The sequence below is a fragment of the Phocoena phocoena genome, chromosome 15 (assembly GCF_963924675.1).
Source record: "Phocoena phocoena chromosome 15, mPhoPho1.1, whole genome shotgun sequence".
NCBI classification, from domain to species: Eukaryota; Metazoa; Chordata; class Mammalia; order Artiodactyla; family Phocoenidae; genus Phocoena; species Phocoena phocoena.
Window position 1 is genome coordinate 38,175,253 of NC_089233.1, and position 120,675 is coordinate 38,295,927.

Consider the following 120,675-nt stretch of genomic DNA (forward strand, 5'->3'; position numbering starts at 1 on the left):
GTGCTCCCCCTTACTCCTGGGTCCCTCTGGCTTTGGCAGGGGCCTGCCTCAGCCTTGGCTTCTTCCTGGGGGCTTGAGGCCCAAACCTGCTTCTCCAAGCCCTGCAGCTGTTCTTCCATCTTCTCAGCAGGTGGGGCTGGGCCTCCTAGGGCTCTGAGGTGCCCTACGTGGGGGCCTTGACCAGGAGGTGCTGACCCCGCGGGCTTTTTGAAAGGCCAGGGGTTGTCATGGAGATGGGGTGGGGGTGGCTCTGGGCTGCTCTCTGTCCTGCAACACCCAGGATGGCCAGTTCTTGGAGTGATGCTGCATTGTGCCCTTGCTGAATAGCTGTGGCCTTGAGACATCAAGGAAGGCCTCACTGAGGCCAGCAGACCCTGGGACAGGCCACAGGGAGAGCGGATGCAAAGATACAGGGTTGGAAAGTGTCCCAGGGTCCTACTGGGTGGAGACACAAGGTCTGTGGGGCAGCAGGGCCATGCTGGGGCTGTGTGTGTCTGTGTGTCCAAAGGACTAAGGAGAGGGCTGCGGAGGGGTTGGCAGGCAGAGGTGAGGCCTGGAGGCCCTGTGGGGTCTGAGGTGGAGGAGAGCTTGGATCTGCCTCCTGGGGGTGGGGAGTTCCTCCTGCTCCTCCTCCTGCTGCCCTCACACATGATTTTCTCACCAGACTGGGCCTGGCCTTCAGCTCCTGGGACAAGCCTGACCTGAAGTCTTCCTCTCAGTAGGGGCTGCAAGGACACTGTTCCTGCCACTGCCAGGGCATTAGGAAGGGCATTCATGGAGTGGCCTAGCACATGTCCCAAGAGAGGGACGGGGACCCCTAACACTGGACATGCATGAAACACACACAAAAAAACACCCAACAGCTGGTGTAGGAGCAGCAACCATCCAGCCACGTCTGACCCGACCCTCCAAGGGGACCCTGGCGCGGGCCCACCAGCGGTGCCGCCTGCTCCCTCCGCAGTCAGGAGTGGCTCGGGGGTGGCGGTGTCTAAAGGGGCTGGTTGCCATGGCTACCATAGGGTTCCGAGGCCGTCATCTGGTCCCTGCCTCAGCCAATCGGCGGTGGGAGCCCGAGCTGCAGCCTAGAGTCACGCTTCTTCCTTGCAGCCACACAGTGGCCAAGAGCAGGGACCCGCTTCCTGGAGTGGCTCAGAGTGCTCGGACGGACAGCCAGGCCCAGCATGGCGGAGCGCGGGCCGGTGGGGCGGGAGCAGGCACACGGAGCCAGGCAGGTGAGGTAAGCTGGGTGGGCGCACGGATAGACGGGCAGACAGGCAGACAGGTGGACGTGCTCCCTGCTGCCCATTGTTCTTGTGGCTGAGCCCACAGCCCTCAGCCCACCCCACCCTCTGTACCTTCACCCCGGGCCCCTCTCCCCAGGTACCCCAAGGAAGGGTCATGGGAAGAGAGACAAAGGAAACGGCGCAAGGCAGGGTGAATCCCAGTGCACCGAGGTCCGAAAATCGCTCTCGTGGGTCTTTCTCGGCAGATTTCACGTAGAGGCGGCATCAAAGACCCCCAACTGGCCGAGGCCCTGGGCGTAACAGCTGCCCGGCCACTGCTCCCAGGGCTAGGCAACAGGCATGTCAAGGCAGTGCGATTTCAGAAGCATTTTTTCGAGAAGAAAAAAAAAGGCGGAAAAAAAGGAAAAAACGTCCACCTATAATGGGGAGTGGTCAGCCCAAGATGGATCAGAAGCGCCAAATCCCATTACTCGGGACTTCAGAGGACGGGCCCGAAAAGGCAGCTGCGATTAAGAGCTTGTAAATGGAATGTCCTTTGGAGATCAAAGAGGGACGCGCTCGTGTGTGTGTGCGCGTGTGCACGCGTGTGTGCAGGAACGCGCGTTGAGGGGCGCTGGCTGTGGGGCTGTGCGCCATGGCATGGTGGAGCCCAGAGTGTCACCTGCCGGCCATGGCCGCACTCCATGTTGCAGTGTCCTTGCTGCTGTGTGTGACGTGTGGATGCCCCTGGGGGGGTGGGCCCGTGCAGGCGAGGGCTGGTGCCCACCACCCACACCTGGCGTTGGGCAGCGGGCCCTCTGGAAGGATGTCCTGCCTGGGCCTTGGCCCCCAACCTGGGCCTCCGTCTTCTTCTCCTGGAGTCTGGTCTCGTCTCCACGTTGGGCCCAGACGGGCCTGGCAGGAGCCAAGCGCTCAGGCCCGCCACGGCCGAGCCGGGTGTGAAGACGGGCGGAGGCTGCCTATAATCATCCCAACCGTCCTGCTGCCCGCAGAGGCTGAGGGCTCCCAGATGGCCTGGCGAGTGTGTCTCGGAGGTTCAAAGCCTCTGTCAGTGCGATTGTTAGGTTATTAGGTAAACTCTGAGAAGCAAATCTTTTAATCCACTGTGGCTAATCCAGTGCACTTTTGTTTGCCATGACAGATTCTGCAGCAACAAAGGGGCCAGAGGGACCCGGCATACATAATCACATACTTACAACTGGTCCGCGGCAGCCGCAGGGCTCCTAGGCAGCCGAGAGAGACATCGAAGGATGGCAAAGTGGAGGGCGGGTGGCGGAGGCAGACCTGGAGGGGTGGGCTGGGGACAGGGGCAGCTGGCCCACCTGGGGCAGCACTTCCCTGCCTCCCACCACCAAGGCCCCTAGCTATCAGCTCGAGGGGTGGCCCTGGTCCCCAGGACTATGGGGACTTGGCCGGGGTGGGGGCTGGGGCTGGAATGAGGTGTGTCAGGTGGAAGGAGAAACAATAACCCTCAGATGGGTGTGAGTGCTCACAGCACTGGGAGAGGCCTTAGGGGATGGGGCAGCCAGGACAGGGACAGAGAGGACAGAGGGGGAGTCTGCCCGGCGTGAGGGTCAGTGCAGCAGGCGGGCAGGCAGCCCCAAGACCAGAAGGGGAGTAGCCTGAGGCTGACTGGGTAGGTGGGACTTTACCTGCTGCTTCCAGAAGTTGGGCCGAGGTCCCTAGGAACCTGGCCCTTCCATGTGGACACCAGTGCTCCTGGGGAAATAGCACTGGGGGTGGGCGAGGCCAGGAGGCCCAGTCCTCTGTTTGTGATGTGTCTGAGACCACAGCCAGTGTGGGCTCCATCTTGTGGCCTGGGCCCATTCATGGAGGGTCACACACAGACCTCTGAGGCCAGCAGGATCACGCTGGGACTCTCACTTTGCTAAGGAGGATACTCTGGCTCGAGAAGTTGCCCAGAGTCTCTGGCCGGCCCAAAACACAGGCAGACGCTTAAGTGTCCAGGGAGGCAGGAGCAGGGCAGGTGACGCTGAGGCCCCCAAGCTGGGGAGGTGCTGGGTTGGGGGTGGGTGGGTTGCTCACCCCTCCTCTTTCCCAAGCCCCTGGGGCTGGTGGGAGCCGTCTTGGCCATCGAGACTTCGATGCCCATCCTCCATCCCTGCGCCCACTAGACACACCCTTGCAGTCAGAATCCTCCAGAGAGGCAGTGCAGAAAGGTGTCCCTGCTGTGCCCCTCATCCTGGACTGACAGGACCCCCTCAGGACACAGGGTGAGACCTGAGTTGGGGGTGTGTGGAGGGCACCCTGGCATGGAGTGTGCTGGCTTTGGGGCTTTGCCCTTGACTCCTGGGGGCCGGCAGGCATGAGGGGAGCTGTGTCAGGTCTGCTGGGTGAGTGGTCTGTGCAGGGACCCTAAGACAAGCATGCCACCGGCTTGCGGGGCCTGGGACTCCGGGCTCTGAGCGAGCGGGAGCAAGCAGGTGCACACCGTGCCCATTTGTGAGCGTACTGCCAGCACCGGCAATGGCAGAGTGCTCAGCTCTCCATCTCTGTGGGTGGGACCTCCTGGCCTGTAAGAGACCAGGGCAGGATGAAGTGCTTCCGAGGAGCAGGGGCCACCAGGACTGGATGACAGAGAGCAGCAGGGTCAGAAAGTGTCTTGCACCACTGAGGTGACCTTGAAGCCATTTTGTCTGAAGCAAAGCCCTGCTCCTGTCCCCTCACCTCCCTAGCTTGGCACTGGGACTGGGGTTGCTCCTGGGCGTCTGTCTGCGGCAGCTTCAGCTGCAGGCTGGCAAGAGAACTCCAGGCAACAAGAGAGATGCAAAATGGCAGCCTGGAGGACACACCTGCCCCCAGGTGGGAAGGGTGAGAGGAGCCAGACACAGGTGGAAAGAGGTGGGGGACCTGCCTGAGGCAGAGTCGGGGCCCAGGGAGGCCCCAGCCCAGGGTGGTCATGGAGCTGGCCAGCCCAGGAAGCTCAAGGTGGCACCTTCTTGCTGGTCCCAAGGCCGACTTGGGGCGACCACGGCAGTCACACCCTGCCTGACACTGCCCCATGGGTCAGCTCTGTCCCATACCCCAGGATCCTCACCTGAGGCTGGCCTCACTCTGATGGATTAATTTATACTGACCGTTGATGGGATGATGGCCTGCTGCAGAGCTTCCTGGTTTTCCTAAGATCTCAACAGTAACGTTGTTGTAGACCTTCTTCCTGATGTGTGAAGAGACTGGAGCCCGCCTTAATTGCCCTCCAGCAATGACGGGTATTAATGCTCTGGGGTAGTTCCTGCCTTTATAGGCACATTCTCTGCATCCACCCAAGTGGGTACCGTGTGCGTGGGCTCCAAGCCTTTCTACTTGGTGGTGTCTCTCACGCCCTTGGTGTGATTCTCCACATCCTTTGTTGAACTTGTGATGGGGGAACACCTGGCCCTCCTCGCTGAGCTCAGAACTGATGGAAAAAGGACACTCAGGACAAAACATGGAGCCCAGGGGTCTAGGTTCATGGCCAAGAAGGTGGCTGGCCTCTGTGGCTGGGGCCGCCTCTCAGAAGGGAAGTCCACTTGTACTCGTCAAGAACTGATGAGCCAAGGCCGCTTCCCTCTCCAGGTCCTCACCTGCCTGCCCATTGCACACTCCCACTGTGCACACCTGGGGCCAGGCAGAAGAGCTGAAAATGCAGAGCCCAGAAAGGGCTCAGCCTGAAGCTTGCAACTCCCTCCAGAAGCCTGACTCAGAACAGCCCCTCCTTGCCCTCCCCTCCTGGGAGTCAGGAGTTGTGCGGATCTGACGTGCAGTAGCCTGTCTGCGGGGCTCATCCCCCACACATGGCGCCATGCTGGACGCCCCTCAACATACCACCTTGGTGCATCTTGGATGATTCCCAAGGATTAATTCTTGTAAGTGGTCTCCCCCAGCCAAGTGGACAAACATCTGTAAGGCTTCAGAGCTCACTCAATTTCAAATATTCCTTTGATGTCTCAGTTGAAGAAAATGATTTACTTTCTGCTCTTAAGTTTTTTATTTCATTCCTGGAAAGCCTGAACAAATGTCATCTACAGTTTATCACATTAAAGCCTCCTGTGGCAGACTCCTGCCCCCAGGGAGGGGTGCATTTTAAAGGACTTCTGTAGGAAAAGAGGGCTCCATCATGGACTTCCCTGTTCCCAAGTGAGGCTCCCATGGCTCTGTGTCTGCTCTCAGCTCTGGGTGGCTGACGCAGCCCCCCTGCCAGGTCACCCTTGCTCCAGTGCAGGCCTCCAGGGCTACCCTCCCTGCCTCCCTCTCTTCAGAGCCTCCCCAAGCTCCCTCCCTGGGCTCCTCCCACCGCCACGCTGCTCCAGCCTCCCCTTAGTGCCCATAGCCACAACCCTGAAGCAGGGCTACAGCATTTCCTCCAGGCTTTCTGACTCCCTTCCTGTCCCCACAGGGCGAGGGCCCCGAGGAGCCAGAGGCACGAGGGCCCTGTTCTGGTCCCAGGGCCTGGGGACATCTGCCACCATGGGCCAGGAGGAGGATGGATGTGGACACGACCCTGGGAGCCTGGCCTGGCCACAGCAGCAGCTCTGCAGAACCAAGGCAAGCATTGGGGGCCCGTGTCTGGGAGTGGAAAGACAGCCTGAGGACCAGTGTCCTGGAGGTCCTGATGTCTGTTCGGCCCACCAAGGACTCCTGCACCCCACAGAGACTCTGTTGTGCCATGATGGCCACCTACTCTGTCTCTAAGGCTCTGTGGCTGAACAGGGTCAGGGGGAGGCTGCAAAGACATCTCCTGTACCCAGCACTGGGAGGCCTGGGGCCATCCCAGCTGGATGTGGGTGAGAGTGACACCTGCCACCAGGACTCTAGTGAGTTCAGCAGTGCAGTTCCTCTGAGGTGCTGTCCCTACCCATAGCCCCTGCTCCTGCCCAGCCTGCCCTGGGTGGTGGCCTGGGCCATTGGCAGGCTGGGGATTCTTCCCTGGTGGCCTTCGTCCCTCATTGCTCCCCTTTCCTATGAAACCCTGGGCGTCAGAGGCTGTGCTGAGTCCTGGGAAGCTGGATGCTGGGGGTTGGGATGCCTCTGTGCCGTTCACCCCAGGCAGGGGCCAGCAGTGGGCAGCTGGGTAGGAGGCTGGCTGGTGGGTAGAGTGCCCCAAGCCTGGACTTCTCCCCTTGCCTGGGAGCTATGAGGGATGAGGATGGGCAGCAAGGGTGAATCAGGAGAAGATGTGGTGGCATTAGAGGTGAACTGGGGAGTTGCGGGGGCAGCATAATTGAAGCATGAAGATGGGCAAGTGACCAAATGCACCCAGGGAAGAGCCCTGAAGGTTGCGAGAGCTCCAGAGAGCAGGCCAGGTGAGGGCCGCTGAGGCTAGCGTGGGATGGATGAGGGCCTGGGGAGCCCTGGGCCAGGAGGAGGTGAGCAGGTCCCTGTGTGGCCTGAGCTTCAACTTCCTTGTGTTATAATGGGGGTACAGCCATGCCCTGGAGCTTGTCGGGAGCATTTTTCAAGGTGCCAGGTCTGATATGGCACTGCTGGAGGATGAGGTCCTGGGTGATCATGGGAGTGGCAGAAGCAATTCCTTAGGGGCAGTAATCAATTCCTGGTACCCACATTCTTTTCCTCTGGGAAGGGCTGGTGGTGCGTGGGCAACATGGGAGCTAGCCCGCTGGGCTTGCAGATCAGGCAAGGGCTGCCATGGAAACAGCGAGGGGGAGAAGGGTAGTGGGTGCAGGGATCAGGACACCCAGAAGCCCTTGCTCTCAGGCTGGCCTGGGCCAGTGGGACCCACGGGGCAGTGATGGGAAGTGGAGCCCTTGCCGGGACGCTGGATGGTGCCTGGGAGAAATTGAGGCAGGCTGGACCAGTTGGGGTGGGGCCTCAGCCAGTCCTGCCCACAGCTCTTTGGAGGTTGGGGCCCCTGCCCAAGTGACTTCCAACATTTATTGGATGCCTACTGTGTGCCCTGGTCTTGGCTGGGTCCTGATGGGCTGGGGACTCAGGGAGGGCAGAGCCCATGCCCACCTTCTCAGGGTCCTGGCTGCCTGGGGGGCAGCAGGCACGGAACAGGGGGACAAAGAGGCTGGATGTCACCAGGGGCTTAGTTCCTGGTCAGCCGGGCTGTGCTCTCCAACCGCCCAACTCCGGGACACCTGCTTTCTTCTGTGCCGTGGGCAGTTGGTGGCCGTCCTCCTGAGAGGGTCTTCCCGTTCAGGGAGCTCCGAGGCTGTGGCAGGCCGGCTGGGCGCGGGTCGGGCCTGTGGGTGCCGACCTGGGGAGCCCTGGGCCGGTGGACACCGTGTGGGCAGCAGAAAAGGGCTGCAACCTGGCGTGCGCCCGCGGTGCGCCTGGGGGCCGCCCATCTGCTCGGTGCTCGGGCCACCCTCCCGGACCACACAGCCCCAGGGGCCCAGCGCAGTTTCCAGAGCCCCCTCCCGGGTCACCCTTGACAGCGTCCTGGCACCGTCCACACCAAGGCCTCTCCCCAACCGACACATTTGATCACGCCCACTCGCTCACGCTCTGCGTCACGCCTCGGGTCCGCCTAGACGCTTTTGGCCCCGCCTCCACGCTCAGGGTCCACTTCTACATCAGGCCCCGCCTCCATGCTCGAGGCTCCGCCCTCACATTCGACCTCACCCGCTACGCTCTTCGCCCTTCCCTGCGCTCCGGTTCCGTCTAGCGCTCTCGGCCGGGCTGCCACTCTCTTGGCCCCGCCTCCACACTCCGGCCCCGCCTCCACTCTAGAAGCTCCGCCCACCACGGTGCTTCGCTCTGTCACCGCTCTCGGGGTTCGTCTGGTGTTCCCGGCCCCGCCCCACGCCCTTGGCCCCGCCCCCACGCCCTTGGCACGCCCCCGCGCTCCAAGCCCCGCCTCACGCTCCGGGCCACGCCCCCGCACTTCCGGACGGCGCCGGCGGGGGCGCTCCGGCCTGGGCTTCGGCGCTGTGAGCTTCGGCTCCCGGCTCGGGGAAGCGATCGCGGCCGCTGCCGCTGCCGCCGCCGCCGCCGCCGCCGCCGCCGCCGCCGCCGCCGCCACCGGACCGGCCGGAGTCGGGCCGGAGCCGCGTCCCCGCGGAGCAGGCCGGTGGGAGTGGGCGGCCGGCCTTGGCGGCGCCCCCGCGGCCTGCCCCGCGCCCGCCTCCGGGCCGCCGCGCCGCCGCTGCGATGGGGGCCGCCCGGGGCCGCGCCCCCGCCCGGTCCCGCCCGCCGCGTCGCCGCTGAGCGCATGGGCCGCGCCGCGCCGCGCCGCTCTGGGAGCCGGTCCCGGGGCCCCGCCGCCGCCGCCGCCGCCGCTCGGGTGAGTATTGCGGCCGGGCGCGCATTCCTGAGGGGCGCGGGCCTGTGCGGCGCCCATTGTAGGCCGCGTAGGCCGGGCCAGGCGCGGGACCCGGAAGAGGGGCTTGGAGGGTGTGCGGGCTCCGAGGCTGTGCGGGCTTGGAGCGTGTGAGGAAGGTGTGTGGGTCCACTCTTGGGAGGTCGGGTGTGTCTAGGAAAGGATGCTAGCAGGTGATGCAGAAGGCAAGGTCTGTTGACTCTGGAGCCTGTGGATGGGGAAGAGGGGGATTTGGTTCAGAAGGGGCAGCCACTTGCTGTAAGTGAGCTGAAGGGGGTGAGGAATACTCAGGATTGTGAGAAGGAATGGGGGGTCCTCCTGGAAGAGACCAGGGTCTGCAGCTGATGTGTTTGATTGGATGGTGCCGGTTGCATTGCTGTGGTCTGTGGGCCTGGGTCATGTTCGGCCAGAGTGGGTGGGGTGCAGAGAGATCCTGGAGATAAGCAGGACAGTGGAGTGTCCCTTCCCCTCCCCCAGCAAAAAGTAGAAATGAGTGAGTGTGAAACCCAAGGAGGGCACTGTCTCTGAGGCAGAGGTGCCTGAGTCTGGGTCTCTGCTGTGGTTTGGCTTACTTGAGGGGCTTTACTCTTTCAGGTTGATGCCTCGCCCCCAAAACTCTCTCTTGGGTGTGTATCTTAGAATCTACCTCTGCCCTACATTTTGGAATTCAGTCGCTCATGAAACCAGAGCTGTATAGTCAGGACAGTGAAACTTATAGCTCAGCCTCGAGGACAGAAGAGAAAAATACATTAGTCCTTTGGGGATTTTTCTCAGCCCATCTCTAAGATAATTAATAAAGAGTTATTGTGCATCTCAGCCCCTCCTTCTTGCTTGTACTTAACGTTCTCTGCTGCTTCAGGAAGAATCTCAGATGTACTTGGACCAGGCCCTGTTTTGGAGAACTTACACAGTCTAAACCTGACCTCCCAAGATAGCAGTATCTGGGTTTCAGTTTTAGGAACTTCTATTGAGGGACAAGGATGGGAAAGCATGCAAAATACAATGTTTCTGTTTGATTTTTCAACAGGTATTGATGTTTCTTGGATTTCTAGTTTCAGAAAAGCTAAGTGGATTTTTTGGGTTACATTAGTCATTGAGGATTTAGGTGGTGGGGGAACAGATTACATGTAAAACAGTAGTCCCAACCCTTCAAGACTTTAATTAATGGACAATTGGGAATATGTCAGAATCATGCTCTATTATTTCCACACTTCACATAAATCAAAAATTCAAAAGTTCTATTTGAGTAAAATAAATAAATATACACACACCTATAGCATTGAGCTGGCTGCCATGGTACCCAGAGGGTGCACCTAGGCAGTGACTGAAGGTGGTTTTAAATGAGGTATCAGAGTTGTGGATTCCTTTTATGGAATCCCTTTACTGATGGTGGTTACAGGCTGTTGGCCAGATTCCGTGTTTGTGGGCGTTTGACTCTAACCTGATTAATATAACTGCTTTATCTGTGGTATGTATGTGTGTGCACACTGAATGCTTGCTGTACTTCTCCGTGGGAACCCAGATATTTTGGTAATTGGAGCACGTTTCAATAACAGCAGTAATTTGGAGAGATGTTTGTGTGCTTCCAGGGACACCAAAGGTCTTCTGTCATTTGACAGCCAAAAATAGATGTGAAGTTTAAGAAATGTTTCTTCTGGGCTATGAAAAAATAGTTTAAATGATTAGGGGACGTGTTCACACAAATGAAAAGTTAGTCTACCAAGACAGCACATTTTTATAAAAAAGGGCTAAATCTTGAATTTGCTGCTATTTCAGCACCTGTGAAGAGCTGACATTTGGCGTCTATGACAAGTGTTGTTTTCCTTAATGTTAATGAATTAGGTGTTTATTGGTGCCCATTAGTTGCAAGACGTTGTGTTAGATGCTGTGGGCCCTGCAGAAAATGTTTAAATCAGGCTGCTACAAATCATTTACATGGAAGACATAAGCACTTTAAGAGATAAGTGACAGTGACTTGTCATTAGCCTCCTGTTAGAACGCAGTGACTTGGTTTTTTCTCAAGGCTAGTGAACTAGAGTATCTCCATCCGTAAGGCTCAGAGCACCAGGTGCGGGTCCTCTTTCCTGAGATGGTGTCCCCGACAGGAGGACACTAGACATCCATGAACTGGTGTGGAGACATCAAAGGTGCTCATTCCGTGTTGATGAGACTCAAAAAAAGGACTTTGCAGTTGAAGTGGTCCACGAGCAGCAGAGTGTCACAGCCCGTGGGCCTTGACGAAGGAGCAGGCTGTTCCTGCCGAGGCTGAGATTGCAGCCTACACTGTAGTTTTCATACAAAGTCATTAGCTGCAGAACAATAATTGTGACCCATCCTCCATCTCTAGATGCTTCTAGCTGTTGGCAGCTGCTGGCAGGTGAACTGAAGTGTGTGCAGTGTGGGAATGCAGGTACCGGGGCAGATTACATGCAGGCCAGGACCCAGAGTGTGGAGAGGTGGCTGGGGAGATCCACGCCTTGTGTTTGTACCAGGTTTTAAGATTTCACTCTGCTCCCTCTGGCTTGTTCAGTGCTTTAGGCATTTGGACCTGTCATGCTTCTCTCCAGTCTCCTTCTAGGCAGACCACTTACATCCAGCAGGCCAGGTGGGGAGGTGTAGCCTGAGCTCGTGGGCTCAGTGACAGGGAGGACCAAAGACCATGGCAGAGTCCCGGTCCAGGACAGTCCTCCCTCATACAAGACAGGCATCTGGCAGCAGAAACAAAACCCATAGTCCCCTGACCTCTAAGAGGGTGGGTAATTTGTTTTTCATTTTATGGAGTTGAATCATGTGAGCTGTATGCTTCCTTGGCTAATTGTGTTTGGATTTTGTTTGTTCTATACCTTCTCTGCTCCTCAGAGTACTCAATTGTCATTTGCTATCAGGACACTTTCCTTTTAAGCAAGGTTTTAAAGTCGAGAGCAGCTTTCTGATGAAGCGTTTTTAAGACTGTCCACGGGAATTCCCTGACGGTCCAGTGGTTAGGACTCCGTGCTTTCACTGCTGAGGGCCCGGGTTCAATCCCTGGTCAGGAAACTAAGATCCCGCAAAAAGAAAAAAGACTGTCCACATCATTGGCAGCGTGAGAAGGCCCCTGTGCCTGTGCATGTGAGTGATGTCCTTTGGTCACTCACTTGAAGATGCTGAAAACGACCCACGGTTAACTGCTCTAAGTTGAGACTTAGAGGAACAAGTTGCTGTGTGTTCGCATATGTTGTGAGGCACAGTAAGTGTGAAGTAATGGGGCAGCAGGAAGCACAGTGGCTGTGGGCCTGGAGAGTGTGGAGTGGAGAGCAGACCGCCTGCCTTCTGGTGAGTGATGTGCCATATCTGAGTATCACAGCGACCCTGTTCTACTCAGATACACATCCTCGTCTTTCATGTGAGGTTTATACAGCTGGGAGGACCAGAAGCACCTCTCTTTCCTCCAGTCCTTCTGCCTTCCTGGAGCCTGAGGAGAGGGACTAGCCATGCAGCTCTGTAGCTGGGATGGGCTGCTGGTCTCTCTTTGTTCTCACAGAATGACACCTGAGGGTAGTGGCGCTCTCTCTGTTCTGGACATTCATTTCTTAGTGCCAGAGGCATTCCTGTAGTTGGAAAAGTTTCCAGAAATTGTTCTAATATAGTACAAACCTTTTTTGTGACAAAAAATTGAAAATTTAAACTGAATTTCTGGCTTTGAGTTCGAGCGGGAGGGCATCATTGCGAGTCTTGTCTTGAGAAAACCTCTGTGGTCATGTTTCCATGGACCCACCTTTCCTAATCCTTGTCCTCTTAATGGTTTCAACAGGACAGATTGATTCACTTTGGAGCTGTAAGTACTGATGTATTAGGGTGCAGCGCTCATTGTTCATTGACGCACAGAGTCCCAAAATGAATATCCAAGAGCAGGGTTTCCCCTTGGACCTCGGAGCAAGTTTCACCGAAGATGCCCCCCGACCCCCAGTGCCTGGTGAGGAGGGTGAACTGGTGTCCACGGACCCCAGGCCCATCAGCCACAGCTTCTGCTCTGGGAAAGGTGCCGGGATTAAAGGTGAGACGTCAACAGCCACTCCGAGGCGCTCAGATCTGGACCTGGGGTACGAGCCTGAGGGCAGCGCTTCGCCCACCCCTCCGTACTTGAAGTGGGCCGAGTCGCTGCACTCCCTACTGGACGATCAAGACGGGATAAACCTGTTTAGAACTTTTCTGAAGCAGGAGGACTGTGCTGATCTCCTGGACTTCTGGTTTGCCTGCAGCGGCTTCAGGAAACTGGAGCCCTGTGACTCGAATGAGGAGAAGAGGCTGAAGCTGGCCAGAGCTATCTACCGCAAGTACATCCTCGATAACAATGGCATTGTGTCCAGGCAGACCAAGCCAGCCACCAAGAGCTTCATAAAGGACTGCATCATGAAGCAGCAGATTGATCCTGCCATGTTCGACCAGGCCCAGACGGAAATCCAGTCTACCATGGAGGAGAACACCTACCCCTCGTTCCTCAAGTCCGATATTTATTTGGAGTACACGAGGACAGGCTCGGAGAGCCCAAAGCTCTGCAGTGACCAGAGCTCCGGGTCGGGGACAGGGAAGGGAGTACCTGGATACCTACCCACTTTGAATGAAGATGAGGAATGGAAATGTGACCAAGACGTAGACGAAGACGATGGCAGAGACCCTGCTCCCCCCAGCAGGCTCACGCAGAAGCTGCTCCTGGAAACCGCCGCCCCGAGGGCCTCCTCAAGTAGACGGTACAGCGAAGGCAGAGAGTTCAGGTGAGTCCGACCCGAGGCCTCCGTTTCTGTGCTCACCTCCAAGACCTGGAGAACTAGCAGGGAAAGGTCTTGTCCTTCAGCCCCAAAGTGGGTGGACTCCTGGAGCTGGGGCAAATTGTGGTTTTACTCTTTACTCATGATGCCTTCACGTTTGTCATTAGATGTTTTTAATGTTTGTATTTTGAGGGCACTTTTATCAAGAACAGCCTAAAATATATGGCTTTGTAAGTCATTAGGAACATTGGAATTCTTATAAGTGATATGACATTTAAACCTTACCCTTTATTTTTTAAAATAAATTTACTTATTTATTTATTTATTTTTGGCTGCGTTGGGTCTTCGTTGCTGCGCGCGGGCTTTCTCTAGTTGCGGCGAGCGGGGGGCTACTCTTTGTTGCAGTACACTGGCTTCTCATTGCCGTGGGTTCTCTTGTTGCAGAGTACGGGCTCTAGGTGCGTGGGCTTCAGTAGTTGTGGCTCACTGGCTCAGTAGTTGTGGCACACGGGCTTAGTTGCTCTGTAGCATGTGGGATCTTCCCGGACCAGGGATTGAACCTGTGTCCCCTCCATTGGCAGGCATACGCTCAACCACTGTGCCACCAGGGGAGTCCCTAAACCTTACCCTTTAGCAGTAAAATTTGTGTCCTCTTGCACAGAAGGTGGTTTACCTGGCAGACATAATCCTTTTGGCTGAATAAAGAGAAGAGTGGACATTTCAGTGCATCAGTACGTAGAGAATTCTGGATCATTGCATTTTGTAACTGTCTTATGAGGTTCTTCCTAGAGGTCGGGGGTGGTGGTGGTGAGGAGGCTGATGTGCTTCAAGTTGTCCGAGCCCTTTGGGAACTTCCAAAGTGGTTGTGGCTCCAGGATTGGACCTTTCTCCCGCCAAGAAAATGAGTTGTGCTGTTGTGTATTCAGTTCCCAGAATTCTGAAGTTGTGATCACAGTTTTTGCACGTGGGCACATATGCGGCTTTGGAGGCGTGGAGTGGTGCTATCGGGAAGTTGTTACCACTTTGGAAACCTGTTTCTTCGTTCTCTTTTCTGTGGTTGCTGGAAGTTTATTTGGTCTCAAGTTGGAGCCTGTTGCCGATTTTAGTGGGCACTTCGGTTCTCACTCATTTCCCTGTAGCTGGTTCTGGATACTCCTGCCTGTGAAACTTTGAAAGCCTGGAATTCCTGTGGCCCTGCTGATTTAATCAAGAGTCTGCAAGCACATCCTCAGGTGCTGGGCCTCTCCCGTGGAGTTAGTAAAAGCGCAGATCACTTCTTCAGGCTTACTGTGGCAGAGAAATTAGTCACTTGCTGATAAAACACAGGCTTAAACATTTTTAAGGTTTAAATGTCCTTTAAGTGATGTGATTGAAGATACACTGTTTAGGTAATTTTTGTGGGCCTTTTGCTCACTGTCTTTAAACCTTATTGATTTAGCAATCTTTTTAGGGCAGAATATACTATAAAATTATCCTGATAGGTAAGGCTAGTAACTGACACAGCTTTTCAGCCCTAACCTGAAAGTTGTCATATTTGATTAGAACAGTTTAAAAATGGGATTGAATTTGAGGCCTGGGCTGCAGGGAAAAACAAATTGAGCTCAATTCTGATTTCTAATTTTAGAAATTCCTGCGTGCCACCCCTCCCCCAACCAGCCAGTCTGCACACTTTTCAGTTCTCAGTCGGGGGTCGGTCATAGCAGCAACTTTGCTTTTTTTCTCTTTGGTTTGCTCTATTTGTAATAAATAACCTTTACTATCAAATTAATAGAATATGTTGCTGTAAGGACTCGTACATGTTCTTTTTTAACTTGCCTCTCGTGGAGCTGCTGGTGGCCGTGGGAGTCTGGCGCTCACGAGTCCTGCCTGTGCTCAGACCCCGTCCTTCTGGGGGCTGCCTTTGCGGTTGTGCGGGTGGACAGTCCCCTGTGTCAGGGTCATTGTTCATCAGCACTAGCAGGATATGGAGTCCAGCACATTCTACTTGCTCTGCAAGGGTGTGCAGTTAGAATGCATTAGTGTGAAAGTCACAGAAAAGCCAGCCCACCCCGGCTTAAACACTGAAGGGGATTGGTTGGCTCAGGTAGGTGAAAAGTCCAGAGGCAGGCCCAGCTTCAGATGTGGTTTGATTCGGACTCCAGCCATTTTTCTTTCAAAGACATTTCTTTTTTCGGAGAAGTTTTAGGTTACCAGCAAAATTAAGAGGAAGGTACAGAGGTTTCCCATATACCCCTCTCCCCACACATGCACAGCCTCCCCCACTATCACCATCCCCCACCAGGGTGGTCATTTGTTACAGCTGATGAGCCTACACTAATCACCCACAGTCCATAGCTTACATTAGGGTTCCCTCTCGGTGACTTGTATCTATCACTCTAAACAGGGTAGTTTCCTTTGTGCTCGGCGTGTTTAACCTCTCCAGCCCCCAACCCCTGGCAACCACCGATCTTTTTACTGTCTCCACAGTTTTGCCTTTTCCAGAATGCCACGTAGCTGGAAGTATACAGTATGTAGCCTATTAATATTGGCTTCTTTCACTTAGTAATATGCTCTTAAGGTTTTTCAGTGTCTTTTCGTGGCTTGATAGCTCATTTCTTTTTAACACTGAATAATATTGCATTGTCTGGATAGACCACAGTTTACTTATCCATTCACCTGCTGAAGGACATCCTGATGGTTCCAGTTTTTGGCAGTTATGACTAAAGCTGCGGTAAACACCTGTGTGCAGGTTTTTGTGTGGACGTGAGTTTTCATTTCCTTTGGGTAAAATATCAAGGAGCACAATTGCTAGATTATATGCTAAGATTACGTTCGCTTTTGTAAGAAACTGTCCCGTTTCTGAATGCTTCTTTGCCTCTGCCTTCCTGCTGTCAGCTTCGCTCTCAGGTTGGCTCCCTTGTTTTGTAAACAGATGCTTCCCACTGAAGGAACGTTCTGCAGTTTGCCCTGAGTGGCTGGGGGTGCTGTGTGCCAGTGTGTCCTGCCCACTCCAGCATAATCACTGTGCAAGGGCTGAGGCTCTGCTCTTGGGCTTACACCAAATAGGGCCACCCGAGAAGAAAAGTGGGGTGCCCCACTCAGCATCACCACTCTCCAGCAGGGGGAGTGGTCCTTCAGGGGAAGATTGGGGTTAACGGGGAAGGAAGGAGGAGAGTGGGTAGTGAATAGGCAGCTAGTGAATGCCTGCTGCCAGGAGGAGGAGCCGGGTGGGAACCTCAGCGCTCAGGGGATGTGTTTCCTGCAGCAGCAGGTGCTTCTCTCAGCATTGATTCTGCGTGGAGGAGTGTGTCAGCCGGGAGGCTGCTCCCACTGTGCTCACTGGTGTCGTCCAGGCTCCCTGTTCCCTGGCGGGAGGCCTGAGCAACAGTCCTCATTTGCTTCACATGTGTGCACACGGCTGTTTTTCAGATCTTTTCAGATTGCTGACTTGAGAGATGGTAAATGAGCCTTTTATGTGGGTCTTTGTCAAAACTGAGAAAACAGGGATGCCCCTGGCTTTTTTCTGCATTTATCCTAGTCACCTGCGGTGACTAGGATAAAGAGCCCAGGGCTGAGGGGTCACAGAATTCCTTGCTGCTCTTCTATTCTTTGTGTGGAAGACTTTCACAGTCTTTATTGCCCTTTTTCAGTGGAACTTTGAACATAACTTTGGTTGGTTCATACGCACCATTTAAATTTGGTGTGAATTGGCAGAGGGTCCTCTGATGATGTAGGTGTTTTGGCTGTTTATTTACTTAATGCTTTGGCCTGGGGGACCAGGGTCTGTAAGACATTAGCAGGCTCAGAAGCTTGGCCTGGCCTGGCCTCCAGGGGCTGTGCTGGGCCTGGTTGGTCAGGCCTGAGTCAAGCCATCTTCAGCCCTTCAACCACCTGCGCTTAGCGATTGCTGCTGGTTTTCTTTTGTCTCTCTCTTTTTTTTTTTTTAAAAAATTTCTTTCTTTCTTTTTGGCTGCATCAGGTCTTAGTTGCAGCACGCGGGAGTTTCGTTGCGGCTCGCGGGCTCTTTGTCGCGGCGCACGGGCTTCTCTCTAGTTGTGGCATGCAGGCTTAGTTGCCCCGCATAGCATGCAGGATCTTAGTTCCCCGACCAGGAATCGAACCCACGTCCCCTGCATTGGAAGGCGGATTCTTAACCACTGGACCACCAGGGAAACCCCTCTCTCTCTTTTTTTAATTGAAGTATAGTTGGCTTACAATGTTGTCTTAATTTCTGCTGTACAGCAAAGTGACTCAGTTATACATATATATGCATTCTTTTTTAAAATAAATAAATTTATTTATTTATTTATGGCTGCGTTGGGTCTTTGTTGCTGCGCACAGGCTTTCTCTAGTTGCAGCGAGCGAGGGCTACTCTGTTGCGGTGTGTGGGCTTCTCATTGCGGTGGCTTGTCTTTGTTGCGGAGCATGGGCTCTAGGTGCGTGGGTTCAGTAGTTGTGACTCGCAGGCTCTATAGCACAGGCTCACTAGTTGTGGCACACGGGCTTAGTTGCTCCATGGCACGTGGGATCTTCCTGGACCAGGGCTTGAATCTGTGTCCCCTGCCTTGGCAGGCGGATTCTTAACTACTGTGCCACCAGGGGAGTCCCAAAATATGCATTCTATTTTATATTCTTTTCTATTATTTTTTTTAAAGGCAACCCAATTTTTATTTTTTAAAGATATATTTATTTATTTATTTTTGGCTGCGTTGGGTCTTCATTGCTGCGCACAGGCTTTCTCTAGTTGTGATGAGTGGGGGCTACTCTTTGTTGTGGTATGTGGGCTTCTCCTTGAGGTGGCTTCTCTTGTTGCGAACACAGGCTCTAGGCGCACGGGCTTAAATAGTTGTGGCTTGCGGGCTCCAGAGTGCAGGCTCAGTAGTTGTGGTGCACGGACTGAGTTGCTCTGTGGCATGTGGGATCTTCCCAGACCAGGGCTCGAACCCGTGTTCCCTGCGTTGGCAGGTGGATTCTTAACCACTGTGCCACCAGGGGAGTCCTATGTTTTATCATTTAAAATATTTATTTGTTTATTTATTTGGCTGCACTGGGTCTTAGTTGCAGCATGTGGGCTCTTGGTTGTGGCATGTTTAGTTGCAGCATGCAGGCTCTTAGTTGTGGCATGCATGTGGGATCTAGTTCCCTACCAGGGGTTGAACCTGGGCCCCCTGTATTGGGTGCGTGGCATCTTAACCACTGGACCACCAGGGAAGCCTCTCCATTATGGTTTATCTCAGGATATTGAATACAATTCCCTATGCTCTTCAGTAGGACCTTGTCTATATCGCTGCTGTTTTTTGTTTTTTTTTTAATATTTATCTAATTTATTTTTGGCTGCATCGGGTCTTAGTTGAGGCATGCAGGATCTTTTGTTGTGGTGTGTGGGCTATCATTGTGGGTCGTGGGCCTTCTCTCTAGTTGTGGCGTGTGGATTTTCTCTTCTCTAGCTGTGGCACGCAGACTCCAGGGCGCATGAGCTCTGTAGTTTGCGGCACGCGGGCTCTCTCGTAGAGGAGCGTGAGCTCAGTAGTTGCAGCGCGTGGGCTTAGTTGCCCCGTGGTGTGTGGGATCTTAGCTCCCTGACCAGGGATCAAACCCACGTCCCCTGCATTAGAAGGCAATTCTTTTTTTAAAAAAGATTTATTTATTCATTATATATATATATTTTTTATTGCTGCATTGGGTCTTTGTTGCTGCACATGGGCTTTCTTTAGTTGTGGCGAGCGGGGGCTACTCTTCGTTGCAGTGTGTGGGCTTCACATCGCGGTGGCTTCTCTTGTTGCAGAGCATGGGCTCTAGGCGCACGGGCTTCAGTAGTTGTGGCTCGCAGGCTCTAGAGCGCAGGCTCAGTAGTTGTGGCGCACGGGCTTAGTTGCTCTGCGACATGTGGGATCTTCCCGGAGCAGGTCTCGAACCCATGTCCCCTGCATTGGCAGGCGGATTCTTAACCACTGCACCACCAGGGAAGTCCTGGAAGACAATTCTTTACCACTGGACCACGAGGCAAGTCCCTCACTGCTGGTTTTAATGTCTAACAGCAGCAAATGCTTTCCATTTCTCTTCACTACCTCCCTCACTGAGAAGTTCCCCGAGGACAGGATCCAGCTGATATTTCCTTATGTCTTCCTGGTGGGCCAGCCAGTGGGGCACTCTTGGTCAGGGCTGGTCATCGCGGCCGTGGCCGGAGTGTGGAGCACAGATGGTGTTTGTAGCAGGAATAACTCAGCGACTTGTGGGTCCTTTGAAGGGTGGGTGACTAACCCTTCCTCTCCAGACTGAGGAACTACCTGACTTGTTTGTTGCCTTATCAGCTGTATTTCTGGTAAATGGCTTAAAGGAAATGTAAAAAGAGGAAGCACCCAAATCTGTATAGTTTCGTGTGGAAGGTGGAAGAGTGAGATTGATCTGGGGTTTCTGGTTGGCATTCCAGTGCAGCGGGTGGGGTTGGGGTGGTGACTCTGGCACTTGGCTGCCGGGGGGCTCCAGTCCAAAGGGTGGCGGTGGCCTGGTGGTGGGGGTCTCAGGACACTGGTCCCGTTAATAGTGAGCCTGTTTGATTTGACCTTCAGCAAATACTCTTCACTGTTGAATTTTTAGGTCATTTGTGATGGAAGGTGACTCATTTGTAAAGTGTGGCTCTCCCTGTGGCCTTCCCCCTCTTTCTTCCTACTGCTGTGCTTTTAGTCACTCTTAAATGTGGGGCACGAAGCTAGGGAAGAGAGCATGGCCCTGCTGCCAGTCCCTTGTCACCTTCCAGGTATGTAACTTGTCCAACTGGATGAATTCCTTTAACTGAACAGATGATCCCAAGGTTGTTCAGTGGAGATGTTTTCAGACAGGCCCTAGTGTGCAGCTGTGGGGCTCTCAAGACAGTTGACAGGGAATTCCCTGGCGGTCCAATGGTTAGGACTCCACGCTCTCACTTCCTAGGGCCTGGATTCAATCCCTGGTCAGGGAACTAAGATCCCACAAGCCATGTGGCGCAACTGAAAAAACAAAAAGACAGGAGTTTACAAATCTTTCGATTCCCCTTGCTGGCTGAATGGGAGAACATTAATCTCAGTGGTTTAACTTAAGGACCCCTCACTTGGTGACTTTTCCACAGGCTGTGTCTTCTGGGTCAGCCTTCTCCTGGTTGTGTGATGGTGGGGAAGTTGCTTCACCTCTCTGAGCTTTTCTGTAAAAATGGGGACAATGAAGTAAGGGCCTGCCCAATGAGGTTGTCAGGGAGGTTCTGTGAGCTGACCCCTGGGGGTGCCTGCACACAGCAGGCTCAGTGCACACAGCAGGTGCTCAGGGAGTTTCACATCCTTGTGTGGTTCTTCATCATCATCTGAACTTAGTGGTCTGCTAGATGTTGGTGAAATTTGTATCTGGGTTACAAATGATTTCAAGGTAGCGAATGACACATTCCGATTTTAATAATCATATTTCCTGAGAGTGAGGCATGTTAATTCCCCACCCCAAACCTGCTCCTCTCGTGGCCATCTTTACCTCCAGAAGTGGCACCACCATCTACCAGGTCAACGTGGCCCACCTGATTCCCCATCCGAATGTAGGCTGAACCCTCTGCTTCTCGCTGTCTGCACTCCGGCCCCCCCACCCTCCTCCTGGACCCGCAGAGCCTTCTGGGTGAGCCTCTGCCTCAGTCTTTTCTCCCCACAGTGCCCAAAGGGACCTTTCTAGATGCAGGTCTGACTACGCTCTTCCTTCTTCCACGACGCGGGGACTTCCCACTGCTCCTGGACTGCACCCCAGGCTCCTGTGACACAGCGTGTCCACGGGAGACCCTGTCGTGGTACCAGCACACTGTGAGCATTTTACATGCCTATCAGTGGGGGGGAGGCTGGCTAATAAAAGTTTTTAAACTAGTTACAGGAGAGTCAAAAAATATTTTTTCTCTGTTTTAGTCATATAAAACTCTGTAGCCTTTTTCTTTTTTTTCCTTTTTATTTATTTATTTATTTGGCTGTGTAGGGTCTTCGTTTCTGTGCGAGGGCTTTCTCTAGTTGTGGCAAGCGGGGGCCACTCTTCATCGTGGTGCACGGGCCTCTCACTATCGCGGCCTCTCGTTGTGGAGCACAGGCTCCAGACGCGCAGGCTCAGTAGTTGTGGCTCACGGGCTTAGTTGCTCCACGGCATGTGGGATCTTCCCAGACCAGGGCTCGAACCTGTGTCCCCTGCATTAGCAGGCAGATTCTCAACCACTGCGCCACCAGGGAAGCCCAGCCTTTTTCTTTTAATATTTGTTTGTTTATTCATTTATTTATTTATTTTTGGCTGCGTCAGGTCTTAGTTGCGGCACGTGGGATCTTTCGTTGCAGCGCAGGGGGCACGCGGGCCTCTCTCTAGTTCTGGCGCATGGGCTCATTAGTTGCAGCACATGGGCTTAGTTGCCCCATGGTATGTGGGATCTTAGTTCCCCGACCAGGGATTGAACCCACGTCCCCTGTATTGGAAGGCGGATTCTTAACCACTGGACAACCAGGGAAGCCCCAAAACTCTGTAGTCTTTGATGACAGGTTTCGGCAAAGTCCGGGAAGTGCAGTTAGCTGTCAGCCTGAAGAATTTTGGAATAGAGAGGCCCCTTTGTCTGGGGCTCCACGTTGGTGGGTTTATGAAAGGGAAGTGCCTACAGAGACTGCGGTCTGCGAGGCCCACACTGCCCGTGGTTCTGCCGGCTGGCCGCTGGGTTGGGGAGGCTGGGCTGGAGGCTGGGCTGGCGGCTGGTCGCGTGTGTCTTCTGTGCATCAGCTGCCGGGGGATCAGCCAGTTCGCAGGTTTGTGCACCAGTTAGCGTCACAGAGGCTGGAATTTGATTCATACTCACTGGCTCTGTTATTCTCTTCTAGAACCCTGACTTCATTTACACCAGTTTACCCAGCAGTCATTAGAAATAATGGAATTTGGCCAAGTAGTGGTTGTTCATTTAGGAAAGGAAGGCAGTCTAATAATTCTTTCTTCAGTCCAGCTTGAGGCCGAGTACGTGTGTGTGTGTGTAAGAAAATCGTTGCTTTATTTTTCCCCCGTGTCACATCAGTACAAATGCACGTTTTTGTGAGCCACTCAGTGTCCTCTCAGAGCTCATTAATTCCAAAAGGTGTTTGCTCTGAGGAAACAACTCAGTAAATCTCTTCAGTCCCTTCCTGGAACTCAGGCTGGCTGTCTGATTTTGTGAAAATAAACGCAGTCTTCAAAGAGGCCGTTCACAGGACCTTGTGCGTGCATGTGAAGGGCTTCAGGCTCACCCCTCCTCACCCCTCCCCTGGGTGGATTACAGCCTCAGCCCACAAGCCTTCTCGGAACTGGTGAAACTCTTTGTAGCAACTGGACTCAGCTCTTTAGTTTGGACCAAACTCCTCCAGTTTTGATGATGGATAGAGGTGAGCCCTGCGTTGTGTGGCTGGGTGGGCACCCTTCTCAGCCCCCAGCAGCAGGAGGCTCCCATTCCCTGGCCCTCTGCTCATCCAGCCTTGTGCCCTTAGAATCTTTAACGTGCTTTTATCTGCTGTTGACCCTCTCTGGATCACCGGCTCATTTTTAGTCTGTAGGGCCAGTGTCTTCTCTTGAACAAATATTTTAAAATAATCATAGGGTTTCCTTGGTGGTGCAGTGGGTGAGAGTCCGCCTGCCGATGCAGGGGACACGGGTTCGTGCCCCGGTCCGGGAAGATCCCACGTGCTGCGGAGCGGCTAGGCCCGTGAGCCATGGCTGCTGAGCCTGTGCTCTGCAATGGGAGAGGCCACGTACCACAAAAAAAAAAAAAATCATAAAGAATGTTGCGTGTAATAGCCAGCAGTTAGAGTAACTTGAATGTCTAATAGCAGGATTGATTGCACAGGGATTTTTTTTTCTGCATGGTTGGAGAACATAGGCTTTCTATTTTCTTCTTTTTGTTTGTCGACATTTTCCAAATTCCTATAAAACATAAACCTTTGTAATTCGAAAGTATGTTATTAAAATATATGCAAAGATATATCACAAGAGGGTGTGAATTATGTGCAGTTTTTCAACAGCATATTTTTTCTTTTAAAAGGATGCATATAAATGTTTCCTTTTAGTATGATCTTCGGTCTTCTTAATGTTTGCACTGCTATACCAGTTTTGTTTTGTTTTGTGTTTTTTTGGCCACATTGAGCGTGGCATGCTGGATCTTAGTTCCCTGACCAGGGATCAAACCCGCACCCCCTGCATTGGAAGCACAGAGTCTTAACCACTGGACCACCAGGGAAGTCCCTATACCAGTATTTTAATTAATTTTAATTTTTATTAAAACAATGGAGAGAAGGAAAAATTCAAATAATGCTAGAAGGCTGATAACTAAATTTAGCAGTCTCATGACCCTCTGGCCTTTACAGGATGGCTGCTTCCAACTGTGTCTTACCCTAGTGTATTAGCTCAGGCTGCCAGGACAAAATATCATAGACTTGGGGGTTAAACAACAGACATTTATTTCTCACGGTTCTGGAGGCTGGAGGTCCCAGACCAAAGTGCTGGCAAGGTAGGTTTCATTCCATTCTTCTCATGGTTTGCTCACATGGCCTTTTCTCAGTGTGTCTGTGTGGAGAGAGAAACAGCTCTCCAGCATCTCTTCTGGTTAAGGGTAATGATCCTGTCAGATTAGGGCCCCACTTTCATGACTTCATTTAACCATGTGACTTCCTTAGAGGCCCCATCTCCAAATACAGCCACATGGGGGGGCGTAAGGGCCTCCACATCAGAATCTGGGGGATGTAGACTCTCAGTCCATCACACCCCCCTTTCTGAGTGATGTGCTCATACTGCTGTCCTTGGGGCATCTGCCCTGAGCCAGTCTCTGTGGATGCTCTCCTTTCCCCACCACCTGGCCTGATTATTAACACATTCTGGGTTTGGTTTACATCCATATTTGGTGTTTTCATTGCTGAGCCAAGTTGGACCAAGCATTTTCTTTCTTGTGCCATTTTTGTGTGTGTGTGTTTTAAAGTTATGGTTGTTGAATTTTTTCATTTGATTTTCTGACATAAATCTTCCCTTATGTTGCATTGGCTTAAAAAGTCCCTGTCAAAATACTTTTCATTACTTTTCTCATTTTGGAGCCTGTGTTATTTAGATGTTGGACCATTTGGAATGATCCTTTAAATTTTGTTTCTTTTTCTCCTATTTTCTGTTTGTTTTCTTTTGTTGTGTTTTCAGCTCTTTCTACTAAATTTCTCTTGCTCTTGTTTTCTGAATATATACTCTAAAAAGACGAAATCATCCTTTTTTTTTTTTAATTGTTCATGGATCAGCATTTAAAAATCTTTCTGGTGTTGACCTAAAACAATATAACAGCCAGTTATTTTACCAGAAAATGGGTTTATTGCAAAGAATTGCAATTTGGGACATGCAGTCTATAGCGAGCCACAGGCAAGTCCAGAGAACAAAGGAGAGGAACTTCTTTTATACAGGAGAAGGAGGAGTTGGGAGGGGCTGCTATAAACAAAGAGCCCATTGGAGGAAACTGGGAGTTCAGAGTACAGTGGCTTTTCATTGGCTGAGCTGTTGCCAGGCAAAGAGAAATTCTCTCTCGGTCCTGCTGGGTGGTCCTTCTTCATGTTGGAGATGCAAAGGTATGTCTCTTCCTGTTGGGTCTGCAATTGATGATGGTAGGGTGTGAGGGCTCCCTTTCCTGGCCTCCCAACTCCATTTTATTATTTTTATTTATTTATTTTTTGGCCACGCTGTCCAGCCTGTGGGATCTTAGTTCTCCGACCAGGGATTGCACCTGGGTGCTTGGCAGTGAGAGCACGGAGTCCTAACCACTGAACTGCCAGGGAATTCCCCCATCTCCATTTTAAGTGAGGGTTCTGTGTATTAACTTTCACATTAACATCATGGCCCTACCCACCCCTCAGTAGGGAGACATGGTGGGTTGTGTCAAGAAGTCCTGCATATGTGGGAGAAACACTGCTCCTTTTTCCTATGGTTATAGAGCTGGGCCTAGTTTGCAAAACTTATTTTAAATACAAATGAGAATTCTTTGGGAAGAAGTCAGTGAAGGAAAAGGAGATGTGGAGCACTGCTGTTTAGTGATGATCTAATGTGATGACTGTAAAATATGTAATTTGTAGGTGGTAACATTGTGGAAGGATTCTTTTTTTTTTTTTAAACTCATGTCAGTTTGGGAAGAGTTTATTTATTTATTTTTAATTTATTTATATTTAATTTATTTATTTTTGGCTGAGTTGGGTCTTCGTTGCTGCATGTGGGCTTTCTCTAGTTCCTGCGAGCGGGGGCTACTCTTTGTTGCGCTGTGTGGGCTTCTCATTGCAGTGGCTTCTCTTGTTGTGGAGCACGGGCTCTAGGCACACGGGCTTCAGTAGTTGTGGCTTGCGGGCTCTAGAGTGCAGGCTCAGTAGTTGTGGCCCACAGGCTTAGTTGCCCCGCGGCATGTGGGATCTTCCTGGACCAGGGCTCGAACCCGTGTCCCCTGCATTGGCGGGCGGATTCTTAACCACTGTGCCACCAGGGAAGTCCGATTCTTTCTTTTTTAATGAGAATTCTCTTTGGGATGCCTTTAGTACCCTTGAGATTATTCAGTGGATAAAAATTATATGCATACATATAACTTGTCAGGAGCACATTTGTTCTGTGTGTTAAGCTTGCCTGAATTAGGCATGGCTGAAGGGTTGGCGTCTTGGGGAAGATGTGGATGCTGTATCTCATTCTTGTGTAATTCTTGGATTTCTTACTGAATCTTCTTGAGGACTGTTTGTTCATCTGAGGACAGTTGATCCCTATGCTGGCAATGGACTTGTGAAACTGAATAAAGGAAACCTCATTTAAAGTCTGGAGTCCAGAAGGGGAGCTCTGATGCCCTACACTCCACCTCAGTTAGAGACCGCGCAGGAAGAGAGGTACCTTGCATTCCCAGCAGGGAGGTATCTACTTTACTGCCCCTGCAGGAGGAAGGAAGAGTTCTTGCCCAGCGCCAAGCCCAGCCTGTTGGAACCCTTGCAGCTCAGCCAATAGGAATCCATCACCACCCTGAACTCTTGCTTTCCTCCAAGGGACTTTGGTTCAAAGCACCCCTCTCAGCTTCCTCCTTTTCTCTATAAAGTAACACTCCTCTCTTTTGTTTGCTGGACTTGCCTGTAGTTTTTGCTATAGCATTGTCGTCCTGAATTGCAATTCTCTGCTATTCCTGAATAAACTCGTTTTGCTGGTAAAATAACTGGATGTTCTCAGCAGACTATTATGATCGGTGTTTTGGAGTTTTGGAGAACAAAAGGGGGGCTCAAGGACAGCGGTCCACATATGACCAAGAAAAGCTGTGTCTGAGCAGACAGGGAAAGATGACTCTGTGTGGCCCCAATACAGCTGCCCCTTTAAAAGAAGAATTGACAGAAGTACAGATTCATTCGTTCATTGAGTGTCCTCCATGTGCCATATACTCTTCTAGAAGCTGGAGATTCACTAGTGAACAAAGCAGACAAAAATCCCTCCAATTGTGGAGCTTACACTTTTAACAGGGAGAGATACAAGATGAGAACGCAAGTGAAATACTGAGCATTTCAGATGGTGCAGTTTAAGTTGGGGCAGAGGGAGCCATTTTCACAGGAGTGGCCAGAGAGGGTCTCATTCTGGAGGGTGACTTTTGAGCAAAGCCTGAAGAAGGTGAGAGCACAGACCGTGTACCTGGAGGAGGACGAGGGAAGAGCAAGTAGGAAAGGCAGCCTAGCTGGGGCAGAGTGGCCGAGGGGCGAGGGGTGGGAGGAGAGCGCAGAGAGGTGACTTGGCATTTCTGAGACTGCGGCTTCTGCTTTGGTCTCTCTCAAATTGTCAGTGTATTGATGGTATTTGAAGCCGTGAGCCTTGTTGTGACCCCCCAGTGAGCGAATGTAGATAGAGACAAGAAGGCCTCTGGCGGCTTTCCACTGCCGAGGGTTGCAGAGATCTGGCAGTGAGGTTGGAGGAAACCAGCGGAGTATGGGGTCTTGGAGACCAAATGAAGAAAGTGCACCAAGAAAGATGGGTTGAGTAGCCGTTGGCACTGCTGTTAGGTGATGTGAGATGGGGGCTGGTGTCCTTATGTCTAGCAACCTGGAGATTGTTGGGGACCCTGAGTTGTGCTGGTGGGAGATGGTAAAAAGCACATTGAAATGTGGCTTTCAGATTGAGCTTTAAACGGCTCAGAGCCCTTTGAGAAGGACTGTGTCTTAGTCTTATTTGTCCTTGGCTTAAGACACTGTCTTGCAGGCCTGCTCTTGATAAATATGTACTGAAAGAAATGACTCGAGTTCTTAGAAAACACCTGCAAGATGTGCGGAATCCGCCCGCCCGCCTGTGCCCTTGAGTACAGCGTTCACATCCCCGTCCTGAGACCCCTGACCTTTATCAAGGAAGCCACTGCTTCCCTTGTGGTTCATGTCACAGCCAGGAGCTACCTCTGCATTGGTTTTACCCTTTTTGGCCTCCCACCTTTGATAAAGAAATCTAGTTTAAAAAAAAATCAGATCAAGTAAGAAATTCTATCTGATTCCTTTTATTAAGGATTCAGAAACAAGATATGGCTTATGTGTTTCAATATGCCACTAGTGTTGAATGTCGAGGCTGAATTTATTGGTTGAAGTCTCCCACTATGAATGTGGATTTGTCTGTTGTTTTTTTCTGTCCAGTTTTGCTCTATGTGTTTTGAGTCCATAGTTTACATGCATACACATTGAGTTATTACTTGTTTCTGTGGATTGACCATTTTATTATTATAACATGTCTTTATATCTAATATTGCTTTTTGCTTAAAAATCTACTTTGTCTGATATTGGTATAGCTACCCCAACTTTCTTTTAAAAGTATTTGCATGATTTATGTGTTTTCTAATCTTTTATTTATTTATTGAGATATAATTGGCATACATTCTCTTAGTTTCAGGGGTACACCATAACCATTCGATATTTTTATATAGTGTGAAATGGTCACCACAGTAAGTCTAGTTAACATCTGTCACCATATGTAGTTACAAAAAAATTTTTTTTCTTGTGAAGAGATTTCAGTCTTTTATTTTCAATGTTCTATATTCTTTTTTTTGGCCGCAGTGTGTGGCTTGTGGGATTTTAGTTCCCCGACCAGGGATTGAACTCAGGCCCTTGGCAGTGAGAGTGCAGGTCCCTAACCACTGGACTGCCACGGAATTCTGAAATTTTCTATATTCTTTTTTTTTCTTGATTTTTTTTATGTGGACCATTTTTAAAGTCTCTATTGAATTTGTTACAATATTGCTTCTGTTTTATGTTTTTTGGTTTTTTGGCCGTGAAGCATGTGGGATTCCAGCCCCCCGACCAGGGATTGAACCCGCACCCCCTGCATTGGAAGGTGAAGTCCCAACCACTGGACCGCCAGGGAAGTCCCAATTTTCTATATTCTTATATTTAAGTTATTTCTCTTATAAGGTGGATATGGATAGTTTTTTTAAAATCCAGATGATCTACTTTTTTAAAAAAATTATTGATTGATTGATTTTTGGCTGCGTTGGGTCTCTGTTGCTGTGCGTGGGCTTTCTCTAGTTGTGGCGAGTGGGGGCTACATTTCGTTGCAGTGCGTGGGCTTCTTACTGCTGTGGCTTCTCTTGTTGCGGAACATGGGCTCTAGGCACGCGGGCTTCAGTAGTTGTGGCTCATGAGCTCTAGAGTGCAGGCTCAGTATTTATGGCGCACGGGATTAGTTGCTCCGCGGCATGTGGGATCTTCCTGGACCAGGGATCGAACCCGTGTCCCCTGCGTTGGCAGGCGGATTCTTAACCACTGTGCCACCAGGGAAGTCCCCAGATGATCTACTCTTAATTGGCATATTTAGTTGATTTATATTTAATATATAATAATTACCAATATATTTGGACTTAAAGCTATCTTTTAGTATTTATGTTTTATTTGTTCCCCCTCATTCTCCTTTCTTTTGGATTAATTAAATATTTTTTTGTTATTCATATGCCCCCCTCTGTTAGCTTGTTCTACATTTATGTACTACTATTTTTTTTAATTTTTAATTTATTTTTATTTTTGGGTGCGTTGGGTCTTCCTTGCTGTGCGTGGGCTTTCTCTGGTTGCGGCAAGCAGAGGCTACTCTTCATTGCGGTGCGTGGGCTTCTCGTTGCGGTACCTTCTCTTGTTGCAGGGCACGGCTCTAGGTGCGCAGGCTTCAGTAGTTGTGGCTCGCGGGCTCAGTAGTTGTGGCTTGCGGGCTCTAGAGCGCAGGCTCAGTAGTTGTGGTGTACAGGCTTAGTTACTCTGCGGCATGTGGTATCTTTCCAGACCAGGGCTCCAACCCGTGTCCCCTGCATTGGCAGGCGGATTCTTAACCACAGTGCCACCAGGGAAGCCCTGTACTACTACTTTTTAAGTGGTCCCTCTAGAGATTACAGCATGCATCCCTGACCTATTTGAGTGTTAAGTTGGTTCTTTTGTCACTTACCGGAAAATGTAAAGACTAAAGGTTAAACTAAAACAAGTTATGTACTCTCCCATTGCTTTTTATGCAGTTGTTGTTTATTCTTTTTGTATGTGTGTGTATGTATGTATGTATCTATTTATTTGGCTGCGTCAGGTCTTGGTTGCAGCATGCGGGATCTTTGTTGAGGTGTGCAGGATCTTTCATTGCGGCGTGCGGGCTCAGTAGTTGTGGTGCGGGCTTAGTTGCCCACGGCATGTAGGTTCTTAGTCTTAACAGCTGCATCGTCCAAGATAATTTGTCGTTTTTTGGTGCCACCGTTAAAGATTTTCTTCTGTGTCTTTGGTAAAACTACTGAAGTTTTACTATCATGTCTGTTTATCTGGCTTGGGGTTTGAAGTACTTTTTGAATCTCTGGCTTGATGATTTTCGTGAATTTTGGGAAGTTCTCAGTTATTAGCTCTTCAAATATTGCTTCTGCTGTATTCTCTCTTTCTCCTCTCCTTCTGGGATTCCAGTTACTCATGTGTCAGACCTTTCTTCTTTTTAAGTCTTTTCAGTAGTTTCTGTCCTTATCATGCTTCAGTATGCATATTTTCCAGACCTATGTACCATTCACTAATTTCTCTTCAGTTGTGTGTAGTCTACTGTTACATCTGTCTGTGGAGTTCTTAACTTCATTTGTTATATTTTTCAGTTTTAGTGTTCATTTGATTCTTTTTTTTTAAATATTCAGTCCCCTGCTCAAACTCTCCAGCTTGTCTTTTAACTTACTGAACACATTAATCACATATATTTTAATGTCCTATAATTTTAAAATTGGGGTGTTTTGTGGTTCTGTTTCTGTTGTCTGTTTTTCTCTTGTTCTTGAGTCAGTTGGTCCCGTCTCCTAGTATGCTGGGCAGTTTTTATTGAACACCAGACATTGTATATGAAAAATTCAGAGATCGTTTGAAGTTCCTGATCGTAATTTTCTCCAGTTAGGGCTTACTTTTGCTCCTGACTGGCCTTTAGTGTGGGGACCTGTCACTTTACTCCAGCCAGGAACCAATCTGATTTGAACACAGGACTTCAGTCTTTGGGCAGGCTGGTCTATTTCAGGTTCATCCCTTCTCCTAGCATACAGCCCATTGGGGTGCCGACTGAAGGCCTGAGGTCTTCACCAGGTCCCACATCTTTGGTGCACTTGGAACACCCACTTAAGAATTCTGGAAGTTTTCACATTCTCAGCTTGGAAGTCATTGCTTGAGAACCTCAAGGAGAAAAGTGGGACCGTATGTTTGACTTGCCTGTCTGTTTTCCTTTTTTTTCTCATACTTTGGCCCCTTAAGAGATCTCATTTCCTTGGTAGCTATCCTGTGCCTTAAAACAGATGAAAACATTTGTTTGTTTTTTTTTATAAAAAAGTATCAAATTTATTTCAATATCTAGTTTCATTTTTAAGTTAAAACTTTTAGACAATTTTTTTTTGTAATTTAAAATTCATTATCGGAGGTGAGGAAAATGTTAATAAGCTATTAATTACTGACAACAAATAAAATTATTAACCATGCATTTATAAAAGACATGTTAAAGAGTAAAAAGTTCCAGTTACACTACTTAACTGAAGGAAATATCCTTCAGCCCTTTATTTCTAATTATAACACGTTATCATTTTGACATAATTTACACCTTTTTCACCCAATTAATACTATGCTAAACAAAATTTTTCCAACTGTTAAGCCTTTCTTTACTTAACTGTTACTCTTTAAAAGTTCCTTAAAAGAAATTTGGAATTTTAATTTTCACCATGAATCTGTTTGATCAAAAAAGTAAAGGACAGGGCTTCCCTGGTGGCGCAGTGGTTGAGAGTCTGCCTGCCAGTGCAGGGGACACGGGTTCGAGCCCTGGTCTGGGAGGATCCCACATGCCGCGGAGCGACTAGGCCCGTGAGCCACAATTACTGAGCCTGCACATCTGGAGCCTGTGCTCCGCAACAGGAGAGGCCGCGATAGTGAGAGGCCCGTGCACCGTGATGAGGAGTGGCCCGCACTTGCCGCGACTAGAGAAAGCCCTCGCACAGAAACGAGGACCCAACACAGCCATAAATAAATAAAATTAAAAAAAAAAAAAAAAATACATTTATAAAAAGTAAAGGACAGGGCTTCCCTGGTGGCGCAGTGGTTGAGAGTCCGCCTGCCGATGCAGGCGACATGGGTTTGTGCCCCTGTCTGGGAAGATCCCACATGCCGTGGAGCAGCTGGGCCCGTGAGCCATGCCCACTGAGCCTGCGCGTCCGGAGCCTGTGCTCCACAACGGGAGAGGCCACAACAGTGAGAGGCCCACGTACAGCAAAAAAAAAAAGTAAAGGACATCACTACCACATGAATTAAAAGAATGGAATAGAAAACAAAAGTGTTATTATATAATCAGCAAATTATTTGATAAGACATTTTAAGTACTTCACATTTCTACTTAGCACAAGTGAGAATTAACTGGTTCCACGGTACTACAGGCTTGGCAGTTTTACTCCAAGCTTTAAATCATAGTGTTACTCAAGTCATCACTAAGAAAATGGCAGTGTTCATAAGTACAAAAATTGTTATATCTAGTAAGTGGTATTCTACATAGTCAAGATACTAAGAGAATTCTTTATAAAATTAGATTTTAAAAAATGCAGAATGTCTGGTAATTACCAGTATCTCAAAAGCTAAAATGAGAAAAATACAGAAAATAGAAGTACTCGTTGAATAACATTATTTTGCTTTGAGGAAGCCAGAAATGATTCTATTCCAAGAAATAAGTAGTAATGATAAAAGATGTGATTAATACACGGTATCTCTTTTAAGCCAAAGCACACTTTTCACCTCAGGACAATTCTGATTTTTATATTCTTAATCTCCTTTGTCCAGAACAGGACCCCATTTTAAGCCATTATTTGAATAGAGTCCATAATCTAAAGCCATTTTTCTCCACAGGATGTTTTCGTTTTAGTACATATGCTGCAAAAAGGCAAATGACTAAGTCAGTTATAAAGAATTTGTAGCATAATAAATGCCAATTTACAGTAACTGTCAACAGACTTCTACACCGAACCCTGAAAGTTGCTGCAGTACAGGTGAGAACTAACATGATTCTTCCATATGCTCAGATTTAGTTTACTAAATAATACTGTCATAGATCTGAAAAGAAACATTAATGGGTCCTTCCAAAGCTGCATAATTTTCCAGACAATTTTCCTCTGGTTGCAGAGCCTGTGCATTCTTTCAATCCTCTTTTAGTCCTTTAGCTTTTGCAGTATTTTCTTGACGTTTTTTCTTCTTTTGCTCCTTTTCCCTGGCCTCAATCATCTTGGCCCATTTCTAAGACAGTACAGCACTTGCTAGAAACAATGGAGTTAGGGCCAAAATAACTGTTGTAAGGAAGCCATATGGGTCCTTTGCAGCCCCATTCCACAACATACTCAGCCCCAAGCCTTTATATCAAACATCTTTGTAGAGGCCTTATGCTTGAGTAGTGATCTCTAATTTTGTCCTGGGATTATTAGCCAATCACAATTTCAGATGACCCTTGGTTGGTTGTCTTCTTTAGCTCTACCATACACTTCTGAGAGAATGCTTAAATTCTATATACTTGGGCCGTTGGTGCGGTGGCTGCCTCCGCTGGGCATGGGGGCAAAACCGCGGCAGTGGCTGCCACCAGCCTCCCCTACATCGCGCCCGGGACGGTGGGCTCGGACCCCCACTCCCAACTCTCTGTTTTTCTAATTGTCCTTGCAGGTGGTGAGGTGTGCAGCAAGCAAGTCCACCTTGCACACCAAAATCCAAGGCTCACTTTATTTTATATATCAGCTGTTTACTTAGAGCTTGATTTAGATGAATGCTTATATTAGGTAGTTCTGTTGTGTGGCTTTAAAAGTCAGAAAAATCTGTGAAGAGACGAGTCCTGATAGGCATCCCTGTTTCTCTGGACCTGCCTTAAGCTGCCTCTGGCAGAGACTCTGTCCTGCCTTGCGAAAATCAGTGAAAATCAGAGTAAATGCTCCATGGGTTATACAACTCAAACGTTCTTCAAGATCCAGACACCCACCCCATTCACCCTCTCAATACTGTCTAAAGGTAAATAATCTGAATAATTGTGTGTCCTTCCAAAGCGCCTTTATAAACATATAGAAATTAATATGAACATATTCTTAAATTTTAAATGCTTAATACATTTTAAAGTAGGAATTTTCTTTTGAGAAATGGATGTGACCTAAAAAATTAGGTCCATCACACAGAATGTGGTATGCATTGAGTATAAACTCTAGACCTATTGCATATGTATTCGGTTTTCAGGTGTAAAATGAATTTACTAATCACTGTAAACAAATTTAGAGTTTTCTTCCGTTTGGATTTTTATTGCTTTTATCCATCTGAGTGTTGTTGCCCTGTTCCCCATGTGACAAAGGTGGCTGGGTGGATTAGTGGCCAAGTTCACTGTTGGGGAAGAGTGTGAACGTAACGAACTGGCCTGAGTGAGAAACAGACTCAGGGCTCTGGTGGATAGAGCGTTACCCAGCACAAACGCCAGACGAGTTCAGCCCCGCATGCCGTGTGTGCACAGGACACGTGCACCTGCCATAGCATGAGGTACTGTGCTCAGCAATCGCTCTGCAGCAGGCCCACGTTTGAGCCCACGTCGCCAGCACTGTTGCTGGGGGTGGAAAGCAGGCCCGCAGGTGTACCTGTGCTGGAGCCCTCCTGCCCCCACTGGGGGTTCCCGTCCTCTGCTGGTCTTGGGTTCCCAGCCATGTGGCTGTGCTCCACCCTCAAGGCAGCCTCCGAGGGCCACAGGCGTGGAAACTGTAGTGTTGAAGGGGCCTGATGAGGCCTGGCACTGTGCCCTGAGGTGGCAGCCTGAGCCCGGGTTAGGCCAGTGACAGAGAATGCTTTTGGACATCGTAGCATTGAAGGAATGTGAGACTTGCCCCTTGGTTCTTTGAAATTCGGTTCGCTTTGGAATGTAAAGTTTTGTGGTGCCACCTGCAGTTGTGCTGGAGATAATATAAAGATAAACATTTCCATGGTGAACAAAGACTGGCAAATAAGAGCAGCCCAGGCCTTTTGTTTTCACAGGGTCCACTCTGTGTACATATGGAAACAGTGGATGTATCTTACCTAGTTGGGCTTTCTCATAAGGTGGTCAGGGTAAGTTCATTTGGATACAGTGAACATCCTTTAAAAAGAAAATCCTTTTGAAACATTGTGAAAGAGAGCTTCATAAGCAGAGAAATCAAATAACTCTTATAAAAGCAAAGTACCTGAAGAATCTGTGTTTCTCCCTCAGGTTTTCACTTCCTGGACAGACTTCTGTGTGCTGCGTCAAGGAAAGCAGACACGGGTACCCTGTTAGCTGATAGAAGGGTTGAGGATTATGCGGTGATGTTACAAGGTGAAAAGGGTGACCCGAGGCTTGGAGTTTCTGATTTCTGAATTCAAGGGAACAAATCATACTGTTAAATGAACAGAATTTTGACTTTGACTACTAGATTCATAAGTGGATGTTTTTTTAATTTTTAATAAGCCATGTTTTGAAAGTCACCGATTTGGTCTTGTAGCTTCAGCCCCAAGAACTTGTCTCCTTAGCAGAGTTCTGTGGGATCTCGGGGTTGCAGCCCTCAGCCTCCCGCCTCGCTTCAGGTTATTGACTGATGACTGATTCAGACCTGTGTTAAAGAGGTGATGGGTCTGCCATGGGATCTGCTGCTTTGAAATCAGCAAGGACCCATGTCTAGAGTCTCTGGCTCAGTTTGAAAGACCTCAGGGGGCAGGCATAGATAGCATCCCTGTAAATTACTCTGAATTGCCTGGATTTGTTGGGAGTTGCCACTTCTAAATGTTTATTGTGACTGTGAGCGTGATTGGCACTTCTTTGGAACTGGTAAGTTCCTTGGAGCTTGTTTTTGAGTGGTCAGAGCTGGAGGGAGGGGCTGAAGTCTCCAGGGGAGGGTAGTGCCAGATGCAGGCTGACCCCCATCATTGAAACAAGAATGATTTATTAGAAATCATGGTGGCAGATTCTGTGAAACTTTTTTGTTTTTTTTGCAGTACGCAGGCCTCTCACTGTTGTGTCCTCTCCCGTTGCAGAGCATAGGCTCTGGACGCGCAGGCTCAGCGGCCATGGCTCACAGGCCCAGCCGCTCCGCAGCATGTGGGATCTTCCCAGACTGAGCCAGTGAGAGGCCCGCGTACTGCAAAAAAAAAAAAACAACAACACTACCACATAAACTTCCTCTTCATCAAATCCATGTAACCTAAAAATCTGATATGAAACATTTGTGTAAGTCCAGGTCCTAAAGAGATTTCTGCTGACATTTGAGAACCGGTTGTGAGCAGAGAAAAGCTGATTTAAATTTTCATTGTTTACACTAAGCAGAGAGGAACAGGGTTTCTGGTTTGGTTGTCACCATGTTTGAGCTCTTGTTGGCAAGTTCCAGATATGACTTCTGTATAGCGCTTTATAATTTTCAAAGTGGTCTTCATATATATTGTTCCATAGATACCAACAACTGCTCTGCAGCAATAAACATCCAGGGACATGTTATTATCAAAGTTATATAAGAAATATATTTGGTGCAGGAAAATTGAAAAATACAGATAAGTGAAAAATGATCTGATACCCCACTGCTCACAGGTAGCACTGTTCTATGTGGATCCCTGCGGAGTCTTCTCAACACATGTGTAATCTTCCCTGGGAAGATGGGCTCCATAATCCACCTCACCCACATTGTGAATTTTCAACAGTTATTATAAAGAGTTACTGGTTTGCGTAGCATAGCTACATAAAAGATTTGTGGCAAAGAGGAAATAATAACAGGTGGAGCCCCCCGCCCCGGCTTTCTTCTCTGTGAATCTTTCAAGTCAGGAGTGCTTGGCCTCCGTTGAGTATGATGTTCTTCTGACTTCAGAGCCTTGAATATGCTTTGTTAAGCATCGTACAGGAAGTTAGGTGGAATTGTGGGATTTGACTGTGACCTGCAGCCTTTACCACACAGCCTTGTCCTGTTCCTTGTGTGGGGCACCGTGCAGGACAGCGTGGGGACCCGTCTGAGTTGAGGGCCTTCTGCATAGTCTGGCCCTCGGCATCACCTTGTTTGTGCTGTTCTGTAGGATGCTTGGACTCCTTTCAAAGAGGCGACCCTTGTAGGTCCACTTTGCAGGGGAGGAGCCTGCCCAAGGTTAGTAGCTGGTAAGCGGTGGTGAGGGCAGATTGGGCCCTGGCGGTCCAGTGGTTAAGACATGGGCTGTCACTGCCAAGGCCCAGGTTCAATCCCTGGTCCAGGAACTAAGATCCCGTGAGCCACGTGACGTGGGAAAAGAAGTTGGACTTACAAGTGAAATGAGGAAGTGTCCTTGCCATCTGTGCCTTTGTCTTGGTCGTTTTTCTGTGGTTTCGAGGGCGCTATAATGTGAGAAGATGAGCTTTGGGGTCAAGTGGCCTTGTTCAGGAGCTGCTTTGTCTGCCTTCCCTCTGACGGGTGGGGACGGACGCGGGGCGAGCCCCGCATGTCTGTTGGGGTCTGGGTGGGAGCTCCTCCCTCAGTGCTGGGCTCCCAGAGGGTGGGGGGGAGAGAGCTCTGGTCTGGGTGCCCTCCCCCCACGTGATTCTATAGACCACACTCCCTGCCGCTGGAGCTGGTGCAGTGAAGGGTGGGCGCTGGCCTTGGCCCGATGTGGAGCCGTGTAGCCCCAGAGGAGAGCGGTTGCCGGGCGGTGGAGGGTGCGCTGCAGCACCCCAGTCCTCAGGCAGCACTCAGCATGAGAGGGCCGACGTGCATGGGCTGCAGGATCCATGTGGCAGCAGGAGAAGCAGATGAGAGGGGGCGTGTGCTCCTGTGTGAGATTCTAGAGAACACAGTGATGGGTGGGGGTGGGGCTGGACAGGTGATCGGAAGGGGCACAAGGAAACTGGGGGCGGTGGACGCACTCATCCTCTTGGTCACTGTGGCGGCCGCACAGGGTGGACGCGTGTCAGAAGCCCTCACACTGCGCTCTGTAATTGTGTGCAAGACATCATTTGCCTTCTCTCAGGGACCCAGGGTTTTAGGAGCACAGGCAACGCAGCGTCCGTGTTCCTGCAGGCCGGCCGAGCAGACCAGATGGCAGCTCCCCTCATCCTCTGAAATGGGGATGATAAACCCCCCTGTTCACCGGGGTGTACCTTTAACCTTTCTTATGTTTGAATATACAAATGAATTACGTATTCTGAAAGTTAAATCCTCACGTTTGCTTAGAGAGAGAGAAGCTCTGTCAGAAGCAGCGTGGGGAAGGTCAGCCATGTTCTCTTACACTCATTCAGCATCGTTATGGTTCCGGCCCATGAATTCCATAACTATACTATTTTCTGTGGGTTTAAAAACAGAGAACAGGAACCAGAGCCCACTTCTCCTGATGCTTTTCCAGGGCAGCAGGACTCTGCCCTCCTGCTCATAGGACGAGGCCGCCCGCTCCCATTTAGCAATGTGCGTGGGCCTGTGGGGCTCGTTCTGGGTCTGCTCTCCTCGGTTTACAGGTGTGGAAGCCAGGCATGGTCACAGAACCAGCCAAAGGCGGAGTGGGGCCGGTTCCTGCTGACGACGGGCAGGTGGGTCCGGCAGGCGGGGCGAGCTCACCAGGGCCAAGCCCGAGCCGCAGCTCTCCTCACACCACGTCTGTGAGTGATGGGGTGAGCGTGGGCCAGACCTTGAGACAAGAGGTTTCTGGATTTTCTTGCACCTTGAAGAGTTGATGGAGACCCCAGAGAAGGAAGCAACACTGCCCCCTCTGCTCCCCTAAACAGAGGAAGGCGGGATTCCTATTTCCAGAGTCAGGGTCTTCTGACCAGCCCTTCAGTTGGAAACAACTGCAGAGTCTGGATGAATTACGTAGCACTATTGGAGGCACTGCAGTGTAGGAATTAAGATACGTGGCAGCTGTGGCCTGTGGGCTGGGGAGAGGCGGGTGGAAGGCTTAGACCTGCCTGGGAGGAAGGGCCAAGGTACGAATGGGCTTCGGCCTCTGCTCACTGAGGACCAGTGCTGCGGTTCCCGTGGTAACCGATGCGTGCACGGTGGATGGTCTCTTCAGGGAAGAGAGTGGCATGGGCAGGGCGGGGACTCTGGGCAGCGTGGCAGTCCCCTCCCTCCATCACACTTCTGCCCTTCTAGGCCCCCTGGCCTCAGACCCTGAAGTGGCCAGGCCTGGAAGGTTTCCATGGCCCGGAGGGTTTTGAGCTCCCAAGTGCTACGGGGCTGCACGTGCGGAGATGGAGCGGGGTGAGCATGGCGAGGGGTGCAGGGCCGAGGAAGCAGCGCACGTTTGCTTAAAGTCCAGGTGGCTGCACCACCAACTGCCTCCCCGTGGGCAGGAGGAAAGCACATTTTCCTTAATGCCGAGGACCACGAGTGAGTGCACAGATAGATATGCTGTTTCAGCAGGTGGTATGCCGGTCACATTTGGGATGGTTTATTTCGTCCAGAAGGTGTGACCTTTAATCAGTTAAAGGTCTTGATGGAGGAAGTGCTCTCAGGAGTGGACTTGCTGTCCCTTTGGGGTAGTGATTCTGGCCACATGGCAAGCCTCCCACCCAACAGCTCCCACTGCAGGCCTCTGTGAACAGTGTGCAGTGGTACGTCCCCAACACCTCTTTGTGAGCAGGGACCCCCACAGTGCCCAGGCCAGCCCCCCCGCACGCAGATGCGGGCCTGGGACATGGTGAGGCTTGAGCTCAGTGAGGAGTAGGTGTTGGGTGAAGATGGGTATGACTTCTGGGGGTTGGGCCCTGCCAGTTCCAGCACGTGTGGCACTGAGCAGAAGGATTGTGGGTTGAGACATGAGGCTGCCACGGTTGGAAACGACTCCAGCATCCAGAGTCAGGAAGTGGGTGGCAGGATGCTGGGTACGGGGGCCAGGAGGGCTCCCAGGGCTGTGCTAAGGCCCACTATTGAGTGGGCCTCATGTCTGACCGGTCGGGGAAGCCACGTAGGCTCCGTCTTTCCTCTGGTCTCTGTTTATTTTCTTTGTCTGAAATGACCTTAATCATTGTTCACATCCCTGCCCCGTCCCACACTGTTTCGTTGGCTGTGTTCCCAGTGGCACCTGGCACGGAGACAAGTGCCTTTCCTGCTTAACCTCAGGTTGTAGCTGGGCCATGTCCCCACGTCGGCAAGTGAATGCATCGCGTGCCAGGCGCCATTCCGAAGCTGCCACCTGCCGGAGGAGAGATGGGCACCACACACCACAGTTAGCAACTCTGTGTGGGCCAAGACCCAGTGACTATCAAGAACCAGTGTCCCACAGGCAGATTTGGGATTTTAGGGGCCAGTAGAATCACAAGTAAAATTCTAGGAGGTACTTGAGGCAACTGCACTTGTATGTGGCCAAATTACAATGTTAAGAAAAGCAAACTGCACCTTATTGGCCCCTCAGAGACCTCCCCACCTTGCTTAGGAAAGAGTCAGGGAGTGGAGTATCTGGTCTCCGGTGTTTCCTCCAGACCAATGTGAAGACGAGCGGCACAGGGACTGTCTCGCCGTGGCAACCAGAAGCCTTGCTTCTCAAATTGAGCGTGTGAAGCTGCTGCAGGACAGGAACCTGAGTGTGTTTCTGGAATGCTCAGTGGACTTGGTAAGCCACTTACGGCATTACTTTTATGCCAGAACAAGCAGGAGCATAACGTGAAGCATAATGCAGTATGTGCCTGAATTTCTGAGTAAAAAATCACAAGACTTCTGCTGAAGGATGCTGACCAAGGTGAAGAAGTGATTCCATGAGGCCTCACCCTCTGGGCTCTGCGGGGCTGTGTGGTGTAAGCACTCAGGCTGGGCTGCAGGTGGTGGGACCAGCAGAGAGGTCTAATCGACATTCCTCCCGGGAGTGGTGCAAGTTAGGAATCCTCTTTCATCCAGAGGATTTCCAGGGGGTAGGAGGTCTCCCATAAATGGAGGAATCACACTTCTAGTATTGGACAACCACACAGTTCAGGGCAAACTGCTGAGAATAGCTAGAAACGCTGGGAACTGGTTTTCTTTTTAATCATATTGAAGCCTTTGGAGAGCTAACCAAGCAGGAAGGAATGGCAGACCCATAGGAGAAGGGAGCCCAGGGAGACAGTCTGGAAAGTGTGGCTGGTCCTTGGGCTCCAGGGGGCTGGGGCCTGTGTGGGAGGAAGGTGCCCCACAAGTGGGTCGGGATCCCCCCCCCCACCCTCTGAGAGCCTGCAGCCCAGCCCGGACTCTCTCAGTTCCTGACTTTGGATTAAGGTGGCTGGATTCCTAGTGCACCAGCCACAGGCCAGGGTAAAATGCATATGCTCTAGGGAAGAAAGCATCATCCCAGGCGGCCAGTTTAGAAAGATTTTCACACAGTGTCTGGCTTTCCATCCAGAATAACCAGGTACTGAATGAAAAATAATCAGGCACTCAAGAATACAAGACAATGTGATAAAAAATGCGGAGGAGGAAGCCTTGGGGATCCAGGTAAGGAGGTTTACGGATACCTCCTTGGTGGAAATCTGTCAGGGCTGGGGCTGGGAGTGGGGGAGTGTTCTCAGACAGACTCTGGGCTCTGGGAAGAGCAGAGCTGGAAGGAATGGATTATAATCCACTGGATAAAATAAAAATCCGCTCGGGTACATAGGACGCCAACTGATAAATACAGATCAAGTGATGGGTGTGAACAGGATTTGTATATAATCTCAAAGTATCTCCGCCACAAATTACCTCTTAATTACAAAGGAAAAGTAATAAATTTAGAGTGGAAACACTTGGCAGGCACTGGGTTTGCCACCAATATTGGGACCAACTGGCATGGTGTTTTTCTTTTCTGATAAATTTATTTTATTTATTTTTATTTTTAGCTGCGTTGGGTCTTCATTGCTGTGTACGGGCTTTCTCTAGTTGCAGCGAGCAGGGGCTACTCTTTGTTGCAGTGCGCGGGCTTTTCATTGTGGTGGCTTCTCGTTGCAGAGCACGAGCTCTAGGCGCACAGTCTTCAGTAGTTGTGGCACAAGGGCTTAGTTGCTCCGCGACATGTGGGATCTTCCTGGACCAGGAATCAAACCTGTGTCCCCTGCATTGGCAGGCAGATTCTTAACCACTGCACCACCAGGGAAGTCCCATGGTTTTCCTTGAGGTGATACAATATCACTTCTGTGACGTTCTGCCAGAAATGTTAGATGCAGATCTCACATGAGACATTCTGTGGAACGACTGGCCCAGGCTCTTGAGAATGTCACTTCGGGAAGGAGGTGGACTAGGAGCCGGGTTGAAGGCGGCTGAAGACACGACAGTCAGTGTGTGGCTGTGGCCTGCATCTTGGAACATAGGAATAGCTCTAGAGGCCACTCCTGGGACAGTGGACGGGGTCCGAGCTCGACCTCCATGTCAGGGTTGCGCTGCCTGCTGTTTTTGGTCTGTGGCGTGTCTGTCTGCTGTGCATCCCAAGTGTGGGTTGATGTGGCACTCTGGCCTCAGGCGCTGGGCCTGGAGGAGAGCCTGCCTGGGGTGGGTGTGGCAGGGGGGGCAGCAACAGGGCGGGTGGGTGGGGCCAGCACCACCTCACCTTCCCAGGAGCTGCAGGAGGTGGAGAGGTCGATGATGAGGAGTGACATTTCAAAGTGCCTGGGTGTACAGACGTCTCTTAAGACCCTGCTTTCAATTCCTTTGGCTATATGCAAAGAAGGGAAATTGCTGAATCATATGGTGACTCTTTTCATTTTTAGGAGCTGCCACACTGTGTTCCACAGAGACTGTACCATTTCACATTCCCACCAAAAGCTTACAAAGTTCCCTAGAAACAGAAAATGATTACCAACCAGAATTCCAACCCAGTAAAAATACCCTTCAGGAATAAAGGGGAAATTAAGACAGTTTCAGACCAACAAACACCAAGTTGTCAGCCGCAGCCCCTTTACTAAAGGACGTACTTAAGGGTGTTCTTCAGGCAGAAAGAAAATGCTCTCAGGTGGAAACACCCAATGCGGGAGGGAAAGGGCAAGTATGTGGGTAACTCTAGGTGACTGCTGGTGGGATAAAATAATACTGATGATGTCTTGTGGGATTTAAGACATTACACTGAATTAAAATCCAGGATAACAACAGCACATAAGTGTGTGTGGAGGTGAGTGGAGTTAATTATTTTTTGGGGGCATGCCGGGATCTTAGTCCCCTGACCAGGGATCAAACCCGTGCCACCTGCAGTGGAAGCTCGGAGTCTTAACCATTGGACTGTCCCTAGTGGAGTTAATTCTGACCATGTGTTGCCTGGGAACAGGTAAAATGCAGTTAATTGGACCTTGATGCATCAAGGGTGCCTATTATAATCTCTAAAGGAACCACTGAAAGAATAGTAAAAGGCTTACTTTGTTAGAGGGAGGAGATGGAAAATAAAAAATATTCCAAAAGAAGGCAAGAAAGAACAAAAGAAGATAGAACAGCTGTGACAAACAGAAAGCAAACAATGAGACGGTGGATCCACTCTCTGTAACCACATTGAATGCAACAGGACCAAAGGAAGCAATTAAAAGGAAAAATGGTCAAACTGGAACTTGAAAAGGCTAGCTGCTTACAAAGGACACACAAAAGTAAAAGGATCTAGGAGGGTTGAGTGTGAAAGGATGGAAAGCAAAATCCTGCCAGCAGCAACCCCAGAGAGCAGGCGACAGGGAGGCCGGATGGTCCCCGGCGGGCTTTTATTCTGAGGACTGGAAACTACAGAGAGCTTGGAGGTTTCCCTGGATGCCGTATCTGGGTTCTGATTCCTGGCCGTCTTGTGGGGAGCAGCCCAGCGTCCCCCGAGTGACATTTCCCAGAACTTCCTCTGTCGCGCGGCAGCCTGCAGCGCCTCTGTCCTGAGAGCCAGCCTTCCTGTCCACGGTCAGCACCTCGCTGGTCTCCCTTCTTTCTGTTCTCTCTCGACAGCCCTTTGCTTCCCTTTGTTCTGGACTGGGAGCTGTGTACATAGTGGGGCTTGCTCTGTACTGGAGGCCGTGGAAAGGATCCATGTTTTTCCTGCTTATCGCCTCAAAGCTGGTTTTTCTATACGCGTGAAAGACGTGCCCGGGACCTGTCAGGAGGGAGCAGACGGCCCTGGTGCGTTGGCGTCGCAGGCTTGGTCCTGCCCTCATGGGTGTGCAGGGTGCTGGCCACGACGTGACGGGGACACTGAAGAGCAGCTTAGCGCTCCCTGTGATCTGAGTTCCAGTACAGTGACTGTTAATGGTGACAGCACTGGCGGTTTTGTTTTTAAAGAACCAGAGGAATAGCAGTGTCCCTGAGAAAGAGCGTGACGTTGCAGACGTCTGCTCCGTGTCAGCGTAAACGTAGGACCAGGTGCATGCGGGTCCTCGTCTGTGAATGTGTCCCCATCCCTTCCCATAAGCCTCTGTGACGCTGATGCTGCCCTCATTTGGCCAGAACATGTTAGTGGGCTCCAGGGATGCCCTCAGGCTGCCGTGGGTGGGTCAGAAGGACCATGGTGCGTGGTGACTGACCCTCTGCAGTGTCCCCCTGTGGTGTGGGGATGATGAGCACCTGATCCTGAGCTGGCGGGAGAGTTGTGTGCCACATCACCATCCACTACTGTGGCCTCAGTGGCAGAACAGGTGGGGTGCCATGGCTGCACTGTTTGTGCTTGTGGCCCCTGGGGAGGTGGGCCTCTCCTCTCCAGCTGCGCTGCCCGGCCTGGCCCACGTGTGCTGCATGACAGGTGTCTAAGATGGAAAGGTGCCTTTTCCTGAGTGTGTGCACAGCACAAACCAGGGCTTCCAGAAGTTCTGTTCTTCTGGTGGTGGGCGTCCACACGGGGCTCCGTCAATTTAGAAGTGTTGCGGTCCCTTCTCCTCCCACATCGAGGACACAAGTCCAAGGGACGAGGTTACTCCTACCATGTCCCTGGAGTCAGTGCAGCTGCTGTTCACGAGCGCCCTGACCAGAGCGAGGCTGGAGCCAAGGGCGTTTGCACGGGCTCGATGGGCCTCCAGCACGTCGTAGCCCTCGGCAGCCCGCGGGGACTGACCAACGTTGCTTCCAGGGAGGCTCTGGGAAGAGGAGGCAGTGTGGGGAGCAGCAGCGAAGGGCCGGTAGGGCCATCGTGGGATGAGCAGAGCAGAGTAGACTCCAGAAATCGATGCATGTGTTCGGGGAGTTAGGTGTGAAAGTATTCAGAACAAGGTGGATTGTGCAGTACTTAATGCTAACGGCTGCCTCTCCATTTTGATACAAGGGAGTAGGTAGGTTTTACACATACATATTTCAGGTAGAGATCTAAATTTTAAAAAAACAACGATTGAAGCATTTGAGGAAAAACAGAAGAATATATTTGTAATCTTTGAATGAGGAAAGCTGGCCTATGTAAGATACAGAAAAATCTATAAAGGGAAAGATTGGTAAATCTGATTTCACAGAAATAAAAAACTTTTGTAATATCAAGATCAACATAAACAATGTTAAAAAGTGACATTTAGGGAGAAAATATTTTTCCCGTATATAACCAGAGGTTAATAGTAAGAATATTTAAAGGCATCTGTAAATCACTAAGAAACTCATAAACAGTCTAATAGAAAATGGACAGAGGTATGAACAGGTAAAGAGGAGGGAATTTAAGTGACACCCAAACCTCCAGCCTGACCACCAACCAGGGAAATGCAGACTAAACCCAGGTGTCAGTTTCTGGCTATTCACGTGACAAGTGGTGTTGGGTCCCACCCAGGGAGTGCTGGACTGCTCCTGGGAAGAAGTGGCCGGTGGGGCATCGAGACAGCCACTGTTAAACCCACAGGTCCCTTCACCCACCATCCCCCTCATCCGTCCTGTGGCAGTTCTCAGTGCACGGGAGTCCTGGCCCACTCCGTGATCCTCTTGAGGGGGCCGTGGCACTGGTGCTACGGCTGTGCCCACGGGGTCGGGTGGCTTTGCGGCTGATTAGCGAGTCTGCGGGCAGCGCTCTGTAGGAGCAGGGAGAGCAGAGCAGCCGTGCCCCGTTTCCAGTTATGTGCATAAAAATGCCAACCCAAATAACACTCCGTGTGTTCACTTACACGTCTGCCTCATGTGGAGGGAAGATGTGGCAGATGCCCATCTCCCTGGGAAGGACAGCGGAGTGGGAGGCAGGGTGGAGACGCCAGCCCTTTCTGCTCCGTCTTCTGAATTGTTTGCATCCGCAGTTGACATATTGGGATATCAGATGATTATGAAAATGTGGATAAATGCACGAGGACATTGTCCGGCAGCTGCTAACGTGCCTCTTTGTTGGCAGGTATGGATCCTGGCGGGAGCCTGTCAACCCCTACTACGTCAACTCTGGCTATGCCCTCGCCCCAGCCACCAGCGCCAACGACAGTGAGCAGCAGAGCCTGTCCAGCGATGCTGACAGCCTGTCCCTCACCGACAGCAGCGTGTAAGTGCCCCTGCCTGGGAGAGCAGCCCTTAAGGGGCAGCCAGGGCCGTCTCCCCAGAAGCTGTTTTGGGGCCCTCCCCAGTGGGGTGTCAGTGCATCCGCATTGCAGGGAGTGTCGCTAGAAATCCGCAAGCAAACTGGAGCCAAGGTTTGTTGTAGTTGCTTCCCTCCAGGCCAAGGCTGCTGGAACCTTTGGAAGAGGGAAAGCCTCAGAGCTGCCTGGGCTGGCGCCCCAGGTTCTGGGTCTCTCTGGTGTTCACGTTGGAGGCGCGGCCAAGGCGGGCCGTCCCCGAGGGCGTCTCCGGTCCGTCCTGCTCTGCGCTCACGCTCCTTTAATCTGGAAGCTGTCTCACCTGCTCAGCAGTGCTTGTCGTCCCCTCAGTGTGGTTCTGTTCTGCCTGACAGCTCAGGGGTGGCCACCAGGGGCCACAGGAGCCACATTGAGCCTCTGTGTCACTTGATGGTGACAGCTTCCTTCATCGTCCTCTCCAGGGAAAACCCTCCCTTGGGGGGAAGTGCTTGTTTCTGATACCTTCCTCTTTGGTTCAGCAGGTGACTTTGGGGACCCAGGCGTGCGTCAGAAGTTTGATTGTGTCAGACCATGGCCATGTCACATCAGGGTGTTGCCTATCTGCCTGCTTGGGTCACGTGGGGCCCTGAATCCACCACCCATGAGTGTCAGGCTCGCCCAGCTTTTGGTCGTACGCCGTTTGCCATCTGACTGCCACTGAGGGGAAGGTTCTGGCTGGGCCCAGGCCCAGGGCAGGAGGCATCCTTTGGCTGTGAAGCCAGCAGGTGTGGGCCCGTGGCCGCATTCGCAGGTGTCCTGTCCCCACGAGAGCATGTGGGGTTGTGGCCCTGGCTGCTCTCAGCGGGTCATGGGGACTCTGCCCCCGCCCTGGCTAGGGTCTAGAGGTCAGATAGGTCTAAATAAAGAGGAAAAGGCTGCCGAGCTCGTCTTTGTAGGTGAGCAGGCCTTTCCACGTTGAGGTCTTGCTCTGTGGGCCGTCTTCTCGGTATACGCTTTGTACTGCCTGTCTTTGCGCTGCTTTCCACGCTGCATCCCGCTGGACGGGATGGGGCAGGCTGCTGGATGGGATGGGGGGTCAGGCCGCTGACGGGACGGGTCCCTGAGCAGGTTCCTGCAGCCCTGTGCTGTGTGCACCTGGTGACCTTTCTCTTCCCCTTTGGTGACCACATGGTGGAGGCATCATCCCGTCAGGTTGAGCCTCTGTGGGGCATTTCTCATTCATCGTTACCTTCTCCTTTGTCTTGAATCTTTAATACAAAATGTCGACATGTTTTTAACAACTTAGTTGAAATTACTGGGGTTTCAAACACTACCTTCCGTGAATATGAAGTATCACATAAAAGGGTTCCAACGAACTGCAGCCCTTCAGACCCCCAGGAGCAGCTGACAGCACGAGATCTGTTTTCCTCTTCCCCAAAACTCAGTTGCTGCAATGACAATTAGTCTCTTAATTCTCTCCAAGAAAAGGACATGTGTTTGCTAAAGGGAAGATCTAAAAATTTTTTAATATTTTTTTCCCTGATGTTCTATTCATCTTGGTTTACACTGAGACTCAGAAATGTAGGCATAGTCGAGAATTAGGAATGTAAAATTGTGGCAGATATTTGAATGTATATGAGGCAAAAAATAGGATCGTGTGTTTCATCTAAATTATTTCTGATGGCAACTCAGGGTCGCCTCCACCTGGTGAAGTGCTTCGTAGTCCATTGACTTCAGGCATAGATTCTGAGGATGGTGCCTGATCCTCAGAAGCGTATGGATTTTAGGTGCCCTGTCAGAGTACATGAGAAACAGACAAGTTGGTGGCTTGGGACACCTGAACAAGCCCTGGGATATGTGAGGGCGTTCAGATGTACTTGACGCTCTTCGCTGATGCCTGTCCCCTGGAGCAGCCTGGCCCTGCTGGACTGCTGAGCCATCTGCACTGTGGCACTGCCTGGGACCCTGACAGCCAGGGACACCTGGGTACACCACAGCCTCTCTCTGCCCTGCTCTGAACCTAAGTGCACCCTTTCCACCCAGCCTGGGGTGCAGCCCTGCCCGCCCACAAAGCCACAGAGCTGTTGATGTGTGTCTGCCCGGGATGGGACCAGGACACACCGAGTGCTATGTGCTTGGTGCCTTTGCTAGGCGCTCTAGCAGTCGATGCAGTGAGATCAGAATTGTCATGGCTGCGTGTTCACATCCTGGTGTCCAGTGAAAACAGCACTGCTCTGGCAGCACTTGCCCTGTGGGCAGTGCTTGAGCAGGATGCAAGGGGTTAGGATCACTGGCACAGACATTCACTGCACCTGCCGGACAACTGGGAGGCTAGAGTCTTTCAGTAGCAGACAATTGGGAGGGCCATCTCTTCAAGCTGTCGGAGGTGGCAGCATGCCGCAGAGTCCTTCAGAGACAGAAGCGGGGACCAGAGAAGGCTCCTGTTGGCCACTGTGCTCCCCGGAGTAGCTTTCAAATGGCAGGAGAGAGCTGCCGAGTTCTTAAGGGACAGTACATGTGCAGTGAGCCATGTGTTGGATCTGCTACTTCTCTTGAATAAGTGCTTCGTTATTTTAAAGACAGTATGTAATTAAAAAATTTTTTAATTTATTTATTGGGTTGCTCCAGGTGTTAGTTGCAACAGGTGGGCTCCTTAATTGCAGCTCCAGGACTCCTTAGTTGCGGCACACGGTCTCCTTAGTTGTGGCATGTGAACTGTTAGTTGCAGCATGCATGTGGGATCTAGTTCCCTGACCAGGGATCAAACCCAGACCCCCTGCATTGGGAGTGTGGAGTCTTATCCACTGCACCACCAGGGAAGTCCCAACAGTATGTAATTTAATTTTTATTTTTATCATAATCTTCAAAAGGGTTTATAACTAAAATTTATGTCAAGGAAGCTAATTTGAGCATTTGACAGAGAGATTACACTGCATTACCAGTTTACCTTGGAAGAAAGCAGAATATAGGAACCTTGGAAATCTCTTTCAACGATATCTAGATTGTCTTGGCCATTTTGCAGCCCTCCAATGTTTCCAGTCCATTTAGAGCACCCCTTCCAGGTAGGCACACCATATCCTGCCTGGGCAGTAAAGCAGGGGTCAGCACACATTTTCCATAAAGGATCACGAATAGTCTCTGTCCCATGTTCCTCCTCTGCTTTAAAAATGTTAAAGTCATTCTTAGCCCATAACACCTCAGAAAAATAGGCTGTGCTGGCCCTGCTCTAGATAAAGCCAGCTCAGCTGAACTTGGTTGAGCCATTCTATTTGTGCTTACTCTGGACTGTCTCTTTCTCCTGGACAGGGATGGAGTCCCACCTTACAGGATCCGCAAGCAGCACCGCCGGGAGATGCAGGAGAGCGTCCAGGTCAACGGGCGCGTGCCTCTACCTCACATTCCTGTAAGTTTGTCTGCACAGCCCTCGCCCTCCCCGTCTCCGAGTTTGGGGCTCACCTGCCCTCCTGGACCCGTGCCCACCCGGACCCGTGCCCACCCGTTCTCTCCACTCTGACCAGGCTGCTGTGGCACTGGCCTGACTTCCGAGGAGCTCAGCTCAGGTCCAGGCACGGCACACGGTCACACACATTCTCGCCCTGTGGCTGGAGGGGGCAGGGCCTGCACAGTCGGTACAGATGAGCAGGGACTGCCCTCCTCACAGCCTTTCCCATCGTGTTAAGTGAGGTGCTTCTCCTGGAGGTGGGAGAACCGCTCGGAGCCTGTCGCTGGCTCGATGCCCAGGCCTGGCCAGACTGGTGGCCGGCGGCTCTGTGGGACAGCGTGGCAGTGCCCCCGTCCTGAGCACCCATGAGCACTGCTTTGTTTGGGATGAAACAAGGCATCGGCCGCCTGTGGCTGAACTGTGGGGCATCCTGACTTCAAAGCTGCCTCAACTTCACCTCTTGGATAAAAATAACAAGGTGATAGTGGTTCTCCTGATCGTGGGCACTGGGGACCCTCAGAGAGCCCAGTGCAGGGTGGGGCTGGGCAGAGAGTTCCTTTGCTGATGACGGGAGGGATTAGCTGTTCTCGTTTGGACGCGTTGACTTGGAGCGGGAAAGACCTTGCAGGGAAGATGTGGTCTTGTCGCGTTGGTGCATCCACAGTGACTCGTGTCTTCCTGGCGGTTTCTGTGCAGGGAGAGCAGATGCATCTCAGGATTGTTGCACACACCTACCCTCCATCAGGATTCCTTGGTTAGTCTTTTCACTTTTCTGTAGATGCTTTAATTTCCAAATAAGAAAAGTGATATGGTTGAGAAGAGGGCATTTTGTCACCTCCCAGCTACCCCTTGGCACAGATGCGCCTGCACCAGGCACCGATGGTGTCTGCTTAGGGACAAGTGAAAGACGCTATGAGGGCTGTGTGTGCACGTGTGTGTGTACATGTACGCGTGTGCGCATACGTGTGCCTGCCTGTGGGCAGCCTCCTGGGGAGCGCTGAGCTGGCTCATGTCTGGAGCAGCCTGGGCCTGAGCCGAGGCCGTGGCCACACGTGTCCTCTCTGCTCTGTGGACCAGGCTGGGCAGGGGCACAGAAGAGGTGCCCAGCATCTTGTGTCCTGGAAAAAATAGGGGTGTGAGGGGACATGGAAAGGGTCACAGTCGTGCCGTGGAGTGGGGTCCGTGCGTGGATGCTGACGTGACGGGGGGGTCGAGCCCATTGATGAGCAGGGTGTCAGCATCGTCCCCAGTGTCCCCTCACAGACCACATACTCCCGGGGGAGAAAGCTGCTTTGTGAAAGGACCTGCCTGGGCTCCTACGTCCGCGACAGGATGCTAGAGCTACCCCTGCAAGGACATAGCCTGAGCCGAGGGCCGTCCTGCACAAGAACTGCCCTTTAACTCTCATAGGTCACGGGGTCATGAAAATCCCATGTGGACCCAGCTGAGGCCACCGCACCCTCCAGGGTGAGCCCAGGGAGGCGGGTCGGGGCTGGAGGTGCTCGTGTGGGAGAGTTCCTGCGTGTAGGAAGCACGCCGTCTGCTGTCAGATCCAGAAAAAACGTTCTTCATGTTGTTCTTGCAACTTGTCTGCAAGTTTGAGATTTTTTCCAAAATAAAATTTTTTTAATTTGAAAAATTAAGCAAAGTGTTAGACAAAACCTACAGAAAGAGCCGGAGTAGCACGGGGGCGGGTTGTCTGCGTGCAGCACTGAGAGGGGCGGAGAGGACAGGGTGGCCCAGAGCCCACGTGCCGCCCTAGCAGCTTCCAGAATCAGAACAGCGGTGCCCTTGGGTCCCGGAAGGCCCGTGGCGGGCAGTCCTGCATCCTGAGGGTCTGTGTTTCCTGGCCCTGCACCTTGAGCCCAGATTCAAGAGAACGGCCGTGCCAGGTAAATGGGGTGAGAGGAGAAACACCGTGAGTGGCCTGCAGTCGGGGGAGTCCTCCCTGGGGTGCGGCTGTCTGCACGCGGGGAGCGCAGTCCCTGCCAGGGCGAGGGCTGGTCGGGGGCTGGTCAGCAGCTGTGCTCAGCCTGGCCATGTGCTCGGGGCAGAAGGTGCAGCCGAGTTTTGTTCAGTGATGTGGTTTGAGGTTCAAGGTGAAGAGACTTCAGCCTCATCCACCACGACTCACGTGGACGCCTTCCCTGCCAACGGGAAGAGAATGCTGCTTCGCGCCTCTGTTCGCCAGCGACATGTCTTCTGTGGCTGGTGCCCCGGGAGCCCGTGCACATTGTTTGATTGTTGGACCGGATGCTGGGTGGTAGGCGGAGGTGGGTCCAGGGAGCTGGGACTCCTGTTGCCGTTGTATGTCTTTTTTGGGAGTTGCCATTTCTCGGGGGGTCTACTGTGTTCAGTGCTCCTCGCTGCAAGATGCACGGGGGTTTGGGGAGGCCAGTAGAGGGGACGCATGTGGGTGACTGTCGTGGGAGAGAGGTGCCAGCGTGTGGGGGAGCCTGTGGCCCTCCACATGTGAAGTGTCTGGTCCTGAGATCCTTAAGGCTGAGAGAGGAGCCTCTTCTTTCTTTGTTGGCCTTTTAGATTCCTCAGAAGTTTCACATTTTTATTTACTTGAAATATTTTCCTTTGTGGATTTTTAAAAATTTCTTCAAAGCTGGAGAGGTTACCGTTCTTCCATGAATCTGATAAGCATTGTAACTTCTGACAGCTTTCCTATTTTTGGAGTCACAGCTGCACAGCTTGGAGGCTGTTTTCCAGAATGGACTCGCTGGATCTCATCAAGAACTTTTTCCTTCTGCTCATGTGTGGTCAGAACCGTGCGCTCTCACCATCTGGATGTCGTGCTGGTGTCACAGCACTCTTGGCTCAGTGCTCCCTGCCCCGGCTCTCCTGCCTCTGACCTCTGACCAGCCAGCTTGGTGGGGCCGGGCTGCCCTCAGCTCCCCATGGTCTGTCCCAACGCCCGCTCTTGAGGACTCCTTCCAGGGCCCAGCCTTTTGGCCGTCCCACCACCCAGTCGTCTGGGGCTCATCATCCACACCCACCTTCTCTCAGGACCTTCTAGAAGTGCTGGGCACCCTGACTGCCCTTCTTGGGCATGGGCTCCTTGGCTCCAGGACAAACCTCTGACTGGTGTTGGGCACTGCCTGGCCCTTGGCACCAGCTTCTCTGCCTCTGAAGCATTGGCCTGTGTCCAGGCCTCTTTGAGCCTGTCGTGGTCAGCGTCAGCCTCAGTGGCTTGTTTCTGAGCCCTTGATGTCACATTCTTCCCTAATTTTACATGTTTCTGAGGAACCAGGAACTGTTCTCACTCCTGTCTTGTAGATGAGGAATGGGTGTGCAAATCCAGAGCCCCCTGGTAGGAGGGCTGTGTGGGCACCAGCTCCGCCCAGGCTCCCACCCCTGTCCCGCGGCTTCCCGCCTCGCCTGCTTCTGTCTGGAGGCCAGGGTTCTACATAGCCACTATCCACCCAGAGGTCAGAGAGGGCCCCTGTGCGCCACCCTGTCCCCAGGCCCTTCCAGGCCCTCCCTCCCTTGGGTCTCCCCTCTCCCTCACCAGCCTCCTCATGCAGCACTCCTGCCGCTCCCATCCCTCCCATCCCTCCCTCACTTAGACCTCAGTGGCTTAGATTTTTAAAACATGTTTTGCTATAGAGTACGTTTATTGGGACAACTGGTGAAATTGGAATAAGATCTGTGATTAGATAAGAATATTGTATCAGGATTTTTTTTTTTTTATAATTGTCCTGTAGCTGGGTACAAGATTGTCCTTGGTTTTTGTTAAATACATTCTAAAGTGTATGGGAGTTAGCAGGCGTCACATGATCAGAGTGTTCTCTGCTGGCTCAGGAAAGTGTGTGCCTGTCTGTGTCTAGGGGAGAAAGTTACAGCAAGTGTGGCAGGTGGCAGTGGGCTGGGGTCCAGGTGAGGGTGCACAGGAGTTCTTCGTACTCTTCTTGCAATTGTTTTGGATTTGAAATTATTTCACATTAAAGCTAGCTACTCCCCACCCCCACAAAAGAAAAAGCTATCCAGTGTATTGTTGTAAACTGCATCGCGGAGTTATGTTCTCTGAAAGGAAGAGCCGTCTGTCATCCCACCTCTCCCTTGACTCTTTCCTGTACCCAGTATTTTGTGTCCCTCATCCCAACATCAGAGTCCAGAGCCTGGTCCACACACACCTGAGTGCCAGGCACTGCTGCCCCCTTGTGTGCAGGGCGGGCGCTGCAGGGAGCGGCCAGCCCTTCTGGTCCATGGGCTCGTCCTGTCCTCAGTGGTTTTCACAGCTGCAGCTCTCCTGCCACGCCTCTGCCACGGCCCCAGCTGCCCTGGGTCCCAGCCTGGGCAGTCACGAGAAGCGCTTCTCTGGGACGGGCCAGAAGCTCTCGGGGTAGGCGCCCCTGGGCTGAGGGCGCCGGGGTGGCCTTTGTCCTGGGGACGCAGCTCCCGGCCTGCTCAGTGTCTGCATCCAGGGTCATGTGAGGTGGGAAGCAGTGGTGTCTGCTCGTTCTCACTGCTGGGTCAGCTCTGGGTTGGATAAAATGCAGGCCCCATGTTCTCTCCTCACCTGTGGCGTGGCAGGCCACCTGGGCGCGGAGCAGCTCCACACTGCACGTACGGCTCACCAGCAGCGTCTCCTTGCAGCGCACGTACCGAATGCCAAAGGAAGTCCGTGTGGAGCCCCAGAAGTTTGCCGCAGAGCTCATCCACCGCCTGGAGGCTGTGCAGCGGACGCGGGAGGCCGAGGAGAAGCTGGAGGAGCGGCTGAAGCGTGTCCGGATGGTGAGTGGGTCCCATGGCGGGGCGCCACGCCGGGTCACTGAGGTGTGTGACCACACTCGGTAGAGTTTAGGGGGCCTTCAGGCCCTGAGCTGCTCCCACCAGGACCCCCTAGCACCTCCCCACCCCACTGGATCATGCTCCACCCCGACTTGGGGGCTTATGGACAGCTCTCCCATGACACCTGCTCGCGGACCCAGGCCTGGCCTGCATCCTGGTCAGTGCCCTCCCTGCCACCCGGAGCTGAGATGCCCTCACATGGGCAGGAGGGGCAGGAGGCTCCCACTTGTCACTTCCGAGTGCAGAGTGGCTTTTAGGTCTGGACACAGGCTCTGTTTTGTCTTGTTTTCTGACCTGCAGCCTTGTTTGATGGAACTTTGGAGGCTAAGAAGTTTCATAATATTTGTAATTTATTTGCTTTAATACCTTTCTGCCCATAACTGCCAGAGATACCTTGCTTTTGTTGCCCTGGGCGTGTCATTCTACTAGATTCGTTTCCACACATTCAGGGCCTCCGTGCAGAGGTGCTGGTGACAGGTGTGCCCCTCACACGCCCTCCCTGTGCCCAGTCCCCCCTGGACTCTGTGGGCCTCAGTTCTGTGTCCCACGGGCATTTGCTTTTTCTCTTAGAGCAGAAATCTGTTCTCTTCTCGATATTTTGCCCAATACCTGAAACTCAAAAATGTGACGTTTCCTAAAGGAGTTGTTTCTCCACCCGATCTTCCTATTTAATATACAGGACCTGAGCCCTCGCTGGACCCCATCAGAACCCTTGGGAGGGCCCTGCTGTTTCAGTTCCGCGTTCCCCGGGTGGGCCGTGTGTACAACAGTCTGGAGGCACTGCCATCAGGGTGGACATGGGGCCTGGCACGTGGTCACACCTGGAGGTCCCCTCTCCTGCCGCCTGCACCCGGCTCCAGAGCTCCCAGTGATGCCCAGCCCTGAAACAGGGGGCCTGGCTCCCCCATCTTCCCCTGTGGGGAGATAGCAGGCAGGTTTCCCGTAGCGTGTCAGAACCTGGGACCCCTCACAACACCAGAAGGCAGCCCTGAGAGTGAGACACTGGTGGGCAGGGCTGTGCTGCGAGGAGCCTCAGGGAGCCTGCTTGGCCCTCGCTCTCCTCTTCCGCCCGCATGGCAACGGCACGGCCCTCACAGCAGAGAAGGTGTGGCCTGAGGGCTTCCCCTGAGCTGACCAGCTGTCCTCGCGCAGCCCCCGAGGTCACCCGACAGGCACCCACCCTGCCGGCTCCCGTGACTTGGTCTCACTGCTTGGGAGGGAGTGGCCGGCAGGGCTGGGGTCGGGGGTTGCGCTGCCTGAGCTGCTCTCATTCAGGCCGTGAGGCCTGTGGAGGAGCTGAAGGGACAGTTAGGGGCATGGTTTCCGCCTCCTGCGACCCCGCTCTGAAAAAACGAACACGGGGAAGGGGAAGGGGAAGCTGTGACAAAGTGAGAGAATGGCATGGACATATATACACTACCAAACATAAAATAGATAGCTAGTGGGAAGCAGCTGCATAGCACAGGGAGATCAGCTTGGTGCTTTATGACCACCTAGAGGGGTGGGATAGGGAGGGTGGGAGGGAGGGAGACACAAGAGGGAAGAGATACGGGAACATATGTATATGTATAACTGATTCACTTTGTTATAAAGCAGAAACTAACACACCATTGTAAAGCAGTTATACTCCAATAAAGATGTTAAAAAACAACAACCACAAAAAACACAGATCAGAGTTCCCGTGGAGTGCAGGTGCTTCAGCAGGAGCTTGGCCCCGGGTCACGCGTGTGACGAGGCCGTGTCTTCCTCGGCCAGCAGCATTTCCACAGCACTACCTCTCTGTGAGGCAGCCCCGAGCACGTCGCTGTTAACAGCTCTTAAAACCAACGCGCTTAGGACGTAATGTGTGTAACATTCCATGAAAGAAGTTTAAGAAAGCGAGAATCCACCACCTTTTCATTGCGGACTTGAGCTTTCGTAATCGTTCTGTTAAGTGTTCAGTCTTGGCTCAGGGGCTACATGTGCTTGTGGTCCTGGGAGGTCAGCGTTCTGGGCGAGACATCCTACAGGCAGCTGCAGCTCTAGGTATTGAGTGTGCTTTTCTGACGTCTGAGTCTGAGACTCTTTCTCTTTGTGGCATCCCTGACAGGCGCTTGGTGGCTGTGCCTGGAGCCCATGAGCTCACAGGGGAGGGACTGGACCGAACGGTGTTCTCTGACTTAACAGAAAGTGTCCAAATGAATGTCTAGTGCCAGTTCAGGAACTGGTCGGCAGGCACGGGGCCTCAAGCTCAGGCAGGCTGCCACTTGCAGTGACCGTTGGCCATTGGTGCCCGGCCTCAGGGTCACGTTCTCAGGCACACGGCTGCTCCGATTGGTCTGCTCCCACAGGCATCCCTCAGTCCCCAGGGGTGTGGCACCCTGCCCAGCAGCTGGCAGTGCGGTCTTGAGTCTCTTACTCCGTGTGACTTTGTAAGCTATATGAATCATGCTGTAAGTGAGAGTCCTTATTTAAGAGGAATAACTGCAGTATTTTTATTTTTGGCTGTGCTGCACAGATTGTGGGATCTTAGTTCCCCAACCAGGGTTCGAACCCAGGATCCTGCAGTGAAAGCGCCAAGTCCTAACCACTGGACCTCCAGGGAAGTCCCACTACAGATTTTTTTTTTTTTTTTTGCGGTATGCGGGCCTCTCACTGTTATGGCCTCTCCCGCTGCGGAGCACAGGCTCCGGACGCGCAGGCTCAGCGGCCATGGCTCACGGGTTCGTTCCCCGGTCCGGGGGGATCCCACGTGCCGCGGAGTGGCTGGGCCCGTGAGCCATGGCCGCTGAGCCTGCACGTCCGGAGCCTGTGCTCCGCAGCGGGAGAGGCCATAACAGTGAGAGGCCCGCGTACCACAAAAAAAAAAAAACAACAAAAAAAACGAGTACTAGCAGCTGAGTGGTTATGTAAATGTATAATATCAATATTATAGAGCTCTAAAATTGAATTTCTGCACATGCAGAGCTATTAAGAAAAACTAGATGTCAGATCCGTAGGAATTTGGAGGTTCCCTCTTGCTCTCTGCTGCCCTAGGTGAATAGTGTCAACAGTGCAGTGCCCTGGGGAAGACTTGGCAAGGAGTCTCCCAGCCCCTCATCCCTGCAAAGCACAGGGGTCGGGATGGGGACACAGGATGGGGTGCAGGAGCCCAACGGTCTGAGGCTCTGCCAGGGCAGCTCCCATCTGTGCCTACAGGGTGTGTGTTCCCCCTCCATCCATCCCTCTCTCCCTGTCTGTCCTCTTCAGTGCCATTTTCCATCCTGAGTTGCAGTGCCCACAGCTGACGGCATGTTCGAATGACATTTAGGTACTTTTGCAGTGGTGAGTCTTGTGGTGAACTCCCGGAGGTTTTTTGTGTTAAAGTGCAGGGTGGCTTAGTCGCCCGTTTTCTCAGTTATGACCAGACATACTCAGCATTCTGGTTTGGACAAGTCAATAAGACAAGAAAATAAATGTGACCAGTATCTTTTGGAATTAAAGTGATTGAATATTTATGTTTATGGATGTGGTTATGGTAATTCTCAGAGAGTCAAAGGAAATTCTGTTAGTTTAATGTCAGAATTTATTAAGACACCAGTAGCAAGGTAAGCAAAAACCAAGAGCTCTTCTGTACAAGGGCAACATTCCCTTTGAAAATATGATGGAAAATATGGCAGTAAGATTGAGGAATAGGAAAACTCAACTGAAAAATAAAAAACAAAATTTTTATTGATAAGCATAAAAGAAAGTGGAACCAGTGCCAGGATTCCCGGTGGTCTCCGCGGCACTGGCATTGTACCCCTCCTCACCGCGTACCCGCCACACTCAGGTGGTGAGCCCAGCCTCCATCCGTCTGCACCCTCTTGCCGTGCAGACTGCCCAGAGCCCAGCTGCGCTTGCTCGGGACTCAGCAGGGACAGGGGGGGCTCTGGGGGCTGCTCTGGGTCGGGCGGCCCCTCCAGCACCTCACCTGCCCGGCCTCATCCCAGGCTCAGGGCTCCTGGCCTTTGCTTGCTTGTGATTTGTCTCCCCAAGCGTGGGGTTTCCGCAGTGTGTCCAGTGCTGAGAGGTAACATATGGCCTTGTCCCCACAGGAGGAAGAAGGTGAGGATGGTGATGTGTCCTCTGGCCCCCCAGGGGCCAGTCATAAGCTGCCTTCAGCCCCGGCCTGGCACCACTTCCCACCCCGCTACGCGGATGTGAGCTGTGTGGGGCTGCGGGATGCACACGAGGAGAACCCGGAGAGCATCCTGGACGAGCATGTGCAGCGAGTCATGAGGACACCGGGCTGCCAGTCACCAGGGCCCGGCCACCGCTCCCCGGACAGTGCACACATGCCCAAGATGGGAGCGCTAGGAGGCACAGTGCCCGGGCATGGAAAGCACGTGCCCAAGTCGGGGGCGAAGCTGGACACAGCTGGCCTGCACCTCCACAGACACGGCCACCACCACAGCCACCATGGCTCAGCTAGGCCCAAGGAGCCTGCCGAGGCCGAGGCCTCCCGCCGGGTCCAGAGCAGCTTCGTGTGGGGCCCAGAGCTGCACGGCCACGCGGCCAAGCCCCGAAGCCACGTGGAGAGCATGGGCGCCGCCCCCACCACCAGTGACAGCCTGGCCTACAGGTGAGTGTTTGCGGCAGTTCCCTCCTTCTGCATCTGTGTCAGTGAGGCTGTGTGTGTCTCCAGGAAAAAGGGGTCAAGGCGAGAGGCCATATCTACTGTGGCCTCTGTTCAGCCTTCAAGCCAGGATTCCCCTTTAAAAGTCATTAAATCAGGGTCAGCCACAGACACAGCAGGCACCTGGGTGCACTGGCCACTGGAGCTCCAGCCTTGAAGCATGGTCAGGTCAGATGCACCTGTTTTGGAGGGCAGTGTCTGGGTGAGGAAGGGTGGCCAGGCCCTGGATGCCGCCCCCTTGGCTCCAACCCTCCCGGCCCATGCTGCCCAGACGCCTTCCTTCCTTTCCTTCCCACCATAGAGTCCGCCAAAACAACCCCACTCATGCCCGCAGAGCCAGGGCAGAGGCCCCACATTCAGGGAGGGGCCCTTCCAGGCCACCCTTCCATAGCCATGAGGGCCTGGGCCAGCTGTCCAGCATCAGGCCAGCTGAAGTAGCAGGTGACCCTGGTCTTGCTCTTGCAGCGGGAAGGCAAGCATGACCTCCAAAAGAAACTCCAAGAAGGCTGAGTCGGGGAAGAGCACCAGCGTGGAGGCGCCAGGCCCCTCTGAGGACGCAGAGAAGAACCAGAAAATCATGCAGTGGATCATCGAGGGCGAGAAGGAGATCAGCAGGCACCGGAAGGCTGGCCACGGGTGAGAAGCTGTGTGTGGGCGTGGGCCCTATGCAGTTGTGGGCGCAGGCGTCCAGAGCCACCCTGCCAGCCTCTAGCGCCCCTCTGCCAGCATCCTGAGCAGCTGGTCTTAGTGCAAGCTACATGCCACGGAAGCAGGAATTCCTTGGAATTAGGTCCAGTCCATGGGAGCATGAGGTCAGCGCCTCCCTGTGGGGACCCTGTGATGGAGTGGGGGTCGTCAATGAGCTTCAATGTCCTGGGCAGGAGTACCCACTGGTGGGGTCAGTCTGAAGTTGCTGCAGCCCCCCCACCCCACCGGGGAGGGGCCTCCTGCCACATGGCTGCCCTCCTGTGAGAAGGAGCTAAGGCAGGGCCTGCACAAGGAACCTTATGGGCCTGACCTGCTTGTCCTCCGGCTGCCGGGGGCAGTTCTCATCTGGTCTGCATCCCTCTGAGCTGTGTCGGTCTCAGTGTCACCCCTGTCCCCTTCATGGTGGGGACAGGGCTGGGCGGGGGGCCTGGGGCTGGCGGGGTCGGCCCACGGGCGGACTTCCCTGGCCCTCGCCGTTCCTGGGCCTTCCTGGGAAGGGCCGAGTGGTGTGTGTGAGGCAGGTGAGGCAGGTCATTGGCAACACGGGGTCCCTTGTTCCCGTGGCAACACGTTCCAAGGTCCACGTAACCTTGGAACAAGCCCCCTGCCAGTGTGCAGACCCTTTGCAGTCACAGAGCCTGACCTGGTAGGGGGGCCTCTCTGGGAGCCCCTCTCTTGCTCTGGTGGGGGTGGATTTTTGGCTTCTCTGGATTTCTCTCTTTTGCGATTTTCACAAGGACTGGCTCTGTCCTTGGCTGCTCCCCCAACCCCAAATGGAGGGTTGGAGGGCTTCTGTGGGTAAAGAGTGAGAGTCTAGAAACAGCCTCCTGGGTTTGGAAGCCTCCTGCCCTCTGACTGGGCTGCAGGTTCTATCAAATGCTGGTGCTGCAGCGTCTCTACCAGGCACTTCTTGGGATCTGTGGGCCCAGGGGAGGTGAGGCCCGTAGAGGGGAGAATGGGGGGGAGGTGGGGCCAGGGAGTGAGGGGTAGGGGGACGGGGTGAGGTCTCCCTGTGGCCGGCCTTGTGGGACTTTTTAGGAGGAGTCCACGTCCCCCTGGGGTACATTCCCTGGGCAGTTCTGGCATCACAAGGGCACTGGGTCAACCCACTCTCCCCAGGGCCCCCTTGGGATTCCCTCCTTTTTGCTCCTGGGGCTAAGCCCCCCTTTCTGAGGCCTCCAGCCTAGCTGAGAGAGGCAGATGTTTTCACTCGAATTCCATTCAGTGATTGAGTGACGGCAGGTCACACAGATGTAAAGCACATTCTCAGTGTCTGATGATGGGGAGCGTGATGTCATGTGGAGGGGGAAATCAGGAAAGATCACATGTTCAGAATTATGCTAATTACATCAAGTATTTTTGGTTTTCTTTTTAACTTATTTATATTGGGCTGCGTTGGTTCTTTGTTGCTGCGCAGAGGCTTTCTCTAGTTGCAGCGAGCAGGGGCTCCTCTTCGTTGTGGTGCGCAGGCTTCTCGTTGCCATAGGCTTCTCTTGTTGTGGAGCATGGGCTCTAGGACACGGGGGCTTCAGTAGTTGTGGCGCGTGGGCTTAGTTGCTCCACGGCATGTGGGATCTTCCTGGACCAGGGCTTGAGCCCATGTACCCTGCATTGGCAGGCAGATTCCTAACCACTGTGCCACCAGGGAAGTCCCTGTGTCAAGTGTTTTTAATGGAGAAGGAAATACACTGAATATTCCTAGAGTGGCTGTTGCTGAATTACATTTATTTTTTTCTTTGAATTTCCTGACTGTTTCAGGTTTTTCACAAAGAGCACTTATTTTAATATCAAAATACTTTTCAATAGCACTGAAAACTTTTCTTTAAAAGAAGTTTTCATGGGGAAGCAGAAAAAAAAAAGTATTCACATAGGATGTGATTTATATTTCAATACACAAGTTTCCAGGAAGGACTGTACGTTCGAGGTGCAGGGGGCCGTGGGGGGTGTGGGCGCTGCTCACCTTGTTCTCTGGCCCCACAGGTCGTCCGGGGCAAAAAAGCAGCAGGCCCACGAGAGCTCCCGGCCCTTGTCCATCGAGCGCCCCGGGGCCGTGCACCCCTGGGTCAGCGCCCAGCTCCGGACCTCCGTGCAGCCCTCGCATCTCTTCATCCAGGACCCCACGATGCCGCCCAACCCGGCCCCCAACCCTCTGACGCAGCTGGAGGAGGCCCGCCGGCGCCTGGAGGAGGAGGAGAAGAGGGCCAGCAAGGCGCCCTCAAGGCAGAGGTATGGGACCTCGGGAGAGCAGGGCTGCCTGCTGTGTGGCCGAGGGCTGGGAGGGCAGGTGGTCATCACACTGTCCCTCTGGGGAGGGAGGGGGAGCCCTTCCTGTGTCACAACTGCCCTGCACATGTGCTCACTCACCGTTACCTTGGGACTGCTGGAGGTCACAGTCAGATGACCATTGGCTGCTGTGCTGGCTGAGCCAGGAGGGGGCGGTCCTGGGGGCTCCCAGCTGCCTCTACGAAGGGGGCCCAAAACGTGGTTCACAGCTACATGGAGGGGAGCCCCGATGTCACATGCAGGCAGGACGTTGGTGCTGAGATGTTTGTGGGTGTAAACTCTTCTCCTGGAAAGACCCCAGCCCCACAGCCCTCCTCACTGTGCCCTCCTTGGCCTTCAGGGCCAGGGTGGCCCCAGGGGGGCAGGAAGGCCTCCCCTTTATGGGGGACAGGTTGTCCCTCCAGGCTGGGTCCTTGCAGCTCGGCCTTTGAGGTCACTTTCCCGGGCCTGCTGACCCATCAGGATTCCCAGGTGGATCAGGGTCTCTGAGGGGCCTGGAAATCTGGGGAGTGTGGTCATCAAACTGCAGCCACTGTTTTTCTTGGATGTTACTGGCTCCCATTGCCCTCGGTCAGCTGGGCATCTGGGGTCTGGCCTCACCGTGTTTGGGTCCGTGCTGCTCTGGGGAAGCTGGCGTCAGGGTGCAGACCCTGCCCAGCGTCCGTCTCGGGCATAGCTGGAAGCCCGCATGTGTCCCCCGGGTCACTGAAGGTGACCATGTTTACGCCTAGCTGTCTCACACCCCGTGATCTCACTCATCAGCATAGAGCCGGGGAGCAGGCTTGTGCAGGTGGCCTCGCCTGATGCTAGCCTGTAAGCTGGAGGCCAGCGGGGCAGCAGCGGGGCCACCGTGGGGGCCAGGGCGTGTGGACACCCTCCCTGCCGTGAGGACCCCCTGCAGGGGCTTCCTGGCCCATCATCCTTGCTGCCCGCTGTCTGTTCTTCCTGTGAGTACTCACAGGCCCTGCCCAGCGGCACGTCCTGTCTGGCTGGTGACGCTGAGCTGAGCACATGGGCGGCTCTGGCACCTCCACGGTGGTCAGTCTAGGGCATGTGGGCCTTTTGTAAATGGCTACAGACCAGAGAGCTGGGCCCTCATCGTGGGGTGACCTCCACCCAGGCCGGTGAAGGTAGAAGTTGTGTCAGGGCCACAGAGCATCGCCCCCGGGGTGGAAGGCCACTGGGAGAGGAGCTGCCAGGCAGCGAGTCTCCTTCAGACGGAGCAGCGGCCGCGCTCCAGAGCCCAGGTCTGTGTCGAGTGCTGAGTAGGAAGAGCTGCACCCCAGGGAGGAGGCCAGGGCAGCTCCTCTTGGAAGGCGAAGGCTCCTCTGAGTGTGCATGAAGTGACAGGACCCCAGCATGTTCCTGGTGCCCGAGGCTCTGCCCAGATGAGGGTCTGGGAACCCTGGATGGATGGAAGCAGCATCGGCCTCTCGACTCATCCTGATGGAGCCCTGATCCTCCCGCCCTGCTCCACAACCCAAGGAGGGCTTTGGTGTCCTGTCCGCTGCACACAGTGGGAGCCTCATCTGTGGTGACAGAGCGTCTTGGGAGCCCCTGCTCCGTCTTCCTGCTGGTCTTCTGTGGTCACCGCCAACTGCTGCTGGAGGCCCTGCCCAGGCCCATGCGGCTCACTGACGCCGTTGTTCCCTAGGTATGTGCAGGAGGTCATCCAGCGGGGGCGCTCCTGTGTCAGGCCAGCGTGCACGCCCGTGCTGAGCGTGGTGCCAGCGGTGTCCGACCTGGAGCTCTCCGAGACAGAGTACGTGCGCTCCCCCCGGGTCTTCCCGGTACTGCCCAGCCATACTGCACCTCCGGCCAGGTGCTGCAGTGGCGCAGCTGTACCCGCGATGGGAGCTCAGGCACTGCACCTGAAGAGCTGGGTCTGCAAGTGTATCTCTGTCAAAGGAACCGTCTGACCGTCCACATGGTGACAAGTGACCAACGGGCCAGAGAGGAGGTCCACTCGCCTCCCGCACTCTGGCCTCACGTCCCCACCAGGCCTTGGGACTCGCTGGTCAGCGACCTGCCTGGCTTGATGGGTTCAGGGCTGCAGCCCTGACTCCCCTGGCACTGCTGACTGGAAGCGTCAGCCCCGGGCACTTGTGCACAGCAAGCGGGCTCTGTTCTCACGTGGACCACAGCCACCTGCAGGTCGGCTCCCTGGGCATGCGTGGGCCAGGCTGGGCACTGGGGAGCCAAGGGCCGTATGTAGACAGTGCTGGCCACCCTGTCCCTGCACTTCTGCTCAAGACAGAGAAGAAGGAAGGGGCCCCCACCTCAGCCTTGCAGGGCTGACCCCAGACAGTACTTCATCACACCCGGCTGAGTGTGCTGAGGGGCTCACGGCCTCCCCATAGGTCACTCCTCCAGTGGCCTCTGGAGAAGCAGGGACTTGGCATCCCTTCTGCAGAGAATGGACCCCACAGGAACCCCAGCTGGGCTCCCAGGACAGCCTGGGCTTGAGGTCGCAGGACTGAGGGAAGGGAAGCGGGCGCTGGGAGCCTGGCTCAGGCAGTGGATGGCCACACAGCTGAGGTGACAGCCTGCTCTGTGCCCAGGAGCGCTGGGGCGGGGGGGTCCCCAGAGAGAATAGAGCCTGCTGTGAGCTCAGGTGGCCTTCCTGACATGACACTGACATGCCCAGCTGGCCAGGGCAAGGGCTGTGCCAGGCTCCACCGGCACAGCTCTGGAGCGGTCACAGGACAGGATGCTAGAGGAGACGGGTGCTGCCTCAGCCTGGGCAGGAGGCGCTGCTGGCCACAGCGGTCTCTGGAAGTGTGGCTGGCTGCTGCTTATGGTCTCGTGACAAGCTCTCTGCCATGAGGCAGATCCGTGTCAGGATCCGTCACAGTTCTATTCGTCCAGTCCCTGGCCTTAGGTGTTTCTGAAGCTTGGGCCTATAGGCTTTACTAGGACACGAGCAGTTTAGCCCAGCCTCGAGGCGGTGGCTGTGGCGGGTTCTGTGGCCTGGCTGGCTGTCTCATGCAGCCCAGCAGAGGCATCTGCTGTGGGTTCTGGCTCTGAGAAGCCTGCTCGCCCAACTTCACGTGGTCTGGTTAGTGGGTGCTGCCCGCCAGGCAGTTCAAGCCACAGTGAGACCAGGGCCTCGCAGTGGGTGGTGGGCAGGCCAAGGCGCCGGTCGGACAGTTGGCGGGCAGGCGACGAGCTGCTGTCCGCGTGGGTCAGGGCATGTGGCTGGCGCAGGACTGGAAACCTGGGCTGAGGCACCATGTGGGGTGAGCCCCCCGGGGCTGGACGTGGCTATGTGTGGGTGGGGTGGGCGTCAGGGCCTGTGGATGTGTGGCACTTCTGAGCGTGGCACAGCCTACCCTGCAGGCCCTGCTCTGTCATTTACTGGGGTGCCTGGGGCCCAGCAGTCACCGCTGCTTCTCCGCCCCCCAGGACAAAATCGCAGAGGAAGGCAGGCGGTGGGAGTGCCCAGTCGTGTGACAGCATCGTCGTGGCCTACTATTTCTGTGGGGAGCCCATCCCCTACCGGACCCTGGTGAGGGGCCGTGCGGTCACCCTGGGCCAGTTCAAGGAGCTGCTGACCAAGAAAGGCAACTACAGGTGAGAGGCATTGGTGGGGTCAGCTCAGGAGACAGTGCTGTGTGCTCGTGCCTCGTTGAGTCCTTGCCTCCACCTGTCTGGCCACGGGCTGTCGGCGTGAGCCCCACAACGGATGGGGCATGGGTGATCTCAGGTGGCTGAGGGCTCCAGGCTGAGCAAGGGGTCTAGAGGGTCTGTTGGTCCCCGTGCTGGTGTGACCTGAGTCGGCCTCGTCTCAGCCTCCTAACCGTCCTCCGCGGGTCTGCCCTGGGCTGCCCAGCCCTGCCGGCCTGAGACCAGCCCCTGCAGGCTCCTCACTGGGCTCTGTAGGTCGAGTGGGGCCCATGGGGTCTCGGCTGGGGTCAGCCCACCGTGGGCCTGCCTGGGGGGTTTGCTGTGGCCACTGGAGGGGCCTTGGGCCGAGTGCAGGCGCTTTAGCCCAGTGGAGAGGACAGAAACCCCACGCCCACCCACTCCTCCCCCACAGCACCTAGAGGCCGGGGCAGGGACCCTGCATGTGGTCACCGCACGTGTCAAGCACCGGCACTCAGGCACCGGGCAGAATCGGCTCGCGTGCCCTGCAGGAGGTGTCAGGGGCGGCCGCCAAACTGCCGGACGCTGCCGCCCTCACCGCCCCTCCCACCCGCAGATACTACTTCAAGAAGGTGAGCGACGAGTTCGAATGCGGCGTGGTGTTCGAGGAGGTGCGTGAGGACGGGGCCGTGCTGCCCGTCTTCGAGGAGAAGGTCATCGGCAAGGTGGAGAAGGTGGACTGACGGGCGGGCCTGGCCTCCGCGCTGCGCACCACGAGGGCCTGTGCCGGGTTGCGAGAGTGTGGCAGACACACGGCTGCTGGCGGAAGGCCGGGTGCTGCCCGCCTCACAGCTGCCACCCCTTTGGTCCATCTGTGTCCAGGAGGGCGGGGGGGTCCCTCTGGGGTCCCACAGCCTTCCACCCACTCCTCTGCAGGACACTCAAGAGCCCACCCAGCAGGGAGCCCACCATGCGGCCGCCTTGAGACCCTCCCCCGCAGCCCCCTGCTGCTAACCACGGACGCCCCCGGCGCTCACCCCACAGGCTCTGCTTCTCCTTCTGGGACTCGCCCGCCATGGCCTGCCCTGGTCAGGCCTGTCCCAGAGCCGGGGTGCAGGGGGCCCCGTGGGGCCTCTGTCCATTGTACATGTCACCGAGTGCCTTCAACACAGCTTGTCTCTTGCCTCACTGTGTGGACCCGGCGACGGAGCACTGAGGCCCAAGCATGGGCTCAGCGGGTCCCGGGCCCCTTCCTCCTAAGGGCCCATGTAAATATGTACATTTCTCAGGCCTGGGCCAGCGGGGAGGGGCTGCCCCAAGCCCGTTTTTCATGCGCTGACTTGTACAATTATCTTTTCAAAGGTACTTGGATAATAATGAAATAAAACCATTTTTGAATCTTCCCTGGCTGTGGACTGCACCTGTCCAACGTGGCTGGTGGGAATGCCCCTCGGCTGGCTCCTGGGATGTGTGCCCTGTCTCCCAGCCACCAAAGGAAGTCAGGCCAGCCTCCGTGGCAGGGAGGGGGGGCCATTTAGCAACGCTAGCAGAGCTTGGGAGAGAGAGGGGGCCTGAAGCTGGCAGCAATGCCATGCTCCCCCTTCCTGCCCCAGTGGAGCCTCAGACCTGAGCCAGGGACCCATCTTCCATCTAAGATGTGAAGGACCCAGGAGGCTGAGATTGGGCCCAAACCAAGGGCCAGGGGGCCTGCCTTGCTCAGGAACCACACACACAGTCCAGGACAAGAGCTCTTTATTTACAGCCCACAGCTTCCATGGGCACCAAGGGACACGGCTCCGCAGGTGGGCGCTGGCAGCGGTGCAACTACAGCTCGTCTTTGGGCTCCGTGGTGTTTTCTGGCATCTCCTGGAAAGGGTCATAGAGACCCAGCTGGAAGCTGCACCCTCAGCCCAGCCCAGCCCATGTCACAGCCACGCATCCAGAGGACTCGTCCAGAGACCTGGAGCCTTGGGACAGAGACACCCACCGGGAAGGGGGCTCCGGGCACCTCCGTGGGCTCCTCTGCAGGCAGCTCACCCCCGCTGTCCAGAAACTTGGAGAAGGTCTCCAGGTCTCTGGTGCCTTTGTATTCAATCACCTGAGGAAGGACGGGCAGGTCTGGAGGACACACCGTCCAGGGTCTAAGGCCAGCCCTCCCGAGGCCACGCCGCATCTCCAGCCGAGGTCTGAAGAGCCTAGACTGAGCCCAGACCCAAGGATGGGGTCCTGCCTCACCTTCCGACCGGGCCCCGCCGGGAAGTACTTGAGGGTGGGGAAGCTGTGCACAGGGAGGGCCTCCAGCTCATTGGCCGTGGCATCCAGCTCGGCGATGACGATGTCCTCGTGGTCCCTGTACTTCTCAGCCAGTGCCTCCCAGGCCGGGGCCATCTCTTTGCAGTGGGTGCACCATGGGGCATCTAGGACAGGGGGGCATCAGCACAGCCAGCAGGGTCCCTGCTGCCCACTAGCCCACTGCCCTCTGCACTCACAGAATTTGATAAACACGTTCTTGGTTTCATCAAAAGCCACCTGCTCGAAATTCTTGCCCACGAGGGTCTTGACTGGCCGCTGGTCCCAGTCGGGGGGGACCTCCTGGCTCAAGCGATAAGGCTGGGAGAACCGGCCAGGTGCTTTATTGGGGGGTCTCTCCCAAGAGCCGCTGCTCCCACTCCCGCCCCCCAACTGGGCAGTCCAGCAGCAGACCTTGACCTCCCCACCCAGGACTGCGTGGCAGAAGGCTGCAACCGAGGTGGTGGTGACTGGCCCCCTGTCCGCAGGCATGTACTTCTTGGTGGTCTCAATGTTGATGAAGCGTAGGGTGGGGGCCTCCTCGGCCTTGAGGCCGAAGTACTGGAGCACGTGGTCGTTGCTGGCACCCACGTCCACCACCACAAACAGCACCTGCCAGCGGGGAGTCCGCGTGGGCGCCCCGCCTCCCCACTGCCACCTCACCCCTTATCCGTGGGCTGAGCCAGTACCTGCCCGCGGAAGCTGGGAGCTGCCTCCCGGAAGCCCGCCAGCAGCTCCCGGTGGGGGGCCAGTGTCTGGTTGACGAACAGCAGCAAGTGGTTAAGGATCCTGGCTGCAAAGATCTTACGGGACGTCTGCGGGGGCAAGTGGTGCTCGTGGGCTGCTCCCGCGCTCGCCTCCCATCCTCCGCTCCCACCTGCACCTGCCCTCCAGCCCCACTCACCTGGCTGTTGAACTCCGTGACCAGGTGCATGCTGTGTGTGAGGAGGAAGCGTGACAGATCCCCTTGGTCCAGGCCCAGCTCCTCATCCACTGGGAAGTCTGCCCGCCCCTCGTCATACTGGATAGCGCCGGGTGGGTCAGCAGGAGCCATCGCCCTGACTCCGACCCCCACTTCCGCCCTGACTCTGGGCCTGACCCACCTTTTTGAAGAGGACCACGGTGTCCTTGGTGAGGCCGAACTTCTGAAAGAGCTGAGGCTGGTTGGTGAGGCCAAAGCTCATGTCCAGGGCATCCTGGGCCAGGGCCAGGAAGGTAGCCACATCCTTGTCCTGCAGATCCTGAGGGGCCCGAGTCTATGAGGCTGACTGGCCTCACAGACCCTGCTCCCAGGCCCGGCCCTCATGCCACCAGCTCACCTGGAAGAAGCCAATGACCACCACATCCCGGGCATCTATCAGCGCTTGGGCGCCCTCCTCATCCTCCAGCCTCGTGGCACTGGGCCCCACCCGCCGCCTCAGCCACTCAGCGATGCCCTCGGCCTCCCAGGGGCCTACAGAGATTCCCCTCAGCCTGGGCCAGCCCTGCCACCCGCCCACCCACCCACGCCCACTCCCCGCACCAGTGTACTCCTCCGGGTGCCTGTGGTTCCCGTCAAGGAAGAACTTGAGCGTGGGGTACTTTGTCACCGCAAACTCCTCGGCCAACTCTGGCTCCGCGGGCCCGTCCACCTTGGCCAGCCTGACTTTGGCCGACTCTGCTGCCAGCAGGGCAGCCGCCTTGCTGTACTCAGGGGCCAGTGCCTTGCAGTGCCCACACCACGGGGCGTCTGGGGGACAGGGCCATGAGTGCCCTAGGCCTCCATGGCCCCAGCCGCAGCCCCTGCTCCCGCCCGGCCAGAGCTGGCTGACCTTGGGGCCAGTCAGGCCCAGCAGGGAGCAAGCATGTCCTGTCCACACCTCCCTCATCAGGGGCCCACCTGAGCCTTGGCCACATGGAGCCCAAGCGCCGGAGACCAGCCTCCTCAAGGCCCCCAGCTTGGGGAGGCAGTGGCCAGTACTGTCCTGACTGAATTTAGGAGGAATTTTCCGTTGCCTCCTCCTGAGGCCGGCGCCCAGCCATCTGCCTGTTGAGGCCTGCCGGCTAAGAATGGCTCTCACGTGTGAAAAGCTTGTAAAAACCCGAAGAATGTGCAAGCCTGAATGCTGGCTGGCCCTTTACGGAAGCGTTTGTAGAAGGACAATGATCGTGGGTCTCCCCTGCACCTGTGCCCTTCACCACTGTGAGGCTGGACCCCCAGGCCCAGCTCAGCCCCAGGGCTGTGCCTCGGGTATCTTCTGACAGATCTCCAGGAGCACGGTGGGGGCGAGTGGCCCTGGCATGGGGGGGTAGAACCCCCCAGGTGGCCCTTGCGGGTCTCCCAGCCCCACCGGCCCCAAGCACTCACAGAACTCCACCAGCAGGGCAGGGTGCTCCCGCAAGGCCAGGCCAAGGGTCTGCCGGCTCAGCACCAAGATCCCATCCTCCTCCGGGGGCTTCTCCTCGGGGGGCTCCTCCTCAGGGGGCTCCTCCAAGGGACCCTCGGGCCCTGGCCCCTGTCCCCACAGGCCTGAGGCCCCGAGCAGCAGCAGCAGCACTGGCAGGAGCTGGCCGTCCATGGCAGTGCCGGGGCCCACGGGGCAGGGGCAGATAAGGGGGTGGGGGGCCAAGCAGCTGCCGCCACGTGGCACGCAAGCCTGGTTGCAGGGAAGATAAGGCTGGGAGGGCCCCCCCCACCCCGGGGGTGGGGAGGCAGACAGGCGACACCGAGGGCACCAAGACAGAGCAACGTTTAATAGGACTGTTCAGGGCACAGTGCCAGGCCCGGGGAGGGGGTGTCCTGGGACAGGACAGAGGGCAGGGGGGTCTGGCCACTGAGGGGGCCGGGGAATGGTCAGGGGTCCCTTGCAGCGACTGACAGAGGTGGGGGAGACCAGGACCGCAAGTGGGAACACAGCCCTGGGGCAGGGGGCGCTCAGCTCTCCCAGTCCTGGCAGATGTGGAGGCCCCACTCCCAGGACAGGTGGGGGGTCCTGTCGTCATCGGTGAAGAAGGATGTGACCACGTAGGCACCCCGCACCAGCACGCCCCGGGGTGCCTCCTCCAACGGAGTCACAAACTCGTACTCCTGGGCGCTCGGGCCATAGCTGCCCACCATGTAGATGGCTTTGTCCACTGGGGGAGGGTGAGGGTGTCAGGGGCTGCCCTCTGCCCCACTGGCCCCCACCCCGAGCCTTCCCCCTGGGCTGCCCCCTCCACGCAGCCCTCACCTCGCAGGCCCTGGCGGTAGGTGTGATGCAGACACTTGAGGCCACTGACGATCTCCTTATTGACCTGAAGGACAGACGGTGTCAGGGGGAACCTGGGGGGGGCTGGGCCTGTGGCTGGCTGGTGTCCCTAGTGACAGCTCCCTCACCTTGAAGGTAATCTTCACTTTGTAATCAACACCCTCCTTCAGGACAAACACCCGGTGTTTCAGCGCAGCCAACTCCCCTGCCAGGGAAAGTGCAGCTAAGTGTGAACTGCTGTGATGGCTGAGACCCTGCCCCAGGAGCCCCCACGGGGGACCTGTACCTGTGAGGTCTAGGTCTGAGTACTTGGGATTGGGCATGGGGGGGTCTTAAGAGGTATATGGCAATGAGCCCAGGTCTCTACCCCAAAGATCAGTTTGTATTTTGCAGAGGGGGTTACCTGTGAGGTCCCTGCCTGGGGCTCAGGGTCGCACCAGGCACCCTGGGAGTTACCTGTGAGGTCCATGGTGATGGGCCCTGGGGCCTGCTCAGACATCAGTGTCAGGCTGGTCACCTGCACGTTGGGCAGGCTTGGGTCTGAAGAGAAACCAGAAGTGTACAGGTGCCCTAACCCTAACCCACCCTCCCCACCCCAGCCCAGGGCATGGGCATACCCACGGCAGGCGGCTCAGGCCCCAGCAACACCCGCTTGTAATTGACCAGGCTCTCGTCGTCCGGGTCCAGCTGCTGGATCTCCAGGAGGCTTTTCCTCCCCGGGGCCCGGTACTCCGGCACGGCCTCATCCAGCACCTCATCTGGCGGCAGCTGCCCCTTCTCCTTGTCCGTCAGGAGGACTGGGGGTCGGGGAGGGTGTGTGAGGGTGTGTGCCAGCTGACCTGGCATTTGCTGGAGCCTGCCGTCTGGCCAGCTGGACCTCCCACTGCCCAAAGGAAGGAACTTAACAGGAGTCCGGTGAGAGCTCTGGGAGAGGGGTGGGCCGAGAAGATGCAGAGCAGCGCCCAAACCCAGCCTCTTGGGGAAGGGCCTGGGGAGTGGAGAAGGCTCCCAAGAGATGGAGGCAGGTGATCCCTGGAGGCTCCAGCTGCATCCTCCTGCCCCACCCATTCATCCCAGGCCCCTCCCTGACTGTAGGGGGAAGGAAGACCCCAAATGGGGGACAGCCGCAAGGGATAGGGTCCACCACTACAGAGTGGTGACCGCTGAGGTCTTCTCTAGAGCAGAGGCTCTGCGTTTTCGCTGCTCTCTAGGGTCCCCTTAGGCCTCTTCCCATATTCCCATAAGGCTCTCGGACACCTCTCAGGGTCCCCACCACCCTGCTCAGGGACTGCGTTCCCTGAATGCCTCCCCACAGTCTTGGGAGTTCCTCCCCATAATGCTCCTGAAGGGTAGGGGTGGTTCTCTCTAAACCCCTCAACTTATGCTCCGAGGCCACCTCCCCAGGTGCCTCCAGACCCAGTCAACTAAGCCCCTTCCCCTGGCGCCTTAACGCAGGGGTCTTTCTGAGCCCTTCCCACAGTCCTAGGAGAAGCTCCCATGGTGCCTTGGGGCAGGGTCTTTCTAAGTCCCTGCCCACTGCGCTCCAGTCTTTCCCGGGATCCACACCCTCCCTGAAGGAGCCCCAGCCCCACCCAAGGGAGATGGGACCTCAGGGGCAGGTTCCCACGGGGAGAGGGCCCCCCCCGCCACCCTGGCTTCACAAACAGACCCGCCCACTCTTGACCCCTTGCCCCATGAGTGTCTGGCCTGGACGAAGCCCCCCACCCCCGCCAGAGCCCTGACGGGGGACCCCGCCGCGAGGTCCCCACGAGCGCCCCCAAAGTTTCCGCGGGGGAGAAGCCGCCGCGCCCCGGGCTGAGCCCCCCGCCCACGTGGCCGCCCTGGCCACGGCCCGCTCACCTCTGGCGCACAGCGCCAGCCGGAGCAGCTCCAGCAGCTGCGCCCCCAGCTCACACGCGTCCAGGCCCAGCATGGTGGCCCGCGGCCCGGCCCCGCCGCCGAGCCGCCGAGGAGCCGCCGCCCGCCCCGCCGCCGCCCGGCTCGGCGCTCAGCCCCGGCGCGACTGCGGTGAGCTCATCCCGGCCGGGAGCGCCCCCCGCGCCCAGCGCCGCGCCCGCGCCGCGCGCCCCCAGCCGCTCCGCGGACCCCGCGCAGCCCCGCAGAGACGCGCGTATCGCCCGTTTGGCGCCGGCACCCGGTCGTCCCCGCCGCGGGCGCACTCGGACCCCGCACAGCCGCCGCGGTCACGGTCCCAGCATCCCGCCCCGCCTGCACCCGGCTCTGGCCATCAGGGCTGCCCCACCCCATGGCGCCGCCCGGAGTCTGGGGAGTCTCTGGGGAAGCCCTCTGGGCGGGGCTGGTGGGGCTGGGGGCGCGAGTGGAGCGGGTGCGTCCTCCCCCCACAAGTCCCCAGGCTCTCGTAACCTGCAGGCAGCGCAGGCCGCACCTGGGGCCCGACAGTCCCTCCCCCTCCCCCTACTCCCACCCCCGCTGGAGCTTATTTATGTCTGGGCAGAGGGGACTCCTGGAGTCTGCCCAGCCTTGGGGGGTGGGGGATGCTGTGTGTGTATGCACAGCCTCCTGGCCCCGCACCCCAGAGGTTCACAGGCATCAGCACGGAGGGGCCAGTGTCCACACACACAGTGAGGTGCAGTCTGGAGACACAGCCATTATTCCAGTGTTTATTGACTGGGCTGTGTGAGCGTGGCTGGGGGTGGAGGTGTCTTTGCATGCTCTATGCTCAGAGGTCCCCGTCCTTGGGGAGAAAAGGACACTGATCTGAAACAGAACGGGGTGGTGGAGTGCTGAGAGGGGCGCACAGAAGGGGCCTCTGGTCTTGATGCCTAAACAGACCTTGTGACAGGTGGATGGGGGTCAGCGGGGCAGGGGCAGGGGTGAGCTGGACCTGAGGCTGGGGACAGCTGGGTCAAAGTGGAGGGGGAGGCAGAACACCAGCTAGAGTCCCCCTGCTTCCTTACACCCCTCCACCCCCCATTTCTGAGGACACCCAAGGATCAGATCTGCCCTGGCCCAAAGGAGCCCCCTATCTGAGAAGGAGGCCAGCAGGCCGTGGGTGCGGGAGGCACGTGTGCTAGGGTGGGGACTGTCCCCCTTGGAGCCGCACCTGCCCACAGTCTTTCCAAGGCAGGATCTCCCCAGCTGGAGCCCAGCCCTTCTAGGGTCACATCCTGCTGCCCCTTCCCTGAGGTGGTCAGGGAAGCCACTTGTCCCCAGGCTGGGGATAGCTCTGGCCTCTGGGGGCCTTCAGCCTCTCTAGAAGCCCATCCATGAAGAGAGGACAGCCAGGCCTGGGGCCAGCCTGACCCCACCTGTGTGGGTGGGGCTGGGTGAGAGAATTTCACTGGCATGTAAGGGAGAATGGCACCTGGCAAGGGTAGAACACCCCTCCAGTACCCCTGCCCCAGCTCAGCCTGGACATGGCTTTGCCTGCAGTGGAAATGGGTTCAGATGGCCATGTCGGAGGCTCTGGCCAAAGGCTAACCCCGACATCTTGCCCTGCCCCAAGCACCTAAAAATCAGAAATAGACCTGTTTGCACCACTTTAAAATGGCCCCAACAAAAGGGGTGTGGGTGGCCAAGCTGTTGGAGGAGGGAGAGAAACGGCCAGGCTGGGCCCTGAGCCCAGAGGCTGTCCACGAATCTTGGGGGGCAGGTGTTGAGATCTTCTCTCCCAGTAAAGCCCCCCCCACAGTCTCCCACAGTTTCGGGGTAACCCCGGGTGGGGTCTCTGCTCCCCAACTGGTGCCCCAGGCATCATCAGTGCAGCAGAGGGGAAGTGAGCTGCCTGCCATATTCCCCCAGGCCTCAAGGGCCCCCGCCCAGCACACCTATGCAGCCACGCAGTGTCATACCAGCCCGGTAGCACCTGCATGCGGCAGGGACAGTGTCACAGTTGCAGGGACACACTCCTAGGGCAGTTCGACCCCTCACCCAGACCTTACAGCCCCTGAACCACTGGTCGCCCACATCCTGGGGCGCCACACAGGAGGTGGGTATGGGGGAGGGGTTACAGTGACCCTAAACGGTTATCCTCCACCCCAGCCCTCCTTCCCCACAAGTTCCCTCTCCCCTTTTCTGAGTCCCCATCCTTTCCCTGAGTTCCCACCCCACCTCTGAGCCGCCTCCACCGCCGTCCCAGCAGAGGCTGATTCCCCCCACGCTGTCCGGGTGGGTCCAAGCCCCCTCTCGAAGCTCCAGGCAAGCTCCCGCGGGCACGGGCCTCGGTTTCTCGTGACGTGAGGGGAGCCTGCTCGAGGTGGATGATCGGGCGCGCGTCCCCAGACCCCAGACCCCGCGCTGCGGAGGGTTAACTCGCGGGCGGGGCGGTGGCCCGGGAGAGGAAGGGAGGGGAGGGGAGGGGAGGGGCGGGGCGGGGCGGGGCGGCCGGACACCCTCGCCCCGCTGGGCCTGCCTCAGCCATGGCCGCCGGCCACGCGTCCCACGGCGGGCACCCCCGCGCGCAGAGGCCGCATCTGAGCAAGGTGGGTGCCGTGATCCCGCCCGCCCCCCACCCCGATTTCCCGACACGCGAGGCCGGGAGGGGCAGGAGAGGAGTGAGTGCGGGTGCACGCGAGTGTGGACACTACGCGAGCGCGCGAGTGTGGACGCGGGTCTGGGGCGATGGCACTGTGTGAGCGGGGTGGGGCGGCGGAGACCCCGGGGTTGGGGTCGCCGCTCGCTCGCGCCCCCCCTCGCCTCCGCGGTCAGCCACGGCCTGAAATCCCACCATCAGTGAGCGTTAATCTCCTTCAAGCACACTGATCCGGCGCATCCCGGGCTGTTCCGGGGCATCTGGATATGGGGGTAGGGGAGGAGGCCACCGCAGGCCCTCAACCTCCTTTGCCCAGATGGAGCGGATGGTCGTGAGTATGCAGGACCCCGACCAGGGCGTGAAGATGCGGAGCCAGCGCCTGCTCATCACCGTCATTCCTCACGCAGTGACTGGTGAGGTGTTGCAGGGGCGGGGAGGGGTGTGCCGGCCCTGCCTCGGCCTCCCCCTTACCCCAGTCTCTGCTATGCAGGCAACGACGTCATGGAGTGGTTGATCCACAAGTACTGCATCACAGAGGAGGGTAAGGGGTCAGCCCGCTGCTCTTCCTGCGCCCCATACCCGGCCCTGGGGTCGCTGTGCTGATGGCCTAGGGCTGGGGCCAAGCCCACTGTGCTGGGGGACCCAGCTCGGCTCCCCCCACTAAAAATTCACCACCTTGCTCCCCAGAGGCCCTGCACCTGGGCACCCTCCTAGTGCGGCATGGCTACCTATACCCACTGCGAGACCCCTGCCACCTCGAGCTCCGGCTGGATGAAACGCCCTATAGGTTCCAGGTCAGGCTCAATTGGGAGCAGAGAGGACCCATCCCACCAGGCAGTGCCTTGGCAGAGACTCCTGGAAGGGGTGGGGCTGGGGCAGGAGCAGGACCTGTGATGTCACCGCAGATCTTGTGGTCCACTGCCCCCTCCCCAAAAGGCCTGGACTGGAAGCGTCCCTGTGACAGAAAGACCAAGTTAAGGGGAGGGACCTTTAGCAGGGCCCCATAAGGGGTAGTACCTGCAGAGGACTCTACCAGCTTACCCGGGGTCCTTAGGCCCCAGCCCTGAAGAAGGGGCCTAAGGACAGGATCCCTGCACCCCAGTGTGCGTCCTCAATCATGATGGAGCCCGCCCTCCTGCCCTCCCTGGCCACACCAGGGACGCTGGCAGGGCCTGCCCTCAATCTCCACCCCCTCAGCACTACAACTACCTCCTGGGCCTGGGCAGGGAGCCCAGAGTCAGTGAACCAAGCGCAGCTCGGTCCAGGTGGACGGAATGGTGGATGGTCAGCTGAGCCTTGGGACAGTGGGAAGATACCCCCCAGCCAGCCCAGTCTCCTCCCAAGGGAGCTGAGAGGGTGGGGATGACTCTTGGGGCGGGGAAGGCCCAGAAGGTCACAGATACCTTTGTCCTTGCACCACACCAGACGCCCTATTTCTGGATGAGCACCCTGTGGCCAGCCGCTGAGCTGGACTACGGTGAGTGAGGAGGGGTGGGCTAGCCAGGGACAAACTCCCAGGACTGGTGGCTGCAGGTGGGATGCCACAGGGGAGGGGGCATTGCTCCTCTGCAACCTGTGCCCTGTCCTTCCAGCCATCTACCTGGCCAAGAAGAACATCCGAAAGTGGGGGGGTCTGTTTGACCACGAAAAGGTGGGACACCCTCCCCATCCCTCCCAGGCTGAATCCAGCCAGAGGAACCCAGTCCCTACTTGTGGCCCCAGAGCACACAGCCCAGACCCCAGGGTGATGTGGATACACAAGCACAAACACCCTAGGTGGTCTCAGAGGGGAGGTGGGGAGTCCACACCCCAGAGCTGGGCACCGGAGGGAGTTTCCCGCTGGAGACCTCGACACTCCGCAGGAGCACTATGACCAGCTGCACAGGAAGATCAGCCACACGTGGGACCTGGTAGTGATGCAGGCGAGAGAGCAGCTGTGGTGAGACCACGCCCTGCACGCCCCGCACGCCCCCAGCCCAGGCACTGGCAGCCCTGGGACCAGAAACAGCGTACCCAGGCTTGGCTGCCTGCCCAGGCCTCGGCCTGAAGTGGGGGGTGAGGTGGTGGATACAGTGTCCCCCCAGCTCTGCCTACCCCCCCCGCAGGGCAGCTAAGCAGTGCAGGAAGGGGGACAGGCTGGTCATCGCATGCCAGGAGCAGACGTACTGGCTGGTGAACAGGCCCCCGGTGAGCCCCTTGTGGGGGGTGGTCCTTGGACAGCAGCGGAGTCCTGCTAGCGGTCAGTGTGCCTCCTCAGGTGCTCGCTGAGGAGGACCTGCTTTCTGACCCCTGGGAAGGACATGCTTTTAGGGATCCTGTCAGGTGACAGGAAGTTCTTTTTCTGTGGTTCATGATTACCCAGAGGTCACAAGGCCAGGCCTGAGCTGCCCCCACCCACAGACTAGGACACAGCAGCTTCTCTCTGGGTCTAAGGAAGCAGAATGAGGGCACCTGAAGGCCCTGGGCGGGGTGGGGGTGGGGGGGGGTGTGGTGGTGAGTGAGGGCACCTGAAGGCCCTTGGGGTGGGGGAAGGTGAGTGGGGGCACCTGAAGGCCCTTGAGGTTGGGGGAGGTGAGTGGGGGCAGGCTTAGCTGCAGCATGAGGGACTGAGGTCATAGGCCAAGAGCTTCTGGGGTGCTGGCCTGGGGTCAGGCCTTACCCAGATCCGTGGGCCTGGCAGGTGGGTTGAGGTCCCCCTACTGTGTGGGGCAGTGGAGAGACCAGTAGACACGGATGTGTGCTGTGAGGGGCAGTCACAGCGGACCATGAATAGAAGCTCCGGGGGAAAATACTCCATGAAAAAATAAGAGAGGACCCCAGGGGCCTGATTACCTCATCAGGTGTGGGTAGTGCCTCTGGGAAAATGACCCTTAATCTTCCACCTGAGGGTCACGGGGTCTCAGGCGTTGAGGGTGGAGTGGGTGTGGCCAAGGCTGAGCAGTGGGCTGAGGGCCGGTGGTGGTCCTGTGGAGGGACCAGTAATGGCGCCCATGGCCTCCGGGGAGGCATGTGTGTCTGGGGACGGGGTGGTCAGGACGAGGTGCGGCCAGAGGGGCTGTCTCAGGTAGGGCTGGGGTTCTGGCCTGAGCAGCCAGGAGCTCGGAGGTGAGTTTGGCTGAGGCGAGGAAGAACGGGGGGCTTGGGGGCAGGTCACAGACTTCGCTTTAGGAGCCAGGAGCTGGGTGAGGGGCTGGAGAGGGGACCAGAGTGGGCTAGACAGGGAGGGTGCCCTGGGGTGGGGATGGGCAGAGAGCATACAGGTCCCGAGTTCCCCTGAGCATGTTTCCACATTAGGGCCTGACATGGGCGCAGAGCTTCAGTGTATGGGGTTAGGAGGGTCTCAGCAGCCTGCCTGAGCTGTGCCCCCGCTTCATCTCATCCCCCCTCTGCAGCCCGGGGTCCCCAGCGTGCTGGAGCAAGGTCCAGAGCGGAATTCCTGCACTGCTGGAAGAGTGCAGATGGTGAGGACCCTGCATGCACACCCCCCCAGCCCACTCCCCACCCCTGCACAGTGCCCTCCGCTCCATGTGCCCCCACCTCCCTTAACCCCTCCACCTCCCCCCCCACCCCTTTACCCCCCCACTCCACCCACTTCACCACTAGGGGACTGTTTGGGGGCTGCCCACCCACCTGTCCACTTGTCCATCCAAATGTCCAATGATTCAGTCACTCCAAGTCTCCTGCTTTGCTCCCCAGCTCACTGCCCCGACTCCCAGCCCCCTGCTAACTCTCGCTCTCTCTCACCTCCCACCTGCTGCCCTGGGTGCAAGTAAGTACAGTAGACCCTATGGGGGGAGGGGGTCTTTTCCCCCAGGCTAGGGCAGCATCAGGGTCTGTGGGGACTTGGAGGGGTGGCGAGCAGGGCCACGGGCCCGAGCAACCAGGGTCGAATGAACCATGCGCCTCCAAACTGGATGGAATTGGACCAGGACACATATCCGAACTTTGTAGCAGCAGAGTCCTCGGTCAGATCCCACGACACCCAAAACATAGAGCGGAGTCATCTAGTACTTTTCTGAGAAAGCATCTTCCTGACTTCAAAATCATAGTTCACGGCCACAGGTTTGTGATTTCCAGCAAAGTCACGCAGATAGCTGAGAGGAGAGGTTGGCATCACAAGTGTCCTGAGGGTGCTGTCTGCCCTCCCTTCCCTTCAGTACATTTGAAAACATGAAATAGTGACAGTTGGGGAAACTCAAGGCAACTTTGAGCACCTGAGGGCTTGGTGAACACCCCGAAACGTCCAGACTTGAGGCCCCAGAAGGCGTCCTGGAAAGTCAGACCCCTGCATTAGAGGCCAGGGCTCCGGAGGGCAGGGCAGGGGTGGGATGTCAGTCCCTATAGGGACCTGCCTTCTAACTGCAGCCCACCGGCCCCTTCCAGACCAAGACCGTGGATTTCTACAGGCGGGAGGTAGGTCCTGGGGGCAGAAGGGAGGGGAGGGGTGGGCTGGTGGCTCCCAGCCCCAGCGCCCCTCACAGGTCTCCCATCTTAGGTCGAGTGCTTACGAAAGGCACTGGGCAGGGCCCGGGTGAAGTCCTCTGTCTGCCTCGAGGCGTGAGTGGGATGGGGGTGGTGGCTGGAGACCCCCAGCCCAGAGCCCAAACCCTTCCTCCAGTGCCCTCGTCCCCACAGCACTCCCTGCACTGGCCCTGGCACCACCCTCCACCCCCAGGTACCTGAAATTTAGCAGCCAGCGTGGGCCACACGACCCCATCATGTCGGGGTGCCTGCCTAGCAACCCCTGGGTCACAGACAACGATACCTACTGGGCCATGAATGCACCCAGGTGAGCCTGGGGTGGGCCAGGAGCTGCAGGTGTGCCCCTGCCTTCCTCGTGCTCCTGACCCACCCGCCCCTCCCCCAGCGCGGCCGTGCCTACAAGGCTCCGTGTGGAGCAGTGGGCCTTCAGCTTCCGGGAACTCTTGGAAGACCCTGTGGGACGGGCCCATTTCATGGACTTTCTCAGGAAAGAGTTCAGTGGTGAGAAGCCCCCGCCCCTGCTCCCTGCTCGAGCCCCCCCCACCCCAGGTTTCCACCAGCCTGGGGTGGGCCTGACCCCGTGCCCGGACCCCCAGCTGAGAACCTCAGCTTCTGGGAGGCCTGTGAGGAGCTGCGCCACGGAGGGCAGGCCCAGGTCCCCGCCCTGGTGGACGCCGTGTACCAGTGAGTGCCGCAGGGTGGGGCGGGGGGCGGGGGGCGGGCAGCGGCCAGCCCGAATGGCCCAGACCCACCGGGGCTCCTCTCTCCCATGCCAGGCAGTTCCTGGCCCCCGGTGCTGCCCGCTGGGTCAACATTGACAGCCGGACGATGGAGCGGACGCTGGTGGGCCTGGGCCGGCCGCACCGCCATGTGCTGGACGACGCCCAGCTGCACATCTACATGCTGATGAAGAAGGTGGGCGCCTCCTCCCTCGCCGCCCCCCCGCCCCAAGCCGGTGTCAGGTGGCTTCAGTGGCCACAGCTCAGAGGCTGGTCCGCACCTGCTCCCCGTGGCTCCTGCCAGCTTAGTCCCGCAGCTCACAGCGCGCTTTACAGAGCAGCAAACCGAGGCTCAGGGCGGCTGCAGGGCTTGTCCAGCCGTGGTTGTAAAGTGTTCTAACGTGGAAAAGGTCAAATATGAACAAAAAGTAAATGACGAATCCCCACGTACCTACAGCCCACCTTCACAAACTGTCGACTCGGGGCCTATCTGGACTCACGGTCCATCCTGTCCAGTGGCCTACCACACACCACTCCTCACCCCCGACTTTAAAGCCATTTCCAGACTTCCTGTCTGTAGGTATTGCAGGAAGTTCCCTTAAAGGACACGGCCACCGCTTCCCTTTCAACATGGCTGCAGAGGCCAGCATCACACGCGAAACACCAACAGTATTTACTCAATGCCCTCGAGTGGCCAGTCGCGTCCCCTTCCCCACGTGACCTCAGGCTAGTTTCCCGCTGCTGCTTATTCTCTGTGCTGTGGAGGTAGAAGCCTGATGGGGTCTCGGGGCTGAGATCAGGGTGAGAGCAGGCTGGTTTCTTCTGGAGCCTCCAGGGGAGAATCCGTCCTCCTTTCTCCAGCTTCTATGTTCCTTGATTAGATTGTTTTCAGTTTTGTTGTTGTTGGTTCGGTTTGGTTGGGAATTCTTACTTCAGAGGTGGTGTCCGATGTGTTCTCCACTCAGGAGGGATGTCAGTCCAGCTCTCTCTCTTTTGTAGTGAAAGCAGCCTTGACAGTCTGGCCCAGATCCATGATTTCATGAGGGTATGGGATGTTCTAACCCATCACTGCCTCCCTGTTCTGACGCCTCCTCTCTCTGCTCATTGCTGGCCCAGTGGTACCGATCATAGAGGAAAGGCAGGACCGAGGCTTGATTCCTCCTTTAAACATAATTATTTATGGCTGCGTTGGGGTCTGTTGCTGCTGGGCGCGGGCTTTCTCTAGTTGCGGTGGGCGGGGGCTACTCTTCGTTGCGGTGAGCGGGCTTCTCATTGCGGTGGCTTCTCTTGTTGCGGAGCACAGGCTCTAGGTGCAAGGGCTTCAGTAGTTGTGGCGCATGGGCTTAGTTGCTCCGCGGCATGTGGGATCTTCCCAGACCGGGGTTGAACCCGTGTCCCCTGCGTTGGCAGGTGAATTCTTTTTTTTTTTTTTTTTTTTTTAAAACATGTTGGGGGTAGGAGTTTATTAATTAATTAATTAATTTATTTTGCTGTATTGGGTCTTCGTTTCTGTGCGAGGGCTTTCTCTAGTTGTGGCAAGTGGGGGCTACTCTTCATTGCATTGCGCGGGCCTCTCACTATCGCGGCCTCTCTTTTTGCGGGGCACAGGCTCCAGACGCACAGGCTCAGTAGTTGTGGCTCACGGGCCTAGTTGCTCCACGGTATGTGGGATCTTCCCAGACCAGGGCTCAAACCCGTGTCCCTGCATTAGCAGGCAGGCTCTCAACCACTGCGCCACCAGGGAAGCCCGGCAGGTGAATTCTTAACCACTGCACCACCAGGGAAGTCCTAAACATAATTTTTTTTTAATATTTTTTTTCCTAATATTTTGGCTGCATCGGGTCTTCATTGTGGCACACGGGCTTCTCTCTAGTTGTGGCGTGTGGGTTTTCTCTTCTCTAGTTGTGGCGCTTGGGTTCCAGAGCGCATGGGCTCTGGAGTTGTGGCATGTGGGCTTAGATGTCCTGCTGCATGTGGGATCCTAGTTGCCTGACCAGGGATCAAACTTGCGTCCCCTGCATTGGAAGGCAGATTCTTAACCACTGGACCACCAGGGAAGTCCCTTGATTCCTTCTTTAAGTACCACTTTTCAAAATAAGCAGTTGGACCCCTGGTATCTGCCAAGGGTAGTCAGTGAGGTTGGGATGCTTTTAATACCATTGTAAATTCACATTTTGACCATATTTGATGGGTTTCAATCCCTTTCAGTCCTTGTCTCATGGGATGTGCAGAGGTCCCACCCTCTCCGGCTGATTGCTCTTGAGTCCTGTGACGTGTCCGAAATCTATGGTGCTTCCTAGCTTTCTAAGGGGCTGTCCTACTCCAGACCTAAAGCCAGCTATTCCTCGGGCCCTCAGCCCTCCCTCGGGGGTGGTGTTCAGAAACCACGACCTGCACATCAAACCCGTCATAGCGCCAGGGGTGGTCATGGTTCCCAGGACTTTCAGTGGACAGAATCAGGAAATACGTGTTTTAAATAAAACATACCAGGAGTTCATACTGATACTTCTAATTCGGAATCAGGATTATAGAGTTTCCTTAACCTCTTTGGCCTCTATCTCTCTCTCCTCATTCCCCTACTGAAAATCTGGGTTTTCAGTGGTGCCAACATAATCACTCACTTGCTTTTTCTCAAGATTCACTCAGTAGCTCAACTGAGCAGCACGACACTACCATTCACAGTGACTGAGTCGTTTACTGTTTGTTAATTCGGTCCTTTGTCCACAGCCCCTCAGACGCCCCTTGGACACTCGGTTACGTGTGGCTAGGGTGGTGTCGCCCGCTGGACGCCCAGCTTCACTTGTCCCCTTCAGTGTTTGGGGGTTGCTTATTTATTTTATAATTACATAAAACATCTACACAGCTTCAAAATCCAATCTACAAAGTACATTCAACTAAATCTTGTTTATAGCCCTGTCCCTCCACCAAAAGTTAACAATTTAAAATGTGTATTTTTCTTTTTAAAACATAAGCACCTGGGTTCGTAGATTCCTGTCCCTCTTTATTGAATCCCATGGTTTTTGTCGACCTTGCCTTTGTCCCGCTCCACATGACCAGCCTCACTCTGTGGGTCTGCAAGAACCAGTGACACCGGTTCCCTGTCGCAGGAGGCGCCACATTCACTCCCCATGTGGGCACCGGGCTCCTGCGTGGTTGGGGGCTGGTCTCCCTGAGTCCGACCCGGTTTGGGCTGGTCTGGGGAGGCTGCTCCGGCCCAGTCCATTGTGGGCCCCACCCTTGGAGGAGCCTGGGCAGTGCTGGCTGAGACCAGGAGTGGGAAGGGATCAGGCCCAGATGCTGTCTGTTGCAGGACTCCTACCCGAGGTTCCTGAAGTCGGATTTGTACAAAGACCTGCTGGCGGAGGCCGTGGTGCCCCCGGAGACCAAGCGACGGTCAGCCAGGTGGTGCCCAGGGAGGCAGGTGGGATGCCGGGGGTGGCGCCCTGTGCTCAGGCCCCTTCGTCTCCACAGGGTGTTCCCGTTCATGCGGAAGCTGCGCCATTCCAGCCCCAGCCCTGCTCTCCTTCCTGCCTCTGCCTCCAGGGAGCCCTCGGGTGGTGACGGGGAGGCCTAGGTGGGCCTGGGCAGGGGCAGAATGGGGCCATCTTGCCCTCATCAACTCCTCTTGCCCAGGGTCCTTGCAGCCACTGAGACTCCCTGGCGCAGGAGTCCCCTCAGACCCCGAGCGCCCGGCCTCACGGGGGCACCGACCTCTGTGGCTTCCACCTTTTCCCTTGTCACACCCTCCCCCAGAAGGGGCTGTTTGGGTGCTGATTCCCAGGGCAGGGGTGCCCTGGACTGAGACAAGATGGCAGCACACCTGGCATTCCACGCCGGTTCCCACCCCGCTGGTGACTCCCCGGGCAAGATTCATTGTCAGGTGGCCGCCAGCAGGGGGCGTGGGCATGCAGGGGGAGGTGCTGCTCCCACTGGGCCGTGGCCTCTCCGCCTCCGTGGCCACCCGAGGCCCATGGCTTCTCCCCGGTGTTGTACAGAGATGGCTCCAGCATCGTTGCTCCTCCAACAGCCAGCCCTGGTTCACAGCCAGGGCGGCAGAGCCTATGGGGAAAGACACCAGGGAGTCCCCACTCCGAGGGCCCCCCGAGACTCAGCTGCTCCTTTGGGAGTACAGCCAGACTGGCTCAGCTGGGGCAGCGCCACCCCTCCCTCAGGGCTGCCCACACCCTCCCGCTCCCAGCGCAGAAATAAAAGACCTTTGGGTCCTCACTCTGAGCCTGTCCTGCTGTGGTCCAAATCGTGGTGGGTACACACGTGGTGGGTGTGCATGCACGTGTGGCGTGTGGGTGAGGAATGCACTGGTGAGGGAGGTGGTGAAGGACAACGGGAAGTTCAGGTGTCAGAGGCGGTGGGTGGAGGATCCCTTGTGTGGGGTCTGTAGGCCTTGGGCTGGGCTCAGGCTGCAGACTTGGGGAGACAGTGGGGAGCTTGTGCTCTGGTGGTACACGGATGCCTGAGTCTTCCAGGGGAGAGTGAGCACAGAGTCCAGGAGGCTGTCTGGTGTTGAACCCAGCCTCTCCAGGGTCAGCTGTGCCCTAAAACATCACAGTGACAGGGAGCACAGTGCGGGCTTTATTTACAAGTCCAGGGTGCACTGGTGAGGTTGTCTCCGGGGCGGCCCAGACCCCGAACTCCTGCACATCATCCTGGAACCTAAAGGCTGGCCCCTGCCCAGAGCCGGCTCCTCCATCCTCCGCTGTGGACCCAGACCTGGGCCCTTGGGCCCGGGTGGCTTCTCACAGGGACAGGGAATCCAACCCCTCAACCTCAGCCTTGTTGTTGCCTCCCAGGCCTTCACAAGGAGAAACAGACCTGGTTCTGGAAGCAGGCTTGTCACACGTAAGCGCCTTCAGGAAATTCCTGCAGGATTCTCCACAACAGCCCCCATCACTTTGGTAACCCAAACCTTTGTCTCACTGAAGCCCCCTGGGCTCCTGCTGCCTGGGCGGCTACCAGAGCTCAGTCCTGGAGGACACAGGTGCTGGGGAGGACCCCCTGCCTGTCCCGGGTGGGAGAGTGCCCACAGGCTGGGTTCCTAGCCTGCTGTGGGTGAGCAGGGCGGGAACCACAGACCTGAGATGCACTTGGAGGCCGTGCTGGACGCTCCCAGTCTCTGATTGGGTGGTGTGGGTGCTGGCCTCATCTCCCCAGCAGCCTTTCCCACTGATCCAGCAGACAAACACAGGCACACATGGGGCTTTCCAGACAGTGCAAAACCAGTGTTTATTCTGATTTCTTCCCGAGGCACCCGCGGTCATCAGGCTGCTTGCTTTTGTCCGGGCACGGCTGAGTCCCACAGCACCAGGCGGGTCTGGGGTGACCAAGGCACAGAGGTGAGTCTTGCATCAGGTGACACCGACTGTGGGGGGGTGTCCAAGCACCAGGAAGGAGGGGCCGCTGGCCACACCCAGGGGTGCAGGGATCCCTGAGGGACAAGGAGCTCCAGTGTGTACCCAGGGGTGCACGCTGACCCCAGGGCACATCCTGGGGCCAGGTCCTCGGGACACTCACAGCTCAAGGCAGCCCATCCATCACATCCTCCCAGGACCCATTCCTCATGGGCCCTGTCATGGGCTCTCCAGGGCGAGTTACCACCAACCACACCAGGGTGTGGGCCTGCGTTAAGCCACCAGGGCCCACCACCCTCTGAGCTCCACGACCCCAGGGAGACAGTGCAGAGAAGGCAAGGCTCAGACAGAAAGAGGGAGGGGATTCTGCAGCCAAGGCTCTGGCCAGGCATGGAGGAGTGAGGGTGAGCTGCTGCCAGCACAGGCTCTGCCCAGGGAGACCTGGGTGGGGCTCGGAGTGGGGACCTGAGTGAGGACCTGGCATGCTGGCGGGAGAGGGGAGAGGACCTGGCACGTCCCTGGGGTAACGGGCCCAGTGGAGAGCGTCGCCAGGTCACCAGGTCGGGAGTCGGTGTGCAGACCGAGCCAGTGAAGGGCTGATTTCCCAGGATGTGAAATTTCAGCAGCCACCTCTGCTTCGGGCTCTGGCCAAAGCACGTCTAGGCCTCGTTCCGGTACCGTAGGCGAGAGAACCGGTCCCTGACGGCCTGGTCGCTGTCGGGGCCACCCTCAGCCAGGCGGACTACCTTGCTGCTCGGGATGAGGTCCCGCACCTTGTGTTTGGCCACGGAGACCAGGCCGGGTGGATCCGGGCTGGCCGGGCCCGTCAGGAGAATGTAGGCAGCGTGGCGGCTCGGCTCAAGCAGAACCACTGTGGGGACATGGCCGTCAGGTCCCGGGACCAGCCAGCACAGGCCTCCCATGGCTGGCGGCCCGGGCCCATGCGGGTCGCACTCACCCTGGAAGGTGACGATAGGGGCGGAGATGTTGGCCAGTTCCAGCAGGACTCCGGGCTGCGTGGGGTGGAACATGTACAGGTGGTGCCCAGCGGCTCCGGGCTCCTGCAGGGAGTGCAGCGGGGGCATGAGGCTGACCCTCCTGGACGCTCCTGACTGGGACCACACCCAGAGCTGTGTCCGCCGGCGTCCCACAAAACACCCACCTCCCGCCCCCCTTCCCCACCTGACCCTAACCCTTCTCGGTTGTCTTCCAGCTGCCACCCCTCGCACCCACTTCCTCCCAGAAAGCCCAGACCCCCTTTTCCTGCCCACCCTGCATGGCTTCTATCTATCTGTACTCACCCAGCCACCGGCTCCACCCCATGCCACAAACCAGGACCCAAGACTGTACCGTCTGGTTGGCACCAGCCAGCGCATGGAGGCCCCAGAAGAAGAAGGCGGAGCGGTGGTCTGCGGTGGGAAGGCTGGCGGACCGCGGGTCCCTGGAGAGGCCTGGGAGAGCCTGGCTCCACAGGACAGCCCCGGAGCTGAGGTCCAGGAGCAGGATCTGCAGAGGGAGGGGCAGCACGAGGTTGCGTCCCAGAGGGCGGCTCACCGAAGCCTCTGGTCCCCGCTCGGCCCACGGCTCAGCCAGCTTCCCTCAGCTACGGGCAAAGGTGAGACCCAGGAGCAAGTGCCGCAACCTGTCTCTCAGAGCCGGTCCCGTTCTCGATGACCATGGCTGGGGTGTCAGGCTTGTAGTAGCCGAGGATGGGTTTTCTGGAAGGAGAGTGGAGGGGAGGGCTCACACGGGCCTCTGAAGGAGATACCTGGGATAGGCTGCACCTGCACGGGCCGCAGCTTTGACGCCAGGGGGTCTCACTCTCCTCCCCAAGGGCAGGGTGGCACCAGGTGACAGGCAGTGGCCTCTGGCAGAAGCATACGGGCCTTGTCCCCAGGGCCGCCAGGGGTGGGGATGGGGGGACACGCTGGGGTACGCAGCTCCCTGGAGAAGGACCCCATACCTCAGGACCTGGGCTGCACCGAGGGTCCACCTGGGCACCAGCTCCTGCCCGTCCAGCAGCACGCAGGCCTCGGAACTCACGAGAAGCAGGTCCTCACCCACCTTCCCCGGAACGTTCATCAGGTAGCGGACAGCTCCTGAGCTACATGGGCAGGAGGGGCGGGATAGGGCCCCGGGTAGGGTTGGGGACGGGACCCTCCCCAGCGATGCCTGCCGGGCTGTTTCCCTCAGGCTCCCAGGGCTCAGCCTCATCTTTCTTACTTCTCCAGTTTCAAACTAAAAGGAAGGCCCTCACTGGATGCAGGGACCAGTGAGCCCGGGGGCGGGGGGGCCATCTTCTCCCCCGTTTTTATTCGTCTTCTGTTTGCCAGTTTACTGAGTCTGAGCCCAGGACGACCTCAGACACATGACACAAAGTAAGGGCCCTGTGCCCGCCCTACGGCTCCTCCTCGCGCCCGGGGCCCCGCGCACAGGCCCCCACACCCCCGACCTGTGCTCCTGCAGCCTGTGGGAGGTGGCGTTGAGCCTGCCCTCCCAGAGGGGGTCGCTTTTGAGCGAGCTCTCCCTCCCGGTGGCCTTCTCATACAGGCCCTTCACTGAGTGGCTGCAGAGGGAGGTGCCTGTGAACAAAGAAGAGCCTTGCGTCACCTGTCAGCGGGTGATGACTTCGAGTCCCTGGAACAACAGCGGGAGCCACTAGCCCCACATCTGCTTCCTCCCAGGTGCCAGCAGGCCCACGAGGGAGGCCGCCCTGGGGCAGCGGATGCCACGTACCGCAGGGGATGAGGACGTAGTGGGCACCTACACTGGTGACATAGAGGATGGAGCCGCTGGTCCCGTCCACACCCAGGCTGCCCGGGGGGCCGACTTGCTGCCCGGTGCCGCCTGAATAGACGTAGCCATTGACCTGCAGCACACGGAGGAGAAGGGGAGCAGGCCCACCCGCTGGGTCGAACCTATAGTGTCTGATGCCGGGAGACGTGGGGCTGCCCGCACCATCCTCAGAGCTGTGCCCATGGCACCAGTGGGAAGCACACTCTCTGCCACTCTTGGGGGGCCCGGAAGTGCCCGCTGGGTCTGCAGGCACCCGAGCTTGGGGCAGCGGGGGAGGCCAGTGGCTGGAACGAGAGCTCTACCTGGTTCTCCTCCTGGGTGATGACCAGCAGGTCTGGGACCCCGTCAGCATCGATGTCGGGCACCTGGAGCAGAGGGCTCAGGACGGACACGTTCCCCCCAAAGCTGCTGGGATGGCTCCACAGGGTCTCCCCTAAAACCAAGCACAGGGCCCGTGTGCTGCCATGGGAAAAGCCATGCGTGTGTAGCCGCCTGGTGCCCATAGGCACGTGTCAGCAGCATCACTTTGGGGCAGCACAGCCCCCTCCTTTCTTCTCATCCTGTTTCCAGTGTTTGGCTGACGCAGATCCTCCCCCTCAGATGGGCAGGGCCTGGCCTCCCTGCCGCCCACTGGGGTCACACATGCAGCCTCTGCCCCGTGCACAGGACGGGAATGAAAGTGCAGCCTTGTGGACGGACCCGGGGACTGAGGTCCTGACCGGACAGCATGTGACCTGAGTACGATCTGCCCACGCCCGTGTTTAGTCAGACTCTTCTCAAAGTATTTCCAGCTTGCTCTTTATTCTCCTCCCTACTCTTAAAACCACACCTTACAAAGGAAGTGCTGCTACCCCCAAACCTAGCATCAAGGCACAGAATTCCTTAGGGCTTTGGAAAAGGACCAGGGCCTGTTGCCTTAAGGCAGGTCTCGGGGCTCAAGCTAGCCAGGCCCACACACCCCATCCCCGGGGCCTGCCCAATGAGCGGGCATCAGCAATGCCCCCACCCCCTCCAGGTGCCATGCCGCAGGCACAGGCGGGACTTAGGAGGGGATGACAGTGAAGTGTGACTCCTCATGGGGCGTCCCCCTCCCACCCGTACCTTCCTTCCTATCCAGCCACACCGCCCACAAGAGCCCGGGCTGACCCTCCTCAGAGCATCCTGGCATCGGACCCGTGTGCGGAGGCCTGGGGGACACGGGAAGCAGCCTACCTGTGACCGAGTTGACTGCAATGAAAGGGCCAGGTCTGCCAAGGATGATGCAGGCAGAAGACGCCCCGCTGCCCCCCGGCTGGGGGACACCGCACTCCACGAGGGCCCTGTTCTGGGCCACGGGCCTCTCCCAGAGGACGGTGCCGTTGGCCCCCGACACAGCGGCCACGAAGGTGCAGGGGGAGGAAAAGCCTGGAGGGAGAGACCCAGGTCTGCAGGGCTGAGCGTGCTGGCCTCGTGCTGTGGCCCTGCCCTGGGCTCTGTCCCTGGATCCCTGGTGTTGACCCCATGGGGTCAGCAGCCCAGTGAGGAAGGTGAGTGACATGAAAGTTCCCAGAAATTCCACCAACTGCTTCCCCCAAAACCGAGAGGGCGAGGGGATTCCTCCTCCTGCAGGGAGCTCATTTTTGGGGTAAAAACAAAATTACCTTCATCAGCACAGGAGAGGCTGAAATTGCTTCTGCTGCTGTTGGTGTTTTTATAAAGAAAGAGAACATCCTGGATCCTGTCCTTGTTCACGTCTTCTGTGGCCAGAAAGTCATAGGCAACTGAAAAGGAAACCACCGGCTACTTTCCCAGGCCAGGCCTGACGCGCCTCACTCTGGGCGCCGTGGGGCTGAGTGCCAGGTGCATTTGCCCGTGGAGCAAACACAGGGAAGCGCTGCTTCCTTGTGGGCTGGCAGCCCCACACCCCTTCAGAGCAGCAGCAATTCTTCATCACTTGGGTGTCAGTTGTTAAGGACACCTGGGCATCACAAATGGACGTTCTGCACACCTTCTGCTCAGGGCCAAGTCCCTCCCCAATCAGACTGGGGTCTGGAGTCCACAAGTCCGCACTCACAGGGGCTACCTCTTCCTTCATTCAAGGACTCAAATGATAAACTACATGCTTTAAAATCAAACACCAAAGGAACAAAATGAGGCCCTTACCTCACTCCATATACAAAAATGAATTCAAAATGGATCAAAGACCTAAACTTAACAAGTGTAAAACTCTTAGAAGAAAACATAGGGGTTGGTTTTGGCAATGATTTCTTGGATATGACACCAAAAACACAGGCAGGAAAAGAAAAAAATAAGTAAATTGTACTTCATCAAAGGACACCATCGAGGGAGTGAAAAGACAGACCACAGAAGGGGAGAAAATATTTGCAAACCATACCTCTGATAAAGGATTAATATCCAGAATATACAAAGAATGCCTACAACCCAACAACAAAAACAAACAACCCAATTCAAAAATGGGCAAAAGACTTGAACAGATGTTTCTCCTAAGAAGATATACAAATAGTCCATAAACACACGAAAAGATGCTCAACATCACTAGTAATAAGGGAAATGCAGATCAAAACCATGAGGGGACCTCCCTGGTGGCGCAGTGGTTAAGAATCCGCATGCCAATACAGGGGACACGAGTTCAATCCCTGGTCCGGGAAGATCCCACATGCCTCGGAGCAACTAAGCCTGTGTGCCACAACTACGGAGCCCGTGTGCCCTACAGCCTGTGCGCCACAAGTACTGAGCCCACGTGATGCAACTACCGAAGCCCAAGTGCTCTGGGGCCCGCGTGCCGCAACTACTGAGCCCATGTGCTGCAACTACTGAAGCCCGCGCCCCTAGAACCGGTGCTCTACAACAAGAGAAGCCACCGCAATGAGAAGCCCACGCACCGCAACGAAAAGCAGCCACCACTCACAGCAACTAGAGAAAACCAGTGCACAGCAACGAAGACCCAACACAGCCAAAAATAAAAATAAAATTATGAAAGCAGGGACTCAGACAGTTACTTGTACATGAATGTTCAAAGAAGCATTTACAACAGCCAAAAGGTGAAAATAACCCAAGTGTCCATGGATAGAAGAATGGATAAACAAAATGTGATCCATCCATACAATGGAGTATTATTCACCCATAAAAAGAAATGAAGTTCTGCAACACGCTACAACATGGATGAACCTCGAGGACATTATGCTCAGTGAAATTAGCTAGTCACAAAAAAACAGACAATTCCAGTTATATGAGGTACTTAGAACAGGCATATTCTAGAGACTGAAGTGGAACAGAGGTTACCAGAGGGTGGACAGGAGGGCAGGATGGGAGTTGCTGTGTGTTGGGCACAGAATATCTGTTTGAGATGATAAAGGTTTTGAAAAGAGTGATGGTCAATGCAGCATTGTGAATGTTTGAATGCCACTTTTTGTTCACTTTAAAATGGCGATTTTTGGGTGATGTGTATTTTACTATAATTAAAAATAAAACTGAATACCAGACACAAGACTTCCAGAATCATGGAGTGAAGAGCTTGGCAAACAAATCCTCTCCTCTAAAAATAACAGTAAAATGAGGCAAAGTTGTCAAAAGCACCCATTTCAGGACACTGGAACCAGACTGAAGGCACACCTTAAATCGAGAAGCACTGATTTAAGAAACACTATTGAGCCGTGGGTTGGAACAGAGGACATCTGGGGCCTTTCACCTTGGGCTGCTCCCATGCTCACCCTCCATCAGCCAGGTACCACACTGGGTGAGATTAGAAAGCAGCAGCTTCCTGCCAGGGGGGCTGAAAACAGGAGTGATCTCCGGGGCAGACCAAGGGGAGGCCAACTTTGGAGCCAGCTCCAGGGTGAGATACACATAGGGAGATGGGCCAGAAAGTGAGACACCCTAGTTGGTTCTGATAAGACCCCACATATTACGGGCAGTCTGAAGGCTTCACCCACCATCAGGAGAGACGAGAGAGGGCCCTTGCTTTCTCCATGTCTATGAGGACAAAGTCATCACCAGAAAAGAAAGCTGTGTTTGGGAATTCACTGAAGGCCCAGAGGTTAGAACGCCATGCTTCTACTGCAGGGGGCATGGGTTCGATCCCTGGTCATGGAACTAAGATCCCACAAGCCGTGTGGCATGGCCAAAAAAATAAAATAAAATGGGGCTAATAATCTAAAAAAAGTAAGAATGAAAGAAGGAAAGAAAGAAAGGGAAGAAAGGGAGGGAGGGAAAGCTATGTTCAATATCCCTCACTAATACAGACACAAACTAGCAAACTGGACCCAGCAACCTGAAGAAGTGATGGTACAACATGATCTAGTGGGTTATACCTCAGGAACGCAAGGTTGATTTAACATCTGAAAATCAAGGTGATATGCCAGGTTCACAGAATAAAGGACAAAAACCACACAGTTGTCTGACAGAGAAAAAGCATTTGACAAAACCCAACACCTTTTCATTATAAAAACCCAAACAGATAAAGGGCATCTACAAAAAGCCTACCGCTATTAGCACACCTACTGCTGAAACATGTAATGTTTTATTCCCAAGATTGGGAGGAAGATACCTGCTCTCACCTCATCTGTTCGACATTGTACTGGAGATTCGAGCAATGAAATCAGGCAAGAAAAAGAAATAAAAGGGAAGGAAGAAGTAAAACCGTCTCTCTCGTTTTTTTTGCATATTGCGTGATTCTGTAGGTAGGAAATTCTAAATACACACATACACCCCTACTAGTCTAGTTAACGAGTTCAAGGCCACAATTTAAAAGGTCCATATAATAACCAGCAGTGTTTCTATAAACTACCAAAGGGAACTTGAAAATTAAATTCACACAACAATTCCTATCACAAGAGCATCAAAGAGAACATTCAGTGGTGGGGGAGGGGTGGATTGGGAGTTTGGGGTTAGCAGACACAAACTATTATGTATAGGATGGATAAACAACAAGGTCCTACTGCATAGTACAGGGAACTATATTCAATATCCTGGGATAAACCATAATGGAAAGAATATGAAAAAGAATATATATATGTACAACTGACTCATTTTGCTGCAAAGCAGAAATTAACACAACACTGTAAATCAACTATACTTCAATAAAATTAAAAAATATGCTTAGATAAAAGTACTCATAAAAAAAACCAGAACATTTTGGAATAAATTTAACAAAAGAAGTGCAGGACTTGCCCACTGAACACTGTAAAACACTGTAAAACCCCCTATACGGGGACTGCAAGGTTGGATACTGTTATGATGCAACTCTACCCAAACTAATTTATAGATTCTACACAATTTCTGTTAAAACCCAAGAAGCCTTTTTTACAGAAATTGACAAGCTGCTCCTAAATTTTTATAAAAATGCCAAGGACCCAAAGAGCCAAAACAATGTTGAGGAGAAATAAAGGAATGGAGTTGGAAGACTTCCGTCTGTGGAGCTGTGGAAATCAAGACGATGTGGCACTGGTTTAAGGACGCAGAAGGACAGAACACCACTGATGGCTGAATGCGTTTCAGCAAAGGCGCCAGGCCACTCAGTGGGGGAAGGACCACGTTCCTGACCCTGTCGACATGCACGCCTCCCACCCCCAGACTCACGGGAGCTCTGCAGCATCAGTGCTGAGAGCAGGGAGGTGCCCTTGTGCCTCTGAGACGGTCCTGCTGGGAGGAAGGCATGTGTGACCATTTCTAGAAATCCTGCCACTTGCTTCCACCAAACACTCTATACAAAAAACAACCTCGAAATGGATCACAGACCTAAACGGCAGAGTGAGAACTCTAAAGCTTCTCAAAGAAAAAACAGGAGAAAATCTTCATGACCTTACATTAGGCAAAGAGTTCTTAGACACCAAAAACACAACCCATGCTAAAAAAAAATGGTACGTTTGACTTCATCAAAATTTGAAACTTTTGTGCTTCAGCAGGCAGACACACTATAGAAAATAAAAAGACAAGCCCCAGATAGGTCACAAATATTCACAAGTCACATATGTGATTAAAGACTTGTACCTGGAACATATAAAGAACTTAAAAATTTTTTATTGACATACAGTTGATTTACAGTGTTGTGTTAAAAGAACTTTTATAACTCAATAATAAAACAATTATATTTTTAAGTGAGCGGAAGATTTGAATAGACAATTACCAAAGATGATATAAGAATGGCTAATAACCCACGTGAACATCATTAGTCACCAGGTAAACGCAGACTATAAATGCAATTAGGTACCACTTCACACCCACTAGGAAGGCTACACTAAAAAAGACAAGAGATTTCCCTGGTGGTGCAGTAGTTAAGAATCCACCTGCCAATGCAGGGGACATGGGTTCAAGCCCTGGTCCGGGAGGATCCCACATGCCGCGGAGCAGCTGGGCCCGTGCACCACAACTACTGAAACCTGCATGCCTGGAGCCCGTGCTCTACAACAAGAGAAGCCACCGCAATGAGAAGCCTGTGACTGCGGCGAGGAGTGGCCCTCGCTCACTGCAACTAGAGAAAGCCCTTGCGCAGCAACAAAGACCCAATGCAGCCAAAAACAAACAAACAAATTAATTAATTTAAAAAAAAAAAGATAATGACAAGTGTTGGCTAGGATGTGGAGAAGCCAGAATCCTCTCCCACACAGCCAGTGGGGACATGAAACGGTGCAGCTTCCAGGGAAGGCCTGGCAGTGACAGGAGTCAAACACAAACTTACCACGAGGTTCAAGAGTTCTGCTCCTGGCAACCTACCCAAGAGAAATAAGACATATGTCCACACAAAGATTTGTACACAAATATTCACAGCAGTGTTACTCATTAACAGTCAAAAACTGAAAACGATGCAAACATTCACCAACTGGTCAATGGATGAATACTCTGGTCTGTCCACACAAAGGAACACACTACCACATGGATGAACTCATGTAAGTGAGAGAGGCCAAAGATGCATCTTACATGATTTCATTTACATGAAACGTCCAGGAACAGCAAGTGTATAGAGATGGGAAGCCCACTGGCAGCTCGGGGCTGGGGCCTGCGGGCAAGGAATCGTGTAGAGATGATGGATGTGCTAAACACTGGATTGTGGTGACAGCTGCACAGGTGCTCAAGTCTCTTTTTTTTTTAGAACAAGTTTATTTTATTATTTTTTTAAATAATAGTTCTTTAATTAATTAATTAATTTATTTATTTTTGGCTGCGTCGGGTCTTAGTTGCGGCACGTGGGCTCTCAGTAGCTGTGGCTCGTGGGCTTAGTTGTCCCGCGGCATATGGGATCTTAGTTCCCTGATCAGGGATTGAACCCGCGTCCCCTGCATTGTAAGGCAGATTCTTTACCACTGGACCACCAGGGAAGTCCCAGTGCTCAAGTCTTAAACTGACTAAGAATCATCGAATCGTACACTCAAAGCAAGTGAATATTATGATAATAAATTATATCTCAATTAAGCTGCCAAAAATAAACACAAACATGTATTACTTCACCCTCTCAAAATTAGGCACCAAATTCTGAACAAAATTGACCGTCAGTGGGGCTTAAACAAGAAATTCCCCTTATTCCACCAGAGAGGGCTTCAAGTCTGTGCAAAGAAACATTGCGAGGCTGTCAGCACCCACGCCCGCTGATACGGGCACAACTCCCAACAGGCAGGGAAGTGCCCAGAGGAAAGCTGACTCAGCAGCTTCCATAAGGCCAAGATTTTACGAGAGAGAAATCAAGTGTGCTCAACTGTGGTGGGGCGGACTGGAAACTCGGCTGGAGCACGTCAGGGAGACCCAGCCACAAATCTGCTGCCTGGTTTTCACATTTAGAACAGTCTTCGCTACATCTATTCTGACAGCTGCTCTGTTTTACTAACGTTTTTTTAATTCAGAAAAGTAACCAAATGGGCCACTTTCCTTTCCTGACCCCCCTCCCGTCCTTCCTGAGGACGCTCCTGTTTCCATGAGAGGCGGCCCCCAGCCCCCAGACTCCAGGGGACCCGGGGATACTCGGCGCCCCTGCCCCACAAGCCGCCCGCACCTGCTGCCTTGTAATCGATCCTCCACACCCCCTGTGACGCCGGCCGGTCTGGACATGGGATGATGAAGGAAACCACGAACACCACGAAAAGGCAGACAAACAGCGAAAGAAAAAAGGCCACCGTCCGGCACCGGGAGAGGCGGGACTGCGGGGGCGGCTTCACGCTGGTTTCCTTTCCCGCTGGGTTTCCCAGATGTTCCTGCACCTTCCTGTTCTCGTTCTTCAGGGGGTGGATCTCGGCTTCTAAGTCCTTGCTGTCCGTCATCGTGTGCACACCCCCAAGCTCACCTCTTGGCCACTGTGGTGGCGACACAGGAGAGCTGGTCAGGAGCCCCAGGAGCGGCTGTGACCGCGGCCCATCAGCCCAAGAAAGGGTATCACAGACTCCACTGGAGAAGGCCTCTAACTCAGAAGGGCAGTGGGCGCACAGAGGCAGCACGCAGCTCTACGCTCTGCAGCTCCTGCCTGCTGACCCGGGCAGGCCGCCCGGGCTAGACTACGGCAGAGCATGCATTAAACATTAACTATTAACTGAGGCACCTCTGACCGGCCTCCCGACCTGAGTCGGGGTCAGCCCCCCAGGGAGGGGGCTGTACTTACTCACCGGGTGACCCAAGTGAGCTGCGAGGTCTGACCGCACCTGTGTCCTTCCCTGTGAAAGGAAAACAACAGTGTTTACAAGACTCTGAGGGTTAAAGCAGTAGATGCACAGAAGCACTTATAACAGCATCTGACACAGTGAGCACTCACTCAAGCTAATTATTATTGGTAACAAGATAAAGTCACACCGGGGCTGGGGGGGGTGGGGGGCGGATGCAGGACGACCTTCCTCCTTCCTGCCCCTCCTGCTGGCAGCACTGGGCGTGTCGGGGAGGAAACCCGGGGCGGCCACCTCGGAAAATAAGACGGAAAACACTTCCGAAGTTGAACCACAGACATAGTGGGCCTGACAGCTGGAAACCTTCATCACCAAGCTTCGTGCTCTTCATCGTGCGAGAAAGAAACAAACTTCTGCCTGGCGTAAGGCGAGATATTTGTTATTTTGGTCCTTTTTAAACAGCCAAACCAGTGTCCTAACTAACACAAATTATATTGAGAGGGTGCAAGGGATCAAAGGGTCTGAGTGGGTTATAAGCCTCATCTACATGAGAGGGAGGCTGTGCCAGTGGTTAAAACCAGGACAGCGGGAAGGGCTCCCTCTGGGAAGGGGTGGGTTAGGGAGGCAGGAAGAGACAACAGAATGCTGGTTTTCTCTATAAACGTTTTACCTTCTGACTTTAATTGTTTTTCTCTATTATTTAATAAAAATAATTCACTTAAAAGCCTGTGTACACAGCCACTAGAGCAGCTTTGGTAATAAAATGTAAAATGGCAGGGGTGGGTGAGGAGGTAGAGACCCTGGGAAACACAGTCGTGCACAGCGGCGAGGAGGAAGCACGGCAGCCACTGTGGAAATGGCCTGGTGGTTCCTCAGACGATCAAATATGGGGCAACTGTCCGACCCAGCAGCTCCACTCCTAGGTGTTTTTCCAGGAGACCTGAGAACAGGGACTTACACAAACACCTCTACACAAATGCTCTGAGCTTCATTGTTCTGAATAACCCCACTATCCATCAACAGGTGATGGAAAAACAGAATGGGGTCTGCCCACACTGTAGACTATTACACAGCCATGAAAAGGAGTGAAGCTCTGACATAGGCGATAGCATGGACAAACCTCAAAAACATGACGCTTGGTGAGATTATACAGACACAGAAGGTCACGTATTGTACGACTCCGTTTATACGAAATGTCCAGAACAGGCAGACCCCTGGAGGCAGAAAGTAGATAAGTGGGTGCCAGGGGCTGGGGGAGGGGGCTCTGGGGAGTGCTAATAGGTGAGCCTTCCTTCTGGGATGGTAACAATGGCTGCAAAACCCAACGCGTGTACTAAATGTCAGTAATGGTAAAGTTCATGTTGTGTGTACGTTACAATTTAAAAAGAAAACCAAACAAATCTCTGTGCCTCCCCCTAGTGCTGAGACATGAGTTTTAACATCCTGCAGTCAGAAAAGGTGAGCCTGTCAAGGTAATGAGCTGGACACAGGAAATCAAACAAGGACTCATGACCAGGGGCCTCCTCAAGCCCAAGCATCTTACCCGTGGGGCGGGAGGTGGGGGCCCGTCTGGGAGGGATGGGAAAGAGCCGGCAGCAGAGCCTGGATCTACCTGGTGCATCCAGCCTCTGTGGTCCCAGCGAGGGGAGTGTGAAATATTTAACATGCGTAGATTCTTTTAGCAAAGCAAAGAAAACTGAATGAGAGACCAGAATGCTAAAATTACTGATTTTAAAAGCTCTATCTATAAAGTTCTCTTTTGTAAGAACTTTAGAACGTTGGGCCAGAAACTCAAGCTCTCTGAACCACGGCTGTGCAAGCACGAGGGCACCTGCTCAAAATGACAACCACTCACATCCCACTTACAACCCTGTTTCCCAGACCTCATTTGCGGCTGGCACACCTGGAGACCAGGTCTGCACAGGGAATCCGCTTTCACAAACGCAGGCGCATGTGGGGATTGCAAAGCGCTGGTGAAATGCAACCAGGCAGTCTGTGAATGCAGTGGGGTGAGCACAGAGCTCCCTCCCGAGCCATGATCCTCACCTTGGGCACATTCACCACCCGATCAAATCAGCCTGTCTGGGTGGGGCCGGGCAGAAGGCGACTCCCAGGTCCAGCCACCTGGGAAAAAGCGCTGGCCCAAGAGTCTGCCCTTTTGCTGTGGTCACCCCACTCTCACCATCACATGGCTAGATTCTTCCTGCCTCCTGCCCTGCCATGGAGACGCCACCTCCCCATTGCCAGCCTGGAGGAAAGCAAATAAAAGGGAGGAAGAGCACCTTCCTTCCATCCAGCTGCCTGGGGGTTCTTGTCCTTGGAGTTCTCGGCAAGCTTAGTAAAGTAAACCCCAATGCCGATGACCCCCGAGCCAGTAAGTTAAACCACTCCTTTTCCTAGTCAGTCTTTCACTCCCTAAGCTAAGAAACAAGGACAGTGCAAAACAGTTACTGATGTAGTTTGGGTTTTTTTAAGTCAGCAATAAATTTACATGATACAACGTGTGAAAGATATAAAAGCATAACTGCCCTTCCTCTTGTAGCCCCCAGGCTCAAGAGGAGAAGCGTGGTACTAGTTTCTTACGGCTCCCTCCAGAAATAGTCTGTGCACTGAAAACCATAAAGTGTGTTTTAAAATATGAGTAGAATAATCGAGTTATAAACCTGACCTCTGAAAATTAAAGGAAATATGAGCCCTAACTATTCTCTAGTCCCCGCTACACAGGCTTCCTTGTTAAGTCAGACCAATGGTGCCTCATGGAGGGAACACAAGGAATGCTGTTGGTCCCCCAGTGAGGGCGGAGAGAACCCCCTCCCCATGCTACCACCCATCTGGATGTAGAAGCAGAAAGGGAAACTCTCTCCAAACGGTCCTTAGCAACACAGCTGGGGAGTCAGGTCAGCACCTACGGTCTGGTCAAGCCCGCATGCAGGGGAGGACAAAATAAGACCCATCACAGACCTGATGGAGGACGGACAGAGGCTTCAGGAGGCCAGCTCCCTCTGCAGGGGCCAAGGCAGCCCCGCGAGACCAGCACCCCGTGGGCTGACCTGGTCCAGGGCCATGTTGCGATAAACATCCCTGCAGGAACCACCTTTTTAACCAGCAGACGTTGGCTTCTAAAACTGTGAATGAGCCACTAAGACATCTGTTGAGGTCATAAACTGATCTGAGATCAAAAAGAATTTGTGAGAAACTCGTTTAAAATCGCCAATGAGGGGACTTCCCTGGTGGTGCAGCAGTTAAGAATCCGCCTGCCAATGCAGGGGACACAGGTTTGAGCCCTGGTCTAGGAAGATCCCACATGTCACGGAGCAAGTAAGCCTGTGTGTCACGACTACTGAGGCTGTGTTCTAGAGCCCACGAGCCGCAACTACTGAGCCCGTGTGCCACAACTACTGAAGCCCATGCGCCTAGAGCCTGTGCTCCACAACAAGAGAAGCCACCGCAATGAGAAGCCAGCACACTGCAACGAAGAATAGCCCCAGCTCGCCGCAACTAGAGAAAGCCTGCACGCAGCAACAAAAACCCAATGCAGCCATAAATAAATTTACAAAAATAATAAAATAAAATCGCCAATGGGATCCCCACCTCAATCTTAGCTTAGCTTGAATCATTTAATTCTCATGAGCATATCAGTTTGAGAATGTTTTTCTAAGTTTTATACCCTATAAGTGAAGACCTAAAAAATTACTCATTATATAAAATGAAACAGCCAATGTGCAAGATTCATTTTCACTTACCTAATAAATCACTTTCAACAAATACATTAATATTTTCTTAAGGAATAATGACTTCCAGTCAATCAAAAACTAAAAATCAAATGTTCTGTGCCAGGAATGGTAAGTGTGCCTTTCTAAGATCATTTTTATGTGTCATTATTTTTATTCTGGAAGTTTTAACTAATCAAAGTGGTGGTTCAAAATAAAATTTGGAAAATTTAGGAGCATATTGATTCTGTTCCTGTAACAGAATTTCATGGGAGGACTTCCCTGGTGGTCCAGTGGGTAAGACTCCACGCTCCCAATGCAGGGGGCCTGGGTTCGATCCCTGGTTGGGGAAGTTCCACACGCCATGTGGTGCAGCCAGAAAAATAAATAAATAAAATAAATAATAATGATGTCTCTTGGCCAGTTTGACTTTAAAATATATATATATTTATCTATTTATTTATTTATTTGGCTGCGCAGGCTCTTCATTGCAGCATGCAGGATCTTTAGCTATGGCATGCGGGAATCTTTTAATTGCAGCATGCGGGATCTAGTTCCCTGACCAAGGATTGAACCTGCGCCCCCTGCATTGGGAGCATGGAGTCTTAACCACTGGACCACCAAGGAAGTCCCCATTTTGACTTTTTAACACATGGCATCTTTACTAAGTGAACTGGAAGGTCTGTCGTTGGCAGAACTCATGCAGTAACTTGTGATGATAAGTCATTTGACCCATGATAAACACTGCAAATAGTACACATTACAGCCACTGTGGAAAACAGTGTGGAGGTTCCTCAGAAGACTAAAATAGAACTACCATATGATCCAGCAATCCCACTCCTGGGTATATACCCAGACAAAACTATAATTCAAAAAGATACAGGGAATGGGGCTTCCCTGGTGGCACAGTGGTTAAGAATCCACCTGTCAATGCAGGGGACACGGGTTCGAGTCCCAGTCCGGGAAGATCCCACATGCCGTGGAACAACTAAGCCCGTGTGCCACAACGACTGAGCCTGCGCTCTACAGCCCGCGAACCACAACTACTGAGCCCATAGGCCACAATACTGAAGCCCGTGCGCCTAGAGCCCAGGCTCTGCAACAAGAGAAGCCACCACAATGAGAAGCCTGCACACCACAACGAAGAGTAGCCCCCACTTGCTGCAACGAGACAAGGCCCACGTGCAGCAACGAAGACCCAATGCAGCCAAAAATAAAATAAATAAAATAAATTTATTAAAGAAAAAAAAGATACAGGGAATTCCCTGATGGTCCAGTGGTTAGGACTCAGCGCTTTCACTGCGGTGGCCTGGGTTCAATCCCTGGTTGGGGAACTAAGATCCTGCCAACTGTGCGGTGAGGCCAAAAAAAAAAAAAAAAGATACATGCACCCCAATGTTCACAGCAATGCTATTTACAATAGCCAAGACATGGAAACAACCTAAATGTCCATTGACAGATGGATAAAGAAAATGCAGTACATATATATACTGGAATACCACTCGGCCATAAAAAAGAATGAAACGATGCCATATGCAGCAACATGGATGCAACTACAGATTATCATACTAAGTGAAGTCACTTATATGTGGAATCTAAAATATGACGCAAATGAACCTATCTATGAAACAGAAACAGAATCACAGAGGAAGACTGGTGATTATCAAGGGGGAGGGGGTTGGAGGAGGGATGGATTGGGAGTTTGGGGTCAGCACACGTAAGCTTTTATATATAGACTGGATAAACAACAAAGTCTCACTGTATAGCACACAGAACTATAGTCAATATCTTATAATAAACCATAATGGAAAATAATATTTTAAAAGGCATATATATATATGTATAACTGAATCACTTTGCTGTATAGCAGAAATTAACACATTATAAATCAACTATACTTCAATTTTTAAAAATAGTGTATGTTAGCTATAAAATCATAAAGAGAACATCTTGTCAAGCTCCAGAATCTACACACACTTTTAGGCCATAAGAGTTCAGAGTTTTAAAAAAAAAAAAAGAGTTCAGAGTTTTATTCATAACTTTGTAAAATGCTATTTATGTATAAAACATATTGAGAGGGGTTACGTTTACAGAATACTTCAAGGTATTACTTTTCTTAAACGTACATGCCTACTTAAGTAATATTTAAGGAAGTCAAGCAAAGTAATAGTACAATTCCACTGTTGTGTACGTTGTCAGTGACAAAAATAAAAATGCTTTGGTGGTTAAAAAAGAGAAAGAGAGAGATTAGCACCAAAATAAAAGAACCCTAAATGCATGTACGTAAGGGTACAGGATGGCGAGAAAGAGCAGATTTTGAAGCTGGGTTTGGTAGTGAGCTCTGCCTCTGGATTGTGGCTTTCCTCAGTTTCTTTTTCCTATTAGGTTGTTGGGAAGGTTTGGGTAGTGCATGTAGAGCTGGGGGCTCAGTGTTCGGCGGGGGCGCAGGGGGGCGATTCCCTCCATCGTTGTCACCACCCTCTCCCTGTGCTGCTCCTTCTCTTCTCCAGACACAGAGACCTCAGGCATCTCACCAGCGCCCTCTTTTCCTGTTAAACGAAGTGTTTCAAGCCTGGTGCTGCCCAAGGAGTTGAGGGTCTATATTTGAGATCCTGAGAACCTGAACTTCACTAAGGAACACAGTCTCTTTGCACTGAAGGGTCCCAAGTCCTCCAGTGAAGTCCCATGACCTCCCACCCCTCCGTAAGGGGGCTTCACAAAGCCTGGGTCCTACACCACTGGCAACACACAAGACAATTTAGGTGGTGCCAGGTGAACAGTTTTATTTCTAGTTATCTCTGTATTTTTTCACAGATGTCTTTCCGTTTATGGTGACAGTGGTCTTAGACTTCCAGTAACTGATAAAGGTTCCTTCCCTAACTGTTTATTTTGAAGTTACTGCTTTATAGGAAGTTGCGAAGATCATACCGAGAAGCCCCGTCTCAGCCTTCCCCAGCGGTTACAGCACAACTGCAGAACCGTATCAAAACCAGGAGAGCGACGTCATAGTTCTATGCCATGGCGTTCCCTGTGTAGATTCACGTATATCAAGATACAGAACTATATTCCATCACCACAAAGAGCCACACCCACCATCCCTCTCCCCTGGCAACCACCAACCTGTTCTTCATTTCTAAAATTTTGTCATTTGGGGAATGTTATGGAAATGCAATAACATAGTATGTGAACTTTGAAACTGGCTTTTTTCACCCAACACAATGCCCTTGAGGTCCCTCTGTGCTGCTGCTGTATGAATACAGTTGATTCTGTGTATTGCTGAGTAGTCGTCCCTCAGTATTCACAGACGCTCAAGTCCCTTACATCAAATGGGATGCACAACCCTACACACACACCCCTCGCCATACACCTTAAATCATCTCTAGATAACCTATAATACCCAGTACACTGTAAATGCTATGTAAACAGTTGCCAGTGTGCATTGAACTCAAGTTTCACTTTTTGGAACTTTCTGGATTTTTCCGCCTGGAATACTTCCAATCTGCAGCTGGTTGAATTCACAGATGGGGAACAGGGGATACAGACAGCCAACTCAGTTTTTAAAGAAATGGCAGCTTTGTAGTTTGTTACTCACATATGTAGGATTGCTGTATTTTCTGTGTGGCTCAGCCTTTTTATCATTGCACAATGCCCCCCCGTCCCCAAGTAATTCTTGCTCTAAAGTCTATCTGACATTAATAGCTCTTCTTATCGTCTCTTAATGTTTGCATGGTATATCTTTTTCCATCCTTTTATTTTCAATCTACCTATATCATATATTTGAAGTAGGTTTTTTTTTAGACAGCACAGGGATCTTTTTTTTTTCTTTTGGCAGTGCCAGACGGCTTGCAGGATCTTAGTTCCCTGACCAGGGATCGAACCTGGGCCACGGCACTGAAAGCACTGAGTCCTAACCACTGGACTGACAGGCAAGTCCCTGGATCATGTTTTTTTTTTTTTTTTTTTCAAATCCACTCTGCAAATCTGTATTTTCAGACCACTTACTTTTAAGGAAATTATCCATATATTAGGCCTTTATTCTGCCTTTTGTTGTTTGTTCTCTGTTTTTTGTTTCTCGCTTTTATTCTTCCTGACTTCCTGTGGATTACTTTATGAATAAGGGAAATATTATTTACAATTCTAGTTTTATTTATCTAGGTGCTTTAGCGTGTTTCACTGAAGATTTTTAGTGGTTGATCTGGACATTATTAGACACACCTAACTTAACACAGTCTCCTGCTGTCAGCATTTTCCTAGTTCAAGTGAAGTGTAGAGACCTCACGTCCCTGCTTTAAGCCTTTACCAGTCTGTGTATAATAGAATTGTGTTAAATATCTCCTTTACATACATCTACACATCAGTGTTATATTTTTGCTTCATTCATGAAACATAATTTAGAAGACTCAAGAGAATGAAAGTCTATTATATTTACTCATATTTTTGCTTTTTCTGTTCTTTCTTTCTTCCCAATGTTCCAAGAATCCTTCTCTTAACATTTCCTTTACGTTTCAAGAACCTCCTTCAGTCATTCTCTTAGAGCAGGTTTGCTGGCAACCAATTTATTTTCCTTCACATGATAATGTCTTTATTTCTCCATCATTCCTGATGAATAATTCCCCAGATACAGAATTCAGTGCTTGACATTTGATAGGTTCTTTTCTTTCAGCCCTTGAAAAACATGATGCCACTTCCTTCTGGCCTTCACGGTTTCCAGTGAGAAATCTGCTGTCCTTTGAATTGTTTTTCCCCATAACTAAGATGTCAATCTCTCTTGCTGCTTTCAAATTTTTTTCTTTGTCTTTAGTTTTCAGAAGTTTAATTACAATGTGTCTTGGCATGGGTTTCCTTGGGTTTTTCCCGCTGAAGGTTTGCTCAGCTTCCTGAACCTGTAGGTTTACATCTTTTGCCAAGTGGTGGATATGTTCAGCCATTATTTTGGTTTCTGGGGCAGCAGCACAGCTGTGAGAATCCGGGGTGGGAGAGCTACAGCCCAGGCCATGGGGCCTCTGGACATGGCTCCCTCCTCCAGCTCTGTGCCCCTGGCCTCTCTGGTGTTTTCTCTTAAAGTGTATTTAACTAGAAAAAGTGAGTTGATTAAAGAAAAGTACTAAATAAAAATAACTGTGTAGTTATGCTGCGAGTATGGCACAATCCTGAGTGGCACATGAATGAAGTGGGAACACTGCTTTCTTGGCCTTTTCCTGTCCCTTCTGGGGACACCTCCACTCCTGGAATATGGAGCCAAGCCCTACACGCTGCACAGTCCTGGTTACTAGGAATTTGCCATATTCTGAACTAAAATCTGCTCTCCTGTAACTGTCCCCTGATCCAGATTCTGTGCTTTGGAATAATATCTAATCCCTTTACCTACATGTAAACCCTTCAAGTGTCCAAAGAGCATAAATTAAAAAACTGTGTTTGGGAGGGTGTCACCTGCTACTCCCACAGCTGTGGCCCCCATGACGGGTTGCAGACCCTCCGGTGTCCCTGAAAAGCCTAATCCTAACACTTCTCTGTGTCTAAGTCCACCTAAAACATCCTTCCCTTTCAAACCCTACCCACCCCTCAAGGCCCATGGAAAATGCCATCTTATTTATGAAGCCTTTTCTGGTTCTTCTAACCAAATGTGACCCAAAGCCAGTCTGGCTTTTTTTTTTCTTGGCAGTGGGGATACTTGTTTAAAAGGGAGGTCACAATTTAGGAATGATTCCCTATCTAATCTAAGTCACCACAGGTGGCGGTGTAGTCTAGAGCAGGGGCTGGGACTGGAGACCCCCTCCCATCCTAGGCACCCGGGCAGAGACCCCCTCCCATCTGAGGCACCCGGGCATCTACCCAACCTCTCTACACCAGTCAAGGTTCCTGTTTGCCAAAAACACTTTAGCTATTGTAGGCAGAAAGAGAATTTGTTGGAAAGAGATTAGACAGTGTCCAGAGTGGATGGGGAGACCAGAGAGTCAAACTCAGAAAACGGGTGGACGCCAGGGATGTAAGGTGGCTGAGGCTCCGTCGGGCCCATGGCCGTGGGGGCAGTCTGGTTCAGACACAGCCGCTGGCACCAGGCCCTGCCACCCCCAGGCTCTCTCAGGGGGACCCTCCGAGGACAGGCTGGGCAACCCAGCCCCCTCGGCTGGGACCCTTTCTCTCCACTACACGCTCTCACCAGCTCCCTGGAGAAGTCTGGAGACAACACCAAGCACAAACTGGCCCCAAAGAAACACAGCTCTCGGCGACTTCTCTGGCCCCTTTCTCTAGAACCAGTGAACCTCGCCCGGGAGCGTTCCCAAATAAAGCTCACTTGAAGCTTTAAAAAAAAAAAAAAAGAAACACAGCTCTCAAACATAGAGAAGCAGTGGGGAAACGTCACACCTGGGCTTTCCCAGTCCTGCGGGTTGAGCCACGCAGACCCCAGGCCTCAGGACACTGCACTGTGAGCAACACCAATGGCCACAGCCCTCACCTCGGGCAAAGCCTGACCTCACAGCGCTATTTTTATACTGGGGTCAGTAATAAAAAATTACAAAAAGGGAAATACTGAATTCTGCTTTGTAACGTCTTTGAATATTTGACGGGCTTCATGCAGAAGAGTGGCAGCAAGACGAGGGCCAAAGGGCAGAAGCCACAGCAGCCATTTCAGCTCCTGCGAGGCAAAAATGCCCTCCAGACGGAGGGTCCCAGCGCAGGGACAGCTCGGGACGCTCCAGCTCTGGCGTTTTCCGACTGGAGGTTGAAGCAGAACTGATCCTAAGCGCTGCTTCCCATCATCCCTCTAAGAGCAAGGATTTCACTCACTGTTCCCGCAGAAATCACTGGCTCACTTGCATTACTCTGAATAATTTCTTTTTTTTTCCTTTTAATCATTAACAGAGTTCCAAGTTAAAGATACTTCATAACAGATAGGTGAAAGATACTGTGATCCTTCTCCAGGGAAGGTTTCTATTCTTCAGGAGAGAAAGCTGGATAGGTAGGGAGGGCATATCCAGCATAACCAACTCAAGTAACAAAACTTTATTCACCTAAAAACAAACTGAGTTGGACAGAGGGAGAGATGATAACCTCTCTATTTGACACCTCGAGAATCCTCCCCCTCAGCCAGGTCCCTAAGGGCAGGCGGTGGGACCACAGTGCCGGGTGGGGAGGGGCAGTGAGGATGGGCCCGTGTCAGGTGGGTCGGCCCACGTGCCAACTGTGCTGCTGGCTGCACAAACGTCCACATGTGATAGACTCTCATATCATCAGACACACAGACAAGGGAGCCCATGTGAGAACTGGCGAAACAGGAATGGGGCAGGTCTGTGGCGCAGTGATCAGCACTGTGCCAGCATCTAGCTCCCACCTCTGATAATGCGCTAGCCCCAGGGACGTCACCACCAGGCCCGGGGGAAAGCACTTCAAGCTTTTTGTAATATCTTGTGAGTCTATAATTAGTTCCAAATAAACAGTTTAAAAAAAATAATAAAAACCCTTGAGGGGCTTCCCTGGTAGCACACTGGTTGAGAATCCGCCTGCCAATGCAGGGGACATGGGTTCGAGCCCTGGTCCGGGAAGATCCCACATGCCGTGGAGCAACTAAGCCTGTGCACCACAACTACTGAGCCTGTGCTCTAGAGCCCACGAGCCACAGCTACTGAGCCCATGTGCTCCGCAACAAGAGAAGCGACCGCAACGAGAAGCTTGCATACCGCAACAAAGAGTAGCTCCTGCTCGCTGCAACTAGAGAAACCCTGCGCGCAACGAAGACCCAACGCAGTCAAAAATAAATAAATAATAAATAAATAAATTTAAAAAATAATTTAAAAAACAAACTTTGAGGGCTTCCCTGGTGGCGCAGTGGTTGAGAGTCCGCCTGCCGATGCAGGGGACACGGGTTCATGCCCCGGTCTGGGAAGATCCCACATGCCGTGGAGTGGCTGGGCCTGTGAGCCATGGCCGCTGAGCCCGCACGTCTGGAGCCTGTGCTCCGCAATGGGAGAGGCCACAACAGTGAGAGGCCCGCGTACCGCAAAAAAAAAAAAACCAAACAAACAAACTTTGAGCAAGGGAGGGGGGTCAGAGCTTCCCCAGGGCCCGGCGACACCTCAGAACTGCCCAATCATGAAGCTTCTGCTCCAGAGGTGGGTACTGTTTCTGTTTTGTTCTGCTTGTTCTTGGCAGAACATCAACCACAGTGCAGTTCTACGAGGACATCCAAAAGAACAGCCAACCCCCAACCTGCCACTATTTCAAAATAATTACAGCCTTTCTGCAAACCCCCCACGGCAATCACTTCCCTTCCCACCGTGGGGAAAAGGTCCGTGTGGTTCCTTGCTGCTCGTGTACAGTGACACCCGGGAACATGTACAGTACCACGCAGGTGCCCGAGGTCACGGAGGGCCCGGGAGCAGGACCGTCTGGACAGCAGGGGAGCGCTTGTGGCGACGGCGGGGCCCCAGCGCCGCCAACACTGAGGACACGCCTGATCCTGAGCCCAGGTGTTGTGGCAGAAGGCTCACACCAAAGGCACACAGGCAGCTCAAGGTGCCAACCTGACCCCAGCAGACGCAAAGGGTTATCCCTAAGCCGAATCACTAAGTCTGTGAACTCCAGGCTTTTTTCCTTTTTGTTTCAAATCGAAGCTGCTGTTGTTAAATTCCACATAAAGAAGTAAGAGAAACCTAAAAAGTCTTTTGCCTCCAATACAGCAATGAAGCAGCTGCAACCATAACCTAGAATAAAGCGCATCCCTGAAATCAGGTGTGTTTACTAGCTCCTCGTTGTCCAGCACAGAAAAGACCCATAGCCAACGGCCTATGTGCTCTAAGTAACAGGCCCATTGGAAAGACAGGCTTCTGGAAGTCCAACCTGGGCATAAAAACGCATATTTCTGTGTTAGCTAAACTCAATGTGAGAAGTCTGGAGAACAGGGGTCCTGGGGAACATCAGGGCAGCAGATCTTAAGGGAAACACAATGCACATTTGTACACATATACAGAAAATTAAAGGAACACACTTCCCAGGTACTGCAAAGGAATGAAGTTTTCACTTAAAACAAAAGCTGTTAGGACACAACAAATGAAGAAAGGATAATAAAGGGAAAGACTCTGAGGTTAAGAGACTTGTATCTTTACCTCATTTGCATCTAATGTCCTTTTCTGTCATTTCTAACTAGCTCGTGGTCTTAAGGACAGAGATCAGAAATCGGTTTAGAGGATTTCCAGACAGTCACTGACTGGGATTTTCTCCTGCCACTTCTGAGCTTCTGAAATGATGACTATGCGGCACACTTTTTGACTTAAGTGTCAAGTAAAACGAAACAAAAAAGAAATGAAGAAAAATGTGAGAGATGAGAAAGAAAATGTATCAATATGATACACATTAGGGTAAAAGGTATGAGTCTAAGAATAACCTGCTTGAGATAAACACGCAATCCCTGTGTACAGCTTTTCAAAGGGCCACACACCTGCAGGTGTGTCTGCTCAAGGCCAAACCTGCCCTCCTGCCTGGTGGGGAAGGACAGTAAAGCCCAGTAACAATTAACATTTGGAGGGGCAGGAATACGCAGTATTTGCGTAAAGGAAATAACTCCTTTTTCTCCAAGATCTCTTTCTTGAGAACAGTTTACTGAGACAGAGAGAACAGAAAATTCAAAAATAAAAATGTCTCTAACTTTTTTTGATGGATAAAGAAAGCATAAAGATTCTAACAGGTGAGACACTGAGAATAAATAAGCAATGATGCTGTTAAAAAAAAAAAAGATTCTAACAAGGGCAGGGACTTTGCTGGTGTCTCAGTGCATAAGAATCCGCCTGCCAATGCAGGGCACGTGGGTTCAAGCCCTGGTCCGGGAAGATCCCGCATGCCGCAGAGCAACTAACCCTGTGAGCCACAACTACTGAGCCTGTGCTCTAGAGCCCGCGAGCCACAAATACTGAGTCTGCATGCTGCAACTACTGAAATCCACACACCTAGAGCCCATGCTCCGCAACAAGGGAAGCCACCACATTGAGAAGCCCGCGCACTGCAACAAAGAGTAGTCGCCGCTCGCCACAACTAGAGAAAGCCTGCATGTAGCAATGAAGACCCAATGCAGCTAAAAATAAATAAAATTAAATCTTAAAAAAAAAAAAAAAGATTCTAACAAGGGCAGAGGGAAAAGGGAAAATTGCCCCAACAAATAACTGACAATTCTATAGATATTATGAAAGTAGGGGGTTTAACCTTTTTAAACTAAAATTTGGTAACTTTTTTTTTTTGGGGGGGGAGAAAAGATCACTTCAGGGGACTTTAATAAGAGATGCACCACCACCCCCAATTTTTAAATTTTCAATTTTACAGAATTCTTTTCGGACAACGAATCAAAGAGATCAGACTTTGAAAATTAAGCACTTCCACTGGAAAGGTAGTTTGCATATTTTAAAAATTGGTTTAAACTAAGTAAAATTTTTGTTCAGTTTAAACTGGATGCCTTAAAATCTTAACTCTGGTTTTAGTTGAGAATTTTGAGAACTTGGTACTACAGTCAGCTCTGTGACAGAATACGGAAGGAGTAGCCCACTTCTATTTGCCCAGACACAGAACACCTTCCTCCACTCACACAGGAACAGCTACTTCTCGTATTACTTGACCTCACTAGGGTGACAATTTCACAAAGTAGACATTATTTTAATCAAAGGTACCTGCAAATTAGAAAACACATAGAGAGAAAATACATTTAAATAGGCAGAGGAGAGGCCTGGAGGAAACAGCAGATGAGCTTTTTAATTTTTTATTATTTTTTTAATTTTTATTGGAGTGTAGTTGATTTACAATGTTGTGCAGATGAGCTTTTTAAATGGAGAAAATATGTAAGGAATACTTAGGAAAAGACTCTGATTATAGATTAGCTTTACTATCTAGCTTCACCAGTTAGTAATAGAAACTGAAAGGATTTTGTCACTGATTAAACCATGAAAAGATCAGCTTACCACTCTTGGACTGCGTACTGATATGGTCCAGGGTGACTCTGAAGGTGCAGCTGGGAGTGGAGCAGATTTCTCTCTTTCCACTGGGGAGCTCTCACCCCCAGTTCACACTCAGTGGGGTTACTTTTCTAGAGGACAGAAATTACATTGGACAAAACATACTGCATCTTGTCATGTATCCACTGGGCATGTGTTTTATCTGCAAATCGCCTTTTGTCCACTTGGCCTTGCTGTGATTTGACCAGTAAGGGATCCTGGTTTTCTTTTCTTTTCTTTTTTTTGTCTGTGCCAGGCGGCTTATGGCATCTTAGTTCCCCACCAGGGACTGAACTTGCACCCTCAGCAGTGTAAGTGCAGAGTCCTAACCTCTGCACCACCAGGGAACTCCCAGGGATCCGGATTTTCAAGTTTTCCCTCAGGATGGTCCTCCTGCCAGGAGGCCCTCTCAGTGCTCCAAGCCTTGGCTGGACTACCATCAAGCCTACGTGAGCACCGCGGACCAGGAAGGCCACCTTCCACCTGAGAACTCGAACTTTTTCTTTCAAAGCACCCATAATACTCCTCCCACAGCCTCTGACCGAGAGCTATTTTAGGGCAGCAGGACTTCCCTGGTGCTAAACAAACGACAGACACTTGGTAAGTGTCAGTTAAACTAAGTGTCAGTGAAACGGGGGAGAGAGCTTTTGGGAGCCATTCCTTGACAAGAAGGTGAGATAAGGCCCATCAAGTTCTTCATTCAAGAGCTTGTCTGGATGCACAGACCTCATGACCTGTAATCACAAACCGATCTTTTTTTTTTTTTTTTCTGGTACGCGGGCCTCTCACTGCTGTGGCCTCTTCTGTTGCGGAGCACAGGCTCCGGAAGCACAGGCTCCGTGGCATGTGGGATCCTCCCAGACTAGGGCACGAACCCGCGTCGCCTGCATCGGCAGGCGGACTCTCAACCACTGCGCCACCAGGGAAGCCCCACAAACCGATCTTATAGTGTGAGTGCTCAAATGCTCGTCCCCAAAGCCAGCTGTGACATATACAAACGGTTTAGGAATTTCTTATACATTAGGAGGCCTGTGTCCCGGCCCAGTGGCCCGAGTGTTCTGACAGCACTTCAACCAGAGGCATGTGAGAGACGCCCACAGAACCCAACTGGGCAGACTGGGTTTTCGGCTGAGCAAAGCAGAAGTCAGACAATGACGGCTACAGTGTTCAGCCGTTTACAGCCGAACAACAACTACTTCTCTTCACCAAACAATAATCTCAAGACAGACAATAGGCCCTTAATCATCTTTCAAATGAGAACAAATTTTAAGGTCATGCATGGTTCCCGGTTAAAGGCAAGTGTTTCACAGGCAGCTCAGTGCTTAGGACCTGAACCTCAGCACACAGTTCCTCTCCACGAGATGCAAAACTTTCAGAGTAATTGAGGGCAGCTCACATACCACCTAAAAGGGAGTTACGGAGAAGTGGCTATCAGAATTTTAGACAAGCAACTGTTACACAGAACAAGTTTTGTAGGTTTGTCTGTAAAATAACATGGAGTAAGCTTTTTTCCTGAGTTCTAAGGAAGATTCAATTTCCTCTGATTCCCCCACAAATCAGTGTTTCTTCTTGTCCTTACATTAAGGACAGCAGAAGCTCTTAAGAAGATAAAGTATAATTCTTACTTGATCACTTTTGATCAACCCTATAAATATGCCTTAACTTCACTTTACTTATTTACCTTTATTTTTTAAAAACCTGTTGTCACATAAATGTTTAAATATTCATGAAAGTAGAGACCACCAGCCCCATTCATCCACGACCCAGCTTCAACAATTACCAACACAGAGCCAACCTTTTCCATCTACAGACCACACTTCTCTCCCATGCCCCACCTCCAATTTCTTAAAAAATTTACTCCAATTTTTAAACAGTTAGAGATATGCCACTAGATCTCTCAATATCTGCTTCCTGGTTATTCATTTAGGAATCAGCATTCTTCTTTTTGGACACTACATCCAGACAACCTAAGCTCCATGAAGGATTTTACAAAGTCAGAGCGGGAACAAAACTCACTAAGTTTGTGGTTTTTCTAAAGACTGGTTTCGGGTGAGGTACGTAGTAAATTTTGCAACAACCACAAACCCTGTAGATTCTGACGTATCTCTTCAGTTGAACCCCTCCTTTCAACGGCCGCTGCTTTAGATCGTATTTTTATAACTTCTCACCTGGATTTCTGTAGCCCTCTCAAACCTTCCTTGATGCTGCAAGAGACATCTTTCTAATATCTCCTGATCATGTCATTCCCCTGCTTGAAATTCTTGACTGACGCTTCACAACTTTAGAACAAAGCTCAGCCACCTGAGTTTGCCTTCAGGTCTTTCCACCACCTGGCTATCGCCTACCTCTAGTATCATGTCTTCCCAAACCCTATACCCAACGTCTGTTCCCCCGTCACAAGGCTGACCTACCAGTAACTCCTACTGGGCCTTCATAGCCCACTCAAACCAGTCCCCCAACCACCCACCACCCACCACTGCTCCATACCCACTGAGCCACTGGTGAGACCTACCCCCAGATGGTGAAGAACTTCGGAGGGCATCACTCGTTTATTGCCTTTGTCTTCCCAGGACAAAGCATAGTGCACGGCATAAAATAAACATACACATTCACCTGTCTGAATAAATGTCCAATTCTTGCTATGCTCTGCTTGTAAACTTTTCTAACTGATTTGAAATAGATAGCATGTATCAGACATAGGGGTCAATTTGACTACCCGACATCCACTCCTTCTCTCTGTAACAGCACCTGGGCTTTGTTTGGGTAAATCCACTTTCCCACAAGCTTAGTGTGGTTCTGGTAACTTTGGGGAGGGCTCCTTACCCAGGGCTAGCTAACTAATCAGATTCACATGATTAGGACCCAACTGAATACTAGATCTGGAACTGCAACTGGAATTACAGGAATAGGCACTCTTTTCCCACAGGAGTGGTTTTAAAATATGTTCACAAGCTCTTTGATGTGCCTCCCTTCAAAGGTGAAGTCTTTAGTACCTAGTGATGCCAGCAAACAGAATATGGCAGGAGCAGCAGCAAAATTCCAAAATTAGATCATAAAAACCATGGTGACTTCCACCGTCCTCTCTCTCCTCTCTTATCGCTTGCTCTTAGGGAAGACAACGACATGTGAGGACGTGGGCCCTGTGGCTAGGAAATAAGGATTCCAGCCAACAGCCAGCCAGCAAGGAACTGAGGCCTTGAGTGAGTGGACTGTCTTGAAGTCAGACCCTCCGGTCCCAATCAAGACTTTAAATGACTGTGTCCCCAGCCAATATCTTGGTTGTAACCCCATAGAGTCCTTTGGGACTTCCCTGGCAGTCCAGTGGTTAAGACTCCACGCTCCCAATGCAGGGGACATGGGTTCGATCCCTGGTTGGGGAACTAAGATTTTGCATGTTGCATGGAGTGGAAAAAAAAAAAGAATCCTATGAGAGTCCTTGAACTATAATCACCTAATTCACTCCTGAATTCCTGACCCACAGAAACTGGTAATAAATGTTTGATGTTTTAATCCATTAAAACATCATTGATGTTGATTTGTTACGGAGCAGCATATAACTAATACAAGCAGGTAGAGCAGAGGCAGGAACCTGAGAAGAAGAAAGGCAACATAGAGAGAAACAGGTCAAAGAGAAAGTGTGTGAGAGGATGGTAGTAAGACCCCCACACTCCATCATTAAATCCTGATGATCTCATTTAAGCCCCTGGCCCCATCTATTTCTGGTCCCCTGGACTTTCCTAAGTGAAAGTAGGTGGAATGCCTCCAGAGGTTGATCTCGTTTTAATGGACGCTTGACACTTGAAGCCAAAAGCACTCCAATCCGTGCAACAAGGACTCAGAGAACTGGTAAAATGCCCAAATAAATGTCCACTTCATTGATAACAGGGTCATTTCCATTTCACTCTTTCCTGATCCGTATTCTCTCTTTAGCATGCTCCATATTTTGCTTATTTATCTTACTTATTATCTGTATCCTCCCATAGAATTGAAGCTCCTTGAGGACAGGAATTCTGTCTTGATGAGTGCTATATGCCTGGCACCCAGCAGACACTCAGTACTTGCTGAGTTCATCTAGGCTGCTGTAACTTCAGGCTCACAGGGAAAGTGCAAAGAGAGCAATGGAGCCATCTGGTTGAGGCTCAGAAGAACATTAGCAGCCTAGGGGTAGGTGAGCACATCGCACAAGCTCCTCAGCTGAAATCACGGAGTTGCAAGTACTTGCAGTTGTCTATACCCTGATAACCTATCAGTCAGCTCCCAGGCAATCAAGTCATGGGGGAGGTGAGAACTCTCACAGACTGACAGCGTTCTTCCCCGCTTTTAAACTCTGCTTTGCTTTTGCTTAGTAAGACAGGCTGTAGGGAGCGATCACCTCTATAGGTGAGTAACCGTCAGCTGAGCTTTGGATTACTGAGCCAGTCGTCAAACAGACGCCGTCCTAGAAAGAGGACATGCATATCTGACCCTGGCGAGAGGCAGCTCATTTTAGTATTAGTATATTTTTAATTACTTCCAGGCAACCCGTGCAGCGATGGCTAGCTTGCCTCCTGTGCAGCCAACTGGGGTGGGAAGGTTCCTAATGGGAGTTAAATCCTGTCTTTGGGGGAAAGCGGGGCTGAACTGAGCGCCACACAAACCCAGGCTGTGGCAGTCGGTCCTGCCAACCCGCTGCGCTGCCCGGCTCCCGCGTAGCTCCTCCACCCACAGCGCGGCGCGGACACGCACGGACTCCAACGCTGGGCGGTGGGCGAGAGCACGGGCGGGCTCTTGGGGCTGGGGTCTCCCGGGGCCCCGCGCCGACGCGGAGAGACACGGCCCGAGAGGGAAGAGGTGGACCCGCGCGAGGCCGCGGAGCGCACGCGCGAGAAGGAAGAGGACGCGCTACTCACCCGCCGCCGCGCCCTCCCGAGGATGCCAGAGCTGTTGCCCGCGCCGCCACCAGGCTGCTCGGCCCCGCTCCTGGCGTCACTTCCGGTCGGGCGGGGCGGAAAGCGCGCTCAGGCCCCGCCCCACGGCCGGCTCGGTTGCTGAGCAACGCGGACGGTAGTGTCAGACCCGCAGATTGCTTTGGGGGTGCTGCCGGTCCGCTCCGGTTCCGCGGTTGTTAGCGCGTTCGAGCATCTTTAGTTGGTTTTACTTGCGTTGGCCTGACGTTTCCTCTTACGGAAGTGCCTGTTCTGGTCTTTGGTCCAGGTTTCTGCTGAAAGGCTTGTCTTTTCGTGTTGTTTCCTGGCGCTCTGAATTGGATATTAAGTTTTTGTCGGTGGCGTGTGTTGTAAATATCTCGGTTTGCGTCTCGTCTTTTTACTTTAATATTAAAAAAATGCCAGGGCTTCCCTGGCGGCACAGTGGTTGAGAATCTGCCTGCCAGTGCAGGGGACACGGGTTCGAGCCCTGGTCTGGGAAGATCCCACATGCCGCGGAGCTGCTAGGCCCGTGAACCACAACTACTGAGCCTGCGCGTCTGGAGCCTGTGCTCTGCAGCAAGAGAGGCCGCGACAGTGAGAGGCCCGCGCACCGCGATGAAGAGTGGCCCCCGCTCGCCGCAACTAGAGAAAGCCCTGGCACAGAAACGAAGACCCAACACAGCCAAAAATAATAAATAAATTAATTAACTAAAAAAAAAAAAAAGCCAATATTTTATGGTTAGTACTTTCTGTGTCTTGATTAAGGAATCCTTTCCTACCCCCTTACTCTCCCACGTATTTTCCTAATGTTTTTTTAAAGTTTTGATTTTAACATTTAAGTCCTTAATTCAGCTTGGAGTAGCTTTAGTATGGGGTAAGAAGGTAACTTCATTTTTTTTTTTCCATTTGGATAACCAGGAGTGCTAATGCCATTTATTTAGTCCCTCTTTCCCCCAACGATCTGGCATATTTTTAAAAAAACAATGTATATGCATGAGTTTCTGTTGGGTTTTTTAAATTCAGCTCTATTATTTATTTATTTAAATGTATTTAATCTATTTATTTTGGCTGCTTTTGTTCTTTGTTGTGGTGCACGGGCTTCTCATTGCGGCGGCCTCTCCCGTTGTGGAGCATGGGCTGTAGGCGTGGACCTCAGTAGTTGTGGCTCGCGGGGTTGGTTGCTCCGCGGCATGTGGGATCCTTCCGGACCAGGGCCTGAACCACTGTCCCCTGCATTGGCAGGCAGATTCTCAACCACTGCGCCACCAGGGAAGCCCCTATTATTTTTTTTAAATAAATTTATTTATTTATTTTTGTCTGCATTGTGGCACACGGGCTTTCTCTAGTTGTGTTGAGTGGGGGCTACTCTTCGTTGTGGTGCGCAGGCTTCTCATTGCGGTGGCTTCTCTTGTTGCGGAGCACGGGCTCTAGAACGCGGGCTTCAGTAGTTGTGGCTCTCAGGCTCTAGAACGCAGCCTCAGTAGTTGTGGCGCACGGGCTTAGTTGCTCTGCGGCATGTGGGATTTTCCCAGATCAGAGCTCAAACCCGTGTGTCCCCTGCATTGGCAGGCGATTCTTAACCACTGCGCCACCAGGGAAGTCCTCAGCTTCATTATTGATAACTTTGTCCTAATGCTCACACAAGGTGTTCTGCATCAAACCAGGTTTCTTGTGAATTACCCCACAGTAATAGTAAGTATGAAACATCCCTCACACCTCCCACAGACCTCCCCCGACCCAGCCCATTGAGAACTGATGGAAATTTTTCCTTTGTTAGTGGACTGACACAACATCCCTAGGTGAGGGATTCAGAGAAATGACTTCCATCTGTTCATAAAGGGAAAGAGACATCTGTCCTCCTCATCTCCTGAAAGGATCCCCTCTGGACTCAAGTATTTTGATATTTAGATGAATCTCTCCAGGCCCAGGCAGCCCCAGGGTACCTGGGCACCTAAGCCAGCCTGAAACTACTTGACCCTCTCAGAAAGATAAGGCAAGTTATTATACTTTTGAATCACAGCAATTAACTAGACAAATTACTACAGACTTCATTCTCCTAAGCATCTGAAGAGTCTCAGGGGACTAGGGCTTTTTACCGGAGCACTGGGAAATGGAGGGAAGTCTTAAATGCCCACAGCTTCTTCCTGGGATCATTACATTCTCTTCTGGCGTGCAGGTGCCACACAATCTCAGTTACAATACCCTTATAGTAACTCTTGATACCTGGTTGGACAGGTCCCTCCACCTTATTTTTCTTCTGGAAAGCTTCAGCCATTCATTCTTCAGTCAAAATCACAATCAGGCCAAGTTCCACAAAAGAACCCTGTAGGGCTTTTCAGTAGAATGGTCCCCAGTCTGTAAATCACACTGGAGAACTGACATGATTTATCTTCTTACATAGAACGCGGGCTCAGGATTTCCCCGGTGGCGCAGTGGTTCAGAATCCACTTGCCAGTGCAGGGGACACGGGTTCGAGCCCTGGTCTGGGAAGATCCCGCATGCCGCGGAGCAGCTAAGCCCTTGTGCCACAACTACTGAGCCTGTGCTCCAGAGCCTGCAAGCCACAGCTACTGAGCCCGCATGCTGCAGCTACTGAAGCCTGCTCACCTAGAGCCCGTGCTCCGCAAAAAGAGAACCCACCGCAATGAGAAGCCCACACACTGCAACGAAGCGCAACGAGGAGTAAACCCTGCTCACCACAGCTAGAGAAAGCCTTTGCGCAGCAGCAAAGACCCAATGCAGCTATAAATAAATAAATAAAAAAGAATATGGGCTCAGACTCTCTCTGCACTTAATTTAGGCCTTCTGTGATGTCTTACAGTAAGATTTTTATTTCTTTTGTTAGATGGCATTTTGCGGTTTTCAATGCTATTGATAATATTTTCTTGGGCATTCCCTGGCAGTCCAGTGGTTAGTACTCTGTGCTTGCATTGCAGGGGGCACAGGTTCGATCCCTTGTTGGGGAACTAAGATCCCACAAGCCGTGAGGTGCAGTCAAAAAAAAAAGTGTCTTTAAAAAATATTACATTTTCCATTGTTGGCATATCGAAATAGTGCAAAGATTTCCATATTTTTTTTTAACCAGCAACCATTCTAAGAATATCTTTAATACTTTGTTGGTGGATTCTTTTGAACTTTCTCGGAATATAGTCATATAATCTGAATAAAGACAATTTTGTTTCTTCCCCCTTAATCCTTATGTCTTTATTTTTCTTGCCATTCTGAGCTGATAAATAGAAGCAGTAGTGTGCATCTTTGTCCTGTTCCTGATTTTAAAGAGAATATTTACAATAGTTGACCATTTGCTGTAGGATTTTTTTTTTGTAGATACTCTTTAACAGGTTAGAAATGTTTCCTTCTATTCCTAATTCCCTAAGAGTTTTTCTTATTGTTGTGAAATAAAATTCATATTTTATGCTAAGACAAGAAAAATTTAATCATAAAAAATTCTTCTCTGCCCTTTGCCTCCCGTCTCCCCACCACTGTGCATTGTATATCTGCATTATGCATCGACCAAACCTCCGCATCTGCAGAAATACCTGCTCAACCATAAACAGCAGCGTTCTCCCAGCACCCACAAGAGGACTCCTTAAAAGATA

At 53.2% G+C, this 120,675-nt stretch overlaps 5 protein-coding genes and 1 pseudogene across 6 annotated transcripts; 2 read left to right on the top strand and 4 right to left on the bottom strand.

Moving 5' to 3' along the window:
- Positions 1 to 8,353: 8,353 nt before the first annotated feature.
- Positions 8,354 to 66,258, top strand: AXIN1 (axin 1). Of its 2 annotated transcripts, XM_065892230.1 has the most exons (11): positions 8,354 to 8,497; positions 12,325 to 13,280; positions 45,911 to 46,051; positions 49,368 to 49,464; positions 54,109 to 54,246; positions 58,359 to 58,885; positions 59,405 to 59,575; positions 61,628 to 61,873; positions 63,585 to 63,692; positions 65,336 to 65,503; positions 66,132 to 66,258. In XM_065892230.1, the coding sequence occupies exons 2-11, from the start codon at positions 12,403 to 12,405 to the stop codon at positions 66,256 to 66,258; spliced, it is 2,601 nt and encodes an 866-aa protein (XP_065748302.1). In that variant the 5' UTR covers positions 8,354 to 8,497; positions 12,325 to 12,402. The 2 variants fall into 2 exon arrangements, with proteins under 2 accessions (XP_065748302.1, XP_065748303.1); XM_065892231.1 differs by lacking the exons at positions 8,354 to 8,497; positions 63,585 to 63,692 and having other exon boundaries at positions 12,397 to 13,280.
- LOC136134577 (small integral membrane protein 15-like) lies at positions 32,903 to 33,126 on the bottom strand (annotated as a pseudogene).
- A 1,081-nt stretch (positions 66,259 to 67,339) lies between the features above and the next one.
- PDIA2 (protein disulfide isomerase family A member 2) lies at positions 67,340 to 70,362 on the bottom strand. The gene is made up of 11 exons (XM_065893248.1): positions 70,152 to 70,362; positions 69,327 to 69,533; positions 69,124 to 69,257; positions 68,908 to 69,045; positions 68,709 to 68,825; positions 68,494 to 68,619; positions 68,219 to 68,416; positions 68,005 to 68,125; positions 67,751 to 67,932; positions 67,503 to 67,613; positions 67,340 to 67,381 (listed from the first exon to the last, which is right to left on the bottom strand). Exons 1-11 carry the CDS (start codon positions 70,360 to 70,362, stop codon positions 67,340 to 67,342), a joined length of 1,587 nt encoding a protein of 528 aa, XP_065749320.1.
- A 156-nt stretch (positions 70,363 to 70,518) lies between these two features.
- ARHGDIG (Rho GDP dissociation inhibitor gamma) lies at positions 70,519 to 73,008 on the bottom strand. The gene is made up of 6 exons (XM_065892745.1): positions 72,892 to 73,008; positions 71,649 to 71,828; positions 71,488 to 71,571; positions 71,160 to 71,236; positions 71,014 to 71,077; positions 70,519 to 70,918 (listed from the first exon to the last, which is right to left on the bottom strand). The coding sequence occupies exons 1-6, from the start codon at positions 72,962 to 72,964 to the stop codon at positions 70,719 to 70,721; spliced, it is 678 nt and encodes a 225-aa protein (XP_065748817.1). The 5' UTR covers positions 72,965 to 73,008; the 3' UTR covers positions 70,519 to 70,718.
- A 2,423-nt stretch (positions 73,009 to 75,431) lies between these two features.
- On the top strand, positions 75,432 to 84,319 carry RGS11 (regulator of G protein signaling 11). Its single transcript, XM_065893250.1, has 17 exons — positions 75,432 to 75,494; positions 75,861 to 75,957; positions 76,035 to 76,085; positions 76,232 to 76,338; positions 76,970 to 77,021; positions 77,137 to 77,195; positions 77,407 to 77,483; positions 77,650 to 77,731; positions 78,937 to 79,005; positions 79,928 to 79,957; positions 80,040 to 80,101; positions 80,220 to 80,333; positions 80,412 to 80,527; positions 80,623 to 80,710; positions 80,803 to 80,941; positions 84,056 to 84,138; positions 84,217 to 84,319. The coding sequence occupies exons 1-17, from the start codon at positions 75,432 to 75,434 to the stop codon at positions 84,317 to 84,319; spliced, it is 1,392 nt and encodes a 463-aa protein (XP_065749322.1).
- A 2,451-nt stretch (positions 84,320 to 86,770) lies between these two features.
- On the bottom strand, positions 86,771 to 97,153 carry FAM234A (family with sequence similarity 234 member A). The gene is made up of 11 exons (XM_065893393.1): positions 96,889 to 97,153; positions 90,548 to 90,667; positions 90,120 to 90,311; positions 89,210 to 89,340; positions 88,848 to 88,980; positions 88,564 to 88,693; positions 88,075 to 88,215; positions 87,754 to 87,829; positions 87,462 to 87,617; positions 87,070 to 87,172; positions 86,771 to 86,982 (listed from the first exon to the last, which is right to left on the bottom strand). Exons 1-11 carry the CDS (start codon positions 97,151 to 97,153, stop codon positions 86,771 to 86,773), a joined length of 1,659 nt encoding a protein of 552 aa, XP_065749465.1.
- Positions 97,154 to 120,675: the final 23,522 nt, after the last annotated feature.

Excerpts from the sequence above, each read along its gene's own strand:
- AXIN1 (XM_065892230.1), top strand. The coding sequence starts at position 12,403 with ATGAATATCCAAGAGCAGGGTTTCCCCTTGGACCTCGGAGCAAGTTTC. Across the intron at positions 49,465-54,108 it reads TGCCTCTACCTCACATTCCT|CGCACGTACCGAATGCCAAA; the intron begins GTAAGTTTGTCT and ends GTCTCCTTGCAG. Across the intron at positions 58,886-59,404 it reads AGTGACAGCCTGGCCTACAG|CGGGAAGGCAAGCATGACCT; the intron begins GTGAGTGTTTGC and ends TTGCTCTTGCAG.
- PDIA2 (XM_065893248.1), bottom strand. The coding sequence starts at position 70,362 with ATGGACGGCCAGCTCCTGCCAGTGCTGCTGCTGCTGCTCGGGGCCTCA. Across the intron at positions 68,620-68,708 it reads TCACGGAGTTCAACAGCCAG|ACGTCCCGTAAGATCTTTGC; the intron begins GTGAGTGGGGCT and ends TTGCCCCCGCAG. Across the intron at positions 68,417-68,493 it reads CTCCCAGCTTCCGCGGGCAG|GTGCTGTTTGTGGTGGTGGA; the intron begins GTACTGGCTCAG and ends CCCCGCTGGCAG.
- ARHGDIG (XM_065892745.1), bottom strand. The coding sequence starts at position 72,964 with ATGCTGGGCCTGGACGCGTGTGAGCTGGGGGCGCAGCTGCTGGAGCTG. Across the intron at positions 71,572-71,648 it reads GCCTGAGCCGCCTGCCGTGG|ACCCAAGCCTGCCCAACGTG; the intron begins GTATGCCCATGC and ends GTTTCTCTTCAG. Across the intron at positions 70,919-71,013 it reads CTACCGCCAGGGCCTGCGAG|TGGACAAAGCCATCTACATG; the intron begins GTGAGGGCTGCG and ends ACCCTCCCCCAG.
- RGS11 (XM_065893250.1), top strand. The coding sequence starts at position 75,432 with ATGGCCGCCGGCCACGCGTCCCACGGCGGGCACCCCCGCGCGCAGAGG. Across the intron at positions 77,196-77,406 it reads GTCTGTTTGACCACGAAAAG|GAGCACTATGACCAGCTGCA; the intron begins GTGGGACACCCT and ends GACACTCCGCAG. Across the intron at positions 80,711-80,802 it reads CTGGTGGACGCCGTGTACCA|GCAGTTCCTGGCCCCCGGTG; the intron begins GTGAGTGCCGCA and ends CTCCCATGCCAG.
- FAM234A (XM_065893393.1), bottom strand. The coding sequence starts at position 97,153 with ATGACGGACAGCAAGGACTTAGAAGCCGAGATCCACCCCCTGAAGAAC. Across the intron at positions 89,341-90,119 it reads TGCAGTCAACTCGGTCACAG|GGGAGACCCTGTGGAGCCAT; the intron begins GTAGGCTGCTTC and ends GCTTGGTTTTAG. Across the intron at positions 88,216-88,563 it reads CACAGGCTGCAGGAGCACAG|CTCAGGAGCTGTCCGCTACC; the intron begins GTCGGGGGTGTG and ends CTGCCCATGTAG.